The following is a 116,480-nucleotide window of genomic DNA, read 5'->3' on the forward strand; positions in this document are numbered from 1 at the left end:
GTCCCGCCTCAAAGGGATAGACTTGTGGCAGGTCACAACCAACCACAACCTCCTCCTTCTCACAGATCCAGCGTTCCCCACAAGAACCGGAAACTCCTGTACGCGCGACACTACTCCCGACCTGTGCTTCGTCAGGGGCTTCAAATCGGCCTACTGGACTAATCTCAACGAGAATCTAGGAAGTGATCATAACATTCTGGTCACAACCCTAGAGGTTGGATGCAAACCTCTACGTGAATTTGTGTTTACTGACTGGGAAGCCTTTAGAAAAATCCGGAAAACGCGCTGCCAGCAAGAGCACCAGAGCACGATAGTTAACCTGGATCAATGGACCGAGCAGCTCAGGGCAGATATTAAAGCGGCGACTAGGAAGATACAGACCAACCTCGAAGTCGACCGGGTGGATAGTCGGCTGGCACACCTACTCGAAGCAAAAACATCGCTACTGAACAGGTGGAAAGGGCAAAGGCTCAATCGGCGGCTTAGAAAAAAGATCGCAGAGCTTAACAAAGCCATTGAGGAGCACTGTCGGGTACTAAGCCAACAGCAGTGGGATGAAATATGCAATTCGGTTGACGGACAAATGAGAGTGGGCGCCAAGTGGAATCTCCTCAAGCACCTACTAGACGCAACCAATGCTAGATCCAACCAAAGTAAAGTACTAGAGAGAATCGTACATGAGACCACTCGCCAAGAAGACGTGTCGAAAGCCCTGGATAACCTCGCTTTCCGGTACCTCCCCCTGGGCTTGGCCAACCCAGACGACTACCCAACGTATAGGGGCGGTTCGTGCCCAGAGTTGGACGCCCCCTTCAAAGTCTACGAGGTCAGGGAGGCCCTACACTGCCTCAATGCCAGGTCCGCGCCAGGGCCTGATCAAATCACCAATAAGGCTCTTAGAAACCTTGACGACGACTCCATAGCGTGGCTTACAGAAGAAATCAACAAGGCCTGGCAAACAGGTGAAGTCCCACGAGGTTGGAAAGAGGCTCTGGTAATCCTCATTCCGAAGCCCGGCAAAGCTCCAAACCTATCCAACCTCAGACCGATTTCCCTTACATCCTGCGTAGGAAAGGTAGCGGAACACGTAATTCACAATCGGATTTCTAAGCATGTCGAACGGAGCGGTCTCCTTCCCTACAACATGGTGGGCTTCTGACCAGGCCTCTCGACACAAGATGCAATGAAATTAATCAAGACTCAAATCATAGACCAAGATACGAGAGACGTGCGGGGAATTCTCGGGCTTGACCTAGAGAAGGCATTCGACAACATGTCACACCGACATATTCTGGAATCCATCTCGGATCTTAACTTAGGACAAGCCTTTCACGGTTACGTAAGATCATTCCTGGAGAACCGCAAAGCCACGTTAAAGCTTGGAGACCACAAATCAGAAGGGTATTCACTCGGACCGAAAGGCACGTCTCAGGGAGCAGTGCTATCGCCCTTGTTGTTCAACCTAGCCCTTAGGCAACTGTCGGTATCCCTGTCGGGAATCGAAAGAGTTCACCACACGATATACGCCGATGACATCACTATCTGGTGCACCGGCGGCAGCGAAGGGCAAGTGGAATCGAGCCTACAAGAAGCAGTCGACCGTACTGAAACCTTCCTCGATGGCACAGGCCTACGATGCTCGACAACGAAGTCTGAACTACTACTCTACAGACCGGTCCGCAAAGGTCCTAAACCCAGGGGTTGGAAGCCCCTGGACGAAGTTCACATAGAACTACACACCAAAAGCGGGGCGAGCATTCCTAGGGTCGACACCCTAAAGGTGCTGGGAATGTTCATCGAGTCTACCGGAGGTAACATCACGACGCTCAGAAAAATCACGACCAAGACGGAGTGCATGATTGGATTAATCAATAGAATCTCCAACAAGAGGAGCGGTCTGAAGGAGGACAATCTCCTACGGCTATTCCACGCATTCTTAATGAGTCACATAATTTACGTGGCTGCAATGCACAAGTGGTACGCTTCTGAAAGGCACAAGCTGGACACGCTCATCCGTAAAAGCATCAAAAAAGTAATAGGAGTACCAATAAACGCCAGCACGGACCGCCTTCTTCAACTAGGTGTACATAATACACTCGATGAAATTATCGAAGCTCAGGAAACGGCTCAAGTATCACGACTCTCTAGCACCCCTGCTGGGAGGGAGATTCTCGCGGTATTAGGAATCGGCTCCACTGTAGCGATGGAACGCACATGTGAAATGCCAGATTACCTACGGGACAACATTACGGTAGCTCCTTTTCCCAAAAACGTGCATCCACAACACAATGCGAGCAGGCGCAAAGCTAGGGCTGTGGCATTGCTCCGGAGCATAAAAGCCTCGCCTCACACGGTCACTTTCGTTGACGCGGCCCAGTACGAGCACACATCGGACTTCGTCGCAACGGTGGTCAATCACGACGGACACGTCACTTGTGCGGCCTCCATCAGAGACAGCACCCCGGCTAGGGCAGAGCAGGCTGCGGTCGCTCTTGCACTTCTCGACGATGAGAGAGCTGAAATATTTACTGACTCGAGGGCGGCGGTTCGGGCATTTGCCTCTGGTGCCATCGCCAAGGAAGCTCATCGAATTCTCAAAGGCAAAGTCATCCAGCCACATACAATCACGTGGTTCCCGGCCCATCTCGAACCCCAACTCGACTCCCTCCGCAACCTCAATGACATCGCACACGTCCAAGCGCGCGAACTAACCCTCCGCGCTGACGCCACTGCAAGTCGAGGCTCCGTCGATTCTGGGCTCGTCGAGTTCCGTGACACTCTCTCCACCTTCAACGAGGTTACCAAACACTACTACCTTGGTAGAAGACTATACCCTCCCCCACACGGGACACTAACCAGACCTCAAGCTGTCACACTACGCATGCTTCAGACGGGATCATATCCCAACCTGAATTTATTTCACTACATCAATCCAGACTGCTTTAGTCCAGACTGCCCTAACTGCGGACAATGTAGTACTTTGGAACACATGCTCTGGGGATGCCCCTCGTTACAGAGGGGCCCGCATCGATGCACTGCAGAGGAGTGGAGCTCTGCTCTTCGGAGCTCCGACCATTCACGCCAATTTTGGGCTGTCCAGAGAGCCCACGATGCGGCGCTGGAGCTTGGTCTCCCCGTCCCGACGTGGGTGCGGCCCGCGGCTTCGTCGCCTCCCTGAGAGGGGGCAACAGAGCTTCTCAGGACCTCCATTAAAGTTCTTTGTCTGTCTGTCTGGAATATGATGAGCGGCAACGCAGCCAGCTGTGGAAAACGACGACGAACGCGGGAGCAGTGGCACTTGCGCAACCCGAGGGGCGCCAACGAGCCAGCTGCGAAGACGACGACGCTCGAGCCAATGCCGATGATCATAGTATTCTGTGGACAGGCGATTTCACCTAGCCATATACGATTTCGCCTAGACATATAAAGATTCGCTTTAAAACAGGCAAATAAGAGAAGTGGCAAGAGCGAGCGGTACTCGAGAATTCGGGCGCGCAGCGTTATCGACGGCACGGCTTGCCGATATCAGCTATTAATGTATGTTGTTTCCATATTGCGCTAATGTGCTTTTTCTCTACGTGTAATAAAGTGTCGACCGCAAACACGGACACTGTCGAGGTTCTCTATTGATACGGGCAAGCCAGAGGCTCAGGTGGAAAGAATCCTCGCTCTTTCACACTCTCGAGCAGACACTGCGCATACCAACCACCGGTTCTTTGTTCGGCAAGGAAATATTGCGCATATAAGCATTACTACGCACGAAACAAGAAATAGGGAGCGACGCGTGCACAGTAGGCCGTACCGCTTAGCATGGCTATCTAGTTCACTACCAAGCATGGCTGCCGGATCGAATGGCACCCAGTAATGTCGGTCACGGAAGCCACTAACCTTTTATTGCGATAGCAATTATATGGACACTCAAAAGCAGATTTCTGCCGTCGGCGTCGCCGTCGCCGTGAGGTTCCGTATGACGTCAATGGAGATGAAATCGTCGCCGATGATAAGTGGTCGCCACGCGCCGAACGCTGTATGTGCGAGTGAAAGGGCGCGAGGGATGCGCGCTTTCACGGGGAGTGAACGCACGGCGGAGAACAAACGCGCGTTCTACTCTGTGCTCCCTTAAGGGCTGCAGAAGTAGGCGTATCTTTCCTCCTCTACAATCACCATATATGTAGAGCAAACGTGCCTTCTTCCGACGCACGAAAGGCCGTGGGGGGAGGGGGAGGGAAGGGAGGCGACGTTTAGCTGCGGCACCAAGTGCCTATTTATATCAGAGGCTCCGGCAACAGTCACCAACGCCGCACGCATTTTGAGCGAACGCGGGCAAAACGCCGACGGCATCGACAACAGTTCTGCGTGTTGCCGGTGCTGCTGCATGTCCAAGTTTATACAGCTGATAAAGCTGCTATCATTACTCCGTATAGCTCTCTTCAAATTTGCTATCGCAATTGATGCTTCATCTTTCAGATGAAACTGCGACAACCTTTTTCAGCAAATTCAATCTCGGTGAACTTTCTTGCAGTAAAGCTAGCTTAATTCTGCTCTTTTCGTAAAAGACTTATAGAAACACTCTGGAGCGCTTGCATAAGCAATTTATGGCTAAGTCCGTAATTACACTTTGCAATCGTGCGCGCAGGCGAAAAATTCAACCAAGAGAAAAAGGAGAGCAAACCTAAAGGTGGTATATGCTTAATGCAAAAAGAAAAGGAACCAACAAATTAAATACACATTTTAGAATCTATATGAAGTGAAGCTTTCGTGAAGCGGGTGATTAGATTTTATAAAAATGTTGACCTTCTCGAACGCGTTTCGCAACATAGCGATTACGTGATTTTCGGCCCGGCAAATCAGGCATACGCGGAAACAACGCCCCGTGTCGCAGAAAATCTGGTGTCGGCGTCCCGTGAGCGAAAATTGCCGTATATCGTATTCTATACGGCACTAAAGTTCTTCTATCACTAAAGTTGCTCATACCTTGTCTTACATTCTTTACAAAGTTATTCCTCGGAATTTGAGAATGACAGCCCACAAACAAATGTCATGAAACAAAACACCGACCAGCGCATGCCTTTTAAGTTAAATCTGAGACTGAAATATTAAAAGTGCAAAACAATAACAGAAGATCGGCGCACGCAAGAGGCCGCGTTTCTACCAGAAAGCTCGCCTTCGCGCATAGCGTTCGCCGCCAGCGTTTGCCGGTAAACATTACGGTTATATAAACTGCACTTGCCGGGAATCGTGAGAAGCAGTCAGGGACCTTTGAATGCTATCGCCCTCCAATTTATTTTTGCCCTCATAGCATCTTTGTATTTCTTTTTTTGTTGCTCAACTTCTCAAGCTACCTTGTACCGCTACCTATGCTTGTAACGGATCCGGTCCTCTTCTCTGCCACCAAGGCTCTAAATTGCTTATTTCGAGTGCTGACCCGTTGATGCTTCCGTCCAGTCTAAATCCCAGCGCTTCTGCCTACGAGTCTCACTGGGTGAGCCCGTTCACAATCCATCGGGAAGTGGTCTCTCGATCTTTGCTGCAGCATACACATGCCTAATTTTGTTGCCAATATTTGCTCCGGTATGTTTTTGTCCTTAAACAACCAGCTAGAGCCTCGAATAGCCAGGCACTGCCCTTTGTGTTATCGTAAGATTTTCCCTTCTAATTTCTGTCTCCCATTCTCGTAAATCTCGATGGTCTTTTTTGTCTCCATTCGTTGAATCTAATTCGGTCTCTGTTTCTCTCTCTCTCTCTGATTACTCCTGGTTGCCTATTTACATTTTCAATTACCCTGTAATTGGTTGCCAACTTTCGTGACCTCTTCCTCCATTCTATGTCCACACTTTTTAGGTACAAATACTTATGCAGTAATTTAGCTGCCCGTTTATTTTGATGCGTGTTTCTGAGTGTTTCTCAACTAATTTTGCTCTGCGCTTCTCCGACTTGAAAAGTGAGCAAGCCAATGTCACCCTGCACTGCCTCATTTTCACCGTGGGCTCCCAAAGCCATGGGCCGGAGGAAGGAAAAAGGTTTTTCTTTCCTCTATGCCCAAAGCCAACCGGCCTGGATGGATGTTATGAGCGTCCCCTTTGAAACGGGGTGGTGGATTGTGCCACCAAGCTCTTATTATTTTGCCTAATGTCCTGGCTATATTTTAGAGAAAACGGCCCGATACAAAGAATGCCCAGCATCAAACTTTTTGAACCATTACTGGGAACTCTGTATGTCTCCGTTCTTTGTGGTCTCCCGACTTTTCTTCCACCAATCTTCCAATCGCCTCTTACTAATCTCTATAGCGGACATGTTCTCCTGCTCTCGCTGAACCCAAGGGTTTCAAGGATGCCAGAGGAACCTAAACTGACAGCTGGGTTCCTTCACAGATACCTTCACATTCCAATAAATTAGGTTCCACCGTTTCCCTAGCTTTCCCGCAGCAAGCACATGCATCTTTGTCCTTCGTGTATACTTCACTTTATAACTAAGTGTTTTAAGCCACCCTGATCTCGCTTGGAAAAGTAAGGAGCTTCCGTCTGTCTTATCATAAATTCGTTCTTGATTTTTTTTTTCTTTGAGGTAGTTAGTCATACCAGGCTTCTTTTCCATTGCCGCTACTCACGAAATTGTCTCAGCCTCTATCACTCTGCGTTTGACATTCTTTGTTGCCGTGTTGCTGACCATAGCGGTTGCATACTTGCTGGTAGGCTTCCTAGTTCTCTTCCTCCACTGTCAGTAAATGTTGTTCCTGTACAAATATCTGAACACTCTCGCACACCATTTAGTTTCTTCCATATTCCTCAGTCGTTCTTCAAAATCATATTTACTCTGCGCTTCCCTCACTTCAAAACTTGTCCAGCCCATATCACCCTGCACAGCTTCATTTGTAGCCTTCCCGTGAGCGCCCAATGCGAGGCGTCCCACTGACCTTTGGTTGCCATCGAGTCCTGATTGTACCCCTAACTTCAAGCAAACTGCATTTTCAAATGTAAGCCCTGGAACCATTAAAACTTTCCACATACCCCGGAGCACCTCGTACCTATTGTATCCCCATAGCGCTCCGTGTTTCATTATGGCCGCATTTCTCTTCCCTTTTGCTATTACGGCTTTTCCTGTGTCTCCAGATATCTATCGCCTTCGTTTATCCATATACCAAGGTATTTCCTGGCCGTGTATCAACACTGTACGTTCACTGTTTTCATTGAAAACCATAAAACCCGATTTTTTAATGCTAGATTTTAATCCTAAATTCTCACATTCTTCTCCACAGATATCACCCAGACGTTGCACATCACTTTGCTTGTTAGCAAGCAACACAATCTTGTCAGCATAATATAAACCTGGAAGCTGCTGCTCAACTATTGTGCCAGCTTGTTTGCACGAGAGGTTAAAAGGGCACCCCTGTCTCAGTCCCTGGTCGATCTCAACATTATTGTCGCTCCTCGACCTTCCCATTCAACACAAATGGTACCTTCTCGGTAAATCTCCCTGAATAGCTGTATACAGTCGTTGCCTATACCTTCCCCTTCCAAAATATCCACCAAAATGTTGCAGTCTACATTGTCATACGCTCCGGTAATGTCTACTAAGTGGTTCATTTGGAAAGGAAAGGGGTTGGCGCTATCTTCTGCAGCCCTTGAGGGAGCACGGCTCAGCGCCAACCGGTAATGTCTAAAAAAATCCACATATAGCGCTCTCCTTTCTTCTCTGGAAACTTCAATACACTCAGTAAGGAAAAATAAGTTATCATCCAGACAACTACTGATTCTGAAGCCATTCTGAAGTTCTCCCAATATGCCATTATTCTCTGCCCATGCTTGCAGCTTCAATTTAATTGCCTGCATTGCTAACCTGTATATTACCGATGTAATGGTGAGTTGAGTTGAGGCGATGAATGAGCGAGTTCTTTATTTTTCCCCGTTACCTATATAAATTAATGCATTCTACTTTGTTGCCAACTGTCTGGTATTCATCTATCTTTTAAGGTTTTTTTGTACTGCTTTCAACCGAGCTTCCTTACTTCTTGGTCCTAGTTCATTAATCAGCCTAATGGGAACCTCGTCTAGCCTTGTCTGGCTGTGTGCGTAAGAATTTTCTCTTCGGCTTTCTTCCAGTTGAAATTTATCAGCACCAGCTCCTTTTCCACCTGGTTCTCTTTTTTTTTTTCCCTCCAATACAACCTCGGCCTACCAATCTTTGGTAGCGTCGCCTGGCCGAGGTTGTGAGGACTATAGACCCCTTTCACGGCGACCCTTTTTAGGCTGATGCGCAACAACTTGACCTCGGCACGCTGATTGTATGTGCGCCTATCACAGGCTTGTAAATTTGCTTTCACTAACCCTTTTTGGTTAACATTGAATTCCAAGAAAAAAAAAAAAAAAAAGACTGCTTTGTTCGGTTTATACAGAATACACGAACCTTTAGGTAACACCACTGGTAAATGCGCCTACATGGAAACTCAACTGAAATATGTGGCGCATTGGAGGTGTTTCAGCTAATGCCCCGTAAGGTGAGAAATGAATTATACATTAATTTTCTGAGCTATAACAATGAGGTTGATTTTCTACAATCTTCTTAGTACTGCATCATTTTACAGAGAATGGATTAAGTATAATATTGAGTTTTTCAGAAAAAAGCTAAAGATTTCGAAATTGGTTTGAGTTGTGTCTAAGTCATGCAGAAAAAGCCAACTTTGAACAGCATGTAAAGAGAAAAATGTTTTATTCAATATCTGCCACCTGGCTTGTTCAGCACGGGCCAATGAGGTTGTAGATAACAAGTCATGCGAGCCTTGCTAATAGATGTTTACAAGCGTACAGCCCAGGGAGCAAGTGGCAAGTGTGAGTAAAATAATTTACATGCACTCGTCCCTGTCGTCATGACTTGAAGGGGTGGGCTCAAGCTTGATGAGGTCATCGATTCGCAAAATGGTGATGGCTGCTTCAGTAGCAAACTTCAGGGACTTGATCTTGGACACAGTTGGCTCAAGGACACCAGCCTTCTGGTTGTCACGAACTGTTCCCTCATACAAATCCAAGCCAACCCTGAAAGAATTGCCACTCTGTTTAGTCTGTCTACACAACACAGCTGCAAACCAATGCTAAAGGCTTGGCAGATACACTAGTACAGTGAGACATCTAGAGGTGCTCCAGATGTAACTAACATAAATGTGTCCTTATAATGGCAAAATGGAGATGTAAAACAAAGCCTTATGACCTATTACAGTAAGACATAAGCCTTTTTGAAGTGCATGCCAGAGCTCATGTTCAGCCGCACAGTGTTATGCTTAACAAAGCAAGGAAATGCTTTTGAGAAGCTTCATTCAGCTACCACCAATAGTAAAGTTTTTTTGGTTCCTTGGCCTCTGAATGTATGGGTGGGGCTTAATGCCTTAACTGCTCTATGCACTATTAATCTCGATGTTCATGTCACCTGATGAACAGTATAAACGCACTAGAATTGCTCCAACAAGCAGCACTGCACAACACTCGAGAAAGGTGGCTGCAATGGATGCTTATTGCAGAGAGCATATATGGGCACGTATTGGCACAAATCTGACTTAAATATAATAGTACTAAAGTTTTTTTGACCCACCCTGACAAGTGATACAAACTGTTCATCGGCAACTTTTGGTCTCTGCATTTTATGAATAACATAGATATTATTCACAGAAAGGAGCATTGACAAAAAGTTTGAAATTTGAGATGTTCATGTTGTTTGATTGATTGAGTACTACTGACGAACATCGCCTTGAACATGTTTCAATGTGATTCAGTCAGCGTGAGCGGCTGGTTTGAAATTGCAGCACCTCGCAGCACCATCAGTATAACGCATTCTGTGGATCTTAGGCTCGCTGTGACGATTTGCTGGCTCCTCTGCAAAGTAATCGGCATGCTTAGAAACATTTAATAATGAAATTTCTTTCAACTTTAGGTTGTTTTTACTGCATGTGCACAATAATTCTCGTACTTAATGTGACTGATCTCCGCCAAAATTTGCCAAATGCACACGGATGTGAGAACGCAGGTACAAATATTTTATTAAAATTTCTTTTTACGTGTAGATTAGTACATTTTTTTACATTAGTACACATATTAGATGAAGTTAACTACATATACTAATGACAAGAAGACAAAGCATGCAGCCGAATTTTGTTAGAATCGGCACGTTGGTTAGAAAGTTGACCTTTCAGCCCTGCATCGACCTTAACATAGTTTCTACAGGCAGGTGACGCTGCTGCCAGGAAGTCCAAATAATCATACAGGTCCGAAAAACAAGGCACCTGAAAAATTGGCTGGCAACCATATTTGACATGTTTGCCTATTTTAATACACAAAAATTTGCTTCACCGTAATAGATACCGTGCTGGGTTTCGCATTTCTGGTTTCATTATAGCAGGAAAATGTGCCACTAAAGTAAAGCAGGACCAATCAAATTTCATATTTACTTAGTTGTATTTGCGTTGGTTATATCAAAGTCTGAGTATACATCTCCTTCTCCCTACGTCGTCACGAAGGTGCGGTGGAGCTGTCATCATTGACTTCTCTGCAGCAGGCATTCCACTGGCTCACTCAGACTCCATGCCTTAGTAGCCGTGGGGCTTTCATTCGCGGGTTCGGTGCGTGTATGGTTAGCAGCATTGCGAGGAACAGAAAAGGAGGATGTAGTTTTCATAGGTTTCCTGTTGATGAAAACTGCCGCAAGCAATGGAGGAGGACTATCTCATAGGCTTTGTATCAAGCCCAAACTTTGCACAAGCTATCACACGTTTTACCCACTTACAGGTCACAGGAAAATAAGAAGAGACAGACTAAAAAAATTAAACATAGGAGATTGTATTCTATACAGTTGAATCTTTCGGCACCAACGTTCAGTGCATCGCCAAACTGCCACCGTATGATACGTTTTCTGGCCACTAGATTGCATGTAAACAAGACATTGCGCGAGGAGAGCACGCGATCGAGTAGAGTAGCCGCCCGCCGCGGCAGCTTTACCGGAATACTCGTCCACCCGTCTCACCTGAAAATGCCAGCGCGTACAGTGTAGACCGCTTATAACGTAAGTCACCGGAGTCGCGAATATCTGCACTATAAGCAGTACCACTATATCTGCACTATAACCAAAACAACGATTTTCAAGCCCTGCACGTATGCAAAACATGTAGACCAAGCATGTAGACATGCTTTGTACTATCTCGCGCACATCGCGATTACGTTTTCGCCAGTGAGCTGGCGAAAACATAATCGCGATGTAGCCGGCGCTCTTCAAGTTCGACAGCTTTGCACCGAATCAAAACGAAACAACTCTTTGCCGCAACTGCTGCGGTGCTGAAGGCACGCGCCCGACGCACGCACCGACTCTGGAGGAATTACAGTAAAACTTCGGTAATTCGAAGGTCGCCGGATCGCGAAAATTCTTCGAATTAAGCGGATTTTCGAATTAACCGAAATGAATAATAACAAAAAAAGAAAACAAGCAAGAACTTGCCGCAAAAAGAAATCACCTTCATTTTCCATGTCTGAGAAAAATTACTCAAAGTAATCACCGATGCGGGATTACTTGGCGCGCTGGTTTGCCGCCCCTAGTGCCATGCTCTCCAGCTGGCTCAAAAAACGTAGCATACAAATATCACCCGCATTGCACTCAACAAAGTTGCGGACGATGTTCACGGAATCGATAACTGCCGCGAAAGCGGGCGTGGTGGTGCGTGACTCCAAAAATTTGGACTTGCTGGATATTCCAGACTTCAAAAATGCACCATCAAGGGTTCCCATTGAGTTCATGCATTTTCGTACCCAATTTTTCGGACGAATTGAGATCCCAAAGTTCGATTTTGCGGACTAAATCGCTCTTTCCGAGCCGCGCTACCCAATCTTGGAGGCCGCCATGTTGGATTTTGCACTGGCTTGGATTCCAGTGGCTCGCCGTATAGCCTCCAAGATTGGAACGCGCGCTATCAATAGAGAGCTCGTGCAATTCTCCAGTCTGGGAGGCCATGCCCGCTTTTCCTTGGCTGACAAAACGCTCCAGAGTACTGCACTTTTTCTTTTTTCTTAGTATATGCGCTCAGCACTATCATTGTAACCATTTATTGTGCGATGTTTTTTTATTGTGACAGCAATTATATGGACACTTCAAGCGGATTTTCGCCGTCGGCGTCGCCGCCCTGAGGATCCATACAAAGTCCAAGGGCGATAAAATCATCGCCGCGCGCTTTCATGGAGAGCGAATGCACGGCGGAGCGTAAACGCGACTTCCTCCCTCGTGCGAAAGGCCGTGGGGGTATGGGAGGGAGGGAGGGAGGGAGGGAGGGAGGGAGGGAGGGAGGGAGGGGCGACTTCTACTCTTCTAACAACTGCGTACTTAGCGCCGGAGCGGTTTCTCGCGCGCACCGTATCTTGAAAGCGATCTCCAGACGGCTCTGACCTTTTCTATGTGCTGTGCTCTCGCCGCTCCGTTTCTGTTGAAGCGATAGACCGCACGAGCCTTCGCTCGCTGCGGCGGCCGCGCTTGCTCGTGCGCGCTGACACTACGCGTGTAAATTCAGTGAGTTTTTTTTCTCTGAAGTTTTGGTTGCTATTTTGAACGTGGCGTGTACACTGACCAGGTGTCTCAGAGACCCATGTCTCAGTGATCGGCGCTACCTCCTGTACCTTGGCGAGAGCTAAGCGGTGCGAAGCTCGTTTCTTGGACCTCCATGGCGAACTCCGTTGGCGGAGATCGCCAACGCGGTGACGTTCGTGTCGACTGTACACGGAGACGACGTCATTGCTGCGCAAATCCAGCAAGTCGATCCCCTCCAAGCGTAGTATGAGGCAGGGCATTATTAGAGATTTTTTTTTTAAGCCGCACTAACAACTTCTTTTTTTCGGCCGAACGAGTTTTCCGGACTATTTTTCAGTCCCCACGAGCTCGGAAAATCGGTTGGGGACTGTATGAAGCGCCCTAACCTAACCGCCGCACGTTGCTACTAGCCGGAAACTTAGAATTATCCGAACAGAGCCGCGCGGGCCATTCAAATTATCCGGTAGAATTTGCATTGAGAATGACGGGACCGCTCAAATTCTTCGAATTAACCGAGTTCGAATTATCGAGGTTTTACTGTAACTACTATTCGCTGCAACAACTGCAGTCGACACCGCGGTCGCTATCTATGCGATCATCGATGCTGACTATGCAGTTTTTTAGGCACGCGGCCGACGCGCGTACCGAGTAAAAACGAAACTACTGTTCACTGCAACCGCTGCGGAGAAAACCGCGGCCGCTATCGACGCGATCGTGGATGACGACTACACAATTACGAAAGCCGCGGCCAACGCGGTGTTATGCGCGGCGGTAAACACAAGAATACAGGCTGTAAAAACAAATAGGCTCGAAGCGCTCCAGCATTGCTGTCATTCACGTACGATTTCAACTGATGGCTGTGGCGATGCGGACTCCGCCGCTTTGTTTCGGTTGGACGCTAGCGCCGTTCTTGCTCTTTTGCGTCGCACATTTGCGGCGCTCCTCGCTCACCGAGCTCCGAAAGTAGTTCGAATTAACCGATGTGCGACCAAATAAATCCGAATTAACGAGAGCTTGATTGCATTGAATAATGCATACGCCGGCCAAGAGCACGCACCTTGTTGAGAAACGTGCTCGCTGCTGCCCTTGTCAGCGAGATTTTCCTTCGAAAAAGTTCTGCGCTATAAACGGTTACGTTATAAGCGGTCTATACTGTACTCAGTTTCCTATTCTAGTACCAGCAAATCTCCTCCCGGGTCGTCAGCCGCCGCATTCACCACCCACATTATTGCGAGAAGCATCTTCACCTATGTTTCACAGCGCGTGGTGCCGTTGGAAGCGTGCTGCACACTTTTAATAGGCGATAATGCAATCGTGCCACTGTTCCTTGTTGCAGACTGCGATCGCAAGGTACGTTTTCCAGCCGCTAGATCCTGTGTAAACAAGAGAATGTGCGAAGCGCACGTGATCCGAGAACAGTAGCCCGCCGCCGCATCAGCTTCCCCACCCATCTGAAGTACAAACGTCGGCGTGCACTCAGTTTCTTATTCAAGTACCAGCAAATCTCCTCCTGGGCTGTCGCACGTCGCATTCACAGCTATCGCTACCAACCCTACTGCGATAAGCACCTTTGCCTATCTGTTTTACAAAGCGTGGGGCACAGTGCCATTGGAAGCGTACTGCATGCTTTCAGTTCCTGTTGCAGGCGGTGCGACGTAATCGTCATGCTTTCACCCTAGCGGCATCGGGCGGTGCCCACCAGCTCGATTTCGTTTCGGTTTCACGTCGCTGTTTTAAACTACGCAATTGGGAAACAACGAAACCGTCTTAGGCCAACGTATCCCCATTAGCTCAGCGCGTGTTGGCACCTCGTGTCGCAACGTTTCTCATTACGTAGATGTAAACTACAGCTGAGTCTGTCAATTATTTTAGTTACTTTGGATTGTAGGTTTTCCTGTTTGGTTCATTTTTTCTCGCATCTTTTTTATGCAGAACGTATGAACGAGGTTCTACTGCATTCTGTGTAAATCTGATCCAGTTAGCTTATTACATACCTGCCAACCTCAAGACTTTCAAATTCGTAAACTCGCGACTGGGGGGAAGGGGGGTGCCCGGGAATTCTGCCGAGTAGTACGACTTCAAACACACTTAGAAGTACTGATAGAGTCTAGTACTGACGAGGCTTCGAGCACGCCATCACACTTCGCAGCCACTACGGCTACGAAACACACCGGAGTGCCAGAGTCGCACCGCACCCGATGCAGCAGCACGTCGCACAAAAAACAGCGAGGCCCACAAAACAGGTCATACTCATGAAAAAAGCCTAGCGAAGGTGACAGATGAGACAAGCCACAGCCTCCAATACAGAAACTGTACTTGCCGCATCGACCTGAAGTTGCCGTCATCTCTGGGGGTGCCACTTACGTACAAGTGGGTCTCTATGTTGAGAATAACGGCAACCAGTGATGTCCGGCCGTCGTCAGGTCGTCCGACGACCCGATGACGAAGGCAACGTCACAGAGTCAAAAATGTCGTTACTCTGCAGACAATAAAGGTTACGGCGCACATCCATCTCTATGGGCCCCTATGTAAGTGGCGGCCCTACCCACCAGCAATATAACCACTTTTCCGTAAAAATCGAGCCGACATTCGTAAAATTCGGAAGAGTTGGCAGGTATGTTATATTATCGAAAATGAATGCACAGAAAACAACTCCCCTTAATTGAAGGGAGACTTGCTAAGAGGAAGGCACATATGTTGGCATGACAGTCAGTGCATTCATTACCAGCAATGGCAAGCCTTTACGCACATTTTGCTGATACTAGAACGACAAAAATCAGCTAGCTGATATTCATAGTTGATGCATGATCAATTGTCCTTAGAGTTAAAGGGGCCCTGAAACATATTTCGAACATAGTAAAAAAAAAAAAAAAAAAAAAACACTTTGCTGATCTGTTAATGAGGCTCCTGTGAATGTGTGAGCCAAATAAATATTGCACTGCACGCAGCAGGGAAGGTACAACCTCGTGTCAAAAGCAGGGAACGCTTGCTCTCGCATCCACAATGTTGTCATCAAAAGCAGATTAAAAGCAGTTGGCCGACTAACAATACTGGCTGATTCGTGATCGCAAGAACATTCTCAGTAATACATAATTGCTAATTTTGAGTTAAATAAATCAAAAATACAGTCGCCGACCGATTTTCAAGACTTTGCGGAGACTGAGAAATAGTCCGAAAAATTGAAGTCCAATAAACTCGTTCACCGCAAAGAATTTAATTTACTAGGTTTAGAGTGGCATAAAAAATCTTAAATAATGCCTGCCTCATACTACGCTTGGAGGTGATAAGATTTGCTTGGATTTATACAAGACTGACGTCTTCATATACAGTCGACAAGAGCGTCCCCTGCGTTGGTGATCACCGCATAGAAGAAACAAGCCGTTACTTCGCAGCACTTGGCTCTCACGAAGGCACAGCAGGTGGCGCCGATCACACAAATGCGAAGCCGCACAAACAGACACAAAGATACGTCTTCGAGACACACCTGCTCACCACGTGCAAAATAGCAACCGAAACGCAAAAAAAAAAGGAAAAAAAAAGGAAAAAAAAGTGATTATGACGATAGTGCTGACCGAAAAAAGAAAGAGTACCGTCCCCTGGAGCTTTTTGTCAGCCAAGGAAGAGCGGGCATGGCCTCCGAGAATGGAGGATGGTGCGTGCTCTCTATTGATAGCGTGCGCCTCCCAATCTTGGAGGCTATAAAACGGGCCACTGGAAGCCATGCTAGTGGAATATCCAATGTGGCAGCCTCCAAGATCAGGTAGCGTGGTTCGGAATGAGTGATTTAGTCCGGAAAATCGAACTTTGGGGTCTCAATTCGTCGGAATATACAGCAGAAGTTCGAATTTTTGGAGTCAAGCACTCACGCACCCGCTTTAGCAGCAGTTATCGATTCCGTGAATATCGTCCGCAACTTTGTTGAGTGCAGCGGGGGTGATATGCTACGTGTTGTGAGCCAGCTGGAGAACATGGCACTTGGGGCAACGAACTACCGCGCCAAGCAATCCTGGGGTGCATCAGTGATTACTTCGAGCGATCTTACTCGGACATGGAAAATAAAGGTGATTTCTTTTTGCGGCACGTTCTTGCTTGTTTTCTTTTTTTTCTTCATTTCAGTTAATTCGAAAATCCGCTTAATTCGAAGAATTTTCATGGTCCGGCGGCCTTCGAATTAGCAAGGTTTTACGTACATCAAAGACATCGGCGAAGCTGTATAAGCGAGTTCTCACACCCTTCATCGGAACTATCAGGTGTCTGTTTGCTCGGTGGTTTTAGTGACGATCCATGACTGACACCACAAGTGCATTTGATGCCCTGGTCATATGGCCACTTCGGGGCTCCCCCGCAGGCTGTGTTGCTGGACCACGCTGTCAACTTTCACCGCTGAACTCCCATGTGGAGCCAGTAAAACATGACGTGCCAGAACAAAAATTACGGAGCGCTAAACTAAAATAATAATAATAATAAGTGTATGAAATTGCCTATTTGAGTGAAGTATATGCGAGGTAACCTTTATTTTCTAATAATTGATAATTAAGTTTCAAAGCAAAAACTCAGCAACGTAACCTGGATCAATCCTGAGTTTTTGCTTTGAAACTTAATTATGTTATTTGACATTTGATACCATTGCACCGTTGCCGCATGAAAACAACTGTGGCAGTCCCCTTAACAGCTTTGCTTTAAAATGGTATGGATGGAGAGCCTCTCTTCAGCTCAACTCACCACTTGAGCTGTGCATGGTCCTGCTTCGTCTGGGAGCTGTTGTGGTACGCCCGGAGTTTGGAGACCAAGTCAGTGGCATCCTTGGCAGCATTCACGGCCAGGGTCTTGGGAATGACCAGCAGTGAGCGTGCATACTCAGCTATGGCCAGCTGCTCACGAGAGCTCTATCAAAGAAACACGAGGAAGAATCAATGAGCACATCATTCACCGTCAACATGGCACCTGAAGCACAAAGTACCCAAACTGGTTTCTGTGGAAAGAGAGCAGCTCCAAGTTTTGCGAGTGTGCAAACTAAAGCACCTACTTACCCCAATGCTTGCCTCACCGAGAATATTGCAAAATATATTTGCAGTAAACACACTTTCAAATCGCACAGAAAATTACTTCAGAAACTCCCAAGTGGCACTTGTCAGATAGTGTGTAAGCATTCTTTCCAGTCGTTCATCTTGCACACGTCTCCAATCGCATGTTTGCTCGTTTTCTTTTTTTTTTTTTTCTACCCATGTACATATACATATATACAGTCAAACCTCGATTTAACGAAATTCACGATGTAACAAACTATTTTTATTTCCCAACCTTAGTTCCACTGAAAACCGCGTATTTTTTTTTCGCGATTCCATGACACGGTTTTGATCTAACAAAGTTTTTGGCCATTTCAAGCATGTATTTGGAGCCTGTATGGTCGGTAAATCTAGCAAAAGACTTGAAAAATGTCGACCGAGAAACAAATGACTTATTTGCAAGCATTCTTCCACATAAATTAGAGTGGCAAAAACGCCGTCGAAGCGCATACGCCAGGACACGCTATGCAGGAAACAGCGCTGCTCTATTTGTCTCGTAACAACTTGTGAAGGCTGTGCAGCAGCTCAGAGTGCTCCAAGAAACACGAGAGCTTACGGTTCCTTCAGTGCAAAGGGGTGGAGAAGGGGTTAGCGGCGCGGTAATGGGATCACAAGCACACGCTAGAGGGGGAGGGGGGCAGGGGAAGCGCACCTATCAGCCCTCTCCGCCTAGCCCGTGTGTCTCCTCTCTACCCTTGCTGTAGCTGCGAATGGCTGTCCATATGCAGGCCACGTGCCGTATCTTGGTGGCAATCTTCGGCAAGTGCAAAGGTAGAGCGTAGATGGTTGGTTCCTTTATGAGCATTTTGTTCCCGTGCGTCTAGTGTTCATGGTAGCCTAATCCGGAAAGTGTTCGTTTCCGGAAAGCGTTCGCTAGCACTGTGGCAGTGGGTGGACGTTGCCTGAGCGCACGTGACACCGATAAAACGACCCTTACTTCGTGTAGCTGTCTCCTTGCTATCGCCATCAATGCTCCACCTTTCTGGCGAAACTGCAACATTTTTTTTTTTCAGAATGAATATCCATACTTCTTTGCACTTTTATTTGTAATTTGAGGGCACTGTCTGATGACGGCTGTGGGCATTAAGCGCGGTCAGCCATGGCGTCAAGATTTATGGCACCGCGCGATGCAACATGCTAATCTCGCATGCCATGAGCTACGCCAATGCACTGCTCTCGGCGCGATCTGCACCTTGTGCGCTGGCGCTTATAACCACACTATTATGGCCCGACCTTCTTGCCATTTGTTTTCCATCTGTGCTTCGCTTTCCATCTGTGCTTTTTGGGGGGGAACCGTTGACCATGTTCTTCAAAACTTTGACCTCACATTTCCATCCCGCCAACATAAAAATTACACTGTAGCCAAAATTCTTCACTACTACGTGGGAATGTGTATGAAGCAGCACTACGCAAGCGAAGCACGAAACAGGCAGAAAACATCCCAGCAGAAGAAGCTGTCGAAGCTAGCAAATGACTGATGGATTTGCTAGGAAGAGTGGTTTTGACGAGTTTTACGAGCGCGATACTTTTTTTTTTTTATATTGCACCAAAGAACAAGATTAAGACAATAATTTTTGTCATCCAACCTCCTGTATAGAATTCATCCATACATTAAAAACCAATTGGAAGTTCAGCACGTGCGTGCGCCTGTTTTGGCTGCGCGTGTTCATTATCATTTGAGTCTGTGCTTAAAATATCCTTAGCATGGAACAAACACTTCCGAATGGAAGCTGTGAAGCAGTTACCAAGAGGACTAGCAATAATTTGGTGCTGGAATTTTTCATACTTTGACCAGCAGGGTGGTAAGTGAGGCACCGGGAAGCTCCGGACAAACTCGCAGCCTTTTTGCAATGCTAATTAGCTGCAAAAATGCTAATTAGCTGCAATGCTAATTAGCAGCAAAGAAAACGAATCGTTGTTTGAAAATTGTCTCACAGGATACGAATGTAGCCATAGTGCATTCCACACACTTTGCTTTTTACAGTCAAATCTCGTTAATTCAAACTTCCGATTAATTCGAACTGACGCTGTGGTCCCGTCAAAGTTATGTGTATTCCAATGGGCGAAAATGCTCGGTAATTCGAACGCGAAAGCATTTGCGATGGTTAATTTGAACATAACCGCGCACCGACAATGCTCTCGGCAGCACGCCAAATCACGTGGTGGCACCTCCGGGTGCCCCGCATTGCTCCGACACCGCCATAAAGCAAAAGCTTAGGAGAGACCCCTCAATGGCGCGTGGAGAAATAAAAAAAAGGAAAAAAAAATACCGCGGCAGAAATTTCCTCTCTCAAAAGGCAAGGTCACCGTCTCTGCATCGCGCCGGAACACCTGTGTACGTGCCGACGTCCTCAGCCAACGCTGTGGCTGCGGCGCAGAGGGAAGAAACGCGGAGGCCCAGTCCAGCCAACGAAACTGTCCACGCCGGCCAACGCTCGCTTCAGGAATTCTGCCGGGAGTTCTGCCGAGGAGTACGACTTCACAAACACACTTGGAAGAACTGATGGAGTCTAGTACTGACGAGGCTTCGAGCACGCCATCACACTTCACAGCCGCTACGGCTATTGGCGAATTCCATTGGGAGAACAGGAGCAGGGCGCCGCGCAGTGCGGAGTCGGGTGACAGCGCAGTGAGAGCAGGGACACTCGACCCGCCACTGGAATACGGCGTACATTCGGAGAGCAGGTGGGAGGGGGACGTGTGAGGAGAAATGTACCATGTGACTAAAGCAATCGACGTCCCACTATTCTCTGCGGGAGAGTGGCAAAACACGCGTGATCGTCTTGTAATCTGTCGGGCGTAACGCTGTCACATTTGCGGCCACGTACTACACACTTTTGTGCAGCGCCGACGCATCCCACAATGTTTCGGCCTGCGAAGATCATCTGAAACTGCAACTTGAATCTGCAGTTGAGCCCCAGCAGTTCTCGCTGCTGTCACCGTCGAGCGTCTCAAGCACTTCAGCAAGGCGAAGACGCTTTGCTGCCGCAGTCCCCCACGCATCCAACCAGAAGCAAGGCGGACTAGAAATGCCAGGATCTGGCGCTAAATCGCTGCGAAGCTCGCTCGTACCACCGACGTCAAAAACAGCGGTGCCAAAACACCAACTACGCTTGGCTGCCAGCCATTGCCGCCGCGAGCGCCGGCTGAAGCAAAATAAAAAGAAATGAGGAGGATATGACGGTTTAAGTCACGTGACTTCCTCCGTACTCCGCTTTTCAGGCGAGAGCAGTCCAGACTGCTCCCGGCTGCTCTCAGCGCAGCGAAACTGCTCTTGTTCTACCACTGGATGACGGCTCACCCACTCCTGTTCGACCACTGAAACACGTCGCCTCTTGAACGAGCACTTTCAGCGTGCTTTTGAGTGCTCCTGTTCTCCCAATGGAATTCGCCATATGAAACACCTGGAGTACCGGAGTCGCACTGCGCCCGATAGCAGCACATCGCAAAAAAAAAAAAAAAAAGTGAGGCCCACAAAACAGGTCATACTAGGGAAAAAAGCCTAGCGAAGGTGACAGGCGAGACGACAAGCCACAGCCTCTGATACAGAAACTGTGCCTGCCACATCCACTCGAAATCGCCGTCGTCTCTGGGGGCGCACTTATGTACAGGTGGGTCTCTATGCTGAGAGTAACGACAACCAGTGACGTCCGGCCGTCATCGAGTTGTCCAATGACCTGATGACGAAGGCAACGTCACGGAGTGAAAAATGTCCTTACTCTGCAGACAATAAAGGTTACAGCGCACACCCCCGTCTCTATGCGCCTCTATGTAAGTGGCACCCCTGCCCACCAGCAACGGTGTGACTTCATTAGGAATTTTAAAAAATAATTTCGTGAATATAACCACTTTTCCGTAAAAATTGAGCCGACATTCGTAAAATCGCAAGACGGGTCCAAATTCGTACATTTTACGGAAAATTCTGAAGAGTTGGCAGGTATGAATATGGAATTTTTAAAATATGCTAATTAGTTCCAAAGTTAACATTATTTAGCATTATTTCCGGGAGCAATCGAGCAAAAACTATCAAAATCTTGCTTTAGGCACATAGCTGAATACTTGGAAACATAAGCTTCACCACGGAAGGAATAGTTTTTTGGTATAACAATTATTAATAATTATACTGCACATCAAAGCTTTCTGTTCAAAATGAGTTTAAAGTGGTTGTTTATTGTATGGACAATAAACAAATATTAAAATTGAAATACAAAAATCTGCTCCTACCACTGTGTGCATTATTCATGTAGCTTACTACTGCAACAATACTTACAATTCTAGGTGCCCGGATTACTGAGACATCGCTCCCGGAAGGATGCGAAGATTCAAAAATTCAGGTTTTGAGAAAATGTAGAAAAACAAACAAGCTCATTTTTATTCAGACATAACAAAAAGTATTGATATATCCACATATCTAAATGGTCAGTAGCCACTAGGGATTTTATCTGTCAGCCTTCAGCTACCTGAATGACGTTTTTTGAAGGCTTGTCACAGATTTTCTGCTGATGCACACTTGCGGGCTGATGCTGCTGCTTGCCGGTGATCTTTCTCGGCCATTGGCATGCTTGGCATGTTTGGTAGCCCTGGGTTCAACTAAAGCTCCTGGAGTATGGCAGATGAAGCTCTCTCGTTCCCCGAATTAAATTTCATTACTGCCTCATCCACAGCAGCTTCAACAGCAAAAAGCGAGGCATGCTGTTCCTTAGGTGCCAATGCCCAAATCATGCAATGCAAGCAATTTTTCTTCTGAGAGGCACTCATACACTTAGTATGTACAGTCGAAACCCACTTATAAACAATATATCTGTTATAACAATGAGAAGCTGCTGCACCGTCAACTTTTATATGTTTTCTATGGTGAAATCACCCGCTTATTACAATGCCCCCATGCCGCATTATCGGTTATAACAATGAAGTCTGGCTACTGGGTGTCCGTGCCAAAAGGGAATGGAATGCGAACTTCTTGAAAATAAAAAAAGAAGAAATTTGAGCCGTTCCACGCCGCCGTGCGCTGTTTTCCATTCTTCTTCACATCACCAGCCTTGCACGCCCTTCCACCCCTCCGAACACGAATGGGCTGCACCCATAGCTCTGCGCCGTGCCACTCTCCGAAACAAGAATGGACCGCGCCAACTGCGCTGATAGTGCTGGGGTGACCCCTCCGAACACGAATGGGCTGCACCCATAGCTCTGCGCCGTGCCACTCTCCGAAACAAGAATGGACCGCGCCAACTGCGCTGATAGTGCTGGGCTGGCGGAGCGCTGCAATCGAGCCAAAACGGCATTAGCGTACACCGAAAGACAGCGACGGCGTTCGCATCGCCATAGTCATCAGTGAAAATCGTACTGGAATGGAAGCAACACCAAAACGCTTCGTGTCCTTGCTCCATGGCTTTGTGCCTATTTGTGCTTTTAAACAGTTTAACGAGTTAACCCAATCAGCAGCCGGATGGAGGAAGGTGGTGGGGAGGGGCACTGGCCTCCCTGCCATTGTAGTTTTCTCACAATAGCTCCGCCATTCCCCCCCCCGCCCCTTTTTTTTTCATGCAACCCGGTTATAACAATGGAATTTTCGTGGCACTTCAATATTGTTATAAGTGGGTTCGACTGTATATACGTACGCCCAAACGGCAAAACAGCGAACCAAACCAAAACCATCGTCCGGGAAATCTTCGCGATGGCGTGGGGGCAAAGGTTGAGGCGATCCGAAGGCGGTCAATAAAGTGTAAACTTCATGAGAGAATGCATTTCGTGCCGCTGTCACAGCATTTTTTGTACATTGCGGCCAACGCCTAACTCAACGTGCGTGCCCGGCCTATCATGAAACACTCATTTTGCGGCACATGCACGGTCACAATGAAGCGGTTTCAATTATAACAATTTCATTGCATATTTATGTCAAAGTCGGCAAGCTTGCGCTTACCGGAAGTTTATTTCCATAAGTCGGTCAACCTGGATTTCTTACGCTTCACGGCAAGCAAAGGCGTTACGCGAGTCTCACAGTCCGTTAAAAGAGCCATCGCAATGTCATTGTCGTGGGCTCTGATAATCTTTAAGATGAAGTCAAAAGGATCCATTACTTTCAAAGCAGTTGCCGGAGTCAAGTATGCCTAGCGGGTTGTCATTTTCCACAGATTACGAGGCGTTGGCATCATGTTGACAACAGCGGCCGCGGCGCAGCCGCCGTATCTTGCAAGCAATCTGCGACGTGCACAATCTGCGACGTGCACATCTCCAAAGCAATCTACGATGTGCGCAAAGTGCAACTAGTGCCGGTAAAGTCGTGTGCGCTGCGCTTTCGACGTTTAGTTCGTGTGGAAATAAGAGACGGCACGGAGGTCAATTGCGCTCGCTGCTATTGCAGCGCCTTCTCACTCCAGTGTGTTGACACAGAGTTTCCAGTCATCAAGTGAGATGTGTTCCTGTTTACCTGTGCGCGCGTGACACCGTGCTTGGTAATTTAGTTAGTAAACGAATGTGTACAAGTTTATACGGCCGATAAAGTTTGTATAGAAATGCGAAATTTGTTTCCTTCCGCTTTCTGCCTCGGTGATCATACATGCCTACTCCTCGAGAGAGAGAAATTTACGCTTCTTTGCTGGTGTAGGCCGGACACATTTCGACCGGACACACGCCACAGAAAACGGTAGCGATTATGGTGATCTCGTGCAGTCTCGCACAGGCGCGTGATGACTACGCGTGGCTATAGATTGCAGTGGCGTACGTAAATCGGTACTTTAAATTTGATTTTGTTCGCGAGAACCTCGTTCAAGCGGACATACGATCGTCACAGCTTTGGAAGGGCCTTCTAATTTGACTACTTGGCAGTTCCAATTTCAATTCAGTCACAGTTTCATTCTCGAAAAGTTTGTTAAAGCGGAAATACCAAATAAAACGTCTTCGTTATGAAGATACTTTTTTTTGTATTATTTTCTATGAGCAGCTGACGGGGAATCGGAAAATCTTCGTTGTGGCGGAAATTTTGTTTAGCGGCGTTCGTTGTAGGGGGATTCGACTGTAACGAAGCCTTGTCATCTTTGTATAAATAGGCAAATCTTCGAATAAAAATTCATCCAAAGGTCAACGATGTATGTACCGTATTTACACGATTGTAAGTCGACTCGAATGTAGGTCGACCCCCCCAAAATTGTATGTCTCAAAAAAAAAAAAAAAAAAAAAAAAAAAAAAAAAAAAATTGTGTGGGGAGAAAACCCACGCAAGTGCATTTCACACAAGGGAAATTTATTGATGGGGTTGCTAAGACTACTCATCGTCACTAGAGTTGACCTCACCGGTACTGCTGCCGTCATAGCTGCTGCGGTCCCACAGCACGTTGTCATCAAAAGTGAGTCCACACTTCGCGAACTACCACACCACGACATCGCGCGGTACAGCCCCCCACGCAGAGAGGACCCACCCGCACACAGTAGCCAGAGAGGCCAAATTTTCTCGCGCTGAAGCCGCCACTGCCGCACCACACGTTCACTGACTCCAGACTTGCGTCCCGCTGCGCAGTTGTTAGTTTCCTCAACATGGAGGATAGCAGCCCGTTTGAACGCTGCTGAGAACGAGCGCCGAAAGTTCTTGGCACTCATGACAGGCGCGACGATTCAGCACAACAGCAGAAGTGACAGATGCGCGCGGCCGTCGAAAACAATTGTATCTCAAAGAAAAGCTCTTCCGCCAACTACTAATACCCCCCAAACAATGGCTCTTCTGCCAACTACCAATACCCCCCTAACGGCGGCTCTTCTGCCAGCTACCAATACCCCCCAAACGGCGGCTCTTCCACCATCTACCAATACCCCCTAAACGGCGGCTCTTCCATGATCGATGCTCCCACAAGAGTCGTGCGCTCGTGGTGCGCGCAATCAAAATGTATGCAATACAGTAAATTATTACGCTACGCTTCTACCGTAACCATAAACGTAGGTGCAAAGTTGTAACCACGCCGTAGTGCCCCCGATTTCTCATTTCTCTCGCCGTTACTAGCGGTACACGGTTCGGTTTCGATTCTAAGTCGACCCCCCAACATTGGATTGCCAAATCTGAAAAAATGGTTCGACCTACAATCGTGTAAATACGGTACGTATGTTTCTCTCTCATTTTGTCTCGTTGTTGTGCACAGCCAGTTATTCATGCAATATTGATGTTGAAAACTGGCGAACTACCCCAAAAACTGATTGCTTGAGTTTATTGCGATAACTGCAATGGCAAAAAAGGTCCCCCTCACCAGTGAAGTGGCAAAGTTTTCCAGGTAGATAGAGAGTGCAGCTTCTACGGCCCCACCTCCAGGCACCACAGTCTTGGACTCGAGCACTCGGCGGACCACACACAAGGCATCGTGGATTGACCGCTCTACTTCATCCAGGAAAAAGTCATTGGCACCACGTACTACGATGGAGCTGGCAGTCTGCACCTTGGGCCTGGTGACAATTGTGTAAAGCAGATTTTTCTTCTTCACACTGGTATCATGAAATAAAAGCTGCCCACAATGTGACACTTTATAGAGCACATGCAACATTATGGTATTCTTACCGAGTCTAAACAGCAACATGTAACTAACCTATTTATTCGAATATAAGGCAAGGTTTTTTTCCAGAATTTGTAGCCTCGAAGTCAGCCCCTGCCTTATACGTGAATTTTGCCTGTAGGTCTCTCTCTCCTTTCGCATCCCTTTACCCCTCCCCCGGTACAGGGTAGCCAACCGGAGATAACCTCTGGTTAACCTCCCTGTCTTTCCTTTCCCTTTTTCTCTCTCTCTCTCTTGCCTGTAGGAGTGGCTTCACGGCAGCGCAAATTTCGCCTTGCAGTGTGGATTTACGGCAGTGCACGTCGTGGTGCCGTGAAGCCACACTATAAGGAGAAATTCACGCTGCCGTGAAGCCACACCTAAAGACAAAATTCGCATATACAGTGCAGTCCACTTATAACAATACCACATATAACGATATATCGGTTATAACAATCAGTCGACTGAGTATCAACTTATGCATTAGGGCTACGAGAAAAAAGCCATATATAACGATATGTTATTCACCGCATATCAGATATAATGATCAAAATTTTGCTTCTGGGCGACGTTTTTCGATGCAGAATAATAGCGAAATTTGCGTTCCTAAGTTGCCCTTAACCGAGATGGGGTGAAAAGCTTGCCTACGTGAGTTCGTATCTGCCACCATTACCGCGCAGCGCATCCAGCCCGAGCGCTGATTGCGAAAAGTCGCAGGGATCATCGCAAGTTGGCCGCAGCGTGCACAAGATGGCGCCAGCTGCGTCGCGTCACCTGCGCTCCTTTTAAAGACTCGTTTCTCTCTCTCTCAGCGAGCATGGAAGTGCGCCGCAGAAGCAGCGGGAGGTGCGCTGAAAAAGCAGCAAAGCTGTGTCGCTTGAGACAAAGCTGCAAATTTTGCAAGACTCGAAGTACGAGCTCGTGCAGTCGATGATATTGGCGATTATGAAAACTGCGAACGCCATGATCATTAAGGCTAGAAGTAGTGGCCATGCCGTTAAACGAAAAAGGTGGGCTTTGTGCACCAGGACGAAACCCCCAAGGGTGAAACTAACACGGTGGAAGCCGCTGACATTACTAAACTCTGGGAGCACGTCGCTACTGACAGTGAAATAGGTGGTGCTTCGATGGAGGAGTTTCTGAGTACAGATAGTGCTGCCTCGTTCTGCGAAGAGATCGTTGTGGCAACAGACGGTGGCATTGTGCGACGGAGGTGACAACAGCAGCAGCAGTGACGAGATTGACAATGGCCCGTATTTGACACCGACCCTGATGTTCAACCAAAGTGCAATGTCGTCGATCGAGTCACTGATTGATTTCATGCATGGTAAATTATAGCTGCCAGTGATCACACAGCAGCTGGACGCGATGCACACCGCGGTTGTGAACCTAAAACGTCCGCGAAAGCAAGTGCGGATGTCTGACTATTTCAGCGATTAACGATTGAAACGCTATTTAGAAGTATAAAAAAACATTTTTGCCAGCCTACTTTCTACGTCATTTTTTATTGAAAGTGGCAAATTTGGTTTCGGAACTACAAAAGATATTGTCGCAACGTCAGAAACAGAGGTCGCACAGCCCTGATCAAGAGGGAAATGCTCGGCGCCGTCTGAGAAGAAGGAAGAGTGGCCGATGGTGTTGGGAACAGCCATGCTGGTGGGAGGCGCAACGGGAGGGAATTCCGGGCTCAGGCCGAGCAGGCGCCGACTGAATCGATGGACTGGAGTCGTGACGAGAAGTGGAGCTTCCGGACTGGGTGTACGAGGCCTTATAGGGGTTGAACGCATGAGGTTCAAGGCTCCAGCACCTCCACCAGTGTCGACAATATATTCAGCAGGTTTTTCTTTCTTTTCAACGGCAGTCCAGATATAGCGATCGGTTATAATGATCAGATTTTTCGTTCTTGATATCGTTATTAGTGGACTGCACTGTAACCTGCACTTCATGTGTTGAAGCCTCCCCCCTACTTCAAGGTCGGCATTTTGCATTTTGGCTGTGTTAGTAATGCAGTATTTCAGGCGATCCCCACCGAATCTCGATAATCCGTCGGCTACTCTGTATCGCCTTATGTTGGTGTGCACACTCAAGTTCTTTTCCTGAGTTGCACCCTCGCCTTATAATCATGATCGATACGTCACAAAGGCGAGCATCACAAAGGCAATACAAGGTTGTATTGTGCTTGCACATGGCATTGGCCTTGAGTAGTGTTGGTTTTCTTTGGGATTATCTAGTTGCATACTGCTGTTTGGACTTGGCCAATACAGTCGCCGACCGTTTATTCGGACGCTGAAAATTCGGACATGCTCGTTTATTCGGACACCTTCGCGGCACCGCCACTCGTCCCATTGCAGTAATGTATAACCACGACCGATAGTTCGGACGCTCTACAGCGCGCCGTTCGATTTTTCGGACTCCGGCGGCCTGGTCAGATGCGATGTCGAACGCCACGATACGTTCACGACAAGCTGGCCGCGATGTTTACATTTTGCTAGGTTGCCAGCACTGAAAGGGCGCGCTTGCTATGGTTGGATTGCTGGTGTCTAAATCCACGCAGCACCTACAAGTGTCAGTTGCCGATCTCGAAGGCTATACTTTTGTTGGTTGCACCTATTGGTTGTCGTGTTTCGGATTTAGCCAGTCCAGTATCCATTGATTGTATACCGTGGCCAAACAGCAGGCCAGGCCAAGCCAACCCAGTGTGCTCGGCCAACGCCTCCTCTAGAAAGATGCCTGCCGCGTGCGCCAAAAACCTGCTGCCCTTACCTTTCCCCTTTTCCTCCTTTCCACTCGAGGTAGAAGCTAGCGATCGTAGCGGTGATCGCTTGCAACACACATGCGCGCATGCGCACACCACCGCATGGCCGCCGACGCTGCTACCGCCGTGGCACCGCACCACCCCAACACCCTGCGGAGATAGGGTAGATGCTGGCGCCATCGCTCGACAACCGACCGCAACTCAAGGCGTGACGGCTACAATGGGTGAGCGAGCGACGCCGCAGGCATCTTTCTAGAGGAGGCGTTGGCTCGGCCTATGCGTTGTCAGTTGTTACGTGACCTAGGCCTTGTTAACAGCTACCTTTCAAGTCTCGCTCTTTTGCTTAGTCACGTTAGGCCTGATTTGCTTGTTCGTTCTCGTCCAGTCGTCGCGTAGTGCGAAATGGCTCCGACGCCTCCCGTGCCATCTGCGCCGACGAGACGCGGCAATTACAAGACGCGATAGCCAGACACTGTCAGAAATAAGGCTGACCTGATCGCGTGTAAGCGTGCATCTGTACAGTCGCGCATTGACAATTTTTTCCGTCCACTGGGACCATAAAGGTACTCTTTTCTGGCGAATCCCTTTTTTCGGACTCTCGATTATTCGGATTTTTTCACGGTTCCCGTTGAGTCCGAATAAACGGTCGGCGACTGTACACTGAAATCTCGTTCCTACGAACACCACAAAAACAAACATTTCAGAAATCCCCTGCTAACTGCTTACAGTTTCAATGTAAAAGTATTTCAGTACTACGAACTTCAGAATACTGAACTTTTCACAATAATGATTGTTATTCAGTTTCCTTGTCATGTTAACAACGCCTCGATACTAATTGATATTGCGAAATCTGGGGATTCTTCATGGCAATCGGAGCAGTAAACTAGCTGACCACACGACACCACAGTGCAGAAAGCACATGCTGTAGTGCATTGGCTCGGAAAACCCGAGACAGCGCAGGAGGAGAAAAAGGGACTTTTGTTTCGGAGGCGACCAAGCATCAGGTTTTGCAAGCGCGTGCTCTGCCCAGACAAGTGTCGCCTAGCAACACAGGCACGTCTCTTACTCCCTTCAGCGTGCGCCTCTTCTTTCTGCAGGCTTTACACATGCCGAGAAATGTAACCTCCGTGCCCACAAGATACCATATGGCCTGCCTTTTCTGGACGGTGTTGTTTACATGCGCTTGCGTTTTGAATAGTTCTGGTGTTCTGGGGGGGTATTCTGTAAGAGCGCACCTAGTGGACTGCCCACTTCGGCTGTCGCGATTGGCTCCAGCAGCACAAGTGAGAAGGAGGCAGCCAGTCTCCTTCTAGCTTGTGCTACTGAAGCCGAATTGGACAGTCCACTAGGTGGACTTTTACAGAATACCCCCCAGGCATCCGCCTCCAGCAAGGCAGTTAAGATGTCCGTGACAAGAAATGCAGGAGGAAAAAAAGAAGACCTTTGTGCTTAGTGAGCTTAGCACAGTGTCAATGCATTTACCTCATAGGTAGAAAAAAAAAATTATTAGCATAGCTAAAATAGAAAAGCCGTTTTTTCTCAAATTACAAATATGTCAAAATTGTTGTTTTGAGAATTCAAGGAAAAACGTTTCAAGGCATCTGTATTGAAACAAAACCAATTAAATCTCGTTGGAGTGGGCACTTTGACCGTGATCCTTCTCCCTTGCCTTCTGGCAGCCACTGCTTGTTAGATCATATTTAGCTGCTGTAAAATTGCAGTGGATGCATGCAAATTCTCAGTGTTGAAATGTAGGATCGCTTCTGCAACAGTAGCTTGCACAGCAAAAAGTGAAGCATGGTGTTATTTGGACACCGAACTCCAAATCACGGAGTGAAGGTTTTCGTTTCAGTTACGAGTCTTTCCTCGCTGGTATCGCTGGAGCAGACTTCTCTAGGACAGACGAGTGTAGACTGGCAGCATCGCTACTGCCACACCTTTGGCAAGTTGTAGTGGCATCTTTGGCTTGGGTTCGCCATTGACTTTTGCAGTGTTGTGGTGGCACCATAAAATTTCTCCAGTAGAACATAAGCTGTGATCGGAACATTCATCAGTGGATGTAACATGAGTGTAAATTGCCATTACTGCCTTATCCATAGGTCATCGTCACCATCAATAGATTTTAGCGACCGGCCTTATAGGAGCTCAGCATCGCGTTGAGCTCCTTTCTTAGCTGGCTTCCCTCACCAAGGCTTCAGACGCCTAGGCACTCGCTGTTCGTGGTTATTGAGTGAGATGTGTTTATGTTTGCCTGTGCGCAGGTGACAATGTCCTTGTTAATTTACTTAGTATGCGAATGTTTACAGCAACTTATGCAGCTGATAAAACGGCTAACCTTACTTTGTCTACAGTAAAACCTCATTCAGTCGGATTTCACGGGACCGACGAATATGTCCGAATTAACCGAATGTTGAATTATTGAGGCTATCCAGAAAACAATCGGCAAATGCTTACTACGTCAACACGCTTTTATTTAGTGAATGAATGAGCAAATCATGTTGCTATTTTGCACAAAAGCAGTGCAGAAGCTGCAATTCTTATCCCGCGGCTTATTGGCTCTCGCAGCGGTGATCGGGGCCTCACGACTTCCTTCGCGGCAGGGTCGCGGTGCATGCCTTCATGCGTGACATGCTTTGTCCTACCCCGCAATTTTTTCACCCGTGAGCTGATCGCCAACAGATCGTCTGCCAATCACAATGTAGTCGATGCTCTTCATCCTTGACAGCTTTGCACCGAATCAAAACGAAACAACTGTTTGCTGCAACCGCTGCGGAGGAAACGGCGGCCGCTATCGACGGGATTACGAACGCAGACTTTGCGGTGCTGAAGGCATGTGTCCGACGAACGCGAGTCGGAACGAAACTACCGTTCACTGTAAACACTACGGTGGAAACCGCAGTCGCTATCAGCGCGATCATGAATGGCGACTACGAAGTTTTTTAAGCAAGCGGCCGACACGCGTACCGAGTCAAAAAGAAAATGCTGTTTGTCGCAACCGCTGCGAAGAAACCTTAGCCATCATCGACGCGATCGTGGATGGCGATTACGCAATTATGAAAGCATGCGGCCAACGTGGTGGTAAACACAAAAATAAAGGCTTTAACCCTTTGCAGTCCCCAGAAACCTTTACCCACTTTCCGGCTGTCCCGGTCCGAAACTATTTTGCCAGTTTATAGCGCCGCGATGAAAACTACAAACTGTGGACGAAAAACTCATAGGATATTTATTTTTTATTTTGCATTCTGCAGGCAACTCCTATACCGATATTTGAGCAGCCTATTTCCGCCTAGGAGCTTGTAGATGAATTGGCTCCTCCCATCTAGCCTTTCCTCGCAATCCTTCCGCGCAGACGGGCCCCGTTTTTTGGCTCTAGCCCTCACGTCACCCACCAGCTATTGGAAGAGGTTGCGGCGGTACAGCAGGTGTCGCTGTTCTTTATTACCATGATTCTGCAGCTGTGTGCTCCTCAAAATAAAGCCACTGACAATGGAAACCTCTAGAAGCTTTCACTAAATGCGCCACCGTAAAACGCACGCGATGAAAAAGTGGTCATGCTTCTCAGCGAACCGCGCGAACGTGCTGTTCTGCGCGCAAGTGAGAACGCTCTGGTACCAGAAGCTGTGCTGAACATTGTGCTGCAACCTAATGCAAAGAGAAGTAAACTTCAACAAACAAAGTTTATTTATCCCTCAAGAGATGGCACATCATGTATACAAAGAATGCGCATGAATTGCAGTGAGAAAAACCGCGAACTTTAACCCCCGAACGCCCTTTTCGGGCGGTGCCCTACAGCTGACCGCTACAGCCGTGTTGTGTTGTCGGGCAGGGTCCGACAACAGACCGCAAAGGGTTAAAGTCACAAATAGGCACAAAGCGTTCCGGTGTTGCTGTCATTCATATACGATTTCCGCTAATGACTTGAATGCATGTGCCATTTTTGCTCTTTTGCATCGCACATTTGTCGCGCTCCTCACTCGCCGAGCTCCGAAAATTGTCCGAATTAAATTACTAATGAGTTTGATTGCATTGAATAATGCATACGCCTGCCGGGACCAGAGGACAAGTCCGAATTATCCGATTTCCTGAATTAACAATGGTCGAATTAACGAGGTGGTACTGTAGCTATTTAATAATTCACTATCACAATCAATGCTTCAACTGTTTGGCTAAACTTACTTTTTTAAATTTTTCGTGCGGGTAATAACAGCAACAATATGGTATGGCACAAGAGGTCTCAACTGTACTGTGCACTGTGTCCTTTGTCCCAAGGGCACACTTGAGACACCCCGCACACAAAAGATAAAATTAAGACATCTGTTTATTCAACTGACCATTCATCTGTGCGAACTATAGCTGATGTTTATGTCACTGGCGGCAGTGACGCGCTCAGGCTGAACAGCTGGCCACCCGGCTCCCTGCTGTTGTGGCAGCTGTTAATCTGGCCATTTAGTATATGCTCTAGTGGGGGGAAACTGCCATATTTTGGCAACCAGTGTCTGGAAAACGGCAGACAGCAAGGCTCACTGCTGCGTGGTCATACAATTAGTGTATAAAGCTCTCTGCCTATTATATGTTTTAGTTCCAATGTTTTCATTGTTCCTGCAATTGCCTTTGCGTGAGACAGTGGCATATGCAAAGTTCCAACTATTCCACAACATACCGCGGCTTTAATTCTGGATAGAACATACTTTAGATATAAGAAAGTTTTTTGCTGGGTTCTTACACCCTGTTGCAACGAGTGTTGATTGTATTACAGTTAAACCTGGATATAACGAAATTGAGAAATTCTCGAAAAACTTCTTTTCCATTTTCGTCGAAGCACTCATCCTTGCAATGTCACACCAGGTACTGGATGCGTGGACGCGTGTCGTTTCGCACAAGCGCGGAGCATCGGAAATGAAGAGCGAGCATCACGATGGCGCCGTGGCGTCGTATAGTGTTATAGTTAGCCTCGCTGTTACTTTCCCAGGTGCTGCGTTTTCGGCCGGTCCCGGCACAGCTCCCATAGAACACAATGCATTGGTAACCCCGCTGTTGCGTCGCAACTATGGGATCGTTCCCGCATCATACGTTGAAAACTGCCACCCGGTGCCGGCCCGAGCGGCTGTTTTGACTTTTCATGTCGCTTGACTTGGTGGCTTGACTGCCCAATGTGCCGGGGGCGCCAACTATGACGTATTTTCAGTTTCCGCCAGCAAAAGTATAGCCCTTGAGATCCGTATTTGCTATCTAAAGATGGTGTCTATGACGCGTTCTGGCCCTAAAATTGGTTTTGGCTCATAGATGTTCTGTATGAAGTCCAAGGGGGATAACGCAGTCGCCGCACGCTGTATGATGTATGTGCGACTGAAAACGTGCGAGGGGAGCAGACGACCGCGTCTAAATCTCGCGCGTGCAAGAAAGAAAAGCACGGAGGAAGCGCGCCTTTTTTCGTTGCACTCGAGGCACCGGCGAGGGAGCGAGGGGTGGGATAGCGGGCGGCGTTGTACTGTACTCTGGCATCAACTGCGTACTGCGTGGCGGCGCGCGGTCGCGCGGGCCGTATCTTGAAAGCGATTTGCGTTGGGGCAAAGTCTAGGCCAGGGGTTCTCAAGTACGTTCTTCCCAGGGAACCCTACTAAGCTCCATAAAGTGCCAAGGAACCCCCCCCCCCCCCCCCCCCGAATTCACCGAATGTCGAATTGTCGAGGGTATCAAGAAAACAAACAATGCTTCACTACGTCAACACGCTTTTATTTACTCTATGAATCGTCAAATCTTGTTTCTATTTAGCACAAGACCAGTGCGGAAGCTGAAATTCTCTTCATCTCATGACTGATTAGCGCTAGCAGCGGCGAAGGCCTCGCGACATCCTTCGCGGCGCGCGTTTTCATCCGAGACGCGCATCGCACCAACGGGCGCACATCCCGATTATTTTTTCGCCACTCAGGTGCTCGGCAAAAAATTGTCCGTCCATCGCGATGTAGCCGGTGCTTTTTATCTTCGACAGCTTTGCACCATAGAATAAAGAACCAACAAGTTTGCACTGAGTCAATGCGAAACTACTGCTTGCCGCAACCGCTGCGGACGAAACCGCAGCCGCTATCGACGCGATCATGGACGGCGACCTTGCGGTTCAGAAGGCAGGCGGCTGACACACGCACCAAGTCAAAACAAAACTACCTTTCGCTGCAAGACGTGCGGACGAAACTGCGGTCGCTATCGACGCTGCCATGGGAGGCGACTACGCAGTTGTGAAGGCACGCAGCCGACGCGTGCATCGAGTGAAAACGAAACTACTATTTGCCGCAACCGCTGCGGACGAAACTGCGGAGGTTATCGACGCGATCAGAGATAGCGACTACGCACTTACGGAGGCACGCGGCTAGCCGCCAGCGCGGTGTTACGCGCGCCAATAAACCCAAGAATAAAGGCTTTAAAGGCACAATTAGGCACGAAGCGCTTCGGCGTTGCTGTCAGTCACGTGCCGCGTACGATTGCCCCTGAGGACCACGGCGATGCGGACTGCGCCGCTTCGTTTCAGTTGGACGCTACGCTGTTCTTGCTCTCCTGCGGCGCGCATTTGCGGTGCTCAGCGTTTTTTTTTTTTTAATTTTTCCTCTAACGTATAGGTCAGTGCGCACTCTATCGGCACCTACCCTATCTCCTAATAGGAGATAGACGCATGGTGGTAAGCTACGGCCTCCGAGATTCAAGTGCGAAAGCTTAGGCGCGCTGCCCGGTCTCAGAGGTTGGGTGGCTACAAGCTGGTTGCGTATTTATTGCGCAGTTCGCGCGTTGCTGTTACGCACTGTGACGTGCTTTTTGACACTCGGGCATGGGTAATGGAGGTTCTTTGGATCAAGCGCACCTCGTGTTCGCCGTTTTAGACACTTGTCGAGAGCGGGACCAGGGAAAATTTATCAGTGGCTCGCGGAACCCCGAGCAGGGGCCTGCGGAACCCGTAGGTTCCGCGGAACCCACTTTGAGAACCCATGGTCTAGGCAGTATAGGTGCGTCGGCGGCTCGTAGCTTTATGTGTGCTGTGTGTTCTCGGCGCTCAGTTTGCGTTGAACCGATAGACAACAGCACGACTTCGCTCGCTTCTGCAGCAGCGCTTCCACACGCTGCCAGCGTTTGACAGCGCGTGTACACGCTCATCGAGTGCGATGTGTCACAGCGTTTGCCAGCGCGTCGGCAACATCAACTGGAAAAGGAGAGTGCCAGCTTGGCGGGCTAGGCCAGCTGCAGCAAGCGCAGGATCAGGTTTGAATGAAGGGAGCAGGAGAGGTCATGCCCGCGGCGGCGAGATCGCCGGGTCGAGGGATGCCAGCCCGCCTCGCACACGCTCGCACGCACGCTTCGCATTCCGTCGCGGCGGAGAAGGTGCTTCCAGTTGCTGCTCGCACAAAAATGCCAAATTTGGGGCGAAATTTCTAGGCTGACGGCGGGGAAAATTTGTTATTTCGAGGGGGGTCTCCCGCTGCCACTTCGTTACGTAGAGGTCTCAAATACATGTGCTTCTATGGAGTAACAGCGGGGAATAGAAAAACTTCGTTATATCCAGGAATTCGTTATATGAAGGTTCGTTATAAGCAGGTTTAACTGTATTTAAACTTGTAGTGGAAGTCCAAGTGTTTCAAGATGTATGCAGCATGTATTAAATACCATTATGTTTATCAGTGCTATTGCTTTTGATGCAGTATATATGTTGGCATGCACAATTGCGAGCACACATTGCCTGAAGGGGTTAACAAGAACAATGAAATCAAGAAGATCCAACACAAGCCAGCAGAGAGGCCAACAGTGGGAAAAAAGGAGCAGATTAATCTATCTATCCATGGCCAGTGCCACATACTCACTTCTTGATCAAAATCAGCTCGTCGTCGCAAATCTTCTCTTGAACCACTTCTTCCGCCTCTCCCAGCATACTCGCATCAAAGGACTCCTCACCTTCCATGTTGGCCAAGCTGACCAGCAGCTGAGCTGAACAATAGAAATAAGATTCAAAGTGCTGAATGCAGCAGCATGGAGCAAAGGTAGAGCATTAGGCTCCTTGGCTCAAATTGTCCTCTGACCACTGCATTATCCAGGACTGGAGTGAGGATCAGTGGGGCTATGCTAGTCACTATCAAACTATGGGTCTCATGGAGGTTGCAATTTTGCTGTTGTCAGTTGGCTCTGGGTAAATGTTCTGTGATGCATCCGTTAAGGGGTACACGTAGCTCTCTTCCCAGAAATAAAGACATTGAAGGTAATGTCGTGTATGTATCTGTGTCGGGCACACATTGCCTAAAGCCTTTAGTATGAGGTACCAGCAAGCCCAATGTGCAACCATATAAAACTGCTTGTAGAACTCAACAGATTGCTCTTTAATTAGGTGCACGTTAAAGAACCCCAGGTGGTCAAAATTTCCGGAGTCCCCCACTACGGCGTGCCTCATAATTGGATCGTGGTTTTGGCACGTAAAACCCCATAATATATAGATTGCTTTTAAGTTATGGATACAGTCAAAGCCTGTTACAACAGATCCGCATTCAACATACTTTTGGATATAACCAACTATTCTTCTCACTTAAGGGGGGGCCTTTGAAAACCGAAAAATTGCGAAAAAGTCTATTTTTGGAAAACCACATATTTGGGCAGTAGGTCTTAGAAACTACCATTTCTGTAAATATCAACGTCTAATTCATCGCGAAACTATTTCAAATAAAGTTTATAACAAGCCACGGCAGCCCTCGAGCGGCAAGCGAGCGCTCAAAAATACCCCAACTTGGCGCGAACGCCATTTCTCCACCGCTCCACCGAGCGTCGCTATTTTGGTGTTGTTTTATTCATGCATTCTTGCACTTTTTTTTTTCCCCACCGCCCATGGCAGCGGCGTGGTAGAGGCGCAAATCGCTCATTTTTGGAAGGCTAGCGAGAGCTTTCAAGTTTTCCGCAGCTGAAAATTAGGAGAAGTGGTGGTCTCCTGCATAATGCATCCGGTCGTCGTCTGCTTCGGCTCCTCCATAGCCGGCGTGCTTTGTGTGTTCCGCTCGCTATCGTCTATCTTTGCAACCGTCCGCATATTCTACAAGTTTCTAGCGTCTTTACGAGACCATTTTCAACAGTCTTTACGAGACCGTTGTTGCGTTCAGCCTGCCGGTTGTTGTGCGGTCAGTCACGATGTCGGCCAATGAAACTCGAGACGCTTCACGCGTTCGGTGCACGGAAGCGTTCTATGAAGCTCGCCTGCGCGCCGACGATGATCGCACCGATGGTTCCTGTGGGGCAAATTTTGCTATATCTATGCAAGAGAGTGGTTGCGTCGACGCTTCTAGCATCGTGACTCCTGCTCCGACCGGCGCAAGAATTTGTCGTGACGAGTGCGCCTGGTGTCTCGTGCTCATCGACAGCCGCTTCCACATCCTATCTTTCATCTTCCTCTGACAGTGCGATCACGTCGTCCACTTTGCACTTGCAAACACGTTTCCCGACGTGTGAGGAGAAATAGGTGGCGGATAAAAAGCGCGCTGCTGTGCAATGAGGACTTGGTGCTATGCCAGCGACGGAGCGGAAATTTCAAGCAATGGAGCGCGATCCTGAAGGTGCCACCGCTGCAAGTGAAGGGGAAAAATGTTGAAAAAGGCCAAGAAGCAATCTCAAGAGAAGGTGGAAAGGCGGCAAAGGAAGAGAGTGCCTAAGGACACCTCCAGTTACGCTGCAGGGTCATTTTAGACCAATATATGTGCTCAAAATTTTCAGACCTCATTTTCTCAACATGACTTTTTTGGCTGGTGAGGCTGCTTATTCCAGCCATATCTCTGTAACCGCTCATCAGATTTCCAGGTGTTTTCTTTTATTGTGTATGTGAATAAATTTCTGAGGGCAAGACAAGCCCATTTATTTAAAAAATTTAATTATGGAGTTTTATGTGCCAAAAACATGATCTGATTATGAGGCACACCGTAGTGGAGGACTCCGGAAATTTGGACCACCTGGGGTTCTTTAACGTGCACCTAAATCTAAGTACACGGGTGTTTTCGCATTTTGCCCCCATCGAAATGCGGCTGCCGTGGCCGGGATTCGATCCCGCGACCTCGTGCTCAGCAGCCCAACACCATAGCCACTGAGCAACCACGGCGGGTCATTTTTTTTTATATATTGTGTCTGTGATTTGTGATATTTAATCAAAATTTGATTGATAAAATTGTAATCACCAATACTAAATTCGGTGGTTTGCTAAAATTTTTCAGCAAGGAAATTTAAAAAAAGGGCTCTGTCTTGCCCTGAGGTATCCATCTGGGAATCATCATAGTGAAATGCACAGTTCCAGCACCTTTTGAAAATTCTCCAGGCATGGAATGAGAAAAGCATGTGCACCATTCTGACATATTGCTGTAACTTGAGAACCAGTGAACATAACTACATGAAATATTGTAGTTCTACTAATGCTTTTGCTATGAGTATATCCTGAAAATTTCATTAAGATAGCAAAATAAACAAAAAAGTTGGTATCCGAATGTAGCCACCCCCTTTAATTCGGTCTGCCTATATTATCAATGTAACCAATTCCACTTTCAACTGACATGGCTATAACGGACTATCGGCTACAACAGACAAATTTTGGGGCAAATTTTGTCTAGATGGTGTAAACACAATGTACTTTGCTGCGGTGATGGGTGCATGCAGCAGTGCACTGCACGCAACTATTTTTGGCTACGTGCGGAATTTGAAAAAAAATTTTCTTAAGGAACAAATACACTAGCGGCAAGTTTCTTGCTCCACACAATGCTCCGCCGGGAAAGTGTGTTTTTGTGTTGACTATGCAAGCGGATCGCTGCCACCGAAGGTGCCACTAAGCTTGACCAACTTCGAAGTGAAGCTGCACCATGCGGTGTTTCAAAAACAACTGTTGATGAATGCAAAATGCAACGTTTGGAGAAAGCTCAATTTCCCATCACAAAAAGCACACACAAAAAAAAAAGATATGCTGCTATTTGCGGCGTCCAGGCTACGAGATGCGTGATGCAGTTGAGCTGTCTCGCATGCCAGACGCGGGCTCCAAATTGAACTTGCCTCGTAGCATGGCTCTCATTCATACTATAGACAGATTTGGCAGTGGTCGTCGCTTGTCACGAAAGGTAAGATTAAGACATTGGCTCGTACTACTGGCCACTGTTTTGTATGAAGAACAAACTGTAGCCGTCGTTCACCGGTGGCGCCGATGCACTAGGGCCGAGTGGTTGGTCCAGCAAAGCTGGCCGGCCGGCTGGCTCCCCTCCACTGTGCTGGCCGTTAATCTTGCTGTTGTGCAGGTGTACTATGCCACGGTAAGGGGAAACTGCCATTAGTCAGCGTCCATAAAATGGGGGACAGAAAGACGCCGTGCCACTTGGCTGTACGATTACCACGGAAACTCGCCCATTAATCTAGTTATTTATTTCAAGTTACTTATTAATTTTTTCCCCCTCTTTTCGTTTGCTTACAGGTTAGACTGCGATATATGTGAAGTTTCGGATTTTCACAAGATACCGCGAGAATAATTTTGGATAGAATAAACTTCAGATATAACAGACTATTGCTGGATTATCGCAGCTCGTAACAAGCGACGATTCTACAGTCGCCGACCGTTAAATCAGACACTGATAATCCGGACAGCTTCACGGCACCGCCAATAGCCCCGTGGACTCAATGTCTAAAGACAACCAATATTTCGGACAGCTGCCAGCTCTATATTCGATTATCCGGACTCAGTCCATGACTGTAGAGTGCGCGGATTCTGCCGCCATCATCTCCTCTGGCTACCTCAATGAGACACAAACTGTGGCCTCAGAGATACGAGACATCAAGTATGGCCTCAGAGACTGCACATAAAACAGCAATCCCTGAGGCCTTGTCTCGGTCGCAGCACTACGCCTCAGATTAAATTACGAATGCTGATCTTGGAGGCTTTGCCTGAACTGTGAGGTCACATCATCATCGCAATCATCACATCCTATTCCGGCATCCCAGCGCATGGCCTGCTCTCACCATTCTGTTTGTTTAGTTGGCGTTCCAGACAGCATTCTGCTGGCTCCAAGAAGTCGTTCTCGTGCAGTTATCGCCAGGCCGCGTCAAATGACACGAACACTTACAGTCTGACTCCAAATGAGCCTCGAGTCGCAGTCCAAATGACCCTGACTCCGCAATTGTTGCGAAGAGCCTGAACTGCTGCCTACCACAATGAGCTCAAATGCGGACATCATTGATGACCTGCTAGGCTGCAGTGTGCCGATTCCTGCTGCCGTTACATTTGAAGACTTTGCAGAAGTTCTCCACCGTCAAACAGCGACTCCAACTTGGATGATGATGTGCCCTGCAGATCTGACTTGCCGTGCAAGGACTGCCTTTGGACTGCAAAGGCAGTTCTTGCATCAGCGTACGGCGACAACAGAAAACAGGCAGAAATATAGGCGTACTTGGTTGCACGTAAGTGGAAGTGTGTGCAGCAATGAATCGACTTCTTTCTTGCACAGGGGTATTAAAACGTAAATAAAATTATCTTTGTTTTTGGGCACATTCGTTATTTTGAACATTCGATAGTTCGGACTTATTTACGTTCCCCATAAAGTCCAAATTATCGGTCCTTAACTGTATAGTATTCTGGCAATGCATTAAGTGGCAGCAGATGGAGAAGTCTAAACAAACAGACAAGAAATAAAAGAGATTTTATGCTATGCACCAATCCAAGCATTGTGCAGGATGCAGAGGTGTTGTGTGGCAAAGCGATACACTTTCCCCTAACATATATTATGCTAAGACAATACTGGCAATACTACCGATCACACTGCATTCCAAGTAAATCTCGTGTCTGTGCTCAAGACAGGAGGTAGAAAATGCAAGTTACTGAGCGCACGAAAATGCAGCTTGACTGCAGTACCTCCAGTGGCTTTTGCAATGCGTCGAAGATCCTGCTTCTTGCAACGGCGTACAGCCATGGCTCCAGCCTCCACAAAGTACTTGAGGCACAAGTCATCGATACCTCCTGTGACCAAGATTACATTGGCGCCAGCACCCAAGATCTTGGAGATACGTTCTTTGGTGATGTCCATTTCTCTGCAGAAATCGCAACAGACAAGCTTTGTTCAAGAGTGCCTATCTTCTCTCCAGATATACAGCTGAATTTTTATATTTACTAACTCTTAACTGCAGCCAAACATTGTTTCGCCAAAGGTGCCATCGTTTTAGCAGTATGAATAAATTAGCACATGTTGCATAAAAGTCCTTCTGGATAGCACAGCTAAAAAGCCTGGGCTATCATTTTAGGTAAAAAAATCTGTTTGATATTCAATATGACATTCAGCTTTTTTTTTTCTTGATTCGATTTCATATTCAATTCGAAATCTACTATTTGGTTTTAGCACGCCCCTATTCAAAACGCTTATGCCCTACCCTCAACAGTTCCAAGAGAAAATGACAGCACATAATGATAATATAATTACCAGAATCCAATGTGCATAGTTTATTCGGTCAAAATGTGTCTGAAAACTGCTTGCAGCACGTTACAATTGGATGCAAAACCGAAACTGTGTTCACAGCCTACTGTCAGTGTCAATGCTAGTGTCCTTACAAGATGGCAACAGAAGAAGTTTTTGCTATTTTTTTCTTAGCACAAGATGGTGACAACGTGTCACTTCCATGAAAAAAAAAAAAACTCATTCAAGAAGAAGCTATGTGCTAAGCTAGTGGCAATGAAACTGCGTCACATATTTTCAGCTTTTCACCGTTTCATTTCAAGCTGGTGAAGTGGTTGGCCTAGGCATGGGCCAAATACCATTTGTGATTATTGCAGAGTCGTCATGGGATATCAAATGCACTCGACTGCACAAAGGACCCCACGTGGCCTGCAGCAATAAAGGACTATCTAAGAGTAATGACAATGAACATTAATTCCTACCACGATCACTGAAAATGATAAATCATAGGCGACCTACAAGCGTCATGCTTTTATGAACTTTCTGCACAGTCTAGAATGCAGTTTAAGGAGTGACATTTCATACAGGACACCGTGGAGGTTGGCTGCTGCCAGTCCAGCAGGCTGTAGAGTTTTGCCCAATATTTTTTAGAAAAAGGATGTTTCTACTAAACAGAAAACATTTTCTTGCAGCCCATGCCCTTTAGAAGCTCTAACATTCGAACTTTCACACACTATAGACAATTAAAGTAGAAACATTCCATATATTTAAGAATTTGCTGCACTTTTCAGTAAACTGTTTCACATTATGTTACATATAACGGTCTAACAGGTGTTCATGAAACATATCTTTAAAAGTATATTTTTTTAGCTTTCTACTGACATCCACAACCACGCTGGATCAGAGCACGATCTCCTTCATGAACTTCAGCAGAAATTTAGAAGCGACAAGCCCACTTCGTCGACGAGTGGCAAGGCGTACGACGGCGCACCAAACCCAGACCTTGATTGACCATTCACGCAAGCAGAGCTCCACGCAGCCTTAGCCAAACTCACTAGCAACAGAATCACTAATGAGCTTCTACGCAACCTCCCGCAATCGGCCGCAACAGCACTGCTCCAGTACTACAACGACTGCTGGGAAAAGGGGGACCTACCAGCAGCATGGAAGCATTCGGAGGTCCACCATGATCCCCAAACCCAACAAACCCCTTCGCATCGAAAACCTCCGTCCCATCTCCCTCATGTCCTGCATGGGCAAACTCCTCGAGCGCATGGTGCACGACCAGTGAACGCCATACCTCAAGGACAATGGATACTTGCCGTACACCATGTTCAGATTCCAACAGCATTTTTCCACGCAGGACGTACTCCTGCTCCTCAAGGAAGACCTGCTCGACTACCTTGATCAAAGACACAAATCATCAATCCTGGCGATCGACGTAAAGGGCGCATTCGACAACGTAAGCCACGAAGCCATCCTCCGCAACCTTGAAGATACAGGCTGCGGAGCCCGGATCTGTAACTACATCAGCAGCTTTTTGACACACCGAACAGCAACAGTAGGCGTTTGCAACCTCCTGCAGTGATTAATTTCGGCTACCCAACAAAGGAACGCCACAAGGATCAGTGGACCATGTCAGGTGCGGTAATATATTTTTAAATGCCCATTGTTTTTCTCTGTGGATTCATAAAAACTGGGTGCACATTAGGTGCAGGGCCGTGTTCTTCTGTACACTTGGCTGTTTGCGTACCCGAATTTTAGGTATGCAATATTTAAAACTCCTTAATAACTACTGCCGATGCAATGTAGCGTTAGTATGATATAATGCAGTGTTAGTTTGATGAATGTTACTATTTATTTTTGTTTCTCCTCATTCTAATTGTCCTTGCTTTGCCAATGTTATTCCAATTATTTGTAGCTATAAGACTACTTTATTTACTATCCACCTCATGTATGCCCTCACAAGTGGGCCATTAGCAGTACTCTGAACTCAATAAGAACCTCTGCTGTAAACAAAATGCGCACAAAATGTCAACAATTATACAGACATGTAGAAAAGCAGGCAGAGGTCAAGTGCAAATAAAACACATCAGGGTGAGTGTAGTAATGCAGTGCACTTTAAAGCACCGACCCACCTCTGGCGGATGGCCTCAAGCTTCTCAGGGTCGGTGACCAGCACCTGAACACCCATGTGCATCTTGGCCTTCTGCAGGCTGAAGTCCAAGCAGGCTATCTTGGCATTGGCAACCTTCTTTGTCATAGCTGCAACAGAGAGGGCACCCATCACTGCTGGACAGACCCAGAAGAACCCACCAATACAAAAAAAAAAAAAATAATAAAAAATAAAACAAAGGCCTAATAGTACATCTGTCCTCTCAGCCAGACGAAAATTCTAGCTTGCAGATGTAATTTCTTGTCCATCCTAGTACAATAAAAGCTTGTTAAGTCACAAAGTCACACTTCATGAACTTTTGGATAATTCAAACTAAATGGCACAGTCCAGCCAAACTCCATAGAACTCTACGTAATTAGTAGCGTGTTAATTCTCACGCAAATCGGGTCAGGCATGGATAATTCGAACTGCGTGCCACCATGGCCAGCTCCTGGCTTGCTTAGCTTAGCTAGGAAAGTGGTCACTTTCCCAGCTAAGCGACTGGTGATACGACACGCTTATTACCACTGTCATTGATCCACGCCCCAGTGACAGCTCCCTCTGATCTCAAAGACTGTGTGTTTGTGGACTGCATACGCCGGAAAAGATGAATAAAGCCGGAATGACATCATGGCCAACATGTTCTTTCATTTATTTTTGCTAATGATTAGTCACATTAACATCAACAGTGGAGTGTGTGGCCCATGTGGTACTTTCGACAACGTTCCAGTCGCAAAAGTCAAGCAAGCTAGATAAGTGGAATAACATTCCAAAAGCCAGGGGAACTCATACTTCAACGTGTTATCACTGGCTTTACTCAATAAAATATAACAAAAACAAACTGACGATGCCACCCACATAGGTGGCTAGCTGTCTATGCTTTTGTTATATTTTATTGTTGAGTAAAGCCAGTGATAACACGTTGAAGTACAAGCTAGATAAGTTGCACCATATTTTATCCTCTTGGTTGTGTTAGTGCCTTGTAGTTCATGTTGAGGGACGTTTCTGTTGAGTGACCAGACGTTGCCTGTGCATGTACTGCCATGTCTTCATCGCGTGGCAAATACTGTGCTTAAACTATGAAGGATAACATGGAAATTTAATGAGAGAAAGAGAAGCCAACAAAGTACGAAATGATCAAGAAGCATGACATACCAAGAAGCACACTGTCTATGTATATCCGCAACAAGAGACCAATTGATAACGCCTAAAGAGGCTGAAAATTATGTGAACGACCGAAAAATTCGGTAGTAGCCATCTCACGATGACTGTCGACAGCATTGAATCAATATAGTGACACAATGTAGTGCCCCCATCAATGTTGCCACGTATCGCAATGTAATTGAGAGCGTCGTCGTGCCTATTCCCTGATGGCCTCTTACTTTCAGCAGGACCACAGCCCCATCCATATGGCCAAATCAATAACATGCTTGCTGGAGCAGCAGAGAGTGATGCTGTTGGAGTGGCCTCCCCAAAGTGCCGACATGTACATATGCGTAAATATGTGGTGTGAAATGAAGAAGGCAGTCTCGCGGTGGCCTTTTGAGCGCAACTCCCAGGACGCGCTGTGGGTCGCCATACAAGAGGAGTGGGAGTGCCTACGGTTAACATTGCGACCCATCTATTCGACAGTCTTTCTCGAAGAATGGAAGCCGCTGGAGGTGACTTTACCAAGTACTAAACTTCAAATAGCAGCTAAAATTTTCTTGCGGAAACCATCGTGGCTTCACTTCGGCAAGGTCTTGACGAAGTTGATAAAGAAGCCCGATGTATATCTTTTGCAGATTCCTGCAGTCGCCTGCAATAAAGGCTTTTTTTTTTTTTCATTTCGTCCTTTCCTCTTTTCTTTTCCTAATTATGATAACTTGGGCCTTTCCACTCACTTTGGTGCACAACTGTTTCAAGGTATGGCATAATTATAATGCGCATGGCTTCACTATAGCGCCAGCCTAACACGCCAGTTTATTTTAATGCACGTGACCATAACAAGTCACATTTATTAATTCTATGTTTCGTGCCCACACGCCGGAAGCACTGCGACGCTGGAGTAAAAGCGAAGCGCTGCAGCTTTGGAAGTGAAACAGCCTAATGCGCTCAGCACACACATGCCGGCCACCGTCGCGGCTGCCAGCGATACTGCGCTGCACGTTGTGTACGCGACGGCACAACGTACTCGGGCATAGCAGCGTTCATAACGGCCACAAAGCCCAGCTCCTCAACAACACTGTAAGAATGCATCCCGCGCACTATGAATCCGGCAATGGCCTTTGTCATTTACTGTGCTTTTGGCCCCGTATGTTTCAGCTTCGTCTTGAACCGGTCAGCAACTGAAGGCTGTTGCACATGAGGCTTAGCAGTAGACTTCACGCTTTTCCGCGCACAACATTTATTTTCGTATGTTACGAAGACATCTAGGTGCCTCTTTAAATGTGTCGCCAGAGTCGTCGTAGTCCCCGTTGGCATCTTCAGAATGGAGTGGAACTTCAGACACTGAGCTTCTTGGCCAGGCGGGACCTTTACAAAAAAGTTCCATATCGGGTTGGCACCCGTGGACGCATTGGCCATGTCACTTGACTGAAGTAACTGATGCACACTGAAGTTCACGCGTGGAGTGTGATCAACACCTGCTCACTGCACGCGTGCCACACGGTAACCAAACAATGAAACGGGAGCCTTGACGAACGTGCGTGTAAGATGGCTATGAGAACGCTCTGAATGTGGCTTAGCTTGTCTTGGCTCCAGATGTCGTCAAGATGTAGGCCTGATGTCAATGGCACTGCCGCTTGCCTAACGAAACCGAAACTCCTGATAGTACTTGCACGCAGTTTTGATATTCGTTCACCTCGAATACTTCGAAATATCGGCAATTTTAAATTCGGATCGAAGCGAATTCGAATACTGTAATATTCGTTCGAATATTCGAAGCGCTCGAATATTCGCACAAGCCTATTGCTATCGCAATGAAAGTAGGAGACACACTGTACGATTCGGCGTCCGATACAATTGTACCCGCTGGACGCCAAATCGTACCGTGTCTCTCCTACTTCAGGGCAGCAAGTTCAGGGTGCGATCATTATGCGAGGAAAAGAAAAAACAGACTTCTTGATTCGAAAAGTGGGGGGTTCGTTCATTATGCGAGTAAATATGGTCGTAGATATTCCGTTCTCGAATCGAATTATTCAAACATTCACTATTTAATTTTATTCGGTGATATTAAAGTATTTGCACCACACTGCTTTCTGGAGCTTTCTCTTTAGTGCTGAGAATCTTTTGACAAGCTTTCTTCATGTGTACTGCTGCCATTCACTGTACACCTCAGTATACACAATGTGTGCAGAGGTCGCTGCCAGGATTCTGCAAGGCTAAGACTTCATACCCCAAACATTGAAGCTGTACGTCGTTGTCAGCGCTGCGTCGGCTGAGACAGCAGTTCTGGGATTTGCATTATTCTCCGCGACCTAGACTAGTGTTCCAGTCAACCGTAAATTTAAAGCATTGCACTCGGTGCAGTCTAGATGGGACTTTTCAAAATTGAGATCAAGCGTGAGTGTACCATTCAGATCTGTCTGTACAGGCACTGTAAGCACAGGTGTTACTCCTACAGGCCTGACCGTAAAACAAAACAGCCAGAAAACATACCTTGGGATGCAACAGTGCAGTTCAAGGCATAGCCATGAACAAGCATGCTCTCACGAGCACTGCGGCCATGTGCCTTCAGAACATTGACAGCCTTAATGGGGTAGCGGAAGCCCCCCTTGCCATCGGACACCTTGATGGCATTGGCCGCATCCACAACCATGTTTGCAAAGAAGTCCGAATCTCTGAGACACACAGTCAAGGAAGTATGCACACGAGTGAGGTGCACGTGATCTTAAATACGAGTCACTGCCTACACCTCGACTGCTCAAAATCAGGGCTACCAATGTCTTGGAAATACTGATTGCCACTGATGACCTAGAATGCAGCCATAAATACATCCTAAAGGGAATGAAAATGTACACAACCAGTCGATTATTTTAGCTGATTGTTCCTTTTATTCATCTTGGTACTGAAATCTCTGACTTTAGTAAGCTGTTATGGCATGAGCCTGTTATCTAATAAGCTTAGTGTTTCGACATTTGGATAAAATCCATGGATGGTATTGTTGAAAGATGTACTAGTAATCAAATGCAGAGCCTTTACCCAAGCAACTAGAGTGTGCACTTGAGTTTTTCCAAGAGTGGTTTTCTCTTTCAGTGGATTCTGATCGGCTAAGCCAGTGGACAGAACACCCAATGGTCCAGTCAGGTGTTGCACCAGACGTCACATTGTGCAAAAGTGTTTCACTCAAAGTGATTGACCAAGAATGCAGCCCGTTTACACTGAGTAAAATATTTTCTGTGAGATCTGTGCAAGGTGCCCAAAGGCAACTGTATGCGTCAATACCATCTCTTCCTTTGGCTCAATGAGAAAAAAAAGAAGAAAAGGTTTAAGTTTCCAATTAGCAATTCAGGGTGAGACAGTGCAAGCATTTCGATTTCTGAATGTTTGCTCGTGCGTTTGTGAGTCGCCAGCACCGTGCTTTCATCAGCATAGCGAGGCAGGAGCACAAATTGAACCCCCCCTACTCAGTGATGCAAGAGGAAAAGCAAGATGCTTGCATGACACCACAGGAAATCAACCTGAGCAGGATGAACTGTGCTATGTGCTCTACGTGATTTTTTTTAAAATCTGCTCAAACTCGAAAAAAAATGCCACTGGACAAATTATTAGAGGCTGACATTTCACTGTTCCTGCAGAGCACATATTTTTCATACTCTACATGTTAGGTAGCAGAATAAGCTCTGCCACAGTGGAAAGTGCAGTACGAGGCTAAGTGACATCCCCAGAAATAAAGCGAGCAAAACAATACACCCAGCAAACACGCCGACAAAAAGATTCGTCACACTATAAACCAGGAAGCCCTTCAAGCAAGACATGCCTGCCCCCTCATTGATGTAGCATGGACAGTTTTTCTTCACAGCACAGGTTCAGGCCACTACTCTAGTAATCATTGGGGACACGTTGAGGCAAGGGCTTGTAAGCATAGACAGAGGATGTGCGAGACCAGGCAATGCACAAGAGCAATGTACCTGGAAATGGTATTGACAAGAGTAATAATTGTACATGTAATTACTCGCTCATGAATTGATTCAAAAGCGAAGAGAGTCACAAATGAATGTACCATCACTCAGTGGCAGGAATGTTTAAAATGCTTGTGCAGAATTATTTTTGCGCCATATTTTTACAGCATAGCAGATAATCCCAGTAATAAGTGATGCTCATTATCTACAGGGACACCTAGTTGCAAGTTATCAGTATTTGGTGTGTAAATTTATGCTCGTCTTTGTAGTGATGCATTTTGATTATCCTGCTGGACTAATTGCACAAAGCCAAAGACCCACGGGTGTGGCCCACAAGCAAGGATACGGCCCGATCAGCTTGGAGGACATGGCTGTCTTGGCAGCATTCACCACACTCTCGTGGCCCAGTTCTTCGACTGACGTGGTCAGGTGCTCCTGGATGTACCGGCAAGCCTCTCTGAGGGATTACAAGAATGGCACATCGTGCCATGCGAGATGTTATGGTCCAATGTAAAACCCACAACAGCAGGCACCCGGTTGTGCATTGCACACTTTTTCCAGGTAAGAATAGTGTATGCAAGCTTAAAACACTTCCTTAATGCTAACAAGGGATAACAGGTGGTGCGTGCAGTTATCTCTTGCACCATAAAGTACAGCTACTTCCAGGCAATTTCTACGTGGCAAATATTGATAACAATCCATGCACTCTCAAGCAGCTAGTATATTCGTTTCTATTTTAATACTGCAATATACCACTCTCAAAAAGCAACGTTTGACCCATGGAGGAAGGAAACCCCAGGAGAGGCCCTGGCCAGCACGAGCGTATTGGAGAAGGTGTGGCGGAAGTCACGTGCTGTTTTTCGCAAAGGAGCACTGGGATGGGTACCCCAAATGTCAACGTTGCCATGACAACCGCGCTCCTGAAGCTTCGCTGCTGCTCTCAGTCTCTGAAAAGTGCGATAAGATTTTTCCGCCGGTGTCTTTCCCGCAGCACCTTTTGTTCGCGAGAAAAGCTGACTTTGGGGTTTGGTGTGTAAGCTTGAAAGTTGTGTTGTGTGAAAGTTGGGTCTGTGAGTGTGAGTGTCGGCCAGCAACAAATACACTCAAGCAATCACGGCGCGGGTCTTCGTCGTCTTCTTCAACGTGCCACGGAAAAACACAGGAGCGCGTCTGCTTCACTAAACCTGCTACAGAAGTGTCGCAAGATTTGTTTTGACGCGCGTCGGCAGCACACACTTCCGGCTGCTCGTAACAATGCAAGTTCAAAGTTCGCGCCCATCTGCTCTGGCGAGCTGCAGAACCCCTGATTGGAGGCGCAAAGAGAGGTGGCACACCAACATGGCTGCACTTCCGGCTTCAAAAAAGTGATGTCAGGGCCTCTCCTGTTTTGTTTCCTTCCTCCATGGTTTGACCCAAGTTTTCAGCTGCCCTTTTTAAAGCAGACTTCCCCACATAGCTTTACTCACTTGCAAGCCAGACGGTAGCCACTGATGATGGATGTCGGGTGGATTTTACACTTGACGAGCTCATCTGCATTTTTCAGCAACTCGGCAGCAATCAGAACCTGGTGCAGTAATATACCACAAAAATGAAATACCAATGGAAATTGTTATATGCAACTACGAAACACTTGTAAACTGAGCGTGAGTAATGATTACAACCAAGGCCCATACAAATATTTGCCACAACAACCAGCCCCTCGTGGTTGCAGCATAAAACTTTTCCCGCAAGGACAAGGCAGGATGCCGATTTATTAACCAATGGCGACAGCAGAAAGTTACCAACATTCACATTTATTGAATTGTTTCTAAGCACTCACGTCCACCAAATGTCCAACTAATACTCGTGCCACAGGGGCCTAGGAAATAACATAATCTTGCTCATGCCTGAAATTTTAAAGCCTTGTGTGATACCACACAGATAAACCTTATGTCAGTCACTATTTAATGCGCTCGCCAGCAGTGCTGCCAACTCAAAAATAAGAAACCCGCAGCAACAGGAACCTCCAAAACCCGCTAAATTCAATATTTGTACCCAAGACGCCGAGAATTCCTACCCAAGACGAAATTATTTCTTTATTGACTAGAAACTATGGATTCAACTTTAACAAAACACTTCTTTCTTTCCTTACTAGAAACTGCTGATGACTGCAGGCACTTTCATTCACAGAAAGATGTCGTCTGCTTCGTATTTGTCGAGCACTCAACGGGCGATTGTCCACTTGTGCCGCTGGTTCCAGGCAAGCTTTCAGTGCCGCGGCCGACGTACAGCCGATCAAATTTTTAACTAGCGTGCGCGAACGGCGACTTTCTGTGCAACAGCACCTTAATTAGGAAGAAACTTACAAATGACGATGCTATCTTCACGAGCTTTGTGAGCATTAGTTAACCTCTACCGTTTCGCAAGTTCGTTCCATCGTAATGCACTGGACAGCATAAAAAAATTAACGCATTTACATAAGCTAGCTAAAGATTTGGCCGGCTATAAATCTCCATCGCGCCGATCTTTTGCACTACATCTGCGAACAGTTCGTAGTTTGAGCAGCATTTACTCAGCCTTCGGAGTCCGGCTCGAACAGTTCAGATGGCATTTGTCATCTCTGTTGACATTCTGTTCGTCTGTTTACATTTGATAATGTTCAGCTGACTCAACACACGTTTGACCACTGCGTTTGACCAGGGAAGCACCAGCATGGATATAGATGGTCTGCTAGAGGGGCGCACTACTGGAAAACGGCCCCTTCAATGTGCTGGGCGTGTTCCGATGTTCGGCACCATGACACCTCAGTGACGTCATATGCGCACAGCGACCATTTTTTTCAGAAAAGAGTATAATTTTACGACTCTTCAGAAATAAAAATGAAGAACCACCAAGAACCGCCGCAAAAAAAGCTAACAAGACTTAAAATACTGCCGAAAATCCCACCTCCCAGTATACAAGCCCACTAAGCAGTGCAAAAACCCACTAAATTTAGTGGGAGAACTGCTGATTTGGTAACACTGCTCACCAGAACTCATTTGACTAAGAAGTGCATACTCTCGACAGCATCGCTTGCACAGTGTACTGTAATTTGAAGCCTTTGAAACAGCTTCTATCACGTAAAGAATAATTTATACATGACTTTCAACTACAATGCTTTTGTCAGGGGTTGTACTTGGCAACTTCTTCAGGTCGACAATGCAATGACTTTGACGTAGCAGGTGCCATTTTGCTTCCGGGCTTTGTATTTAACATGCAATGATGGCCAAAGTTGCTGTGGTCGGTTGCAATGTTGTAAAAGACAATAACAACAAACTGATCCCCATAGTGGTATGCCTATTTTTGTTTCACTATTCATGAAGGCAGACTAAACTTGTAAACGCCATGGACTCAGGGGCATGGTTTCTGAGCCTGACAACCGGCTGAGAGACGACACCGAACAGGGAGCACCGCCTTTACTGAGCTGCATCCAGGCTTCAAGTACAGTGGCATGCAGCTCCCCAAACTGAGCACCATAATGACAACGGCTGCACACGGCGCACCCCACAACGCAAATTTCATTTTTATTTAGTGCTCTAAAATTGCTCACTTTGGACGCTGTAATCAGCATCAACGTGTCAAACTTAATTAAATTTACATGCCCGACAGGTCTCCCCAACAAATGACATGAGGGAACTTTATTTTCCTGTGGAAAGCCCTATGTTTATTTAGTCCCATGAGCTCTTTAGTCATGCCTCCTCTTAATGTACAATGCACTTTCCCAAAACGTTTCTGATATTAGTAGTATGTCATTCAAGAAGGCTTTCCCCGATGCTTTAGCGGCGGTGTCTGAGACAAGAAGCAAACTGAAGCAGAAGCTTCAATACTGGAAGGGCACATATGATGCGTGAATTTTCAAGGCATTCGTTTTACTATCGAAAAGAACCCTTCTGATGAAGTTTGTGCTTTCAGTACAAGCAAGGTGTTGCAGTTGTGTAGGAAAGTCAACCTGCTGTAGCGGTTGATGGACAGAGTCCCTAGGCTCATGGTTCCTTGTGGTTCACAAAATGGACAATTGTGGTTCTCAAAGGGACACTAAAGTCCCCGACATGGACTGTTTAAATACCATTCCAGAAACCTCGCAACACTTGTTTCGTGCAAGTAAATGACTTAGTTTACGAGAAAATTGCAAATGAAGGGTCCGAATACCTTTATGGCAATTCAGCTCTCCCACCAAGCCAACCAGGAAGTGGTGACGCTGCATATGCCATCACCGCCCTTTGTTGCCGTCGGTGAGTAAAACGGCGCACCACAGAACGCAGCTTTTCCCGTTCACATCATGTACTATCGGCCAAAAAAGTTTACAGACCATGGGATCTCAGAAAACACTAAATATCCGAGCAGCCTTTAAAAGTAACCAATAAAATTGTACATCACAATGTTGTTCGCGTATACCAGTAGAGGCAGGAATTGGGAATACCAGGCTGCGTTTTGAGGCTACGGAGATATTCAGCTTTTTTCCAGATCCCTTGGTCCATAAACTTTTTATGTCAATAGTACATGGGTGTACATGTTCGTGAGAAATCAAAAATTAAAAATCAGGAAGCCTCTAACAGAGATGATAAGTGATGCCTCGTCCACTGAGGCACGGATGCAATTTTTTTTATTTTCTCCCCTACGATAATCCTTTGCAAGTGAACAATCAAGGCTTTCGTGTTTTCGTATCTAGCAGTGAAAATCTTGTGTGCATTACTATCGAGGGCAGCTTAGAATAGACTAAATAGGATACCTCTATCCTCTTATTTCACCAAAAAGCAGGCCTAAGTGCCATCCTTGCTAAATAAATGTTTTGTCATCATCAATATGACGCCTTCGTGGCATTTCCTGTTATGTATGAAACCGAGCACAGAATGAAATAGTTTGTGACCTTCCTTGGCCGGCAGAAAGAACACTATCTCTGACTTCCTTTCCCAACTCCAGTGAGGCTCCATGCAAGAGAAGAGCCACGTGCTAAGTGGCTCAAGAGTGGGCATCTCCTAATCCACCTCAATGCAGCTGAGCAAATGTAATGGCATCAGCTGAAGGCATTGTGCAGCTGTACTACAGTAGTATGCCTAGCACTTAGCCCGCAGTTCTTACAACCAGGTTTTCGCATTTTTCAAGAAACATGCACTTAATAAGCATAGAACCAGCAGAATATGGCACTGGGCACCTGGGTCTTACTTTTCGAAAGCAAAGGAAGCACGTATTATATAAAATTTTCTTTACTGTCCCTTTCCTTTTGTCCTAGTGCAGTAACTAATAATACCTGCCCATTTTATGACCATTTCTTTTTCCTTTGTGCCCATAAATCGGGAGCCTACCATAGAAAAGCACAGGAGAATACACAGCCAATAGTGCTGTTTTAAACAATAAGTTGTGCCAAAGGGAAACGTAAAATAAAAGCCATACCACAGATGTGGTCCCATCACCAACTTCTTGGTCCTGCAAGTCTGCAAGCTCAACCAGAACTTTGGCTGCAGGATGCTCAACCTCCAGCAGCTTCAGTATAGTTGCTCCATCATTGGTGATGGTCACGTCCTGAAAGACGACAGCTTGGAATTATGTGATGAGCTGCATCATCACATGCCCTAAGGCTGAAGCTAAATTCATTTATAGAGCAGTTCCAGTACAGAAACCTCACATCCCATTAACATTTTCAATACAAGCAGGATATTAAGCGAACACATTCGTGTCAAGAAATGTCAGCAGTTGCTACTAGAAAACGCCTCACCCCTATGTCATCGACGAGCATCTTGTCAAGGCCTAGAGGCCCCAAAGAGCTCTTCACAATGTTGGCAATGGAGCAAGCCGCCATCACTGTAAGAAAAGAAAATTAAAAGTAATGCATAAGACTATCGACGCAGCACATTTGTTGACTGCAGAATTTAATATTAAGAGATATCGATTTAGTTGTTAAAGGGGCCTCGAAACACTTTTTATCCACGTAGAAGAATGCATTTGAAGTTAAAATATACAATTTCAGAGATACCTTGCAGCATAAAGTACTTCAATGCATTTAATAGATGCAGAGTTATTGGCAATTAAAGATCGCCTATGATCCCCCTCATGGTGCCCCCGCTCCTTATGTGCCTTGCACCACGAAGGCTACGGTGGAGCAGGAAGTGGCCACAACGCTACACCTTCTGAACGTCAGCCGGTGCGCACAGTTCAAATTTGATTTTGGACGTTCACGGAGGCACCATTTTTTCAAATTTTGGCATCTACAACGCACCAAACTTGGAGGCTATCCCTGAATTTACGGCAGAGTTCTTGGACACGTCGTCTTATGTTTGCTCGTAACGAGTTTCGACCATGATGGCAACACACCTTGAAGGTATGTAACTGGGGAAGCAGACGTTGCAGTCGGATTTTTGCGCTCGGGCAGGCTCACCATGCGCCTAGAGTCACGTCTTCCACAGAGACCACAGAGCAGGCGGTTGCCTCATCGTGAGTTGTCTCATACTGCGGCCTCCCTCGCGACGGCCGCAGTATCTACGTAGCATAGCAGGTGTAGCTACATGCAGCTGTAGTGCGTTTGCTATGTGAACTACAGGGCTGGAGTGCACATTCGCATTCATGTGCTCCAGTCTGGTCATGCTACATGGTGCAGACTGGCTCTATCGTGCACCAGCTTGACCCAAAAATAGTAGCCACATTCAAACGACACATATAGAAGCGCTGTCAATAACTTAATACGAAGCAATTTCTGTAAATGCATCTAGCCAAAAGTGAGTGCATGCTGGGAAGTGTATGTGTGGTCTGACCTTAAGTTTTAAGTGGTTCGGGGCTAGTTGAGTGTTCAAAATTTATAGAAATTAGCGAGAGCCAATGGCTATGACATCAATAAGCAGTGTGGCCCAAGTTTAGTTTCTACTGCAACTGAGCGTGAGCAGACGATGGGCTTCTTCCAGAAGTATGTCATTCTTACTGCAATTCGAAATGACAATTTTCGCTCACTACAACCTATTCAGTAAAGTGCGTCAATAAATATGCACAATAACAGCAGGAAGAAGTGCACTGATCCAAACAACATTTTTTATTGAAGTCAGTTATCAGTGTATCGCAGTGCTCTGCGAAAATCTGCGCGTCAAGGAGCCGCTGTTGGCAGCCCTGAAAGGGTGAGAAGGCCTCTGTTGAAAACGGGGTGTTTTGAGAAAGAGGTGACTTCATGCTCTGCTTCCAAGCCCCAGGCGCCGCACACGAGTGAGAAATTTGGCTGAGATACTCTCAGCAGCATATGCTATCTGCAGAATGTGTTTTTTTCACCAAGCCCGAGGGGTGGTTCAGGACCTCGTTAAAGGGTTGCCAAGAGAAACACTGAATTGGTTTAGAGTGATAACATATACTTTAAATACTCTACTTTCATTAATTAGCCTGTAACGGGTTGATCATTGAAAGAGAAAATAAAGGCCAAACTTCTATTTCTTGAATTTTGCGCTGATTACCACAGCGCCGGTGCGTCAGTGACGTCACGGATTTAAAAATATATGCGCGCATATGGGCCATTGTGGCTTAGTAAACGTTCCCGAAAGTTGTTTTCGGCTCTTTTAGAACACAATATAGTCCATCTTTATCTATAGCAAGTTTACTAGGCCCGAGTAGATGCCGTCAAAATCCATGACGTCATGGCGAGCTGATGCGAGAACTTCACGGTGGCGTTGCCACTCGTCTGTAGTTCTTGCCTCTTTCGGGCTTACCAAGCCTCCTCTAACGATAACAGTGACTTTTCATTGATACAACTCCTGTTTTCGGTTTAGAGAGAGCCGTCCACAGTTGTCTATGGTCGGTGACAAACCAATGGAGAAGCAAACACACCGCTGTAGAAAGTTTGCATAGACGAAGCCAATTACGTTCGCTCATTTCCGCGGTGTCATAGGTTGGAGGCATCCCTTAAGAATTAGGTTTTGAAGCATGGAGAGAAGGTTTAGAGTGATAACAGTGCAGCTTTGAGGTCATATCTTGAACTGATTTCCGAGGTTGTTGAGCGCCAAGTCGGTGTGCTGCAACAAAGAAATCTTTTTGGGGTTTTACATGCCAAAACCAGTTCAGATTATGAGGCACGCCGTAGTGGAGGGCTCCGGATTAGTTTTGACCACCTGGGGTTCATTAACGTGCACTACAACGCAAGCACACTGGTGTTCTTGCATTTCGCCTCCATCTAAATGAAATCGATGCCTATGCGTTACCGTCTGGTCTGAGAAAACGCTGGCGAAAAGCTAAATCTGCGTGAACGTGCAGGCTACACACTGTTCGGGCCGGTAAGTTGAACCTAGTAGCTGTTGTGTTCATCGCTCGAGCGCTTTAGGCAGAAGAATGGACGTCCGCACGCAGGATTTTTCATATACATGCACTACTAGTGTACATGGCAAGGTCTTAAGACGTGCTTGAGGTGTACGAGACTTGTGAGCCCTGCCGCTCCTCCCACAACATTCCCAAAACTTGTCGACAGAAAGGCGTGGCGTTCCACCTGTTCTGCAACTCCTTAATCGCAGACTAGTAAAGGATCGAAGATATCTACATCGCCCAAATATATGCATCGCAAAAGAACGTTACAGATTTTGCGCTGGTATGCGAAAACCCCTAATTACATAACGCGTGGGTGCGGGTTGGGCAGTGGTGCTGCCATATATGGAAGTTCGCAAATATGACACAGTGGAAGGAATGTTTCAACACGTTTAGCGAGGCAAACAAAAGGCAACGCACGTCGATCGGCACAGAATGGAGTAATTTTTGAACAGCTGCAACACCTACTATACACAAAATTAGCGTTTTTTCTATACACAATTGTTCGACCGCACACGTGATGGCTAGTATACAAGCACGAGTTTGACGACCGGCACACGAATACGAGGAACATACCATTCTGAGTTCGCACCGAGGCGCCAGAGGATCGTTTCCCTGATACTGAAAGTCCTGTGCCAACAGACATTATTGACTATTGTTGCTGTTAGGAATAATCCTAACTACCGGTAAACCACACTACAAAGACGGCTCACGCCAGTGCACTCGATGTAAGGCCTGGTCTTTTTTCGAGTGTTCCACACAAAATTAGTGATGCTAGAGGGCAATGGTAGTTGGTTGTAAAATAATTTCAACAAAAACTGTTACAAGTATTTATTTTAATGTTTTTTTATAAACAATTGTTTTTTTTGCATTAAATCTGATGATGTATGAGGACCACGGATTAAGACCAATGAAGGAGACTGATAGCTCATCGTAGCGTAGGCGTAGTCGCTGTAGTAGCCTGTAGTAGACGCGAGTAAATCCTATGTGGCGCGCGTGGCGCGGTGCGGTCCAGAGACCACTCAGCACATCCTAATGGAATGTGACGGGATCCACCCAGCGAGAACCGTAGGTAACGTGCAACTCCCAGAAGCGCTTGGGTTTAAAGTGGAAGGGAACATAAACAGATCAGCCGTAGAGATCAGCAAGAGACGATTAGAGTACTGGTGGAAAAAAAGTAGGGAAAAGATGGATGCGACCTGATCTCTTAAAATCATAGGCAGCGGTACAAGGTAAATTTTTGAAAAAGAAAAATAATGATAGGTATACAAAAATGCAAGATAAAGAACATGTATAGTATACCTGATTAAATCAAGCAGGCTAGGTGACTATTTGTCGCCGCCCCGTTTCAAAGGGGATGCCAATAAATCATCATCATCATCATCAGGTGTGATGTAATGGAAGGTGCTTGGCGCGTTCAATGCATGCTCATACACTCTAGCACTCTAGTCCTCACGTAACGTTATGAAGTTACGACATGTTCTGTTATTCTACAACTTGTGATTAATCGAGGCTTTTTTCGTTGTAGGGGCATGACTCACGAGTGGCGACCGCTCATTACGCGAAGCTGCCTATTTGAACTCGGGCATGAAAACCCGTTCTCCCATCTTCGTATAGCGTCGTCGGAGTTTTTGGAAGAAATAAACGAGCGCGGCGTTTGTCCGAAATGTCACAAGTCGCGCATGTACTTTTGCTACACGTGCCTTACTGCAGTCGACAGCATTCGCGACAGAATTCCATACTTAAAGGTAAAAGAGAGAAAAAAGCTTGGTGTATTTGGTGTATCATGCATGCCAATGTAAAAACAGGTAAAGTGAGAAACTTCGATGAAGGTGTTATGTTTGGTAGCTACAAAGTATTTAAGTTCACCAACATGGTGCAACGGTGAATAGTACAGAGCATTACATGAAGCTAGATGTGAGAGCGACGTGTTTTGAGAATGGGCTACTACTGGCTAGGCGTTAGTACTCACCAACAAATGCAGTGCTTTATCCTTCATATTGGGCATTAAAGCCAAATGTGAACGCTTCATTCCCTTTGCATCTGTCACAACAATGTTTTGTAAATTGTGTAATGCACATATTTTTTAAAACGTCACAGAAGTGATGTCTGTTGGTGCCGTATTACATGCATCTTTCTGTTTTCTGTATCATTCGAGTATGAATGAGGGAACTAAGGTCAGCTCCTTAGTTCATGTTTTACTTGCTCCAACGAGTTGAGGTGTGCTAACCGGAATGAATGTGTTTTCCAGTTGCCCATACAGATTGCTATTCTGAAGCATGCTGGCGAGGTTGATGGCAAAAGTACTGCAGCTCACTTAGCTGTCCTTGCTCCGGACCACGTGAAGATGTACACATTTCCCAATATCCCAGCTTTCGACCCAAGTGATGTGAGCATTACACTGTTTATCATTATAAACTCAGTGCTTCCGTAACAGGCAAACATTCTAATTTTTAACACATGCCCTTTGCCAATTGTTTCTTATGGCTTCTCTGCGGCAAAATGATAAAAACAAAATTGGCTAAATCTGGTTGTTTCTTAATAATGATTCACTTGATTAATCACAAATGTGCCATTGTACACACGCGCTGATATTTCATCAAGTTTTGTATTCTACAAATCACTGAACTATGTTCTTCGAAGCTACTATGCATGTATAACATGTACTCTAACATGTATTATGTTGACAACATAACAATGTTATGTCGTCAACAAATGTTTTGTTTATGTATAATGTACGGCAGCACATTCCATAGTGTCTACTTTCATGCCACACTGTCTTCAGCAGGCAGTCGCTATCATGCAATATGCCGTGCTATAACAATATTCTTAATTCCAGTAATATTTATTTGGAGGAGACATTGCAGGAAACACTGATAAGCACACTTCATCTGCTGATATTGTTTAACCATTTTAGTAACTGAGTGGCTAAGTGTGATTTATACAGGCATGAATGTTTTTTACAAGTTTACCTGACTATATGAATGAATTTCTGATGGTTCACCGATGTGTTGATGCACCAATTGCGATAATGTGTTCTTTTGAAGTAAATTACAAACTATTGGACCATCATTATGCTGTTTCTCATTATGAAATCGAATGAGTGCACTTGTTTTTCTTCCATGGAAGGGGTAATGGCATTATTGCGTGTAAATTGATGCAACCTAACTTCTAGATTTGCTTTATATGTATGCTCTCGTGTGGTTCTCACGAGACCAACTGGTGCAGGGTGGCATTGAATCTGCAAAAAAAAAAAAAAAAAGTTTTTTGCCCTGCCTCTGTTCTTTGTGATGTTTTAATTCTTTATTGTGAAACAAAATAAATGTGTCACATTTCATATTTCTCTTGGTGAGCAAAACCGGCATTAACCTCATGTAGACATAAAAGGAAACTGCCTGTCAATCATGATGAGTAGTGATTGTGCAACAGCCTTGTAAGGAGCATCGTGCTCATGGGCTGTTTGAACCTACGGACTTGAGTCAAGCTTGGCCTTACTTGAGACCATGAGAGCGAGGAGCAAGGAGCCCAGTATTTTGTTAATTACAACTACTTGAGGCCCGTGTTTTATGCCTTTGAGACACACTGCTTATTCAAAACTACAGTGAAGTTGCATCACTGGTTGAGGAATAGTGAATTCTGTGTACATAGTGTACATAGTGTACATAGGTCAAATGTCTCTCTGTTTTACGACTATGCTGTTAGTTTTATTATTTTATTTATAGCTTAAAGTCAGCTTTTATAGTTGGTTTATAGATAGTTACTATAGGTTGTAGCTATACCTCAATGTTTATTAGTTTAATATTTGATTCTGTGGTACCAGAGTTAACAGCATCAAACTGGAGGTGTTTTTTAAGCATTGGGGGCAAACCTGAGCTGTCTTATCAGAAAAGTACGAATTTTGTCTAATGCTCTGTGATGATTAAGGTATGTTGCAAGTGATTACAAGCTTTCAAAACAACTCCACGACCTGGAGCAGCCTGTGCACTGTGCATTCTTGTTTGTGAAATAGGTGTTGCTGCTTTTTCCTGGAGAGAATGCCCAGCCCTTCGAGAAGCTGTGGGAGAGCAGGCAGAATGGCCAGACAGCTGGCCCATGTGTCATTTGTGCAAAGGAGCATTTCAACATTCCTTGGAAGACGTTAATATTTATCGACAGGTATTTGTCCCTGCTGTGCATTTTTATTCTGGCATCAAAGTTTTTTTTCTTTTCAAGCATACAGTGGTATTAACAAGTATGTTAACTACATAGCACTCCTTACTAGTACATAGCTCCTTATTTTTGTATATGATAGATGCTTACTGAGGATGACGGAAATTTTTAGTGTGGGCTGTTTTTGTAATGATGGTTTTCTTTTGTTCCTGTTAATCTCAGGAGGCTTTTTGGTTGTAGAGATTTTATGTCACAGAGGTGCGGCATTGCTGATGTTTTTCTGAGCAAAATATGTGGCCCTATCCATAATGCAGTCGACTTCTGTTAAAACGACTCTGACGGGACAGCCGAAAGTGATCGAATTATCTGGCGGGGGTTGAATTAAACAAAATGCAGGAAAAATGCCAAAACATACTGCTGATTCATTTGGCAGTAATTTGGCAATGATTCATTTGGCAGGCTAATACGCCCCCCAAAACCACACGCGCGCCTACTTTCTGTGTCCAAAGTAGAAATCTAACACGCACCTCATTTTTTAGCAAGATATATTGTTGGACAAGGGCGGCAGGTTTCCTAAAGTCAGCTTTGCAACACATTTTTTTAAAGTCAGCTCTGCCGCAATACATCGAGGTTATGTGGTAAATATACGACTGTTGCGAAGGTGGTTTTGGTTTCGGGTACAATTGCACCGCGCTGGCTATATTCGGCCCAATTTTCTTTTAAAGACATGAAGGCGTGCATTAGAATCTGGTGAAAACCGCAATCAGACATTGTGAGTTACGGTTATTGCTTAGAAATTTTCCTAGGGGGGGCTCGAAATAGGCATTTTCGAGAGATGACCTGTGTTCAATGCATTCACTCTCCCCTAAGCCCCTCTGAGACAGACGCTGCCACTAAAGAAGCCGCTATCGGGGCCTCTATAGGGATCAGGTGCATGCGTTGTGACTGGTCAAGTTCAAATTATCCGGCGAAGGCCAATTGTAGGGTCAAAATAATGAAAGTTCGGGCCCATAGAAATGCATGAACGCCGGCCGGGATCTTTGGTTTTTCTTGAATTAACCGAAAAGTTGAATTAACTGAATTCGAAATAGCGGAAGTCTACTCTATTACTACATGTAGATGAGCTTGTGCATGTCAACACAAGATGGTCGCCATTGGAGCTCAAGTTTCTTCACTACGTTCATTGTAAAGGTTCATGCTAACTTCAGCTCTAGCAGTTCCAGCCACAATGTAGTATGTAGCCACAACTGTTATATTGAGACTACGTAAATGCTCATGCCGTTGCTCAAAATGAGCTCTGATTGCTGTACGTTTCCACATTGTTTAATTAAAACACCCAATTACAGTGGACTCTCTTTAAGCGGAACTTCAGGGGACCAGTGAAATTGGTTCTGCTTATCAGGAGTTTCATTTACTGAGAGGCAAAACTTGAGCATTGCATGAATACAAAACCAACCAACCAACCATGAGGATGATGTTCCGTTTAAGTGGCAGTTCCGTTTAAGCGATTTCTGTTTATTGTGATTCCACTGTACATTCCATTTTGTGCATAAGAGGACATAAATGTGTAAAGAGTGCATTTATGTTTTTTGCAAATGTTTGGACTTTTTCTCCTAACTTGCATATTTCAGCCAAACAGAAACAAAAGTTTGCTTTGTTGAAACCATTACGAAGTCAGGCCTCTCATTTTAGCTGTTGGATTGATGTTACGTTTACTTCATTGTCTCTGATTATTTGTTATATCAGTGTTCATTATACAGGGTGTTTCTTTTTAAGACCGTGCAGAATTTAAAAAAAAAAACAAAAAAACATCCCCTGTGGCAGTTAGTGTAATTGTACTCCTTGAGCTGGATGACTCAAAGCGGCCTACATTACTCGCATGAGAAATCAAATTGTATAATTAATTATTTAACAAAAATTCACTAATTATATTTTTTATTAAATTGCATTATGGCACATGCTGCAATGCATTAATCGTACCTGGGGAATTTGCAAGGCATATCTACTTGGAACAAATTTTCAGGATGACACAAGTTTTGAGATATTCATTCTCCATGTCCATGTTGAAATATACGGGCATTCCAGTTGCTTTTATGCTTCAATGCATACAACGGCATTTTGTTAGAAAGGTAAGTGGAATGACAGTAGATTTTTACTGCAACTTTTATGGCGTATATCTTGAAACCTGTGCCACCCTAAGAACTCGTTCAAGGTGCATATGCCTTGCAAACTCACTGGCTAAAATTTGTTAATTGAAATATGTGCCGTAAAGTAATTAATTAAACATCGATTAGTGATTTTTCAATTTGTTGATTTTGCATATGTCAATGATTTCTCGTTCAAGTAATGACTGCTTCTTTTAGTAATTCAGCTCAGTGACTAGAATTATGCTATTTGCCACAGGTAATTTTAAAAAATTCTGTATGATATAAAAAAAAAACGATATACAGTCAATTTTTCTTATTTCGACCTTGAGGTGATTGACAGAATTGATCGAATTATTTGGCAGGTCGAATTAAAGAAGCAGAAATATTTCCCTAATACACCGCTGCTTCATTTGACAATATTTTCCAGGTTCTAACACGCACTTGCTTTTTATGGGTTCATAGAAAACAATGTGCGCCCAAATATACTGCGCACCGGATTTTTATTTTTGCATGCCACGGGTTCTAGCAATCAGAAACATGAGACGTTTTTGGAGTTTTATTTATGCTTATTGCCCATCGCTGTAAATATTGGTCGCTGTCCATGGACCACAGCCTGTGACTCTACTTGCGGTCTGCATTCCTCAAGTCACTCCTCTGCAACGCAAATAGAATGGTGTGGCCCACGCCTGGACTGAACCACTTCGCCAGTTAGTCTTGCGGCGATGCAAGTTTCAAGAGTGGCGAAAACACGTGTCGCGACTCTGTAGCCGCTAGCTTATTGTGTAAAATACTAACTGGTATTTTAACTAAAACATGTTGGCGGCTCTTGGTTGGGATTCATGATAGCAGAGTGCTGCACGGCAGGATGAGGACCGAGAAGAGTTTTCACACCCACACAGCTCTACTTTCAACTTTATTGAAAGGAAAAAGATTGGGGTAGCCGAAGGCACCCCAATCAAGTTGGTGGCTCTGCCCATGACGGAACTGTCAACTACATGCGCAAGAATGTCAACATTGAGAGGCGCACACCAAGGAACCGACACGTGCCAAACAGCTTAATCGCAATCCGCTTGCACTTATGCACGGCTATCTCGATAACTCGAGAAACCGCATATCTTTTTCTGATCACACCACTGAAGGCATGCTCACACACTTTTCTTTCATTTTTTTTTTTTTAATTTCATAAGCCTCAAGAATTTCTCTCGTCATTCTGCTTTGGGCCCGATACAAAATAGCATTTTTATCAAGGACCTGGACGCAGCCGAACTCCCAGCAATGCATGCCTAAACGGCCTGAAATAACTTTTGTGGCATTATAATTATGCTCTTTTATCATCATCATCATCGTCAGCCAGGGGCGTAGCCAGGTGGGGGGGGGCTGATGGGGGCCTCAGCCCCCCCCCCCCCCCTCCGAAATTTTTTCGTGCTGGCATGCACTGCCGACCAAAACAACCACTGGTGCTGGGAATCATTTTGGATTTTGTCTACAATGTCTTTTTCGCGCTCGAAAAGACATTCCGGCACGAACATTGGGAACTCGGACTGGATTTCGTGGCAATCCCCTTGCATCTGGAGTCATATAACGTAAGGAGCCCCATTCGAGCACAAACTTTCAATGGCTTCTCTATAGCGAGCGGGCGCGTTCTGCCTAAACGCGGTTTCGATTCTATGCAACAATCTACAGGTAATTGTTGGCATGCTGTGTCGACATCCTCTGTAGAGTCGCAATTTGAACATTCAACTGTGCGCTGAAAATAAAAACGGCAGAATGATATCTGATCGGAAATGAGGTTCCCGGCCCAGCTTCTAAATTTCCTCCAACATTATATTGCACTATGCGTTGTTATTACTTCTCTTTTTTTCTCCCTTACGTATTCGAACACACTGGTTTCTCGCCTGGTAAAGTCCAGGCGAGAATTCATGCATTGCTATAAATGAAATACTCGTTTAGTGCGAAGGCGAAAGCATGCCACTTTGGTTAATTCGACCCCCACCAGCGTCGCCTCGCGCCCGCACTAGTTACTAAAACTTGAAGAGACAAGAAATTGAGCAGACGGTGTTGCTCCTTCCCTATAGGTGTGAAGTTGCTTTACTTTACTGTTACTTTACTTTAATTTTGAAAACATCGATTTTCCTTTCACTCCAATACTGATCAGTCAGTGTTTAAGCATGTCGGAGCTCATCGCCGCATGACGGTCAAGTCGCTCTTCGAAAGCAAGAAGCAGAAATACACGACAGACCAATAGCGGCACCCAGGATCTCTGCCAGGGGGGGGGTTGACAGTTTGCTTTAGTTTGCCATTACCATCTAAACAGCACTAATTTCAATTTCTTCACGGGAAATTGTCAAAAAATACGCTTTTTGCACAAGTTTGCGAGTGTGCAGACGATTGCGCGTCTTACATCTTAGTTGCAGAACTCAAAGGCGCAAGGAAAGAAAGGGGGTTAAACAAAAGGGGAGGTTAATTCGGCCTCAGGGGCGAGAGGTTACAACCCCCTCCCTCCCCCCTCTGTCGGTGCGCCACTGCGACGGACTACTTTGAGCAATACAAATGACGTGAAATTGTTTTTTTTTTCTTGTAGAAGGCTACAGCGCAGAACTGACGAAGACAGGAGAGGCACACAAAATAACAGACACAGCGCTGACTTTCAACAATAATGTTAATTTTGACAGTGCAAAGCTAGTTTTATACTGAACACTTGACAAAAGGAAAAAAAAAACAACTAGAAGATCACACATGCACACAGAACCTGCTCATAACGCTATCGCACCCTGGCATTTGAATCTAGGAAGGTGAGCTCGTTTTTTACACAAGGCTATCAACGGACAGCCGATGCACTTATTTCCTGCACATGCAATTGCGGCAGCCTCAGTAATTTCTCTAGTAAGGCTGTATTTGCTTCTAGATAGAATTTTACATTTTTTGAAGACAGGTCTGCACCCACAGTCGCGACAGTGCACAACCAGATGACCTTGAATTGTGTTGTAAACATTGTTGTGGTGTTCTCTTAGCCGATCTATGGTGGCTAGAAGGGGCAGTGTGACGGGCACGTTATGCGCGCCTTGGGAGAGGAACGCACGAAACAGTGGTGCAAATTTTCAGTGCCTCAAGGGGCACTGTTGTTGTCAGGAGCGCGAAGAATCTCCAACGCAGCGGCCATCAGAGCGTTGACCTTGTGCTCCGGCTGCTACACGTGCAATCCTACTGACGTGATATGTCGGCGTGCGCGTTTAGTGAACGCGCTTGGTTGCTGTGTAAATGAAAGTAAATTTAGCTTTCACACTTTTCAGTGAAGAAGTGCGCAAAGGCATGTTTCTGTTTAGATCAGATGTACATCAGTGCTCAAATTCAGTGTCTGCGACAGAACATCTTGTGAGACGCCTGAGCCTGCTTATAGTTATAATGAAGTCAAGGTACCCAAAACGTAGACTTAGACCATCATCGGAAGATCCTGCAGAACTTGAGGCATTTCTTGTATTTTTAAACGAATAGGAACAAGCTTAAAAAAAATGCAGAGGTGAGTTCGTAAGCAAAAGTACTGCTGCCAGTGCTGTGGTCCTTGCTTAAAGCAGATTGAATGGCAGAGGCAGCACCATCAGTGTTTCCGACCTCTAGTGTATGCCCAACAATGTCTTGTATGCCAAATACAACACTGTTGTTTGTGCCTGCTGACGAAGTGTGGAGCAGAGCATTGACAACCTGTGCCGGGCAGTTTCCAGATTTTGGGGATCACGCGAGGTTGTAAAAACTTAGAAAATTTACTGTTATAAGAAATTGCTCTGGGCTTGCATGGTCATTAGTACCTGAATATTGCCTTATTATGCCGAAAAAGTTTTCGAGCTTGTACTGACTTAGTCTTGACGTCAACAGGTACTTGAACCACACCGAAGATGTGAGATACTGCATAAGTGAGAGTGTGCTGTGTATGGTAACATGCATGCCTTCAGCTATGCAGTAAAAAAAAGGCATAGCCGTCTGGTTTTTTACGTGGCTGGCTATGTAGCTAGAAAGTTTAAAATAAAAAGTTCTTGTGGCATGTGTGCATCAACACTAGCCACAAAACAGCAAGGCGTAGTGGACAATGAACATAATCAGCTTATAAACGTTTCGACTGTAGAGGTTTGTTGTGCACTGGGGATAACTTGGCATGCTTGTAATGACATTAGAAGAAGCGTTAACTTTTTTTTTTCTACTGAGAAGCGGCAGGCTTTCAGCTTGCATGATTTTATGTTCCTCAATACTGTAAAGCTTCATCAAGTTGGATGTCAAAACCATTGCAAAGAACTAACAGCACAAATATTTCAGTTTTTATGTGCTGACACGCTTGCATTTTTGCACCAAATTACTCAGCAAAGATTGAGCTGTACAGAGGGAAAAACAGAAGCTCCTTAAGCTGAGAAGGTGCCTGTAGGTCGAGACGAGTGCAATTTACACGCTGGAAAAAGTGCAATTACCGATACAATTGCAAATGATTAAACGGTCTAGTCCATGCTGTCCATGACTTACGCCAAATAAAGTCATAGCGCATTTTTTTTGTACTGTGTTCTTTATGACTAGCCTTGCAATGTAAACATATATTGACACTAAAAGCCGTGCTGGAACTTAATTTCTATTGAGTAATGAACTGCTAACCACATCTCGAATGTCATTTTCTGCCGGGTGGTGAACCGAGGTATGATAATGGTGACAGAATGTTTCAGCAAAACCAACTGGATGCGTCCAGCTTTATTATTATGATTATTATTATTATTATTATTATTACTACTACTACTAATGGCGACAAGCGGTTGCTGGTTATTTATGCTTCGCAGTAGCATGCAGTACCGCCAGAGTAAAGGCACATCGTTATCTTGCTGCACCCTTGTGAAGCACACGATTCAGTTTGTAATGTATAAATGTAGACCACTCTTCGGAACTTTTTTGAGTTCCGGCCCCGCAATTGGAATAAGTTTCAGTGGGAACAGCAGCGTGTTTTTAAAAATCAAATGTGGTGTATGACCAAAGAAAAATAATGCGATGCGCAGCATGAATTAAAATTTTATGCTGAATTGGAAAACTGTTGTTGACATGACAAATATTAGCCGACCTAGATTATCGTTGCGCTGAATTTAGTGCATCATATCATGGCCCGGATAACTTGGCAAATAAATAAAACCACTGAGGTGCACCATATATGCGAACATTAACACGCAACATCTGCATGCGTCGCAGAAAATGCGGAATTATAGCCACGCTGCTAAACGCGCTCCCAACGTGCGCAGCGCCACCTGAGCCGGCCGCCATGTTGCATTGCAATCTTGTGCAGCTCTTCGCTCCCGCCCGTCGCACTGCCCCTTCTAGCCACCATAGCCGATCGTTAATGCATCGACCGGTTTGCCCGATGTAGACTTTACCACATGATTATTACATTATTGTTGAAATTCAGTGCTGTCTCTGTGTTTTTTTGTGTGATTCTCCTGTCTTCGTCGATTCCGAACTGTAGCCTTCTACGATCTACAACCAACAAGCCCAACTGGTTACTTTGCTCGTTCTTTTTGCCGCCGTTTGTTGATTGAACCTTTCGGATAATTCGTCTAAATCTTGCGGTCCTGCAAGGGTCGAATTAACGGGAGTCGACTGTAGCATGATCCACGGAGAGTCCGTCCCAGAGTGGCTTTGCTTTTCTTGCACGCCGCTTCCTTGTGCTCGCACGGTCGTCATCTCCGCTGAAGTACGTGGAAGCAGACCAAGAGGATCTACCTTGACGCCAAGATTAAAGGTAATCCCCTATACGTTTAATGCAGCCACAGACATACAGTGCATGCTGAGGCGAATGTGGATTTCGCGTTGTGATGAGTGTCTCCTTTGAGGAGGCATTACGAGCACAAGCTGGAGCAGTACATGCGCCATGTGGCATCCGTATCTGCAATGTGCAGTTGGGCTGGAACACCGAGGCATCGCGTTTTGCCGATCAGCTATAACTAGTGTGCCTTTGTTGCGAGTAGTCCGTGCGTTGGATACAGTTCGGTTCCTTTCGAGCAGCGGGAGAAAAAAGGCAATATGTGCTAGCGGTTAAAAAAAAATGTGTATTTAGCTTTTGCATCTACAAGCTTGTAGATGCTTTGTACCAAGCCGAATTGCCATGAGTCGAGTGATATTTTGTCAGTGCTCACCACAAACTGAAAAGCCGAGGCGCATGAAAAAGCTCCGAGTGCTGTGAAAAACTCCATAGATGTGGCCCGTGTAGCGCAACACAGTGACTATACGGAGCTCAAGCACAGGATGAAGTGCACCGAAAGCTGTGTAACCTGAGATACACCTGTTGCCACCGCCCGCGGCTGCATGCACTGATGGCATATCTGCCGGCCGGAGCTTTCTGTCGCGGGAGCGCATTCGCTGTACGTGTGCATGCCGATGACTCGAGATCACATGTTTACCTCAAGCGTCTTCCTAAAGCACGATAGTTTGTCACAGAACGAGTGAACAGCGACGGCGGTGGTCGCACAGTGACCCGTGGGGAAACACAGCTGAGGTCGGGGAGTCTCTCGAGGAGCATGCGTCGTGCACACATGCGGGATGTACGGTCGTGCCTATTGAGCATTAATGCCACTGGCAGACAACTAGTTGGCCACACTATATCGCTTACAATTACAGCCGCTTTGAGTGCTCCATATGTAGTACACCCTAAATGCGGAATTTTTATAAAGCGGAACCGGCGCTCTTTGCCTTCTATGACATCAGCCGCGCGGGGTTGTATGTCATGGTTGTTTTTGTTAGTGTCGCAGAACACGTGTATAGTAGCGATCTTGTTTAATTTTTACTATTCAAAGATAGTAAACATGATAGGATCGCCAAGCGCCGCACTTACCAATTGTTCAGTTCTGTAAACTTTGATTTTACTAACGTCAACCCTGACGAAAAATACTCTAACATCCGAACTTGGGTGGATGCATTACACCAAGTATGAAGAACCTATAAAATGTGTGCACGCATGTATAGATTTTAGACGCGTGGCGGCCGTTTGCTCCAATGCCGTGCATGGCTGGCGTGTGCAGGCCTCCCGTGCGCAGTGCTGGAGGGCGGCCGTTCGGCGTTCTGGCGCCCTCAGCGGGGCAAGCCGTCCAGCTGGCTGGCCACGGCCGAAGCCGTCCACCTGGCCATCACTCGGTTGTTGGCATTGCAGGGTTGCGCCGGACACGTTGACGACCTGCTGTTCTTCTTCAAGTTCTTCTATGCCAAGATACGGTCGCGCTACAGCCAGGTAGGTATACACTGCGAGTCTCAGCTGCTGGCTGCGTGCCCGTTCTGGAAGATCGAATGCACTCCCGAAGGAGCCATTTGCACTGGCGAGCGTGCGTTGCTCTCAGTCCAGAAGAGTTGGCAGCTTCCCTGCCCTGCCGTGTAGACAGTGGCCTTAGCAGTATCACATTCGCTCAGGTCCGTGCTGGCGAAGCAGCTAAAGGCTGGTAGGGACAGAACGTTCAAAGCAAATACTGAAGTGGCCTTCCCCAACTTGAGCACTGAAATGCCACCTCAAATGCAAGTGGAAATCCCTATTCCTTGCATATTGCATGTGACTAAGTGCCGACAACGAAGACCGCGCCAGCGTGCAATGTCAGAGTCTTGTGCTCAAGGGACCCAGTGGCGTGCTGCTGCTGTGCATGTGGCTTGAATCCTGGCCGCCGCCTCCTGATGAGGGCGCAATGCAAGTACGCGTGTGTACCACGCCTTTAGGTGCGCGTTAGAGGATGCCACTTGCTAGAAATTGATCCGGAGCCCGCTATCGCGTACGTTGCTTTTGGACGCTAATGTTAATTCCATCAGGCTTTACAAATATCTAATGTTATGAAATAATGTTTCCCACATGTTGTCCTTGGTATCATTGTTTGTTGGCTTCTTATGATATGATTAATAAAAATCGGCTGGCTAACACTCCCAGGGTTAGTTCTAGTTGTAAAACATAAATACCCCAGAAAGCGGTTGGGAAAACGGCTCCGCAGTAGCTCAATGGTGAGAGCATCGCACACGTAATGCGAAGACGTGGGTTCGTTCCCCACCTGCGAACAGTTGTTTTTTCATCCCTTTTCATTTCCATTCATTTATCATTGCTTTAATTCAATTAGTAAGTACAAGTAATTTCCCCTATGTTGTCCTTGGTGTCATTGTTTGTTGGCTTCTTATGATGTAATTAATAAATATCGGGCCCCTCAGTTCCCTTTCTTCTGAGTTGGAAAGATGTGATTAATGTTTAAAGGGCAATCACGGAGATGTTTGATATGGCTAATAGAAATAGGAACATGTCTTCCATTTTTCTTTTAACAGCAGAGCTGTTTAAGCCCGCCATTAGTCCATTAGTCGTCCACAAAAAATGTGGGCCGATCATGGCGGCAGTGCAGAAAAGGTCCAAGCGCAATGGCACATATCCCTGTGAACTAGCGAAGCTCAGCCTGGCTAAGTCTAGCTAAGCATGGTTGGGACTACTTAAGCTTAGTCAGTCATCGATAGCCAATCAATAGCTAATCGATAATTGATCAATAATTAATGAATTCCGGAAAATGCTGAGGATACGTGGCCAATACCTTGCGATAGCCGATCAATAGCCAATTGATAGCCAATCAATGGCTAATCGATAATCGATCAATAATCAATGAATTTAAGAAAATCTTGGGGATGACTTGGTAGTGCTTAGCTTAGCCCAAAAGCCAAGACTAGCTAGGTGCCCATCAGCTCTGCTGTCTCTTTAGCATTGCGCCTCCACTGTAAGCTACGCTAACTTTTTTTTTTTTTTTTCGTTTCGTGAAATGGTGTTGCGTTCATCTCACAATGGCTGGGATAACCTGACACGTGGGTGACATTGCCACAACGCGCATGTAATGGTAGCAGGGAAATGGCAGTGACGAGGTCAGTTCGCGAAGGCTCTCTCTATTTTTTTTTTTTTTTTTTTTTACTGGCGGGTAGAGCAAGAGGTTGGCGACTCCTACACAGAGTAGATCCTTCTTGGTCGCAGGGCTTAGGAAAAAGATGAGGCAAGGCAAATCTCGCTAGTACTCGGGACCAGTGAAGTAGTTCCTGGGCTCCGAAAGAATTTTGGGTGCTATCACGCAAACAGGCCCTGTCGCCTGATGCCACGTTTTCAATTGTAAGTGGCGAGAAGTACAACTTGACCGTACTTCTGCGCATATAACTCGCACCAACATCTCAAGAGATTGAACAGTTAATTCGGGATGTGGTCTGTACACTTGTATACGAATTTCGCCTTGACGTGTGGCTTCGCGGCATCGTGGATATCGCATTAGCGTGTGGATTCACGACAGCGCGTGGTCGGCTGCTGTGAAGCCACACTTTCAGGCAAAAGTTTCCGCCATTCAGTTTCGATATCTTGCAGGGAAGCCCACCCTCAGCCCCGCGTGCGGTGATTGAGCTCCCTCTGTCATAGTTGGACCATTCTTTTCGGGCCTTTCAGCTGCAGTTAGTGCACGCAGCGAATAAGAACTCGACTCGCGATGAGCGTCGCTCGACGGCAGTCTCTTTATGGCGCAGGAGAAGCAGAGCGTTGTCAGTGTCGCCAAAGAAATGGGGGAACAGAGCCGCTGGACGAAGACACGAGGCGTGCAATCCACGAATGGAGTCTGTTTTTACAGGGACTTGAGCGTTGCTGTATACAGGTGTTTCCCCGGGTTATGCGCACAGATTCTCTTCTTTCTTAATTTTGTTTGTATTTTTGTTATTGGGGGTGTTAATTATATTCGGAGGTGAGTTATATGCGTAAAAATACGGTATGTGGTGCACTCCTTTATTCTTTATTCATACATGACCCGCAGCGCCGTTAAGGCATTATTGAGGGGGACAATAATGAGGTAAAACGTATCAACATTCGCGCGGTACACCACATCTGCAATTAGTGTATTCATAGCGACAATGGTACGTGGAAAAAGAGAATATTTAAAAAGATCTGCCATGGAAAGGTACGTCCTAACCTTAAATGAATGGTCTTTATGGGATAAAACATAATGCGAGGGCGTCAGCTAGTGTTATCAGAAGATTCCCGTATAATTATGGAAAATTGAACAAAACACCGTAAGACGCAGCGTTCTCCGCCATTCAGACAAAAAGATCCAACCAAGTTCTTTTTCCGTTGCCGTTACTCTTGTCGTTTGGCCATATATCGCTCAGGCCAAACCTTGCCGCGACAGACTGGATTTATTCTAATGAATTAATGTCGGATCCCATACAGAGCAGGCATACTCCAAAACTAGTAAAACATGTTTTATAAGCTGCTTCTCTTACGCTTGCATGTTTTAAACTTCGTTGCAAGAAACCAAGGGCATGCTCTAACTACTGTCCTAACAATTTCTGACCAAGAGTCATCCTCTGACAGCATAACACCTAGATATTTGATTGGGGAATAATTTTTTTTTTCTCGGTCACTAACAAGTACATATATCTGATTTTGTTAATCTTTCTTTCAAAGCTAAAGTGCACACATTTGTTTATGCTAAGGGACATGCTATTAATGACACACCATTTTTCTGTGCACTTCAGGTCGGTGGCCAGTCGAAAACAATTTGTCTGGTCAGATACCCTTGCATACTATACAGTATACATAATCATCCGAAAATAATCGTATTTGGGGTTCGATACCATCACAAATATCATTAATGACAACAAGAAAGAGAAGGGGCCCCAGCAATGGAGCTCTGTGGTACACCAGACCGGCAGCATCATCCGAGCATCTTCCACTTAAAGCAACTCTTTGCTTGCTAGACAACAAATATGTTTGTTGTCTAGCAGTTGTGTTAATAACAGTTGTGTTAGTGTTAATGTTAGCAAATTTCTGTAACAAGAGTGAGTAAGACACCACGTCGTACGCTTTTCTGAAACCCAGAAATATGCAATCTAATTCATCTCTGTTATCCAGCCAATGAGTAATTTCATGAAAAAGAAAATTAAGTAGTTGTGTGGTGCAAGAAAGGCGTTTTCTAAATTTATGCTGCCGTTTGGTTGAATACCCAACGAAGATTAAATGACGAAAGTAAAGTCCCATTCAAAATATGCTCGAGTAGTTTGTAACATGTAGGAGTAAATGGGTCTTTACTTGAGACGTTGTTCTTGGAACTGCTCTTGAATATGGGTACAGAATTAGCAACTTTCCAATAATAAGGAAGGTTAATGTCTAAGAGGGATTTGCTATAAATTACATAGAGGTGCATCGCTACTGCGCAAGCACAACTTTTAATGCCCCCAGGGAATTTATCGCCTTTGAGATGTGAGCCTTGCTCTTTTTTGGGCAGTGAGAGTGTTACTCCGTAAATTTACTTTGCACCTTGACTTGCTGGGCTGGATGGAAGTGTAGGTGGTGGAGGAGGAGGTGAAACTTTATTAATAGAGTAAGCTATGCGCGGCTTATTCCTGGGTGGTTCCCTCTGACAGGGCTCCACTGGCAATCGCGGCTCGCCGGGCCTGGTCGAGGGTTGCCAGTTGGCTTCCCAGGTCCAATTCGGAGAGTCTTGCCTCCCAAAACCACGTAGTGAGTGTGTGTGACGTGACTCATGACGAGATTGCCTCGTCCGGTCTGTCTGTGCATTGGTGTGTTATGTGCACGAGTGTCGCTGTGTGTGTGCTACACCAGGGACATGTCCGGGACGTATATCTGTCTGGGGAGATGGCGTGTAGGCGGGACAAGTGTGGGTATGTGTTTGTTTGCAGGCAGCGCCAGTCCCTAGCCTAGAGTCCATTGAGAGCTTTGTGCGGGGGAGCGTATTGTCTTCTTGCAAGACGTTGGTCCTCCAGTATTTGTTGACTTGTGGTTAACTCATGGGTCGCTACTCGGTCTGTCGGGGGCTAAAGGATGGTGTGGTCTGCCGCTCGGCTAATGAGACCTCGAGCTGCCAGTCCGCCTCTTCGTTGCCCCGCAGGCCTTCATGCCCGGGACACCAGACGGTGCCCCCTCTAGTGAGCGGCCCAGGATTTGAATGGCTTGTATAGGGAGTGTTCCATTCAGGTATAAATGACACGCCGCTTGTGAGTCCGTAAGGACGCGAGCGAATCTTTGCTTGCTCTCGGCGTCATGAAGTGCGAGAGCGATCGCTGCTGCTTCTGCTGCTGCGCTGCATGTGGCGCGGATGGAGGCAGAGGCAATGAGGTTCCCCTGATTGACAGCGGTGATTGTGTATTTCATCTCGTGTCGTGGCGACGAGGAGTACGGGCTAGCGTCCGTGTAGTCTGGGTCTCTGAAACAGCGTTTGTGCAACATGCGGGCACGCGCTGCTCTGCTGCCTTGATTTTGAATTGGGTGCATGTTCTTGGGGATAGGGTCTACTATAATGTTTTCTCTAATTTGGTTAGGGAGGAGTTGTGTTTTTTCTTCGCAGTATTGGGGTGTTAGCGGGTGCCCTAGGCAGTTGAAGAAGGTGCCTTCCCTGTTTCATCTTGTTGAGGCGCTCCCTCTGTGCTATGAGTGTGGTGTTTGCCAGCTCCTCGAAGGTGTTGTATACCCCTAGCGCTAGTAATTTCTTTGTGCTTGTGCCTGACGGTAGCTGTAAAGCCGTCTTGTACGCCGTTCTTATAAGAGTGTCCATGCGCTCGCTCTTAGTCTTGCGCTTAACTTGATACGGGAAGGCATACGTGACACGGCTGATAACGAGGGCTTGTACCAATTTTATGGTTTCGTCCTCTGTGAAGCCATTTTTGCTGCGCGCTATCCTGGCGATGAGTGATGCGATGCTTCTTACTGCGTGATTTAATTTGTCTGAGGCTTCCTTTGTGCCATTGTTCTCCTGGACGTGCATACCCAGTAAGCGTGTTGTCGGGACTCGCTATGTAGGTTGCCCTGCAATCTCGAGATGTATCGCCGGTGCTCGATGTTTCTTAGCTTGCTTTAGCTGGATTTGTAGGTACCGCGACTTGTGTGGGCCACATCTCATTCCTGCTGCTGTTAGATATCACTCGATGTGTTCGATAGCAGTAAGTAAAATGTTCTCTCTGTCACCATATGAGCCCTTGGTGGCCCATAGGGTGATATCGTCGGCATAGAAGGCACATCCGAGTTCTGGGATGTTTTCCAGTTGTAGTGCAAGTTTCCTAAGCCCGATGTTGAAGAGGAAAGGAGATAGTATAGATTCTTGCGGAGTACCCTTCTGTGGTAGATCATATATGCCTGATTGTATGCTTGCTATGCCGATGCGGGCTTTGCGGTGACTGAGAAAGGTGACGTGGTGTATCACAATACACTAGAGAAGTCTAAACAAGACGCTGGCACATAGTTATATGGAGAGGGGTGGAAATTACCATGCATTCAGGGATATGAAGTATGTAGACAGGATGCGAGCGTCGCTATATACCAAAATTGTTTTAACGTGATAGCGTTTAGGGCCCCGTGTCGCAGAAAATCCGGCGTCGGCAACCGGCGTGTGATTGCGGGTGGTGGAGAAAATCATCCAACCACATCGACCGCGCAGGCCCGGCATCGGCGCGATGTGCGATGTCGGCGGGTGGCGGAGAAAATCATCCCCAACCACCCTGACCGCGCAGGCCCTCCACGTGGTGCAAGGTTTTGGTGAACAAAAATTGAATTTCTCATAGTGAAATCCGTCAGAAGAATGGTAAAGTACGAATTTCCCATTTGGCGTCGGATTCGCCGTCGGATTGTTTACCAATCGGCGTCTGATTGTAATTTGAATGTACGAGAAAACCTAATTCTGCTACGAGGAAACACAAATCCCTTTTCTAGCATTTCTAAGACCTGTGCGCGTCGGGGCAATAGCAAACAATTAATAAAATCATAACAAAGGTGCGAGGGCCTTCACATTTGAATATAAGACCACTTATATTGCCCCTGGAAAAACGTCTTTCCAGCAATGCATTTCAGTTTAAATGTGAAGCCGACTTTAAATGGATCGGTGTAAGCTTGGTCTTTGTAAGCTGGCTTTCCCACGTTCAGTGTTGCAGTGAATGAAGCCTACTTGCCGTATGCGAACAATGCGATGCGAACGGGTCCTGTAACGCTATCGCGTTCTAGTCTTAAGGGCGAAGCTTAAGCGTCCTCCAATTTTTATTAGGTCTTCGAGGATGAACTTCCGGCTCGGATGCGGGCGCACGTCTGTTCCTGGTGCTCTGGCTCTCTCCGACTGTTATCGCGCTGTTCGCGTTTCACTTTCTTTTGTCGCGCATCCTGTTCTTCGCTTTTGGTCATCCACGCGCCGAGACAAGCCTCAAAAAGGTGCATTAATTGCTTGTTGGTGGCCACTTTTTGGCACCGGTGGCCTTGTTAAGCCTAATGCGTAACGATGGCGTGATCGACGCCCGAGCCCGGATGGATGGATGGATGGATGAGGCTGAACCCTTTAAATCGGGCGGTGGCATACGCCACCTAGCCATGGCTATTACATAATTTGTACTTTGTGGTGGGTGAAATTTCACCCCTGCCTTAATTTTATCCACCAATCAGATAACCTCTGTTTGGTTATTTCTACCCGCTTAAAGTCTATTTTGCCTTCACTGTCCCTAAACCCCAATGCTTTGAAAAAATCAGCCCCGTTGCCTTGCACTGTAGGGTTAAGCCCCTTACAGAAAAGTATGAGGTGTTCAGCCATTTCCTCTTCTTCTCCACACGCACAGCACAACGTGTCTATACCTTGGTACTTGACTCGGTACATCTTAGTCCGCAATACTCCCGTCCTGGCTTCAAACAACAAAGAGCTTCCCCTAGAATTATCGTAGATATTTTCTTTGGCAATTTCTTGCTTGAAAGTTCGGTATGTGCCCAGTGCTGATTTCGTCTGCATCCCTGTTTTCCACAGACCCCTCTCTGTTTCCTTAACCTTTTTCTTAACCGCTGTTTCCTGGTTTGCACCCCTCCTGCAGTCCAAATATTTGATTGACAGTTTTCTGGTCAGCTTCCTCCATTTTGTATCAACATTCCTCATGTACAAATAACTGAAAACTCTCCTTGCCCACCGCTTTTCTGCCATTTCTCTCAATCGCTCCTCAAATTCTATCTTGCTGCTGGCTTCCCTGCCCTCGAATGACGTCCATCCCATGTCACCCTGTACCCCCTGATTTGGTGTATTTCCGTGTGCTCCCAGAGCCAGTCTACCTACCCCTCGCTGCTTAACTTCCAACCTTGCTCGAACCTCTGATCTCATGCACAGGACCGCATTGCCGAAAGTCAAACTAGGGACCATCACCCCTTTCCAAATCCCTCTCACCACTTCGTACCTATTGTAATTCCACAGTGCCCTATTTTTCATCACAGCTGCATTTCTGCTACCTTTAGCCGTCACATATTTTTCATGTTCCGTTAGGTACTCAGTTCCATTGTTTATCCACACTCCAAGATATTTGTACTTATCCACCACCTCCAGCGTAAATTCCTGTATCCTATGCTCGCTGCCCTGATTATCATTAAAAGTCATGACTGCCGATTTTTCTTTACTAAACTTCAAACCTAAGCTATCTCCCTCTTTACCACAGATGTCCATTAATCTCTGCAAGTCTTCCTTGCTGTCAGCCATAAGTACAATGTCATCTGCATACATCAGTCCTGGTAATGACTGTTTAATCCATTCTCCCTGCTTGAAATAGGAAAGGTTGAAGCCAAGTCCGCTCCTCCCTATTTTTTTCTCCAATCCTTGTAAATACAGCATGAACAACAGAGGTGACCGAGGGCACCCCTGCCTAAGCCCCTGCTGTATCTCTATAGGCCCAGATACCTTGTTTTCCCATTTTATAAGCACCCTGTTACTTTTATAGATATCTTTTAAAAGATTTCTTACTCCATCTTCTACCTCTAGAGTGCCCAGTATGTCCCACAAATCCTTTTGGATTACACTGTCATAGGCTCCCTTGATATCCAGAAAGGCAAGCCATAGGGGCCTGTGTTCCTTTTCTGCTATTTCAATACACTGTGTCAATGAGAACAGATTATCTTCTAACCTTCTTTGTTTTCGGAACCCATTTTGTAGTTCCCCCAGCACCTCCTCGCTCTCCACCCATGCCTGCAGTCTGTCCTTTATAATCTGCATCACCACCCTGTAAACCACTGACGTCACTGTTATGGGACGGTAGTTGTTTATGTCAGCTTTGTCCCCCTTTCCCTTATATATCATGCTCATCCTGCTCAGTCTCCACCCGTCAGGGGCTTTACCGTCCATTATCATTTTGCTCACTGCCTCTCTTAATGCTTTCTTAGATTTTGGGCCCAATGTCTTTATCAACATAATTGGGATGCCATCAGGACCTGTCGACGTGCTACTAGGAACCCTCTTCTCTGCCCTTTCCCACTCGCTTTGTGCCAGTGGAGCCACTGCACTGACTAGTCCATCCTCACCTGATTGAGCACATGCTATGTTTCGTTCTTTAAATTTTTCTGTCATCATTGTTCTTATATGTTCCATTGCCTCATCTCCCTCTAGTGGAACACCTTGAGCTGTAACTATAAACCTCTGCTCTAGGCTAGTCTTATTACTCAAGGAGTTGAGATGTTTCCAAAATTTCTTCGCTGCTTTTCTATCCTTTTTGTTTACTTCTGACAACCATTGGCTCCCCTTTCTTCTGATCTTCTCATTGATCAAATTGGATGCTTCCCTTCTACAGTTTAAGAAGTTGTTCCATTTTCTGCCTACATCAGCTTCTGGTTCACCCCTCTGCTTTGAATATCTGTGTTCCCTGGATGCTTCCTGGCGTTTCTCTATGGCCTTCTTAACCTCCTCATCCCACCAGCTCTTGGGTTTACGTCTTCTGTTCCCTTTTGTCCTGACTCGTACCTTAGTAAGCTCTAGCTCAAATAGTCCTGTTAAATTTGCATATGTCCATTCTGTTTTTGTATCCTCTGAAATTACTTCCTCAATTTGCTGGGTTGCTATTTCAAGCTGCTTTTCCGAGTAAAATATCCCACCTGGTTGTTCATCTTGCCTCCTACCTACTTTCATTTCCCTTCTAAAGCTCACCTTAATACGTTTGTGATCACTACCTAGACTTCTGGAGCCATATTCATCTATGCTCATTACATTTAGCCTATCGTGCATCCTATGTGACATTAGTGCATAATCTATCGTCGACTGCAGGCTCCCTACCTCCCATGTTATGTGCCCTTCACACTTCTCAGTACTGTTGCATACAACTAAGTCATGCATTTCACACATATCCAGCATCATGTTGCCTGTTGAGTCTGTGTACCCGTCCATGTCTTCTATGTGTGCGTTCATATCTCCTAGTATAATAATCTCGCACCCTTCTCCTAGCTCATTAATGTCACTTGATATGCATTCCAGCATTTTTTTGTTTTCCTCTTTGGCATTTGCTCCTGTCCACAGGTATACAAAACCAAGGAGTGTCTGCTCTCCTGCAACTTTCCCTTTTAGCCATAAATGATCCTTGCATTCCTGTTTGACCCTTTGCCAGTTCATACTTTTATGAATGAATGCACCAATTCCACCCCCTTTGCATCAATTCCACCCCGGTGCATCGAAGTTACCGCCATCTGTCGACCATGAACAACAACGCCCTGCACAATCAGCTTTTGACGATGTCGTACGACGATTGGGTCGCACCGCAAGTAGACGCCACCAGTCGTCCTTCGCAACAGGAAGCAGGCATCCTTCCTTTCACCTGATCCCTTACCCCCCTTCTTAGGCCAATAATAAAAGTTTCAATCAATTTGGCGGCGCCAGCCCAAGACTGGTGCGAAGAAACGGCTACGCAGCGTCTCGAAGGCGTTCCAGGAGTATCTACCACCACAAGTTCTGCTGGCATCCGCGAAGAACGCTGTGAGCATGCTACCGCTGACCAACAATATAGACGCCAAAGACGAAAGAACAAACAGGAACCGAACGAAAGCAGCCGCCACCGCAATCGTCGTGACAGCGACCGCTCTGCAAACCCGTCAACGACGGCCAGCACGGTATCGAAAGAACGCGGCACGACTCTTTCACGTCATCGGTCTACGAAGACGCGGCCGTCCCTTTCAGCAGCACCGACATCCTCAAGCCAACAATCTGAAGCCATGACAAATAGACTGTGCTGCCCGTGTCTCAAGAACTACGCATTCTGGGCTGACAAGCTATAGAAACAAGCCGAGATGCCGGAGTCACAGAGTTTCTCACTATATTTCCTAGAGGGAAATCTGGCGCTGCTGCGCTGTGGTATGCTTGGGCAATCCACGAAGAAGCCTCCTTTATTGTGACATCGGATTGCCATCGTTCTTGGAGAGCCAAAACGCCTTGAAGACGCACCTGGCTTGCACCATTCCGTCTGTCACAGTGATTAATTCCCTGCTGAAACAACACGTAAAAAGCTGTTTTAGCTTTGTTATTACACAAAAACATGTTTCGTTTAAATTTGAGGACTTATTATTGTATGTACAATTATATGAAACGTAAAAAGTATCAGCTCGCTGCTAAAGTTGGAGGACAGACAACAAAATTCTCGCTCGCTATGGAACAACTTGTCTGTTCTTGCTTTTCTTCTCTTTATTCTGCATTGAAGGGGAGTAAACTTTATTGAGAGATGTAATATGGGTGAATGAAAGCCTTTTATGTAGATTTTATTTTAAAAACGCAGTATTTGCGGAGCCATATCCACGTTTTAGACGAAGCCTTGTACAACACCAGCCAACACAAGCCTCGCGGACACATATCCCGTCATTCCCATGACGGCACAGCGCCCTTTACGAAACTCGCATAGACGGTGGCGCCAGATTACCCTCTAGGTGTAATAGTCAGAAGCTCTATGGCCGGAGTCTTCTGACAGGACGCGTTCGAAAATGACGGAGGAGCCTGGGAACAGCGCAGCCGAACACGGCCCTAGAGAAGGAAACACCGCTTGAAACTTTCGTGCTAGTTCTGAAACCGCGGGTAAACGTGGCGCTCACGACTGTACCAAGCAAGGACCTCCACCGCATCTTCGTGACGGCCACATCCGCTGCCATCAACTCCAAACCTTTGACGTACACGTCGTAGCAACCAGCATCTATTGCTCGTTTATATGACAAGAGGCAAGCAGACGGGCTTTTCAAGCTTTCGCACCTAGACCTGAAACGCGGACCGTCTATCAGGCACCTGGATGAGGCGTGTGCCGAGGCGGGACATACAATGTTGACTGCAATGGAACGAAGTCTCAACTTCGGGCAGCTCTTACCTGTCAGCACCAACGTATCGCGTGCCTTGTGGGAAACAGTGGGGCATGCCTGCTGACATTTGAAGGATGCCGCCCCCCTAACACCGTCATTTGCTGCGGCCACATCGCCAGAGTTTTCGCTTTACGAACTTAAAAACATCGTGGGCCTGGCTGTCATCACGTTGGTCATGAAAAGGATGTCTGTCCCAACGAAGCGGTGAGTCCTACGTGTGGCAAGACACGCGGAGGCAGTTGTGCCGACGATGAATGCAAACAGACAACGCCCAAGTGCCGCAACTGTGAAGAAGAAGGTGACCGACCCGAAGTGTCCAGCAAAACTCAAGTCTGACGCAAAACTCACTCAGGAACTGCGATCACGACCCCGCTCTCGCCGTATGAACGGCACGGCACGCATTGATCAAGAAGCCGCAGAACTGTCCAGCCCCATTACGTGGAATCGACGCGGTAGCAACTATAGTTGAGCGCGAAAATCTCTCAACGCAACCACATGCCACTAACGAACCAGCGAACGAGATTGTTTCTAAAAACCGCGCACACCGACACCGGGAGGAAGCGGTTGCAACCTCAGCTACGCAGCAGCGCTCAAGCAAACTCGACCTTGCCAGCCGGCGAACGCTTCGCTCATACCACACCGATGCCACCTTCACCATAGCAGCTGGTCGTTCCATCGAAAGCCGAAGCTGAGGTCGCACGACAGTTCGACGAACTGCGGCAGAAACTAGAAGAGCATGCAGTTCTGCGCGAACGCCTTCGTGCCAAGCGACAGCAGGAGCCACGTAATCTGCAGGAGCTCACTAAAAATTGGAGGATGCTTATGCTTCGCTTTTAAGAGTGGAACGGGCCCCGTTCGGATCGTATTTTTCTTTATGAGTAGGCTTCACTGCAACACAACGTTGAAAAGCCAGCTTACAAAGACCAAGCTTACACCGATCCCTTTAAAGTCGGCTTCACTATTAAAGAGAAATGCATTGCTGGGAAGACGTTTTTCCAGGGTCAATATAAGTCGTCTCATATTAAAATCTGAAGGCACGTGCTGCGCACGTGTTGTCTTTTTCGTCCTCCTTCGTCCCTGTTTCTCGCGCAGTTAAAATCTTTCCAATAGCAACTTCAACCAACTAGCCCAACTTGGTGCACTACTGCAGTAACGCCCTAGGACCTTTTTTTATTGTATTAATTGTTTGCTATTTCCCCGACGGGCGCGCGTGTCCAAAACGCATTAGGCAGGCTAAGTCCCAATTTAACCTGCCGAGGATGCGAGCGCCATCTGGATATGATTTTCGCAAGTACCATACCCGAGCGCGCCGATGTTGGTATGATAGAAATGGTGGAAAAGGGGTTTGTGTTTGAGTTTCCTCGCAACAGAATTATGTTTTCTCGTACATTCAGATTACAATCCGACGCCGCCATGTCTGTAGGTTGTGGTTAAGTCGTACTTTACCTTTTTTTCTGACCGATTTCACTGTGAGAAATGCAATTTTTGCTCACTAATATATTGCACCACTCGGAGGGCCTGCGCGGTCGGGGTGGTTGGGGATGATTTACTCCGCCATGGATGACGGCGCCGACGCGGATTTTTCTGCGACACGGGGTCCCTTCTCTGCTGGTACAACAAAATTTGGATCCTCTCCTACAAGCGCAGGACAAATACTACCAAACACAAGAGAAGCACTTCCAGCCAGTAACGCACCGATGACGAGGGGGGGGGGAGGGGGGGTTGTAACCCCCCCCCCCTGTGGCCGAGTTAACCCACCGTTTTGTTTAACCCCTTGTCTTTCCTTGCGCCTTTCAGTACTGCAACTACGATGTAAGACGCGCAATCGTCTGCACACTCGCAAACTTGCGTAAAAAGCACATTTTTTGACAATTGCCCGTGAAGGAAATTGAAATTAGTGCTATTTAGATGGTATTGGCAAACTGTCAACTCCCCCTGGTAGAGATCCTGGGTGCGCTACTGCTTCCAGCGACAGTATGGCTTGCTCCAACAGTTATTCGCCTCGCGACAGTATATCCACCTGGCTTCGCGTACAGCCCTCGACAGTCCCCACTCCGCACGTGCTACAGTGGAACTGCCGGGGGCTAGGCACCTGTGCGACGCAACTGAGCTTCTTGTTTGACTGTGTCGGACGCCCTCTCGTGCTGATGCTTCAAGAAATTAATGACACAGATCGCACTACGAGAGTTCAGTGGTTGTAATCAATCGTGAACAGCACATCAAAGCAGGAAACGCCGCCGAAAGCGGCAGCCCAATGGCGTCGCCATTACAGCCGACGAATTGGTGATCCGAGGACAAGCGGCTGTCTTTGCCCGCACAGACATTCCGGAAACGCAGATTGACGCGTCCAAGTATTCGACTGCCGTGCAGGAAGTGGTAGCTGTCAGTTGCAAGATTGGAAAGCGGAATGCGCCCAGAAGTGAGCTCTTGCACACGCAGTTCGTCCACATGGATTCGCGCTTTGCGCAGATGTTACCCGAACGACGACTTCCTGATAGGTGGCGATTTCATTGGCAGGCATCCGCAGTAAGGCTACAAGTATCACACGCCCTGTGGAACGGCCCTCGTAGATGCCAGGAAGGCTCACAAATGACACTGACCACCCAACCCGCGCACCGCTGCATATATAGAGTAGACAACGAAACACGACGCCGGACCTGACGTTGACCACACACGCCTACGTGAAAGACTGGCGATTCGATCCGGACGCCTCGGGCAGCGGCCACTATCCACTGTGGATTACATTTGGGACGGAAACGGGCGGCCGGGCGCACTGTGCGCACGATCAGATGGGACGCCTGCTGAACATATTTGCGGAGCAACCGTCCGTATGAGAGCGGGCGTCGCGCACCCTGCGCATGGCCTCTGATGAGACTGATGCTCCGGCGTACACATGCTAAACCTTTCCGATGCACGCAAGCGAGCACTACTGATGTACGCGGAGAATGACCGACGACATCGCGACCTTGTGCGGCGTCGCACTGCCGTTGCTAGAAGATACGCCAAGCGCCTGTATCGGGAGCGTTGGAGCCAGCAATGCTTAGCATTCAACGAAAGGACTGAACTCCATAAGGTGTGGTACACGTTCAAGGCTATGGCAGGTCAACGCAAAGCACGGAGTGCTATTTCAAACATCTTGCTCAGAATTGGCCAGTCAGGCAGCCAGCTCCAAGATGATGCCGCGAAAACGTTTTTTCCCACAATCGTCGAGACTCCGAACCCCGACATTTATCGAAAACGTCGTCAGTGACCGACGAGGGCATCCAGGTTTCGTTGTCACTCTTCGAGCTCGAACAGGCACTTTCTTCTATCAGCGCGCGCAGCGCACCAGGCCATGACGGCGTAACCTGGGCGGCCCTGTAGAATCTCGAAGAATACACAAAGAAGCAACTTCTTGATGAGATTAACGCAGTGGGTAAATGGTGAAATCTGAGCAGGATGGAAGCATTCGATAGTCGCACCCATACCGAAACCAAACAAATAGTCAAATGTACTGTCGAACGTGCGCCCTGTATCGCTCACACTCACTATACGTGTAAGCTGGCGAAGCAAATGGTCCTTATACGCGCATATCTCACTTTCTAGAAACAGAGAGTCGTTTCCATCCGGCAAAGACTTTCGACCAAATCTGGACACTTATGATAGCCGCCTACTGGTGAAGGAAGGTGCACTGCGTCGAAAGAAGGTCGGTCGAGGAAACCGCAACCCGGGTATCCTCGTGGCGGTGGACCTCCGAAAAGCCTGACACTGTGACGCATCGAGGAACGGAATCGCAGGCTGCCTACTCAAAATTGCGCGCTCCTTCCTTCAAAAAATCTCACTTTTTCCGTACGGGTAGGTTTACTCAAACATGTTGGGGAGTCTCACAAGGCTCCATACTATCACCCCTGCTCTTTAATTTGACTATGATATGCCTGGCACAGCGACTGGAGGCTATTCCCGAACTGAGCTTCACAATTTACGCAGATTACGTCCCGTTATGGATTGCGTCACGACGATCATCGAGAGACCCTGCAGGTGGCACTTGACGTTATTGACCTGCCACAAACTGGTAGAAGACAACGTGCGTCGTGATCCGAGGCTGAGCGCGAGATAAAGCTGCCCTCCGAATCACTCTCGGTCCGGGACCCTGGACTGAAGGCTCCACCCACCACGGAGATCGACGCTTCTCCGTGCCCCATCAAAATAAAGTTTTCTCGGAGGCGAAACACTGCAGCGACGAGTAGGGAAACTAGTGCGTATTCTGGGGATAGCAATTGTTTGACCGCACGGGCGCAGCGGATTCGTGGTGGATCGCTGACCTTCGCACGTGGCACAAGACTGTGCACCTCATAAAACGGATCTGCTTCCGTATGGGTCATGCTAGTAACGACGTATGCTGAAAACGGTTGAGTGCTTTGCTGACATCCCGAGCGCTATTGACCCTTTTCGCGGAGCAGTTTGTTCTAGAGAAACGTAGCCTCAGCGACCGCGCACGAATACGAAACCATTAACGCTTCTACCTTGCTTGTGTGCGATCAGCTGTCGGACATGCAACTGAGTTTTCGCTAACGCACTGTGCTTCAATCATGCTGGAGTGAATCATGTGGATTGAAGACGTGTGCAGTAGTTGGCAGCAAAAACAGTGACTGACATATTAAGGAATGTAATGAATCTGTGTGGCCAAGTTTACGGACCGCTGCTGCAACTGTCCGTACGTGTTTCTGGCACTTCGAGATGTGCGGCATTCCTCGAGGATACAGAAATTTGCTCATCCGCCAGTGTTGTATCGCTAACCTTCAAAGGAAGAGCTTCAGCCCCAATACGTCGGCAAGAGTAAGTACCGCTCGTTAAACAATGCAAAGGGAGTAGCGCCGCTTCCTGTCATAGTAGGTTTCGCGCACGTTATCTACAGACATCTACTCCTCCTGGCACGGAAACTTAGGCCCGCTCTTTCGTCAACGTGTCAAGAATAAGTGCATGGGCGCACACTTCAATATATGCTCACTATATACGCACAATAAATGATGGTACTACACCGATAGCGCACGAATGGTCGAAGATTAATGTTTCGTGATGGTCCACAAGAGTAAGCGAATTACTAGCGACAGTACGTCTTTGCTACAAGGTAGTGCAATGTACAGTACAGCTACATTTCAAGCCTTGTGCGCAGCAAGAACAAATCTAATGGAACTGAACACACCCGCGACCGATCAGGCAGAAAATAATCAGATAGTGACCGTACCGAGGAACTTTACTGATTCAGAAACGTAACAAGCCGCTGCTCCAAAATATTAGCCAAATAAAGAACGAAGAGCAAGACATGCTAATCCTGATTCAATTCATGAGCTGAAAGTTTGGCTAGCTTGGAATACATATTTAGCCCCGCTTTTAGAGCAAGCACTATATACGCTGCTCGCGCCGTTTGGACGTCGCTTAATCAGCTCCTAAAGCGCTTTTGCATGTTCTATGAAACTGCGGCCAAAGCTTCGTGTCGTTCACCCAGTCACTGTCTATGACATCTCCCGAAACAAGGGTTTGCTAAGCCGCACCGGCGTCATACACATCCATTGTAAACACGGAGGCAGTTGAGGCAAGCAATGGACGCGTCAGTACGGAACACGCTGTTGCGATCTGCATGCACGGCTCTAGACCTACCTAGAGGTAGTTCACAGAGCTCCCGTAACACGCACGCGTCGAAGAGCCTCGTTGATATGTCAAGTTGTCCACCCTCCATGCAACTATTGAAGCATCGAAGGCAGAACACGAACGCCCGAGGCACGCCAGACTAGGCACGACGCTACTGGCCTACATGGTAAAGGATGCATCAACTTTACTGCCATCGGAAATTCCACTGTGGGATGACATTGCTGTCGCAGGCACGACGTCAACGCCCCGAAACCTGGGCCCCCAACATGCGCACCGCCGAGCAACATTCGCTGCGCGCCACGCGCAGTGATTGGCGAACGCAGCACCGGACCAAGAACAAGTGTATACTGATGCAGCTTTCGACCCACGCAGCAGCAGTGAGGGGGCAATCGCCTACCACGCAGTCTGTTCTCGTTCGACGCATTCTACCTTTCCAACTGCCGATGACCCGGAAGTCCGGGTGATAGTCTAGGCCGTAGACATGGCCTCAGGCAGCACGCAGGTAAAACACATCGATATCTACTCTGACTGCCAATGTGTGCTGCACGCCTGCAAGTTTTGCCACACAGCCTCATCAGAAGTACGCCTTGTCAAGCAAGCCTTCAGGCATGTGGAGACCCGCAGGGTCACTGCTACAATGCATTGGATCTCTGGGGCGGTATTCTGTAAGAGTCTGCCTGGTAGACTGTCCATTTCAGCTGTCGCTGATTGGCTGCTGCTTGACGTGCAGGAAGGAGACTGGCTGGCACCTCCCTGTACATCAAGCAGCAGCCAATCAGCGACAGCCGAAATGGACAGTCCACTATGTAGACTCTTAGAGAATACCGCCCCTGGTCACCAGGATATCGAGGGAAACGAGAAAGCCCACGAGGCGGCGCCCGCCCTTCTTTCAAGCCGTGTTGTCTCCCGGGATCATTCAGTATCCCTCAGCACAAGCAGCATGGCAAAAGGACCACCGTGTGACATGGACAGCTCTGAGAGCGGCAGCCAACTCCTCCGTGCGAGTGTCTCCCCAGACATGCGGGTCTTGCCAGGTCGGGGCAGCTGACTCTGCGCAGGCACCGGACGTGCTGGAGCGGCACCGGCCACGCCGGGAGAGACGCCCTCCTTTCCCGTCTCCATTTGGTCGCAGCACTCAACAGCCTCCGCGGACCAAGAAGCACCCGAGGAGCCAGACAGCACTGTGGCACACCGCCTGTTTTGGGAGCGCTGCGCTCAGCACCGGGACTGCCACCCGAGGGCGGTGCGAGTTTCGTCCTACGAAACTCGCAAACTGAAAATAAATGGGCGGTTAAAGTGCACAAGTATCTCTACATGAAAAGCGTGGACACAGAATGGAGGAAGAGGTCAAGGAAGTTGGCAACCAAGTACAGGATAATCGAAACTGTAAATAGACAACCAGGGGTCATCAGAAAGAAAGTGAGAGAAATAGAGACCGTGAATTGGATGCAAAGAATGGAAACGAAAAGGACAATGGAGATTTACAAGAATGAGAAGAAAGAAATTAGAAGGGAAAATCTGTACGATAACACAAAGGGCAGTGCCTTGCTATTTGAGGCTCGAGCCGGTTGCCTAAGGACGAAAACATATCGGAACAAATATTCGGAATTAGATGAGACATGTGTATGCTGCAGTAAAGATCCAGAGACCACTCAGCACATCCTAATGGAATGCGACGGGATCCACCCAGCGAGAACCGTAGGTAACGTGCAACTCCCAGAAGCGCTTGGGTTTAAAGTGGAAGGAAACATAAACAGATCAGCCGTAGAGATCAGCAAGAGACGATTAGAGTACTGGTGGAAAAAAGTAGGGAAAGATGGATGCGACCTGATCTCTTAAAATCATAGGCAGCGGTACAAGGTAAATTTTTGAAAAAGAAAAATAATGATAGGTATACAAAAATGCAAGATAAAGAACATGTATAGTATACCTGATTAAATCAAGCAGGCTAGGTGACTATTTGTCGCCGCCCCGTTTCAAAGGGGATGCCAATAGATCATCATCATCATCATACGCGAGGAGTGGATTAGGCCGGAAGCCGGATCGGCGGATTCTGACAGGGTCATTCAGGGCCGCGATTTTGTGGCGAGGCATTATGACTTATTCTACTCTAGTCTTATCATCCACCGCTCACGGCCGGCTGATCCCGTTGATAAAGTAAGCGGACCGTCGCTCCGACCACTGACAAAAGTGCGATAAGCGCGAAAAGGCGTTATTACATGAGAGGCATCGCTACAAAATACCGGCCCTGCTCGCTCTTGAGTTTCGCCAAAGACGCGTAGCTCGTAGGGCGGCTCTGAATACGCCTCCCCCTTTCCTATTCCACATAATGGGCCATCGAGTCATCCCTTAAAACATTTTTGTCATCATCATCATTAGGCCTTCAAAATTCGCCTATGTGTTGTACATGATGCCCGGAAGACATGCGCAGAGCCGCAAGGCAACACTGAAACAACTGAAAGGAAACAGATAAATGGGTTTCTGCTTTCATGTCACAAATTCCAACTAGGCTCTTTCTCACCGCGTTACTATAGCGCGTCACTGATGCACCCGTCTCCGTGCTTCTCGATGTGGTATAGGCATAGCTTCTAGAATTCCCCTCGCTGGTTCTGTTCATGCTATTTCCCGACAATTTCTATGTCCGAGAAGTGCGGCTCACATCTGCAGGAACCACAGTGCCCGCCTTGATTATTTTTAACAGCTCACGCATGTTCCCGTGCTCTGTCGTTCACGCAAGCGGCCAGCCATCCGTGTGTAGTATTCGCAGTGGAAGTTGGGTCATGTCGGCGGAGCTTTGGGCTGGCAAAGTCGGTGTCAAAAAGCAGCGTAGGAAAGGCGCACGCGTGTTGCTATATAGCTCGCCGCGATCGCCGTCTGGATGTCGTGTTCGTCGGGCACTGATGTCACTTCCTCGGTGTCTATTCACGGCGCATTTTGTCACCAGGTTCAACATTGTCTTTCATGCAAGACACACTTCCGGTGTTCACCTCGAGTGTTCGTAATCATCCGTTATTGTCATCAATAAATGCTCGAAGATCTTCTGCCCTCGCAGAACATCCCTTAGGACGCCAGGCGTGCTGGCGCATTTTTTTTCTTTGTCATTTTTCCGCATAGTGAAGTTGCCCTTTGGATAAATTTGCATATCCTCTACAATTTTAAATGATTTAAGCCTGTTTCCGCATTCTCGCACATACGGCCTTTTCATTTCCGTTTACTTTGACCACGAAAGAAGGAAAAAAAAAAAGTCCGGCAGAATCCATCTCAGGATGATTGTTAATGCGAGAGAGAGAGAGAGAGAGAGAAATTTATTTAGACTATCGAGATCGTTGATCTTGAGGACGAGTGGGTGGTGTCCTTATTCCAGGACTCCACTGGTCATGGCTGCTCGACGTACTTGCTGGACGAGAGCTTCTTGTCCCGCCAAGGTATCGCCGGTCAGCTGTACTTCCCACCGCTCAAATGACGTGTTAGGCGTCTTTAAATGTTGAAGTTTTTTCCCCGCACCCCCACGAGATGTGAAAGAGTGTAGGGCGTGTGTCGCCGCACCAGGGGCAGATGCCGCGATATGTTTGTGGGTATATTTTGCTGTATCTGTGTAGGTTTGGGAATGTGTTTGTTTGGATAAGTCTGAGGGCTATTGCCTCTTCAGTGTTGAGCTTTTTGTCAGGGGGAGGATAACTCCTGCGGTTGAGTCGCTGGATCTCGAGTCGGTCGCAGTAATTTGATGGCAGGGGCACAAAGGTAAAGGGTGGGGATTGATGAGACGATTGGTTTTGCCCCGCTCGGTTAATTAGCGCTCGAGCTAAGGCGTTCGCCCTTTCGTTCCCCTCCAGTCCCGCGTGACCCGGCGTCCACGTGATTTGATGGGATTCTTGCAGCCTCGGGCCTAGAATCTGAGCCGCCAGCACCGGTGTTCGTCCGTTGGTAAAGTTGCGGCAGGCCTGTAGCGAGTCGGTTACGACATGAACTTCCCTGCCCACCCTGTCATGTTGCTTTATTACTAGAGCCGCGGCTATGGTCTCAGCCGCAGCTGGGGTCTCTGCCCTGACGGAGGCCGCGAGGGTTAAGGAGTTGTCTCCCGTTCACGGGGGCTACCGCGAAGAGGCCCCCTGCAGGGTACGCCGCCACGTCCACGTACGTTACGTTCGGGTCATTCTTGAATTGTCGGCGCTGTCTGTCGACCCGCGCCTTGCGTCGTCCTTCGTGGAGTTCATGACTCATGTGCTTTGGTATGGGGTTCGCCGTGATCTTGCTTCTGACCTCGGGCGGGAGTTGCTCCGTTGTCGTGCCGGTCCGGTGGAGTATGGCTCTGCCCGGCGCCGTGTTCTGAAGTCTGGCTTTTTGCGAAGCCATAACCGCGTCCGACAGCTCAGCGAAGGTGTTGTCGATCCCGAGAGTCGCTAACTTCTCGTTTGAGGTGGTGACAGGGAGACCCAGGGCCGTTTTGTACGCGCCTCTGATGATGGCATCGACTTGTTCTTGGTCGCGTTTGTTTTGTTTGCGCGCGTGTATGCGTTCGTTGTCGTCATTGCGCTGTTCTAAGAATGCTTCGAGCCTGCAATTTTAGCTTTCATTTTATTTTATTTTATTGAAAAAATGTGAGAGGAACTCGTTTTATCGCTTCCTCTTGGCGACCATTGCTGGCAGCCGAGAGGCACTATTGTCTCGGGAACGGTTTGCCTTCACATAATTGGTGTTGTTGAATGTTCCGAAGGTGGTATCGCTACTGACCTGATTCTGCCTATTTCTTGCTTATTTGTTTAACCTGTACCCGAGCCTTGAATGCGTGTTTTCGCGTTCCATTCCCAAATATCAATGAGGCGCAGCCACTGCCAGGAACCGAAACCTCATGCTCGGCAGCTGGACACCAAAAATCCACTAAACCAACGCGGGAAGTCGAGGGAAAAAAAAAAGAAGAAGAAGAAACCCTAGGGCGGTGTACGAAGGCAAGGCACCCTCGAGCGCCTGTCGTTTCTCAAGTTAAGCGTGGGGTTGTGTCCACTTTTATCACTTCAAGTATAAGGGTTTGTGCAAGAGTAAAAACAGAGAGGACTGACAATGAACTGGGATAAAATGGACGAACCGTGAGGTGAAATAACGACGTCCATAAAGAGAGAAGGACCGTGCGCAAACAATCTCCCGACACGCGCTCGAAACCGAGCTGACGCCAAGCTGTTCCGCAGAGACAGTCCCGACGGGGCGACGAGCAAAGACAACAGCCGCCTTTATGGCGAGGGGGGCCAAGTGCCGCGGGAGATGATTGGTTGCGTTCACGAGCTGTCAGGCCGGAAAAGAATTTCTGAACGGCTTGGCGATTTTTCATTTATTTCTCCTCGAGGACCCGATCCGAAGCAATAAAATAAAATGAAAACTAAAATGGCAGGCATTCTGAGAACAGCGCAATGACGACAACGCAAGCATACACGCGCGCAAACAAAACAGACGCGCTGAAAAGGTGGTGGTGGATTGGAGGGCGCCGGTGAAGCAGTCGTCGATTAAGGCACCGGTGTTCACGAGTGCTTTGTTTCTTCTTCTCTGCAGGAGTTGGGAGTGACGGAGTGAGCGCTCCCAGCGGGGCTCGAGCAGTCGGCATCAGCGACGGAGCGGACGATCGCTGCACGCTTGCCGGGTTGCGCACCCAGTGTTGGCAGCGCCCACGGGAAGGGCTGCGAGTTTTGCAAACTGCCGAATCGACGTCGACGTATGTAGCGAGTGTGAAATTACAGCGGCCACGAAAGCGGAAAAAAAAATAATAAAATAAATAATAATAATGGCGTCAGCGCACAGCACTCACTGACGCTGACGAGCTCGGCTCGTGCACACGCAGCAAGCTTGCCTCCATTTGGCTTTGATTCGGTCGTGCGCCACACCCGTGCTACATTGTTGTCTCGGAAATGGTCATGCGATGTGGAGAGTAGCTCACGACTGGCAACCGAGATCTCACGAGTCACGTCGTGCGCAAATGGTTTGTGTAGCGGAGACAGCGGCCGAGGAAGGTGTTCTTACTGAGAAGTGCGAGACATCTTCTTCGGCCGTCAATCAAATAAGAGTGACTCGTCATCACTGTGGACGGAAATAGCTCCTACTCGGCGATTTCACTTTGGCGTTGTGCCTTTGGTTACAGGGGAACCTACTGCGGTATTTTACTAGAGCTCAAGTGTTGGCACAGGAGCCTTGCAGTGAAGGGGTCATGCAACTGTACCTTGAATATAGAAAAAAAAAGAGTGTGCCCAATAAAACGTGGTTTTCCGAACAAGACGCAAGTTTCTTTTCTGTCTGTTTGCATCATCATCATCAGCCTATTTCTTCATCTCCGCTGCAGCACGAAGATTGTGCCAGGAGATTCCAACTCGCGCCTGCAAATATTTTTCCTTCCATCGGTCTCTCCTTGTTCTCGAGCTGTTTTGTTAACCTCCAACAAATTTCTGCCCCATATGTGAGCGCCGGTAGAATGCAATGATTGTGCACTTTTGAATGACAGTGGTAATCTCCCAGTCAGAGTTTGGTAATGCTTGCCGTATGCACTCCAACCCAATTTTATTATTCTGTAAATTTCCTTCTCATGATCAGGGCCCCATGTGAGTAATCGACCTAGATAAACGTACTCCTTCACAGACTCTAGAGGCTGACTGGCGATCATGAATCTTTTGTTCCCTTGCCAGGCTATCCAACATCACATTTGTCTTCTGCATATTAATCTTACACTTTCTTGTTTAATATTCTCAATCATTTGGTGCAATTCATCCCCAGTATTTCTGAACAGGACAATGTCATCTGCAAACCGGAGGTTGAGATATTCGCCGTTGATCCTCACTCCTAAGCCTTCCCAGTCTATAGCTTGAATACTTCTAAGCATGCAGTGAATAGCATTGGGAAGATTGTGTCTCCTTGCCTGACCCCTTTCTTGATAGGTAATTTTATATTTTTCCTGTGAAGAATCCAATACAGCTGTGGAATCTTTGCAGGTATTTCCCAAGATATTCACGTATGCCTCCAGTACCCCTTGATTGCACAATGCCTCCATGAATGCTGGTATCTCTACTGAATGAAATACCTTTTCATAATCTATGAAAGCCGTATAAAGAGGTTGGTTGTATTCCGTATATATACACATGCGTGCGTGCATGTGTGTGGAGTACAACCAGCCTCTTTATACGGCTTTCATTGAGCTGGTATAGTTAAATGCGATGCGCAACCGTTTCCATGTCGCACAACAGGTTTCGTGCAAACTTTGCGGCGCGTCGTGTCACTCGTAGAAAACAGGCCCACTTTGCATGTTTCCAGCGAACGTCTGGCTTCGTTTCTCTGGTCGCATTTGCATAAATGAGACGCTAGCTCGTCACTCTGCTGGCACAGCGTGTTCGTGTGTGCAGGGAAGCGCTGTCACTGCGCTGCTATACGAGAAAAAGGGGTATACCGCCGTTTATGCCTGTTTATTCATTATTTACTCCTAAACACTTCTTTCAGAAAATAAAAGTAAAAAGAGAGAGGGTAGGAGTATATTGCAGAAATAAGCATCATGACCCAGAAGCTGACGTATCTGAAAAAAAGATGTAACAGGAATATGACATAAGGAGAGCGAAATGACAAGTTGACAAAATAAAAGGAGGTAGAAAATTTTAAAAATACAGCAGTCAACTACAATTTATTAAATTCATCAACGTAAACAAGAAAGAAAGAGCACATGTCAAAAACATGTCGGCAGTCGGTACAACATGACGCAGTGATTGTCTCTGGAAGCGCATTGTTCAGCGGCCAAAAAAAAAAAAAAAAAAACGGCCTGCGCATGCCGCTGCAAGTGCGAGATGTCAGCAGCCGCTGGCCGCCTGCAGAAAACGAGGCGCCGAAACCGCCGCCCGAGATTTGAGGCACGGCTCAAAGAGGCGCGCGGCCTTATTTATGTTAGGCCGACCGTGCTATGGAAGCCAGAGAAAGTAAACATATAGGACGTGTCGACTACGTATGTGCAACTGGTGTCGATTAAAACAACAGGGCATAAGTCAATAATTCTAGTATAGGATGAAAAAAGACAAAATGTGAGCGGTATAGCGTTCTTGTGTGACCCTGAAGCCTATCACGCAATCCCGTGATCCACGGCAAACCTCGTGGGCATAGCAGACCCTAATGCCAAACCCGTCGGTGCCTCGGCCTCGCGCGATACCAGCCACAATGGCCCCCGCGGCGTTCGAAGTTTCACTCAGCCTCGCGGCCGGCTCCACCGCAACCGATATGCGTGCACACTCGCAGCACAGCAGCGGTCGAAATCGTTTCTGGGGCACGGCGTCTCCGGAGTGGCCGCTCATCCTTTTCCTCCGCTCTCATGGCGGGCTTCTTTGGGCTCACGCCGTGCAAGATCGTCCATACGAAGCGAGTCAAGTAGTTAAAGCGAGTTTCGCTTTTACAAGTGTTATCTCTGTCTGCAAGACTCCCCCCCATATCACACTGTTCAAGTGCTTCCGCAACCGTTAGCTGTCCTTTGTCTCTTACAGCAAAGTTGTTGAAGGGGACTTTGACGAGCGTTTTCGTGCGACGACGTGTTCGGTATCGAAGAAGAGACAGCAACGCAGCCTGCACCAGTGCCCCAAATCTGCTTTGAAACGTAATTATCAAGAGTTTCAGAATAAAAGGTGCCTTGTGATTGTGGAGGTCTTCCCCACACCCGTAGCGCGTATAATCGCAGCTACGTAGGGTTCAGGCGAATAAGGCAACAAGCGAGTCAACTCAACAACGTTTATTGCTGTGGGCAATAAAACAATAAAACACACTTGCAGGGGGAAGTCCGCTCTGTATAATAAGTAATAAAATAGGCTTGCCTGGTCGCGTGTGGTAGTCACGCAAACGAGGTTTACACGAGGTTTACAGCGTGTGCTCCCCACAGGATATACTTCACTTAAAAGAAACATTCTTGGATTTTACGTGCCAAAACCAAGTTCTGATTATGAGCGCGCCGTAGTGGGGGGCTCCGGATTAATTTTGACCACCTGGGGTTGTTAAGACCTTTGCTGACAATCGTGAAGACGCTACTGAGAAGCGAGAGCGGAGGCGGGGGCGCCTAACAAGACTCTCGATGACAACCGTGAAGACGCTACCGAGAAGCTAAAGTCCCTAGATTTCATGCTCTTTTAAATCAAAAATATCTAGGGACTTTAGGAGAAGCGAGAGCCGAGGGGGGCCTCTAACAAAGCCGCCCGAGCAAGTTAATTGTGAATACCACCGTGTCACCGACCCGACAGTGGCGACCAGCCCCCGGAAAGTAAAGCTAGTTTCGGTTTCAATAAAATCCCTATATAGTAAAAGTACCGCCATCTACTCTTTCCTCCGCTGTCTCCTCTCCTAAAGCACTTTACTTTTTGCTTGCGCAAGCAAGTCGACGGTGGCGCACCTAAAAAGTCCACGTTGAAGCTTTCAGGCCGGGTGCGCGCCACCGCCGGCGACTGCGGCTGCGCAGAGGACTTTCAACATGACTCTGAGGCGGAAAAAAATATATAAAGAAGTGAAAGCGCGCGCTATCATCGTCCAATCGAAGTTATTTTTCTTTTTGTGAATTTTAAATCGGGCGAAGCGCGGGAAGTGGTCGCCATCGTGCGTCCGCGTCGAGCTTGCCTCCGCTCACCCTTGCCACTCACTAAGCGATATCACAAGTCATATCGCGCTTGGTCGTCGGCTTGGGTTGTCGTCCCAAGTGTGGAGATGGGAAAGATAAGACAGAGAAGCTTGAGCAGGCGTGCAGCGAACAGAAGACGCAGGAAACCAGGGGCGCGATCTTGTATGCGTTCCAAAATGGAACGGAGGCGTTCCGTTCAGTCGAGCCGCACACGATTGGCCAATTTCAACCGCGATTACGCCACCCCAAGCTACCCATCAACGATCATAAAATCATCCTCCGTCCCCGTGGCGACCTCAACCTTCGGACCGTGAACGGCGTTGCGCTTCGCGATGGGATTCTTCAAGCAGCCCGCCTCGGACACCAAGAGGCCAAGCCAGACGCCGTAATCATCAACACCCTCCAACACGTCGTCCTCATCAACACTCCCGACCCACAACGCCGACACCACTACCTCGAACAAGACTTTTCGAACAAGACTGGGTGCCCAAGCACCTCTACTACTCCTCTGTACTATATAGGTGCTACATCTGAAACAGCCTGAAACCGTAGCCATCTCCTGAAACAGCCCTCCAACCGTACCAAGCCTATGGCCTGATCCCAGTCCTGGACCGGACTCAGGCAACCCCCACTTCCAGTCCCCCAAAAAACCACCTGCACAGGAACCCGGCCGCCACACCACTGAGGTGAGCTGGGCAGACGTAGTTTGCCAGGACTCCGCCAACCCCCTCTAGAAAATGTTGCATGTCCGCGCACAGCTCGCCTCCCTCCACAACACCAACCAACGCCTTCAGTCGCAGCTGCATGCCTTCCTGCAGGTCCTTACCCCTACCCCGGCGACAATGATCTCGGCCGCTCATAAACTCCCTACCCTACTACCTTCTCCTCCTACTCGCGGTCAGCCGGCCAAGAAGAGGGCTGCAACTCCCACTACCTCCTCGGCCACACCAACATCGGCCGCGGCAACCCCGGCCCTATCCCCACAATTCGAACAACTCGTGGAGGCCAAAATTCAGGCCGTGGTGCAGACGGCCATCCAAGCCTTCACCCAACAATTCTCCAACCTCACTAGCCGTCTAGACGAATTTGCTCGCCAAATTGACGAGCGATTTAAGGAGCAAGATGCCCTCCACGCGACAGCCTGTGCTGCCGCGCGGCCTAAAAAGAAGGCCAAGCTCCACACCCTCTCCACTTCTCCTCTGCAAACTAGACCCTTTAGCTGTGGCACCAAATGTGTATTTATATAAAAACATTGCGAGACGAGAAGGTGGTAAAGACTTCCGACGCTGCTCGACGAGTTTCCCGTTCTGATCTCGTCGAAAACCTCCGAGCCGCCCCCAGAGGCCCTGGCAACAGTCACCAACGCCGCGCGCGTTCGGTGCGAACGCGGGCAAAACGGCGACGGCGTCAACAACAGTACTGCGCGTTGCGGGTGCTGCTGCATCTCCAAGTATATACAGCTGATAAAACTACTATACTTACTCCGTATAGCTCTCTACTAAGTTGCTATCGCCATTGGTGCTTCGCCTTTCGGGTGTCTCCTTGCCTGACCCCTTGTATTTATGTCCAATTGAACGCCGCGGAGCGCTCCTTCGAGTTACGAACTCGTGGGCAAGCAAGTGCGTTCAGACGTTTAGCACGTTTTCATTTGGCCTCGCCGAAGCGCCGTTAGTACGCAGGGGTGAACTTGCACGGAGGCGGAACGTGCGGAAAAAACATTTCACCAAAGCAGCGTTGTACACGTTCCTCTAAAACAGGAACGAAAGCTCGTTCCTCGTTCCTTCCCAATCTTGGAACGAATTTCCGTTACAAGTTCCATTAATGCGAATGGAACGCGTTCCAGTTACATTTCTAACATTGTAACGTGTCGTTACATTAACGTTACCTTTGATTTTTTAAAATTAAAATGTGGTGTCGGATAATCTTGCGACGAAATAAAGTGTGCAATTTAAATCTCACATCAAACTAAGTATATTATAAGAATTTGAACATTGCCGGCGGCACATTATCTGGAGATAAAAAGAATCCAAAGCAACTCTCCTAGACGAATTTTTTTGAAGCAGCACCGGACATACTCCAGACATGTTTAACTGCCACTTTGGTGCTCGTCTATTACAAGTGCAACACATACGGCGCTTTCCACTTCGGTCTTCAAATGCGCAGTCAGGATACTGCGCTTCAGATCTGCAAATAGAAAGTTACTCGCATGCACCAAATTGAATGTCTGCACAAGAAACCGCATCGAAAGGAACAATACTTAGGCGTTTAATGAATGCTGATCCAATATTGCAGTATGAGCGGAAAAAGAAACGTCCAGAATAGATGTTCTTAATTTAAGTAAAGACCCTTGTTTGAACTCGGCAAGAGTTACATCTCGATGTTAGTGTCCGACAGGCCGCCATGGCGGAAAGAAACTACAGAAGGGAGCGTCACGTGGCAATCTTGAAGCCTAGTCATTAAAAAAATATATAATGCAGAACTCGGGAAAAAAATGCACTATAGTCACGTGACAGACAAGCGGTAGTTCTTTGCGCCTTGCATGATGTGCTGCATACGTGCGTGCGTTCGTGCGCCTGTTTAGTGCCGTGGAACGTTTACAGAAGGAACGCCGTTCCCTCTGCCGTCCCTTTGTAAAAATAACGAGTTACCGTTACAGTTCCACCGAGCCTTAAAGGAATGGTGGCATTCCTCCGTTCCTCCCAAAAGGAACTAGTTCCTGAAACGCCGTTCCGTACAAAACTGCACCAAAGGGAACATATCGCTTTCGCATAGCCACACGTAAGCAGTTTGAAATGTCTCTGCCGAATTTCTTTTTTTTTAACAGCGAAGCTGTTTAAGCCAGCCGTAATTTGTGGGGCGTATCAAGAAACTACCAAAAAAAGAAATTAATAAACATTCTTGCAGAGGTGGGTTTCGAGGCCGCGTACCTCCGGTCCCAATTCGAGCGTCGGAACCACTAGGCTATACAGCCACGCTGCCAGAACATGCATTTATGCGAACCATATGATTGCGTTCGAGCGTCGTCGTATTCCTCCACAGCTGGCACGTTTGTACGCTCGTGCTCTGCGAGGTGAAGAGGTTTTGCGTGCTATGAGAGCGAGAGAGAGAGAGAGAGAGAGCAACGCATTCACGAAGCGGGTCTCCTGGAACGCGGTGTCGGTGTTGCAATCTGCGCTGTGCAACGCGCAGTGTCGGCCGTAAGTCCGAGACGCGCGAAAAGAAATTATCCTCTACATGAGTAATAAGATGAAAAGTTCGCGCGCACTTCCAGAAAATGCTGGGCTACGATCACACAGCTTCGCTGTTTCAAGCGTTGCGCGGCCGAGTGCAAGGTTTTTTATTAGCAATATGTGTGATATTATTGAACCGGGATACAATTTTTGTGAATGATTGTGTACTGTATGCAAGGGCATCTAATGAGTCATTGTTTTTATTGGCGGCCGACTCGAAGCGCGTATAAAAATAGTGTGTCACTAATAGCATGGCCCTAAACATAAATAATTATGTAGACATTAGCTTCACTATAAAAATGTTACAAAATCAGATATAAGTATTTGTTAAGTGGCCAGTTGAAATAAAAAAATAATTCACCTGTGAAATATTTAGGTCTTATGCTGTCAGAGAATGGCTCTTGGTCATAACATCTCAATACCGTAGTTAGAAATGCCGGGCATGCCCTTCACTTGCAACAAAGTTTAAAACACGTAAGTATTAACGTAAAAGAGCAGCGTAAAAAACAAATTTTACCAATGTTGGTGTAGGCATGCCCTGTGTTGAATGCAGTTTCTGATGTGCATATCAATGCAGCATTGGGTGAACGTTAAAGAACCCCAGGTGGACTAAAGTAATCCGGAGTCCCCCACCATGGCGTGCCTCATAATCAGATTGTGGTTTTGGTACGCAAAGCCCAACAATAAATTTTTTGCATATTAATGCTCTAGAAAAAGTCCAATTCGTCGCGACACTGTTCGACCTGGGGATATACAACCACTTTCTAAGTGTAAGAGGAAAAAAATAACTTGACTGGATCCTTTTGCTTGAACAGGGAAGCAGGTTACGTCTTAAATTGTTTTACTCAATATTTCATAATCATATTGACACGTATACATGTTTATCTTTCACCGGTGACCGCTTTTCACCGGCTAAAAATATTAAACGTTATCGCTAGGCACAGGACGCGCCTGCATGTATGGGAAGTTTCTGGAACGTTATCGATGCTTCTATCCGTTGTCTTTTGTCACCGACGCTCATGTAATCTGATTTTATGAGAGACGCGAATTATCTAGATCTTTCTGGAAGAGATGCGGGTACCAGTAAAGTCCCTATATAAGACTTTAGGTACCAGGGGTTATTCTGGGGCCTTCGATGACTCATGTATAAAAGCCGACGCGTTTCGCCGCTGATCAGATTTCGACGATCGCCGACTGTGTTCACCGCTTTCGTTGTGCTTTGAGTGTAGCTTGCTTTTGTGGGCACATGTTCGCCCAATAAAGAATCAGTTTCGTCGTACACAGTTTTACGACTGTTTACTTCAGCGTCTCTACTACGTGACAGTATGGGAATCTGCTGATCAGTCTATCTGAAGTAGAGCACTGCACGGGCCGTTTTTTTAGGTCCGGGCCTGGCCCGAGCCCGAAAGTACCATTCTTTGGCCGGCGCGGTTCTGTTCCACCCATTAGCCCTTTTGCCTTTACGAAGCTAGCTCGCGTTCTCGATTATTGTGAAGATACTGTCATGTGATCAACGGCCGCCGGGCTGTCTTCAAGCTGCATCATAGCAAGTGTTTGCCCTGCATCCCTTCTTTATGGTTACTTGATAATTTAACTGCGAGAGAAATAAACATTTCATTACTAGCCGAACACCCACAGATTATTATGTGAATATTTGGTATGAAAACAAACCATGCAATGGACAGTTAGGAAAATAGGGAGGGATCAGGCTGGCAACAACCACAGGGAGTAGGAGAACCCCGGCTTACATTTAGGGGTGAAGTACAATGTAAAAAAGCACATCGGTTGATCACCATGCTCGTGCTTTAAAGTGTGCGGCAACATACTATAGCGAAGGCATAGGTGAACACTACCATACACGCCGCCACCCTCCATTTAATCTCACTTTTTAATCTCATATAGTCATTCGGATATACCTACAGTGATAGAACTCGAGCCACTAATTTTGGCGCGAATGTAAATTTAGATACGCTGGTTACTGGTTTTCAGAAATACGATAATACACGGCCACTAGAAGCTTTTTTTTTTTTTTTCATTAAACAGAAATTGTTGACCCACAAGGCTAAAGCTCATCATATTTTCACGCGGAACATGCCATTCTTATTGCTTTATTCGACTTCATTATAATGATGTCAATTTTTCAATCGACAATTTAGGCACCCTTGTTTAGAAATATATGCAAATTTAGACTCTGTCTAATTGTGTTTCAGTACAGTGCATCTACAACGTAGGCTTCCCTTGTTTTTTTTTTTTTTTCTCCGCCAGATTAAAGTATGATCTGCTTGCTTATACACGTAAATTCGCAGATAACGCACCTAGTGCTACAAAAACATATACAAGGCTGCGAACACGAGGGTCGCGCCACTTAACGAGTGGAAATAGCATTCAAAATAAAAATTTACGAGGCAATAAAGTGCTTTGCATTTCTATTTTGTTTTTCATATTCCCCTCAGCAATGTTGATAAATTTTGCAGCATCCGCGTAGTCTTAAAGCATTTGTCCAAGAACAATATACACTTGAAAGTCTCAGTTTAATTAGTTGGGCTAATTGTGAATTAACCTACGGCAGAATATTCAACTCGCTTGAAAATATAACGAAGAAAATTAATGGAAACCAGTAGTAAGTTGCCCTGTGCCTTAGGACACAAAAAAGTTGCAAATTAACTTTTCAGAATTTGTTTGCTACAATTTTATCAATGTACTCTAAGTACTTCTTGAAAACTTCTTTAATTTTTGTTTTTCCGTTAAAATGATCATGCCGAAAATCTAGATAATTTTGTGCAGCAACAAAATATTGCAGTCGACTCTGCCTCTAGGCACGTCTTCCGCTCTTGAAAAATCTAACGAGCTCTATCGAAACTCATCTCATTAATTCCCGTTAAGGATAGCTCGGATACCTGACACAGTCTAATGAATGTTTTTGCAGCGAGTCTCGCACCAATCCAATAATTTTCAATTTCTTTAGCGCGACTGCAATGCATATATATTTCTAACTCTTTGTCAGGTTGATTCAAATCTGTGATGTCTAGCAACTCATGAAGTGTGCCTTTCGCCGCTATTCCCACCCACCCAAATGTGTTTCTCCTGGTCGATAGGCGGTGCCGCTGTCGAAATCATACCGCTACCTCCACCAAACTTCGGGTCATCCGTCACATGCCTGAGCACGATCACCTCTAGGAATTCGAGGTGTTAATAGGCTGGGAACAATGTGGACAAGAGTTCGTTAGTGTCGCGAAGACGAAAGAATTCCTGCAGAACCCATGTTAAGATGATTATCGAAGTTAATGCGATTAGCATTTACACAATCTAGCGAACAAGAAGCGACACACCGTGTTAGCTAAGACATCTTTGTTTAGAATCCGTAGTGTTTCTCCTCATTTTCAAGTGATTCGGCTATATGCGGCCATACACTGTCTCCTTGATTGACCCGATTTGTTATGACCATCGCTCGCCAATGTTACCTCACGATGGTAGAACAAGGACCGCAGGCCGACGGTGCATGCAGTGACGACGATGGAATTACGAGGTAGGAATGGTGTCGATAGAACGACGAGGGCATATAAGGACGACTGCATGACGACGATGAGAGGATTCTGAAGTGACGGCGATAAAGAATTGCGACGGAATACAATGCCATGACACCGGCCCCGGTGTTCTAATCTCGATTGGCTGACAATAATAGCACAATACTAGCGGAATGAAATAGAAATTATGCTGATGGAACGGAAGGTGATATGACGACCAACGCATTTAGTAATTTTTAGCCAACCAGACACGCTTCTGAATAACATACCAGCCTGCTCCCTTTCTTTTCTCCTATTCCTTCCCAAGACGCTTTGTAAACATATCCTCTGCCGTTGAGCTCAGTAAGCCAGTGCTCTAGCTCATTAGCTCACGATCACACGTTTACAAACGTATCTTGCCAACAAGTATATTATTCAAGCTCGAACTTAGGGGGAACATTGAGCTTGGGGGCTCCTATCGAAATACATGGGAAATCGGAAGTAGTTTCTCAGAGTAACCAATGCAGCAAATTTGATGAGTTATGATGAATTTAGAAAAAAAAAAGTTGAAGTGTAGTGATTGCCGAAAGGGATTCCTGCATTTTTACATGTATTTGATAATCCGGCATCGAAGATAGGCCCGAGCTAAAAGCTTCCTCTTAAACAATGGATCACGCCAGTTTTATAGGAAACCCATGAAACAGAACCCTCACGTATACGCAAGACCGTGGCCACAGTGGTGTACAAATAAAAAGTCTGCTCAAGGAAAAAAAAAAAAAAACATATATTCATCGGAAGCTTCGCGGGAGCCGTTATCTCGATCAGACATCTCTCCAGAATGCGGACGAGCTTTCTGGCGAAGTGTCTAGCAAAACCGTCGATTCATTGTCAGTAGAGCAAGTAGCTGGCCGTCTTCGAGATAACGCTGATACACAAGCGCGCTCGTTTCCAAGCACCGAGGTGAAGCCACAGCTTCAGGGTGTGTTTCTTTTTATTGCGTTTTCTTTAGTTCTGCGTCATAGCATACGTCATAGCGGGAATTTCGAATTCTTTAAGGTCGATACGCCACGTGGTGGCGAAAAAAGGAAACTGTACGAAATGTCCCTAATTCCTGGTATTGTGCGCTCCGTGTGAAAACTGAAACGTACTTGTCTCTCACTTGCGTGGCTGTAAATGGCAAAGCCGCGTTGCGAAGCACCGTTGCTGCGTTGCGCTTACAAGAAAAAGAAAAGTAATAGCACTGCCAACACCGCCTTCGCGAAAAAAAAGAAATAACCACGTCCACGACCTGATTATGACCTGATTATGAGGCACCCAAAACAATAGACTTTGAGCGACTCTTCAAGCTCTGAACTCATCGTTGCGGCATTACCAGGTTCTGACAAATGTATAATATGGTGCGGTTATCTGAAAAAATATATATATATTACCCCGGCCTTGGGGGCGTCACCAGCGTCGCTTTCTCCTCGAGAACAAGTCGTTCTTTTCGATCGATGTCTACAAAGACGTCTTCTTCCGTAACAGTGTGGCCCGAGGCAGCCTCAGAGATGCACGCACAGACCCCACTGCTCTCAGAGTCTGCGTGCCATACAATATCCATGCCCGCAAAAATTGCCAAGTGTGGTTGTTGCGCTTTAGATCAATGGTTGGCACCTCCCAACTGCTCATTATTGTCGCCGAGGCAGCTGATGGACAAAGCTTTGTTTTTCTTCGCCCGATGTGGTGAGGCCGAAGCGAAGGGCCGGACGACAGTGACCTAACGGAAGGAGAGCAACAAATACACATTCAGCCGGGCTAGCTGGGCTTTCTCAAAATAAAAAAGAAGAAAAAATCAGTAGCTCCTCCCCTGTCGAGGAAATGGGGGTAAGCGAAGCTTGTCGTGTGTTTCTTCGGTGTTCCTCGGAACGAATTGCACTGACGAGTACTACGTTGTGCTCGAACCACAACCGGTTACACGCACTGCAGCTGGCTCCGAAGTTCCGGTTGAGACTCGTGTTGAAACCTGGCCGTTGCACCGGGGAAGTTGACGCTAGCGTTGCCGAGGCGTGCACCACCGTTGCCGCGTTCCTGGAGGGCTAGACGACGCTGACGTTTGGCCTCAACATTGCGCTCCCGCAACTCTGGGTCCGTGGCTCTTCGCTGACGTTTCGCCGGGACTTAGGAAGCCCTAACGCTAGAATCGGCATGCCGTCGACGACGAGCCCTTTCCCGAGCACGTTCATTCTGGATGGATTTCATTGAAATTTATTAAGATTAGATCTGTCCGTCACGTAAGACAATGAATGGTTCATACCCGCTTAAGCAATGGCTCATACCCCGGGCCCGTAAACGCGGCCTCCCCATTACGACGACAGAAGTGAAGTTCTACGCTGGAATGATGAGCGGCAACGGAGCCAGCTGTGGAAGACGACGACGAACGCGCGATCAGTGGCACGAGCGCGTTCGCATGCGCGCCAGCGAGTCACATGTGGAAGAAGACGACGACACTCGAGCCGTTGCTGATGATGATAGTTTTCGGCCTACACACGACAGACGGACGAATCGGTTGGACACGTACAGCTTCGCTGTAAACTTTTTGAAAGGGTTCGCTGAAACAGCCGGTATGTACCTTAAGTGCGCAATTCCAGCAGTGTCACTGCTGACTCCCCGGTACTTGCTGTCAATCGCGCTGAACGCGAGCATGAGGGGCATCACGTGATCCCCTTGAAGCATAACCATAAACATATTTTTAATAAATGGCCGCCATCCCGCCCTGCGAACGTGAATGTCCAGCGAAGTTGTATCAAACTCCACACATGGTCGAGCATTGTATTCACGCTGTTCTTCTGGGGTCTAATTTCCGCGGTCTACCCATAGCAGTCTTAGAATGAGTTGGTAGACGGGTCTCCTTTTTATATATGAAAGCGTGGTGACGCGTCACTAAGTATATATATATATATTGTAGTGAAGAAGAGGGACGATGTAGTGGGGCATCATTACCAGCGCTGTCTAGTGGGTCAGTCTCTCCAGCGCATCGCTCGGACTACGTCGCTCGCGCTCGCGGTTCCCTGAACTGATTCATCAGTCAGCCCTAACGCTTGCGTGCAATAAACGCCTTTACAAGTGGTGGAGGTGCGGGGTAGACCAGAGCACACGACGGAGGGTGCCGGAGGCGTTTGCTGGGTCGTCTGCTGAGATGCGTCCTGAGACATGGTTGAAGAGAGGGTACGGGATCGAAGCTCCAGGATACGTTCGAGCGTAGCACTCTCCACAAGGATGCCCACTCTGGCGTTTTCTAGACTTACCAGCGCCTTCAACAGCGGTACTACTGGCGAGGGATGTACAGCTACGTTCAAAAGTTCGTACGCTCTTGTCACAGCGGACCGGAAATGCAAGGAAGCTTTCAGGACCCCTTACACGATAAAGAAGAGGCAATGGGAGGCTAAGCTGCGCTTGGAGGAGGAAGAGCGTAAGGCGAAGGAGGCCGAAGTAGGAAGGAGCAGATGGGAAAACAATCAAGGGAGATCCAGGAGTCCGTCAAGACAGCGGAGCATGTCGAGAGGGAGGTCGGATTCCTTCCCGCGACTGCCGCAATGGCAGGAAGGGGAGAAGCAACAGAATGCGGGGACCTCCGGCGGCGCTGTCGTCAACAATCCGTTGAGAGCCCCGTCGCAGAACATAAAGGTGGATTGGGCCGGCAGGGCCTCCCAGAATAAACGCGATGAGGAAATGTTTCAGATTAAGGAAGAGAATCGCATGCTTAAAGAACAGCTAGCGGCGATGAGTAGGCAAATTGAGGAGCTTAATATAGCTCTTAAACCTAATACAGCACCGGTTAAACAACCGCAAGTGTCTCAAAAGCCAAATGTAGAAGGATCAGAGGAACAGATGGCGGCTCCGCCCCCTGCTAAGAAGAGGGCGAAGGAAATGGAGAAGCCCATAATAGATAAGGACATAGAGACAGTGATAGACATTAAAATAGCGAAACTGGAGGAAACATTTGAGACCAAATCTAGTCAGGACGATGAATGGCGCAAGGCCTTCGAGGAACGCATGTTGGGGATGTTCCAAAATCTGACAAAGCAGTTGCATCAGCGAGATAACAATCTCACACAGCGACTGCATCAGAGGGATAATAAACTCACTGAAGAACTTAAGGCAGAATTTGCGAAGAGGGATCGGGCATATGAAGAGCTCACCCAGCAAGTATTAGGAAGTCAGATGAATCAGCTAGTTGGTAGTCATGGCTCATAGATCCAATAAAAACACCGTTTGGCAATGGCACTGTAGAGGCTTCACGCGCAAGTGTGCGGTCCTACAGGAATTCCTTAGGAACGGGGATCGACCGGAGCTAATAGCACTACAGGAATGCGGCAGAAAGGCAAAAGTGTCGGGGTACAAATCCTATGTAGGCGAGGGCGAAAGCACACAGGTGGCCACCCTAGTCAGGCGAAACGTCACGGCGGTGCAGCATGACACTGGGAGTACACAAATCGACCACGTTCTCGTAGAACTGATACCGCGAAGAATGAGAGACGGTAGCTTGTTTGTATTAAATGTCTACAGCTCTCCCAGACAAAGAAAATGCGACTTCGGGGATCTCTTCGCGACGACGCGACGTATGATTAAGAACAACCCGCTGTTGATCGTGGGGGACTTTGATGCTCACCGCACGGCATGGGATATAAGCAGACTTCGATCAAGGGCAGGAAATTGTGGGACGACATACAAACTCATAATCTGGATTTAATAACCGACCCGATGCAGCCTACGAGGAAGGGAACTAGTGTCGCGTGTGACACGACACCCGACCTCACTTTGACGGGGAGCGGCACTAGAGCCACGTGGTGCAATACAAAGGAGGACTTGGGCAGCGATTACAAAATCATAGAAGTGGTGGTAGAAGGAGGCCCAGCAACCCCCCGGAAACGGAGGGTAGAGGCCGTAAATTGGGACTTTTTCAGGGCACTCAGGGACGACCCGGCTCCCATCTCTGATATTGCGGAGTGGAGCGATGGCGTAGTGCGCACTGTGAAAGAAGCCACCGAAGCGGTGGAAATTGAGGGGGACAACAAAGCGCTAGACAGGAGATTAGTTAACCTCTGGAGGAAAAAGAAAAGGCTTGAGGACCGACTTCGACAGAAGAGATGGGCTCGAAATATCAGGAAACAGATAGCGGCTTTAAACAAGGAGAAGAGCACGCAATCACGCTCACGAAGCAAAATTGGGGGAACGTCTGCGATCAGATGGAGAGGAATATGAGTACCGCGGGAACGTGGCGACTTCTTCGTCACCTCTTAGATCCGGATAGCACAAAGTCAGCGTCCACACAACAGCTGGAAAGAATGGCGCATCAATTTGATGGCACTAAGAAAGAACTCTTAGAAGAAGTTAGGAATAGGTACATCAATCCCGCCGGACTTGAACCCCTCCCGGCCTACGGAGGGGGAGAGAATTCGGAATTGGACGCCCCGATCTCCCTGGCTGAGGTCAGAGCAGAGATTAATCGGCTAAGGACTAAGTCAGCGGCAGGGCCGGACAGAGTGAGCAACAAAATGCTGCGTAACTTAGACGACAGCTCAATCGCCAACCTCGCAACGTACATGCAGGAGTGCTGGGAGAAGGGGACGATACCGCAGGAGTGGAAACTCGCCGACCTCATTTTCATTCCCAAGCCGGGTAAAAAACTGGGCTTCGAGAACCTCAGGCCTATATCGCTCACCTCCTGCGTGGGTAAGCTTATGGAGCACGTCGTTCAGACGCGGCTCAATAGGTACATGGAGGAAAATGGACTGTATCCGGACACCATGATCGGTTTTCGACCAAAGCTGTCGGCATGCGACGTGATGCTGCAGCTCAAGGATGAAATTATAGACAAGCAAACGCGAGACACGAAAGTGATCGTGGGGTTAGATGTGGCAAAGGCATTTGACAACGTGAGGCACGTGTCTATCTTGGAGAATTTGAACTCACTCAATGTCGGGGAGAAAGTGTACCATTACATCAAGGACTTTCTTACCAACAGGAAAGCCACTCTCAGATAGGGGAAGAATCTATAGAGAACATTGAACTGGGTAACGTGGGGACGCCGCAGGGCTCGGTTTTATCACCTACCCTCTTCAACATCGCGATGTTGAGACTCCCCGAACAGTTGGGGGAAATTGAGAATCTAAACCACACCATATCCGCGGATGACTTAACATTATGGATGAACAAGGGCAGTGATGGGCAAATAGAAAGTTCCCTGCAAATTGCAATTGACATCATCGAGGAGTACCTGAAACCCAAAGGACTTAGATGTTCGGCCGAAAAGTCGGAAGTACTGTTCCTAATGCCCCCCGGATAACGACGGCTTCACCAAAAGCGCGAGGCTGGCATCCACCTGTACGTCAACGGCGCAGAGATCCCCGCGGTCGGCAGTATCCGCGTCCTCGGGCTGAGGATTCAGGCAAACCGGAAGAATTATGAAACGCTTGCTAGGTTAGAAGCCAGTTCAAATCAGACGTGTCGTCTCATCAGACGAATAGCGAACAGGCACGCTGGGATGAAGGAGGCGAATCTCCTGAGACTAGCGCAAGCCTTCGTAATCAATAGGATAGAGTACGTGGCACCCTACCTCAAGCTCAGTGGTGCAGAACGGAACAAACTCGAAATCATTATTAGGAAAAGTGTCAAGGTCGCGCTCGGACCTCCCCCAGAATACGTTCACCGACAAACTGATGAGGCTAGGGGTATCTAACACTCTCGAGGAACTGATTGAGGCTGCCCTTACCGCGCAGCATCAAAGGCTACTTGGATCTAAAACGGGGAGGAAAATTTTAGAGAAATTGGGCTACGAGCCCAAACATGAGCAAGAGTGCGCTCAAGAAACATCCCCAGACAGATCAGGGACAAGATAAAAATACCTCCGCTACCCAGAAACATGAACCCTGCCTTTCACGACGGCAGACGTAAAGACAGGGCAGAGACATTACAAACTAGGTACACGGGGTCGACAGGAAGTCCCTATATACGGACGCTGCAGAATATGACGCAAAGCGGCATATGCGGCCGTGGCGGTTAGAGAAGATGGAACGCCAATGACGTGCTGCACAGTCAGTGGCGTCGAGACGGTTGAAGCTGAGGAAGTGGCCATAGCCTTGGCCATCAGCCAAAGGGGGGCAAAGGTGGTGATCAGCGGCTCCAAAAACGCCGTGAGAAATTACGAATCGGGGAGGGTGATGGAGACTGCATCCGTATATTGTGGCGGTTGACCATCTTACGCGATACGCTGAAACTGCGGCGCTTCCGGCTGCTACAGCGCGCGACGTTGCCTCCTTCCTGCTTCGTCGATTCATCCTACGTCATGTGGCCACCCCAGGAGCTGCCCAGTGACTGCGGACGTGTCTTCCTCGTCCGAAGTAGTTGAAGCTGTTCTCAAAGAGTGCCACGTTGTTCATCGCACAACAACGGCGTACAATCCTCAAACCAATGGACTCACGGAACGATTCAACAGTACGCTCGGCGACATGCTCTCAATGTACGTTTCCTTCGACCACACGAACTGGGACGCCATTCTGCCCTTCGTTACCTACGCGTACAATACCGCTACGCGGAGCACTACTGTTTTTTTCGCCATATTTCTTATTCTACGGGCCGGCACCCATCGCACACCATCGACCCAATGCTACCATACCGGCCCGACGCATCTGAATGTGCGCCCATTTCTGATTCGGTGAGACATGTCGAAGAGTGCCGCGACCTCTCCAGGGCCTTTACCTCCAATGACCAAGAGCTCCAGAGAAACACTCGCGGTGACACCACCTCTGCGCCCACTTTTAGGGGCGAAGCTCCTTATAGCGGCACCCGTTCGTCCCCGTCGTAGCCAACGTCTAGTTTTATGAATTGCTCAATAGATGGCGTTGTGTGTCCTATATGTATGTATACCCATATATACATATATATGTATATGTATAGTATAACCGGAAGCCGACTTACGCTTCCGGTACCACTTCCGGTTCCGCTTTCGGTTCCGGTTCCGGTTCCGGAAGCCAGCTTCAGGCTTCCGGAGAACGCTTCCGGCGTTTTAGGGGCGAAGCTCCTTATAGGCTCCCTTCAATGGTCAGGCGGCGCAGCGATCGGCTCAGCCATCAGCGCCGCCGTGTCAGTTCCGCGAAACACCGAGGCGGCCACTTCTACGAAGGCATGCTTCTGCGGCGCTCGTTTGAAACAAGTCGGGCGTTCAAAACTGTGGTTTTTTAAGGCAATTGAAACATTGAGCCCATTTTCGACCACCGACACTCGAGAAAGGACGTCAACTTACGACAACAACCATATATATCGTGTCCAAAAAGTAAACCGGACGGGGAACATCGCAGCAAAGTTCTTGTCACACCAAATAAAGCACGTTTACGACGTCGAACTCAAAGTAAGTTAACAAATAAATAATTTATTCCGCTTAAGTGGGCAAATACGGGCCGTAAACGTTTTTTCAACTATCATTGTAGCTTCAGTATACTTCGAGTGTGCCTTGTTCATCACATTTGTCGAGGTTTTGGCGAGTTGGAAGGTCACTTGAATGATTATGGAGCTTTTTTCTTCTCCGTTGACAAAGTACCTCGAACATAGTCTGGTGTTGTCATTCGCGCTCCAGTGTGAGAGGTCATCACTGCTGAAACATAACAGAGAGCAATCAGCTGACACTCAACACCAAGACTGAATAAATGTGTGCTAGCGTGCGCGAGAGAAGTGCTAATTTGCGAATACTCGATGTGTGCTGCGGTGCACTCCAGCCTTAGTTCTGTTCTAAACGCGAGAGAGCATCGGCATGAATGAGCCCGTTTCAGCAGTCGCGTCTTGATCCAGGCGCAGAAAGGAAATGCACAACAAGAACTACAGTGCGTACAAAGGCCCAACGCGGAGTGCTTACGAAGCTAGATTTGACACATAACAACGACTGCGCATTTGTTTCGGAGCGAGAATAGCGTCAACAATTATCAACAATTTACAAGAGCGGGAATCAGATCACGCGTGTTTATGCAGTTGTCGCTTTATTGTGCGTTTTCACGGATGCTGCCTTGTGTTTTTTTTTTTTTTTTCTTTTTATCCTTTTTTTAAGTTGCGTTTGCGTCTTAGTTCATCAGAATTCGCAAGAGCGACTCTTGACGGGCCGAACCGCGGACGATCCACCTTCAGCCGCCGGGTTTCTCCCCACAGTATTGAAGGGAAGCGGCACAATTTGATGCCGACATCCCCTTCACGGTTGTCAAAATACCTAAAACAGCAGTATATGCGCATGTTCTTTTTGTTCACACTTCTTACGGAGGAGCTGCGAGTGGTCGCGGTGAATCCATTGAAAATTGGAAAAGGAAGCTTTTAGGCGCGCCTGAGCGCAGTACGGACCAAGGTGAAATGGCAGTGAGGGCCTACTCGCGGGTGCTCACCGCCGCTGCTAGGTGGCGCGACATGTACAGCCAAACTGCATTGCAGTGTGCCTATAGCGGCACCCGTTCGTCCCCGTCGTAGTGTGTAACCAGTCTTAACGCTAGTACCAGATGTCGGTATAAACTAAACGTATTGTTCAAAACGCCGTTGATTGATGAAATAAACCAACGAAACACGCCAGATGTTTCTAAAGCAAAACGAAAAGACGCCAGATGTTTCTAAAGCAAAACGAAAAGACGCCAGCTGCTTAACGAAAGACGCCAGAGGTTGTAATTGACGATGCTCGTTGCCGTCGGTGTGTGCTCGTATGGATAAGGATCCTTATCCATACGAGCACACACTGACCTACCGAAGACGCGGCAGAAAAGGCATATCGTCAGAACCTCAAGCAACGCTACGAAAAATGCATGCCGCTTTGGAAAGGGGATCCTTTCTCTCGATCGAAGAGTTCCTTGCCATTTAACGTCAACTCGGACGCACAGTACATGGAGATTCTACGAGCGGGGTTTACGCGCCCTTGCGTTCTACACCGGCGCACCCACACACACAACGAAAGCGCCAGAGGTTTGTAGTTGACGATGCTGTGGCCTCTCCCCCTTACTAGAGAGTACTGCACGTTTCTAACGCGTTTGTGCTAGCGTCCCCTTAAGCGGGAGATGGTGCAATTATAATGAAGGGCGCTGTTATAAAATAGGAATGACGTCACATATGGCGCGTGTCATTGGTGGAAGTCAATCGTTCGATTTAGTGCGGCGAGACTGGGCGAATTACACGGAAGATTCACGGTTTACCGATGATTCCCTCCGGAGCTTCGTCAACTCATCATCACTCACCCCGTGGATATGCGGTGTTTTTTTCTTCCTGGAGCGCTTGTGACTCTCAGTCCCTTCTGCTGCACCTGCTCTGTCATCCAATTAATGCCCAAGTATGAAGGTCCCTACCGCATCGTCGAGCGTGCATCACCCATAAACTATGTGATTGAGCCCGTTGAACCATCTTTGGACGTGCGCCGTCGCGGATGCGACATTGTCAACATCGAGTGCCTCAAGCCGTATTATGATCCACTAGTATTGACAATCTGTTAGGTCGCCGGACGGCTCCCTTTTTCGTCCCCGGGGTAATTGTAGTGAAGAAGAGGGACGATGTAGTGGGGCATCCTTACCAGCGCTGTCTAGTGGGTCAGTCATCTCCAGCGCATCGCTCGGACTACGCGCTCGCGCTCGCGGTACCCTGAACTGATCCAACGGTCAGCCCTGACGCTTGCGTGCAATAAACGCCTTCACAAATATATATATATATATTATATATATATGCTGTATCACATGATTGCAAATAAAGATCTGCCGTTTGCCTTCAATTGTTAACCTGGCGTTTTGTGTTTACGCCACGAAATTTTCCAACGAAGTTATACAGCTAGGCTGTAAAAGTTATGCGTGGCTCTGCTACCACAAACACCAAGACCAGCGGAGCTGGGGAAATCCTAGTAAAGTAGTGACAAACTACACACTTAGTTTCCTGGTGCTCAGTATTTCTTCGCGATGTTCCGCGTAGTATCGCGATGAATTCAGCGGCCACGTTCACAGCCTCCGGTCTTCATTTCTTCGCCTACGCGAACTTCGGTTTCCCTCAATCTAAACTCGACTCGTGATATTCTTTTCTGCGACGCTTAGTTTCAGCTTCCTTAGCTCTCGCTTCAGTATTTCGGAAGCAACTAGTGCCCAGTTGTCTGGTCGAAACCTGCCGAGCCGCCGCCTGAGGCATCGGCTGCAGTAACGGACATGGCGCTGAGCCCGAGCCGTGCTCCCTCAAGGGCTGCAGAAGATAGCGCCAACCTTTCTTTTTCCAAACGAACCACTTAGTAGTAATGCAGTGATT

General features: G+C 47.2%; 2 protein-coding genes across 2 annotated transcripts; one reads left to right on the plus strand and one right to left on the minus strand.

Moving 5' to 3' along the window:
* Nucleotides 1-8,689: 8,689 nt before the first annotated feature.
* LOC119460549 (T-complex protein 1 subunit alpha-like) lies at nt 8,690-58,576 on the minus strand. Its single transcript, XM_037721482.2, has 12 exons — nt 58,414-58,576; nt 55,286-55,371; nt 54,964-55,092; nt 51,021-51,118; nt 49,901-50,011; nt 48,092-48,273; nt 44,436-44,562; nt 41,763-41,938; nt 36,721-36,844; nt 25,846-26,038; nt 17,272-17,435; nt 8,690-9,029 (listed from the first exon to the last, which is right to left on the minus strand). Exons 1-12 carry the CDS (start codon nt 58,481-58,483, stop codon nt 8,840-8,842), a joined length of 1,650 nt encoding a protein of 549 aa, XP_037577410.1. The 5' UTR covers nt 58,484-58,576; the 3' UTR covers nt 8,690-8,839.
* A 653-nt stretch (nt 58,577-59,229) lies between these two features.
* LOC119460551 (tRNA-uridine aminocarboxypropyltransferase 1) lies at nt 59,230-95,129 on the plus strand. The gene is made up of 6 exons (XM_037721484.2): nt 59,230-59,585; nt 60,089-60,226; nt 61,847-61,992; nt 69,845-69,891; nt 71,168-71,373; nt 94,408-95,129. Exons 1-6 carry the CDS (start codon nt 59,370-59,372, stop codon nt 94,426-94,428), a joined length of 774 nt encoding a protein of 257 aa, XP_037577412.1. The 5' UTR covers nt 59,230-59,369; the 3' UTR covers nt 94,429-95,129.
* Nucleotides 95,130-116,480: the final 21,351 nt, after the last annotated feature.

The sequence above is a fragment of the Dermacentor silvarum genome, chromosome 8 (genome assembly GCF_013339745.2).
Source record: "Dermacentor silvarum isolate Dsil-2018 chromosome 8, BIME_Dsil_1.4, whole genome shotgun sequence".
NCBI classification, from domain to species: Eukaryota; Metazoa; Arthropoda; class Arachnida; order Ixodida; family Ixodidae; genus Dermacentor; species Dermacentor silvarum.

Bases quoted from the DNA above. Each gene is read 5' to 3' on its own strand.
- LOC119460551 (XM_037721484.2), top strand. From the start codon at position 59,370: ATGACTCACGAGTGGCGACCGCTCATTACGCGAAGCTGCCTATTTGAA. The intron at 61,993-69,844 runs GTATTTGTCCCT...TCTCCGCTGAAG, and splicing joins ACGTTAATATTTATCGACAG to TACGTGGAAGCAGACCAAGA. The intron at 69,892-71,167 runs GTAATCCCCTAT...TGGCGTGTGCAG, and splicing joins CCTTGACGCCAAGATTAAAG to GCCTCCCGTGCGCAGTGCTG.
- LOC119460549 (XM_037721482.2), bottom strand. From the start codon at position 58,483: ATGTCTGTTGGCACAGGACTTTCAGTATCAGGGAAACGATCCTCTGGC. The intron at 55,372-58,413 runs GTATGTTCCTCG...CTTTTCTTACAG, and splicing joins CTCGGTGCGAACTCAGAATG to TGATGGCGGCTTGCTCCATT. The intron at 55,093-55,285 runs GTGAGGCGTTTT...GTCGTCTTTCAG, and splicing joins TGCTCGTCGATGACATAGGG to GACGTGACCATCACCAATGA.